The sequence below is a fragment of the Lygodium microphyllum genome, chromosome 25 (assembly GCF_053477565.2).
Source record: "Lygodium microphyllum isolate KBCC chromosome 25, Lygodium_microphyllum_v1.1.10, whole genome shotgun sequence".
Taxonomy (NCBI): Eukaryota; Viridiplantae; Streptophyta; class Polypodiopsida; order Schizaeales; family Lygodiaceae; genus Lygodium; species Lygodium microphyllum.
Genome location: NC_141159.1, coordinates 10,589,967 through 10,734,145, shown reverse-complemented (window position 1 = coordinate 10,734,145; position 144,179 = coordinate 10,589,967). Strand labels below are relative to the sequence as shown.

At 41.1% G+C, this 144,179-nt stretch overlaps 2 protein-coding genes across 11 annotated transcripts; both read right to left on the bottom strand.

Annotated features, from left to right (window-relative positions):
* Positions 1–25,941: 25,941 nt before the first annotated feature.
* On the bottom strand, positions 25,942–131,360 carry LOC148013909 (E3 SUMO-protein ligase SIZ1-like). Of its 10 annotated transcripts, none has more exons than XR_015688669.1 (18): positions 131,034–131,359; positions 130,582–130,662; positions 130,442–130,496; positions 130,179–130,248; positions 104,290–104,452; positions 103,999–104,126; positions 68,126–68,194; positions 40,391–40,478; positions 40,172–40,247; positions 40,012–40,085; positions 39,792–39,899; positions 29,440–29,604; positions 29,233–29,337; positions 29,019–29,099; positions 27,744–28,914; positions 27,417–27,611; positions 26,660–27,284; positions 25,942–26,195 (listed from the first exon to the last, which is right to left on the bottom strand). XR_015688669.1 is itself a non-coding variant. In XM_087666875.1 (16 exons), the coding sequence occupies exons 1-16, from the start codon at positions 131,058–131,060 to the stop codon at positions 27,493–27,495; spliced, it is 2,580 nt and encodes an 859-aa protein (XP_087523001.1). In that variant the 5' UTR covers positions 131,061–131,360; the 3' UTR covers positions 26,219–27,492. The 10 variants fall into 10 exon arrangements, 1 of the variants encoding a protein (XP_087523001.1); XR_015688668.1 differs by having other exon boundaries at positions 25,943–26,129; XR_015688670.1 differs by lacking the exon at positions 25,942–26,195 and having other exon boundaries at positions 26,220–26,998; positions 27,155–27,284.
* Positions 131,361–138,794: 7,434 nt separating this feature from the next.
* Positions 138,795–139,232, bottom strand: LOC148013908 (uncharacterized). The gene has a single exon (XM_087667415.1). It carries the CDS (start codon positions 139,230–139,232, stop codon positions 138,795–138,797), a length of 438 nt encoding a protein of 145 aa, XP_087523541.1.
* Positions 139,233–144,179: the final 4,947 nt, after the last annotated feature.

The following is a 144,179-nucleotide window of genomic DNA, read 5'->3' as shown; positions in this document are numbered from 1 at the left end:
CTTTGAAGAATATCCCTGGAACATCTCATCAATCCTCAACTCCAAATGTCGGACATACAAAGAAGCTACCACATCTTTGACATACCAAGCCAGATCTTCATCATCTGGAATCAATAAATCCCCTCAAATACATATAGGACAGAAGCATCGTATCTGGAGTGACAGAGTCTTCAAAAACCATCCTCACTACTTCTATCAGCAAATCAAATGACCAGGCCCCACTCCATCCATCCTCTGGAATAGGTAAATGCATCGTGGAAAGTTTTATATAGAAGGCCAACTTTTGTTGTTGATAATGGACAAAAAAGGAATGATCTGGTGGAACATATTCTTGATACTGCTCAAAAGAAGACCATAACAAATCCATGCGAGATTGCAATCTTTCCACCTTGGCCTGAAATAAGGGACATAATATAGCATGTCTCTGAAGAGCTGCCAAGTCTGCAGGGGATAAAAGAGAAACTGGTTGCACAGGACTCTGTGTATTAGACCGAGACTGAGCCAACTGATCTTTGAGTTGCTGGATTTGAGCATTGCTCAGGTCTAAGATAGCTGTGGTGGATTTAAACTTCTCTGCTTGGGCAGCTATCACCTCCTTCATCTCTTGACTCTCCTTCTGTAACTTATCCCTCTCTCCTCTGTTACAGCAACCACTTGAGACCTAGCTTCTACCAACTCAGCTTTCAACTTAGAGATTTCAACTTTCTGAGTATCCACAAGCTTAGTCTGCTGCTCCATTTGCATACAAAGGTCAGATAATTTCTCTTGAGCAGAGGCTAACTCAGTAGTGGTCTTATTCAGTTTCTCCTTAGACTGCTGAACTTCATCATAAAATGAAGAATATAATTGTTGGATACAAGCAGTCATCGAAAGTTCAATAGAACTCTGAATATCCTTGCACAGGAACGGAATAGCATCTCCTGTTACCAGGCGGTGAACAGAAGGAATAGTAAGTTCTAGCATCCCATCTCTATGGGCTCTGAAAAGATTTGGCGTCTGAAGGAATGCAGGCAAGCTACTGCAAGACTGGGTAGGAATTATCTCTGGAATTGGAGGAGGAAGAATAGGCACTGACTCAGCCACCCTTTTGAGGCATTTTCTCTGAATGACCAGGGGAGGAGAAGAACCATCATCCTCAATTATCACATCATCATCTTCATTATGAGGTGGAGAAGGAACTGCTAGAGAATCAACTGGAGGTAAAGGAACTTCCTTTGCAGGGGCAGCATGTAGCAAGAAGACATAGAGGAAGGACCCAAATGTAACATTAGTCACATTTCCTCGAGTAGCTCAAATAAAGTGGTGATCCATCTTGGAGAGGAGGTAGGTACTCCAATCAATAGTTATGCCTTTTAAAATCATTTGTGAAGCTGTAAACAACTCCTTGGAAAGATAATGAGATGGGGATTTTGCAGGCATGAACCTGTCCTGAAGGAATTGGCATAGCTGTTTCCATAGGGGATTGGAAATCATGGAAACACCGACTCCTAACGTGGTAATGACCTTCTTCGAATCAAGAATATCTTGAGTTTGCTTCTGCAACAGCTTCAAAATATCGTCATTGGTGAACAACTGTCTGGCAGCAGGGACGACTCCCCACGATATGGCAGACCAAGAGCCTTGCCCAGACTCTTCGGTGTCAGAAGAACAGTAGTGCCACGAACTGGACCAGACCTCTTACTGTAAGAGGTTAAAAACTCATCACAAATGGTAGGATCATCTGGAACCAGTGGGAAAGACAGGCTCACGAACTTGGACAAGCCCGCTTTAGTGACAACATCCGAATCCAGTAACAAAGAATAATCATGGACAGCCAAAGGAACATACTGGATCAGGGGAGGAGTACGAGAGGGCGCCATTCAGATGGTTACACACACACCACAAACACAGACAAACAAAGAGAATGCCTGCAAAGCAACAGACAAAAACCAAGGATAAGATATCAACCAAGGTGGTAAAACGTGACTCGACCAACTATCCCCAAGCAAACCACAGCCTAGAAAAAATTCGACATGACCTCTACACATATGCGATCGAAAGCTTCATGCTATGCAACATGCAAACACTTAAATCCCCGTAGCAGGCAATAAAAGAAAAAAACTACACACCGTTCCCTTAACCGTAACAAAGAAACTAAACCAAAACATAACAACAACCCACACATATCATGACCACAACTTTGATAATCAGGTTTGACCATGGAGACAACTTCGAAGACTTCGCGTACCCATCCCACGAAACGAGTTCATTAAAAAGGGGAAAGCAGTGCAGTGAGGGGGAATTAATTTAGTGAAATGTTTATTTTGATTAATTATTAAAAAATGGGTGAATTTTTAATTAAGTGATAAACCTTAACAAGAAAACGACGGTTCCTTCTTAAAATTTTAATTACAAATTATTAGGTTGGAGCGGTGCATTAATCCGAATCCCGGACTTTGATACCCAGACTGGGTCTCTAAATGCAAATTCATTTATTAAAAATTGAGGTGATGTGGAGTGCTTTTTTGCTAGCGCATACTTTTGTGACGGCTGGTTCATTTTAATTAAAAATATTAAAGTGCCTCTTAAGCGCACGTAGCGCGTGCTAAGTGAACGGCTGGTTGATTTTAAGTAAAAAAAGGTGTGTTTGGCGCGAGCGTGCGTGCCATGGTGGTGTTTAGGATTCATGTTAAAAATTAAGCGTGGATTTTGGGGTAGCGAAAAAAATAAAAAAATATAAAAGAAAAAAATACCTGGAAGTGGGTGTATGTGTATGCAATGAATGCGTACTTCTCAATCCCAAAATGTAGGTCAACAATCCAAAAAGAACCAAGGTATCTAGATTTTTTCCAGATTTTTCAGCTTGTGTTTGGAATTAAAGAGGATTTTTCATGAATTTAGGCATTTAATGAAGTATTTTTATCATAAAATAATAATGGAATAAATTGGCACATCATTTTCAACTTAGGAAATATTCCAAAAAGTAGCAAAAAAGTTAATGAAATTTTCAAGAATTTTTTTGTAATTAAATTGGTATTTTTACCAATTTTGATGAATGTTTTTCATTTTCTGTGTATTTTTAAAAGAATTGTTAATTTTAAAATTATCTGAAATATTTTTCTGAAATTTTCAGTTTAGAAAAAGATTGCAATTTACTGCAGAAAGATTGGGAATTTTTCAAGATTTTTTTGTAATTTTTTTGAATTTTAATTAATCTTTAATGATTTTTGTTTAATTTTTCAATGTATTTTTAGGGTTTTCGAGTTTTGGAAATTAAAAATCCGGGAATATACCCAGGAATGGACTGCGTGTCAGCTGCGTGTGAATAGCCGGCTGGGACACACCACCGCATGGACAAGGGAACGCGCGTCCCCGTGCGTGAACAGCCGCTAACGGACTCCCGCACAAGAACAACCACGAACACAACCACACGCGCACACACACCTCGTGTGTCAGGGGGCTGAGAAGGGGTGTTGCAGTTTCTGGGGGTGTCTTCCGGTGTCGTAGGGTTGTGGTAGGAGGTCTCGACGGGGGGGTACGGGAGAGAGGGTGAGAAGGGGGGCTTAAGAGGGGGTTTCTGCGGGGTGGGAGTGTGTGTCTAGGGGGGGAACAGGGGCTTGTGGGGGAAAGGTGTGCGTGGGGGTGGTGGGGTAGGATTGGGGGCTTATGGGGGGGGGGGGGGGGAAGGTTGTGGGGTTGTGTGCGTGGGGGGGGGGGGGGGGGGGGGGGGGGGAGGGAGGGGGTGGGGAATGGGGGCTTGGAGGGGGGTGGGAGTGGGTGGGGGGACTGGGGGGTGCAGGGCCAGGAGGCGGGCCCTAGAGAGCGGCGGGCGGCCACGACAAGAGAGGCGGAAGAGGGACCAGGTGGCAGCGTAGCCACAGGCGAACGGCGGCGTGGCGAGGCGACGTGGCAGGCCCAGGCGCAGGTAGGGGCGGTAGCCTCAGGCGCGGGCGGCGTCTGCAGGGCGTGGCGGGAGGCGGCACCCAGGGGTAGAGGGCTTCGGCGGCAGCACCAGGGGCAGCGTACGGGCGGCGACGTGAAGAGGGGCGGGCACGACCACGAACAGGCGGCAGGAGAGGAGGGAGGGAGGAGAAGAGGAGGAGGAGGAGGAATATGGAGATGAGGAGGGAGCAGGGAGATGAAGAGGGAGAAGAGAAGAACGGGAGAGGGAGAAGGGAGGGAGGAAGGAGGGGACGCAGGGAGGGGATGGGGGGGAAGGGTGGTTGGGGGAGAGGGGGTGCCCGTGGGGGGTGGGGGTGAATGGGTGCCCGTGGGGGGTGGGGGTGCCCATGGGGGATGGGTGCCCATGGAGGATGGGGGCCCATGGAGGGTGGGGTACCCGCCATAAAAGAAAGGCGTGCCCCCGTCCCGCGCGCGTGCGCGGGGCAGGGTAAAAAAATTTACCGTGACAGGATCGAAATAGCGCCGGGATGTCGGTACGGGGCACGCGGATGCGACCGGGGCATGTGGAAACACGTGAAATAAAAAACGGACGCGTTCACGCGCGGGATGAGTTGCGCGAAACACGTAAAAATAAAGAAAAATTAATATCTCCCAATCCAGGGATCGAAACAAAATGTCATAAAAACAAAAATTGTGCAGGACGGCAGGGGGAAGACCAAGGAACCGTGTAACGGGGTTCCGGGGGAAAGACAGGGCATTCACATGCAAAAAAACACAAAAAACGGCCCCGAAAACGCAAACGAAAATTAATATAGGAAGATCCGTGCATCGGAACGAGGTGCAGGAAGAAGGAAAAATGGGTAGAAAGACGTGCCCAACAATCCTATCATGTCAAAACATGGTGCCGACTGAGAGAAGATGCGTGCACATGGGAAAAAACCCAAAAAAAGACCAAAAAATGGAATCGAAAATTAATATTGGACGAACCGCTAGCCGAAATGACATGCAATAAAAAGGAAAAATGTCCGTAGGAAGGGATGGCACAGGGTTGTCATGTTAGAACGTAGTTCCGGCGGAAGTAGGAGGGGTTCACATGCGAAAAACACCAAAAATACACCCGAAAACACATTTAAAAATTAATAATTAAAACCCAAAAGTCGAAAGAGGGTGGAGGAAAAAGGAAAAAGGTGGAGGAAGGCGCGGTGGACACGGCTGTCAAATCAAATCGGAATTCTGATGCAAACAGGCAGGTTCACATGGAAAAATGTCAAAAAGACGCACGAAAAAATCTCGAGAAACCGCAAAATTAATATTGGACAAACCGTGCATCAAAATGACACGGAGTAAAAAGGAAAAATGTTAGGGAGAAAATGATTGTCAGGGCTATATGTCAGATCACGGTTCCGAAGCAAAAAAAATGCGTTCACATGGAAAACCGACGAATTTGCGCAAAATGCTTCAAAAATTAATAACGTTAGAACCGAATGGCGGAACAGGGGTTGGTAAAAAGGAAAAATGGATAGTTCAAAGGGGTGAACAGGGCTATAAGGTTGGACGTGGATTTTGGTGAACGTAGGGTGTGTGCACCTAGCAGGACAACAAAATCAGGGAATGAAGGAAAACTGCAAGGGAACAGCCCCGAGGGTGGGTGAAAAATGAACGGGTGGGTGGGGAAGGGACCCCATCAGGGTAAAAGCAAGTCATGGCATAGAGGCATTAGTAGGTTGAGGCATATGCAGAGAGGTATGCAATGTAGACGCGCAGGGATGCGTCCCCACATTTAAAACCTTAACGGACAGGGTTAACCGAGCAATAGGGACCTAGGACCACTCAACAGACCAACCACGAACGTCCCCACACTTAAACATGATCGTCACTGAGAAACAGAAGGCGTAAGGTTAGAAAAATTTGGCCCATGTTGTCAAGAATCAAGGTGGACTGTCGATGGCACGTCCGGTGTCGTTGTCGACTGCAGGAGGTACCAAGGGTCGCTCCAGCACACGTCCGTCATGGCAGGGACCACGGGGCAGCACCCAGGGAGGTAGCTGGTTGAAGGAATTGCAGGAAATTTGTCGATGATGAGGAATGTTGCACTCAACTCACAATCACTCATATGGAATGAAAGAGCAATCACTCGCCCCATGACTCTTATCACTCGAGGAATAATGATTGAAACCCATATCTCACACCCGATTTAGAAATCGACAAGGGGGATGGTACGGAGGAAGTATGCCAGGGTGCACAGTTGATGGTGCATTAGTGCGTCCAACCCGTCTGGCATAAGTGCAAGGAGGAAGGCAGGGGAGCCTTACAGTGCAGTGTACAGAACAGGGTGACGTGTCCTGTGATGATGGCAAAAACCCACCATGTGGGTGCATAGGGAAACGGGAACATACCTGACTCCAAGTGTCGTAATGTCCCTCAACCTCACCTCTCGATGAGTGATTGAGGAAACAACAGTCACACTTAGCCCACCCTCTGTCTCACGCTCTGCTGAAAGATACAGAGGGCAACCATGTCCTGAAACCCGTTGATGTAATCCTCAGATTGTATGCCTTTGCACATTTGATTGTGCAACTGTGTATCCCGCCTTGTGCTGGCATACGGTGCAAGAAGAAAGGCCAGGGAGCCTTATGGTGCAGTGCACAAAAACAGATCGTGCTTTGTGTATTCAGAAGCCCATCCCGTGTGTGCAACACTTCATTCACACTTCTCACCTCTCATTTGATTTGAAGGGAAAAGATTGGTCTCTCGCCCCACCCTCGGTTTCACTCTCTGTTGATAGTTAGAGAGGGCAACCATACTCACAACCCCATCCGGTTAGGATGAAAGCTCGCGTCACTCGAGTGTTTGTCGATGAAGATCGTGTCATCAGTTGTTGAAGAGGCATACCCAGGGAGGTAGCCATCAGATCTGGTACTTCAATTGGTTGTAGAAAAGATCGTCTGCGAAAGGGGGCAGACCGACTGATGAAGTTGCAGAGACAGCGCACCAAGGGAGGTGACTTCAAATTGCTTCTGGACAATTTTCTGCTGGTGAGTCAGTTATCCTGAACTGCGGGGTGTTACCACCTTTTCCACAGCCAACTTCCCGCCCAAGGGTGTTTGCCACCTTTTCTTGGAGCGAGGCCTGCTATGACAGGGAATTTCTTCCTTTTCTCCCATAGCAGTTTTTTTTCGTTTCTTGTTTGTTTTTCTTTTCTTTTCTTTTTCTCCTACTCCCGAGGGTGTCTCCACCTTTTCTTGAAGAATAGGTCGGCATGATAGGGACCTAAGTCCTTTTCTCCCATGATCAATATATTTTTTTTCGTCTTTTTTTTTCTTCCGAATTAAGCAAGGGAATGATGGAAATACCATTCGTCAGAACCCACCTCGCCACTGCCGCTGGTGAAAAATAGAGGATAAGAGATCAGGGACCTAAGTCCTTTTCTCCCATGATCAATATATTTTTTTTCGTCTTTTTGTTTCTTCCGAATTAAGCAAGGGAATGATGGAAATACCATTCGTCAGAACCCACCTCGCCACTGCCGCTGGTGAAAAATAGAGGATAAGAGATCAGGGCTGGAAGGTGGGGTTGAGGGGATAGAGGGTTGCATCCATCTCATCAGGAGTGGCTGAAAAACGGCTATCAGAAGTAGCATCATAAAAAGTACAGTGCCACGCCAACAGGGGAAAGGATCAAGTGACCATGATTGTCAAGATCCCCAAGGAGGAAAGTACTTCTTTAGGCGATATCCATTGATCAGGAAGAGATCATCAGAGGCATCAACGGTCTGCACGTGGACAGAGCCATTAGGGTTGACAGCAAGTACCTTATACGGGCCCATCCACCGCTGTTGAAGCTTGCCAAGAAACTTGCCAAATCGTGAATCATAGGCTAGGACCAAATCACCTTCTCTGAACTCCTTGTGCTTGATGAAGCTGTCATGGTAAGCCTTGCATCGAGCTTGCGTGGCTTCCATGCACTGTAGATCCATCCTGCGAGTTTCGTCCAAACATTCCAGGTGCAGGAGACGACGTTGCAGTGAATCATCATCCCCTAAACGCTCTTTGATAGCCACTCGCAAAGAGGGCAATTCCAGTTCACCAGGGAAAATAGCTTCTGTACCATACACCAGCTGAAAGGGTGTATGTCCTGTTGCTGCTTTATGGGAGGTTCTGTATGCCCAGAGGGCCTCTGTAAGTCGATCATCCCAATCACGACGATGTGCGGAAATTATTCTTGTTACAATCGAGCAGAGGATTCGATTCGTGACTTCGACTTGGCCGTTGGCTCTGGGGTAATAAGGAGTGGACTTGCGATAGCGGATCTTATACAGCTCTGTCAACTCTTCCATGACTTTATTAATGAAATGAGTGCCTCTGTCACTTACCAGCTCTAGGGGACTGCCAAAACGGGTGATGATATTCTCGTACATGAACAGGGCCACGCTGTTACCATCGTCCCGCTTTAGGGCTTTAGCTTCACACCACTTTGTGACATAATCCGTACATACCAAGTTGTATCTGTTCTGTTTCCTTCGAGTGGGAGGATCGATTGGGCCTATGAAGTCGATGCCCTACTTCTGGAACGGCTTCAAAGGAAGGATAGGTTGCAGTGGCATAGCACTTGTCTTGGTGGGTTTCCCCATTCTCTGACAGGCATCACATCGCTTGCAGTAATCATAAGCATCCTTGTGGAGGGTCGGCCACAAGTAACCTATTAACAGAGCTTTCATGGCTGTAGATTCTCCTGCAAAGTGGCCTCCACACGGCTCGTCATGGCAAGCCTTCAAAACAATCCCAATCTCATCTCCTGCAACACATCTTCTGAGCACTTCATCTTTGCCTTTCTTGTACAGTGCACTGCCTAACAGGGTGTAGGGGGCTGATTCTAACATAAGCTTCTTCCCTTCCCGACTAGAAATACCAGGAGGGTACTGTTGGGTTGCCAGAAGATTAGCAATGTCTGCATACCAGGAGGTGACAATTTCTATCAGGAATAGGGAAGCATCAGGGAGGTCTGGATAATCCTGCTCCTCGTCTGCAGTCTGTGGGATACGCGATAGATGATCAGTCAGAACATGGGAACGACCAGGTTTGGTAATTACCTCAAAGTCAAACTCCTGAAATAGAAGGAGCCATCTCATCATTCGTCCTTTCACGTCTGCTTTGTTCATCAGGAAGGACAGGGCCTCGTGATCCACATAAAATTTAAAGTGGGTAGACAGTAGGTAGTGGCGAAACTTCTCTAGGGCAAACACCATTGCCAAGCACTCAAGCTCTGTCACTGTGTAGTTCCGTTCTCTATTAGTGACTTTTTGGCTTGCGTAATAGATCGGTTAATCTAATTTCGAGGGGCCCTTTTGACAGAGAACTGCGCCTAAGCCTTCAATGGATGCATCAGTGTGTACATGAAACTCCTTCGTCCAATCAGGAGGTTGCAGAATGGGTACCTCAATCAAACACTGCTTCAGAGTGTTGAAGGCTTTGTCACATTCTTCCGTCCAAATAAACTCTGCATCTTTCCTTAGAAGCTTGTGCAAGGAGGTTGCCTTTGTTGCAAAATGGGCTATGAACCTTCTGTAGTAACCCACATGGCCTAGGAATCCCCTCAACTATTTAAGGTTGGTGGGTGGTGTCAGAGCTGCAATCTTTTCGATCTTTGCAGGGTCTGTTGATATCCCTTGTGCAGAGACAATGTGGCCCAACAAAACTCCAGAAGAGACCCCAAAGATGCATTTGTCGGGGTTGAGGGAGATCGCATACTCCCGACATCGGTCCAAAACATTGTTCCAAATGTCCCCAATGTTCACGGATCAAACTATAGACACAGAAGTCATCCAAATATACCTCAATAAAGTCGTGTAGATGATTTTGGAATGCGGCCATCATGACTCGCTGGAAAGTAGCAGGGGCATTGCAGAGTCCAAACGGCATCACTCGGTAAGCGTAGGTCCCCCATTCTGTGGTGAAGCTTGTTTTGGATTGGTCTTCTTCTGCTATCTGCACTTGGTTATATCCATTAAATCCATCTAGAAGGGAATAAAGCTCATGTCTTGCCACTGTGTCCAACATTTGGTCTGTGAAAGGGATAGGAAAGTGATCCTTCTTGGTCTTGGAATTCAACTTGTGGAAATCCACACATATACGAAGCTTGCCATTCTTCTTGGGTACAACCACGATGGGTGAGACCCATTCACTATTTGCCACTAGATAGATGAACTCGGCTTCCAGAAGCTTCAGTAGCTCTGCTTTCACCAATGTGGAATAATTTGGATTCATTTGCCTCTATCGTTGCCGTACTGGCTTGGCATTAGGCTCCAAATCAATATGATGCTGACATATTGTGGGATCAATCCCCTTTAGGTCTTTGTAGGACCACGCAAACACGTCCAAATTCTCTTTCAACAAGTTGTACAAAGTTGACAACTCCTCTTCTGGTAGGCTGCTACCCACCTTCAAATGGTGTTCAGTGCCATCTACATCCACAAAGGTTAATTGCCTTTCACCTTCTACTTCACAGATGAAGGTCCCACGGACTGCTTCTGGGTACAAATTTGACTCCTTCAAGGGAGTGGTGTCCTCTTCTGAAATCATATGGTTAGTTGAGAATTAAAAAAGCTTTGATGAGATGAAGAGAAATATGGCAATGACACTAGTGCTTAATCTTATTGACTTCTCTTAAGAATTTGAAGTAATCATCGATGCAAGTAGAAAAATTGGAGTCGTCTTAATACATAGAGAAGGACACTCTCGAAAAGATAAACCTCTACAAAGCTAACTATGCTATTCATGAATTTGAGCTTCTTGCTATGATGCATGCATTTGAAACTGAGGAATACTACCTTCTAGGAAGAATATTCTTTCTATTAATGAATAATATCAAAATCTGGGTGGAGATGTTACAAGAATTTGATCTTGAAAGAAAAAAGGATAGGGAAGGATAATGTGGTAGCGGCCTTCCTCATTACCATGTTAGGTATATGGATTATTGAATCAATAAGCCTCTTAAATTAATAGTGACATGAGATAATTTATCACATAAAATCAATGAAAAATTTTAATGTGAATATCATGTAACTAGAAGTTAAACATTATTAAGGAAGGAAGCTTAAAGATGGAAAAATCAAGACTTGTATGAGTAAAATTGAACCCCCAAAAGTCCAAAATTTATAAAGTTAAAATGGAAAATATGAATGTCTCCAAATTCTTTTCATTCTAACAATTTCTAAAAGTGAATTACAATTTTGAAAAGAAAATATAGCATCTAGCAACCAAGAACCAAGAAATATGGAAAAACCAAGGGCTAAGCTACAAAATACATAGATGAATAGAAAATTTCACATCAACCACAAGAATATCTATTCTCATTTGAGATAAAGATGCCTTTCTTCTAGCTAATTGTGTGTTGCACTCCTCTCTCTCTATACTCTCAAATGAGATGAGGCTATTTTGATTTTAGGCAACTATGTGTGTGCTCTTGAAACACCCACCACCATCACCAAAAGAGTACCCCTCGTTTCTATTTAGATGAGGACATCTTGATTTTTTAAGGGGGAGGAAAATAATTTAGGTCCTAAATTTTGTTGATTAAAACTAAAATGAGAGAGTTTATTATGTCAAACTCAATGAAAATCTTTCAATGCAATAAATTGCAATTGTAAGTTAAAGATTGATAAGGATCCAATCCTACATACATAAATCTCAAGACTTACATGAGTAAAATTGAAACTCAATAGTTCAAAATTTTAATTGGAGCTCAAAATTATATTCAATCTAGCACTTTGCACAAGTGAATTAAAATTTTGAAAAGAAAATCTAGCTTCGTGTAACCAAGAATGGAGTGTGGGAGACATTAGGGATATGTAGTAAAATATATAGATGAATAAAGATTTAAAAATTCAATGATATTTATATACACCATGGTTTTAGGAGCGTGCATAGGAAAAAAAACTCAAGAACTCTAAATAGATATGAAACTACCTTGCTTTAAGCCAATCATTTTTCACTCTCCTCACCAACACAATGCAATCCCCCCTATATAAATAACACCTATAAGCACCCCTTAGGAGTGGGAAGAGAGAATCTTCTCTATGCTAGATCATGTTGTTCCAAAGCTATTTGGAGAGAGAGAGAGAGAGAGAGAGAGAGAGAGAGAGAGAGAGAGAGAGAGAGAGAGAGAGAGAGAGAGAGAGAGATTTGATCATCACAACATTATCTCTACCTTCATCCTCAATCATGGAAACTATGGCCAACTACAAAAACCAAGTACCCACAAAGTGCATCTCTACCTTCACCCTCAATCTTGGAAGCCATGGCCAACTATAGAAACCAAGTACCCACAAAGCACCTTATGCCTCTCAACCTAGTGCTTTAACAAGCAAGCGGGTACCAAACTAATAAAGGCATTGCAACAATCACTAGGAAGAACGAGCAACTAGATAGCTAAGCCACACAATCAAAGGGAAAAAAGGCAAAGATCAAAAAGCCAAAAGATGAAAAAATAGCAATGCCAACCAAGATGCAAATCCAACCTCAAACTTTAAACAACATAGAGGATTAGATCACCACAAAGATAAAAGGTCAAGCCTAGAAGGTACTATAAGAGGAAACATAAAGCAACATGGATGCCTAATAATATTTTGACTTTAATAAAGGCAATCATACTCTCTATTGATAAAAAATAGATAAGAAGATATTCCCTATAACTATTACCATGGTTGTGACCCAAGGAAAATATGTGTTAGGGAAAACTTGAGGTCAAAAAATGGCCTTATAAGGGAGTTTGACCAAAATATTCCCTCAAAAGATGAGGACACTGTAAAATTTTCACAAGTGAACTCCAAGCTTGTCAAAGTTTGCATTTTTAGAATCTACTCTTTGAGAGCTTTCCTTTATATATGGGTTATTAGGGTTTGAAAGTGAGACAACAAAGTTATAATAAATATTCCTTTTTGCCCATGGTATATTATTGTAGCATGAATATTTTCTAGGCAAAAAAGAAACCCACTTTCAAATCTTAGCAACCCATATTTCAACAGAAACTCTTGAAGAGTGGTTCTAAAAATGCAATCTTCAACAAGTTTCGAGTGCATTTGGAAATATTTCACTATGCCCCCATTTTTGGGGGGAATATTTTGGTCAAACTCCATTACAATGCCATTTTTTAATCTTAATTTTTCTTAATGTTATGAGAGACCCAAAAAATTCCAACAACAAGCTAAAAACAATGAGCATGTGTCTCTCTAAACATAATCCTCTTCTTAATCTAATTTGACTACAAGAACTATACAATGATTGGGCTTACTCAAGTTCTTCTTAAAAGGAATGGACATGAATTTAAGCAATAGGGTAAACTAGTTAAGATTCACAATGTACTATGAGAGCTTATGAGCTTAATGACATAGGTGCAACAAAAGGAAACGTAAATGGCAAAGGTAAAACCTCACATGGGGCAAACATTGTGCTAATCTATTTCAAAGACTCTAAGATCATATAGAAAGAAATACACTAAACCCCTCTTGGCAAGGTCATGCTCATTAGCTTAAATTGGTCCCCATATTTAAAAATATTTGTATCACCACAAACGAGAGAACCAAACGCATCCATGAGAAGCTAAGGTTGATAAACCCTTCTTAGAAAGTTGGGATAAGGTACACAATAGGAACCGTGGACTATTCCATTATGTCAAATGTAGAGCATCATAGGGCTTAAAAGAGTAAAGAATAAGACCCCACAAATGTAGTCCCAAACATATTATTACTACTAGCTCAACTACATGATGGCCCATTTTAAAGAAGGTAAAGACATACCCATTTTTGTATAAAATCTCTAAAGAGGAGGGATTGCTCCTATTGAGTTGTCTTAGGAATACAAAATATGGTTCCTTGAGTTGCTACTAGTAGTGAACCCCAATGACTTAGATTTCTTGCAAAACCACAATATAATTGCTAGTTTTTTTAATGATATTAACATCAACATACATCAAATAACTAAATTTGTGTGTCTATAGATAAAATGGTTTGCAATGTAGTTGTATGTTAAAAAATATCACTCTAATAGTAAAAAACAAGTCATACATAGTAGCTTACTACTTCCACAAGTCGTGGACCATTATATGAAGCCTTAGGAAAATGCGGGAGGAAGCATGCCCTAGGGGCCCCAAAAATTTGAATATATGACTTCATTTCCAAAAGGTTTAGGAATAAATTTAACATTTTAATATCAAAAATATTTTTTTATAACCTTGATATCAAAACATTAGAGTCATTTTCAATTGCCTAATCTCCTATTGATTAACACATGGCTACCCCACCTAGCTCAAAATACTCGATTTCATTCTTAGATCTTAGCAATCAGAACCACTTCAGCACCTTCCAATTTCTTATTGCTTCAATTAGAATTATTATAGTTCATTATAAATGGTACTTACATGCAATCAAGCTACTCTCTTAATTAGCATTTTAATGCCTTGTCTTTAATGCTTGAAAATGTTGTGACCATGGAAGCCCCTAGGGTTGTGAAGTCGAACTAGTGCCAAGGTTGTGTGAAATCCTTAAAAATCTAAACATCCTAATCTTGACAAATGTAACTCAACTTTTCCTCGAAAAAGCATTTTGAATACTATTTATTTTTTCAAATTCTTATCGATGTTTTCTTACCATTGCACATTAGCTTGTGTAGATGCAAAATGTGATTAATAAAGTAGAAAATTGCTAGTATGCCTTCATCAATGAAGAGCACATGTTTCGTACTATCCATTTGCCTCATAGTGGGATCACAACTTGCATTGGTATATCAAGGCTTTCAACCACTCCATTGACTATAAGGACTGCCTTAAGTTCCTTTATACTCTAGAGGCCCCTTGGTAACAAAGGCCATTTTTGTCACCTTATCTATGATTGAAGCCATGCTGCATCTATCTCGAAAGCACCAAATATACAAAATAATACCTCAAATAAAAGAGAAAATTTTGTGTATAAACAAAGATGGAATCCTATTTTAGGACATCTAGAACCTAGCTCATTATCACAAGGCATAGAATTGCAACACAATCCTTACTTGCCTTTGACCCTCAACTCCCCTAACTCACATGCCCATATCGTTCATGGAGAATGTGATGAAATAAATGAGGTCCCCAATTATAGATTTCATGGCTATTTGCAACTGGCTAAACAATGTTAAGATGTAGATGCATGACTAGACACTCTTCATCATCTTAATACTACTATCATGCTTGTCATTAAGGTCATTGTTGGACCTGAAGGAGCCCCTATGGAGTAGGATTACTAGCACATTCATAGCTTAGAAGAAAGGCAAGCCAAAAGCAACAATGACTATTAATTGGTTATAATACAGAAAAAAAAGAGCCCCAAAATTGAGAAAAAATGGAAAGAGTCCCAGAATTGAGAAAAAAGAGCATTCTAGATGACTTGACATTCTATTCTCTACACTATGGGCTAGTAAGAGAAAGAGGAGTTGAAACCGAGCTCAGAGTAACAATGTAGTATGAAGAAGACCTTAAGCACCACATCAAATAGAAGAATATGACCAACTTGTAGTTTGATTCAACTTTGTAACTTCAATGGCAAAGGAACCAAGGCCAAACAAGATACAAAGCCTAGATCTAGATTGGGATAGAGCCAATCGATGAACCTTTGCAATCATCCAAGAGAAAAGAAGTGTAAGTAACAAATAGATTTTTCAATGCACAATACTCGACATCTAAGAGCATATTGTCTTGATCGTCCAAGGAACCAAATTTTAACTAGTTTGCAAATGAGAGAAATGGGAAATGGACACCACCACTACAATTAAGGAAGAGGAAGAGTAGCAAGAGCATATGCCAACTCCATGATAAGCCAAACTATGGAACAAGAATTTACCCCAATCCAAGAAATAGATAGAGGATCCATCCATGCAGCCATTGATTGAAAATAAAGGAGTGGATTGCCAATGGTAGATCATTTAGATACAAACAACTTATTTAGGCAAGTCGTTCAAAATCCCAAGTGACTATCAAAGTACTCATTCTCATTTCCAAATATAGGATTACAATGAAATACTAAAGTGACAAGGAAGATGAATGTAGATTCGTCTAGTGAAAATCCACTAGAACAATAGGGAAAATTATATTTAGACTAGATAAGAAAACAAAATTATAAAACAAGGTTATGTTTTCAAGCCTCAATCATGAGAGTTAGAACCCTAGGAAATGCTAGAGTTTAGAACTTGAAAGAAAATTGAAAATCTGCAATCAATTTCCTTGATCAGGTTAAGAAAACTAGAAGAACCCAAGGAAGGCAACACATCCTCCCAGATTAATGGCTTTTATGAGGTGTTTTTTGAAGACTTGAATAGTCTATCTCCTAACATAGAAATAGCTCAATGCCTTAGAGGGTGTCCTATTCCTTTGGCTTCTTACCACCAAAGAGGGCTAGCTATTGGAATTTGGTTTCCCAAATGTAGCAAAATGGAGTTTGGAAGCATTGTTGTCACACAACATTAGGGGAGATTTGGCCTCATTTTCGGGTCTTGTAAGAATTGACATGTCATCATCCTATTTTAAAAAGGGGGCCCATGGATAACATATCCATTATAATTCAAAACTATAAAATGTAAATATCATTGGAAAGGTCTTGATGAGAGGATTCTAAGGCACCAACCTTTGAAATTTTTAAAGTCTATATATTGAAATTATGGCCTCTCAACCAAAAATTTACCTCAAAAGTTCTATGGCAATAGCCTCATTGATCCTTATGGAATATATTCCTAGAACCCCAAAGATCTTAAACGGCCCAAGAGTGAGTCCAAATCTCCCCTAATGGCAATGCTTGGAAATTCCAAAGTATTAACTCTAGTCGTGCAAGGTAGCATAGTTGATGTGGAAAGGAGCTTTCCCTATTATTTTCCAAGTGGCACCCAACTTGGGATGTATATCCTAGGGGAGCTTTTGTTAGCATGTAGTTAGCTAGGGCCACAACCTATTGTATAAGACTGAGATGCACGACATGATTTTCACCATTGAGGCAAGGCATTGTGCTATATTTGGCTTGGATGCATTTCTTACTCTATTGGACCCCATAATAGAGCATGTAGAGGTGTGGGTGATCTTTGGGAGCCTCACATGGTGGCACATTTGGAAGGCATGTTGTTAGATTATATTGGGCTGCAAGCGCCTTTCAACATATGCAACCTCAATTGAGCTCTATGGTCATTGGGACTAGATGTAAGGTGATTTTTGAGCTCTCCAAGAGCTCTGTCATCATTTCCTACTCACATGGGGTAGCCACAACCTATTCTTCATGATATAGGTGGGCAATGCTAGGTGGTGATATTCTCCAATAACAAGCTCGAAACTTCGGAAAGAATAGCAAGGTTCTTTTCTTTATTGAAGAAAAACAAGGAACCTCAATAAAGTTAAGCAAGGGCCCATGCCAAAAGCATATCCTAGTAGGAAGTAGAAGCCCCAAGGTCAAACATGACCACAATAATCCCACAAAATGCTAGAAATGTTGGTAAATAAAGCATGCTCCCTCTAGAAGTGACAAACGTAAATCACAACCAGAGTTAAAAACCCATGTATCAGCACAACCACATCATATCCATAGAAGGTTCTGAATTTCAAAAAAGGACATGAGGGTGCTTTTGCACACACAAATTATAAGCCCAAGAAGGATTCAAGAACCAAAGTCCATCCAAGTAGAAGGCCAATACCAAAAAAGAATCTATGAAGCCTCAATAGTAGTCACTATAAAAAGAAGAGTGGAATTGCAAGTAAATGAAACAAGAAGTTCATAAGAAGTTATCCATGTGTTCATACCAAAATCATTATTTTTTTATATTGGTGAAGGATATTTGTAATAAATATCAAATCCATGTGAGGTGGCAAAGTAGGATTTGTGCTTGCCTTCAAGACTTGTAGAAGGCCTTTTGATAGATTTTATATAGGATACTTGTGTTTGTGTTAGTCATGCTCATGTGATCATACTTATGGATAGGGATATGCAAACAAAAGGTATGTGTTTGAAAAGTAACTTGTTAAAAAAAAAAGGCTTGTAACATTTTGAACATCCCCCTACAAGAAAGCTAATGGAGGGCACTATCCAACTAGAGGATGCAACTGGGCATTTTCTCATGATACAACCATCATTATCCTCTTGAGGCATATGTACCCTCATGTTTCTTTGCATCATCAATTTTACTATTTTCTCAATTGCGCTTATACTCTCATATCATGTAAATATATATTTTATATTCAATCTATCCCTATAAATTCACATAAAACCCTACTTCTCATACAATCACTAATCTTTCATTCAAATAATATCTCATACAAAATGGAATTTTTTGTAAAATGATATTTCTTATTAAATGATTGATAGTAGTAAAGATGCTTTATGATGGAGGGGATGTTGCAACGTCCCTATTTTGAATTATTTACTCCTAAACAACCTAGCTATAGATTGAGAAAAGCCCCCTCCATCATAGAGTACAGGATCATCAGCTTTTGGGCAAGTTTTTGTTTTTCTTTTTATATATAATAGTATTAAAAATGTTGTGCTTACAAATTCCTTAATATGTTTCTTTTGTATTTTCAATGTCTCTTACTATGATTTTGATTTTAGCATCATGAAGAAGACATCGAGCAAGAAATGGCTAACAAAAACAATTTTGACTTGATATGAAATATGAGTATCTAATAAACCACCTAGAGTTTAGAGCTTTACTTCCTTTTGATTACCTTGATTATATAGGGACAAGCATAATCTCCTTTCTCATTTCAAAGGACTATGAGCTCAAACTTGGCATCAAAGAAGAATATCTAATAAACCATACAAATATATGAGGGATGGGCCCAATCTCTTTTGACATCTCAAAGAAGGACCATCCGTTCCATTTGACATCAAATGGGATTATTTGATAAACCACCTAGATGTATTTCCCTATGAAAGATGTAGTCATCTAGGGATGGGTCCAATCTCATTTGATATCTCTGAGAAGGACCATCAGTTCCATCTTGACATGAAAGAGGAGCTCTTAATGGACCCTAATTATTGGAACTCATATATTTTCCTATGAAATGTGTGTGTGTGTGTGTGTGTGTGTGTGTGTGTGAACATCCTACTTGTTGTAATTTATTAGTGTTTTTTTTTTCAATTTATCCAAATGCCTTTATTATTGAAACAAGAAAAGATTTCAATTCTTAGGAAAATTTTTGATAATTGCATGTATATGAAAAAACTAAAACTTAATTATCACAAAAAAAACGCTTGAATTTTTCAACAAGTATTGGTACTAGATCATCCACCTCCTCAATTTCATATTTATTCATTATCCATTTTTGTTTTGTCCTCACTTTCACTTCCAATTCCCTCCATTATGACCATATGGGGTTTGTTGTACATTTTGCATCATGGATGCACAAGTTAGTGCACAAGGTGTCACAATGTAAGGATTTCCCAAAGGTGTCCATGTTGGAAAGCAATATACAAGGTCATTAATCCTACACACATTCAATCTATTCCTATGCTTTGAGTGAACAAAATCGGATACAGCAACAAGCCGATCACACATTTTTCTAAAATCTACTATAGCCTCTTTGTTTTGTGATCATTGAAAGACTTGGAACTTTGAACCGATCACACAATTTTCTAAAATCAACCATAGCCACTTTGTTTTGTGATTATTGAAAGAGTTGGAACTTTGGGTCTAAGATAAACCCTACACCATGCAATGGAGTGTGTTGTAAAAACTTTGGGTCTAGGAAAAACCCTACACCATGCAACATGGTATGTATGGTTTTCCAACATGACTCTATGATCCTCATAATGGTTTCATGCAATGTGAAAGAGATATGATCCTCTATTTTCATAAGTGCCTTTTGAATATGAGCACAAATGGCTTCACCAAGTCAATTATCTTTTCTAGTTTTTACCAAAATGCGTTGCTTTGAATATCTGTGACATATTTTCTTGCGCCACTGTATATTGAGGATCTTTTGCCAACAAATTATACCCAAATATGTTACAATGGTCTCTTAAAGTGCACCTTTGCCTCCTTCAATCTACTTAGGGAAAGATAAGTAGTGGCAAACTATGCAACACAAAATATACTTGAAAACATTTGTCAAAGTATTAAAACAATGCATATATATATTGATGTTCTCCAATAAACCTCACGACCCGATATCTCATTAGCATCCAACAAGACATGTTGAATTAACACAACTTTTCAAGATCCCATAATAGTAAGTTAAATGTGTGAATTGCATAATGAGCCCAAGTAATCTCTAGATACTTGGCCATAATGTGTCTACATGCCCTCTTTATGGTTGGAAGCATTATCTCAACACAATGGTAGAGATACTATTCAAACCTCTCAATTTAACGATGGACTGCTCATAGATGTTTTTTATGAAGCAAGCAATCTTTTCTTAAAGAGATGTATCATTGGATTCCAAAAAGTGGGGCCTCTTAGATATGTGGTGACCACATTGATCAATGGGCTACATTGGTTATTTGTATAACGTCCAATGCATGTACATCCATAAGAAGGTACAAAAGTAAATACTTGACATTTACATGCATCTCTAGCTCTATTTTCATTTGTTGTTGTTGATATTAAAAGAACCATCATGCACTACAATAGGCTACACCCACGTTATATGTAATATTAAGGTTTTTTTTTCCAAAACTTGTCCTCATTCCTTCTTTATGTAAGTTTTGTCATGCATGAGAGGATTTTTCACCATGTGCGTTTCCTCAAAGATTGTATGATGGCCTACAACATGAGACAAACTTGCCCCACTATCAACTTGAACATGTGGAACACTTCTTTCCTCATCAAACTCCTCAACTCTAGAGACAAGTGCTAATTCTCCTCCTTCAAGGTTATCAATGCACAATTTTCTAGCCTCTTTAGTTCTATGCCTATTATTCTCCCAAAACTTCCAAATCAAGACTTTCTCATTAGATGGCAACTTACACTCAATGTATGAAGCTCAACCTTTGAAATTCTACCCACACAAAATAAACTCCATTTGCAAGTTAGTCAAACCACGATATAACTCCTCTACATATTTATGTTCAAGTCACATATCACTTCTAATTTAGTCCTGTTGTTAACTTCATGCTTACTACCTACTAACATGTACCATGTTACCTAAGCATTGCATAGTAACCTAATGTTAGTTTCATGTATAAAGTGAAGTAAGATATAAATAAATATTTTCTTCACAAGTCCACTCAACAAACCATATGGTTTCAATTTTCATTACTCGTCTTCTAAAGTAGTTAGGCTTTTCTCCCAAGTTTGGTAGATCATAAACATCTAACTGAAGAGTAAATTCATCACATAGAGGTGCTAAAGTTTCATGCCATCCTAAATAGGTCTACTAAAGCATAAAGCTATCCAATAAAGCTATTAAAATCATTTAAGTCCAATTTTCTCCTTTTCTTACTTAATACTTATTACTATTTAAATTTACCTAGATAATATTTATTTTATGTACATTTTAAAATTAAGATTCAAACTTTTTAAGCTGAAAATATAATTGAAATTTTCTTATTTTTATATATTGTTTTTAACTAATTAAAATATTTGTTATAACTCAAACATTCCTTAATAAGGTATCATTAAGCCATACACTAAATGCTCATTTAGATTGGCCTAGATGAATGTGTAAAGGTTAGATGTTCTCATTTAAAAGAGTGAACATAAAATGCAAAGGGTCAATATATATGGCATAAGCAAAGCGTTTTATATTTGGTGTGGATTCAAATCTGTGAACTCTCTTTTTTCCTTGCAAATTTTTACTCGTTCGACATCCATAGGTCGAACAATTGTACTTTGCGACAGACATGACTTTAACCAATCTCATCTTTACACATCCAAATCTTGCCCCTCTTTCTCATCCATTTTTACATTGTACAATACGTTATATATACATATTGTATTTGCCTTTGTCCTCCTGGTTTCTCAACTCAAAGACCATCAAACATGATAAAGAATTACACAATCTTAACTTTTATATGAATTTTTTTTAATACTAAAGAAAGTACTTGATGATTTGCTTCTATATCATATCTCATATTTTTGAAGGCCATCATATCATAGTCTTGTATTTTCCTTAGTAGAGGAATCATATTATTTAACCTATTCTATTTTCTTTAATCGAATCTACCAACGTACAAAGGCCCCTTACAATTTGATTGAAAGTGACAGTTACGTAAGGGTTCAATGCTCAACTCTTGCTTTTATGCATATCAATTCGCTTATAGGGGTTTCTTTTTTTGCTTACATCTTCTATGAGTTGACTTTGAATTATTTTTTCCAATAGAGATGCTTGATGTACATACTTCCAAATGAAATACAAACCAAGATGCTCCTTCTTGAACCCCTCACTTGAGCCAACACAAATGCAAGCATTATGGATTTTATTTTACATGAAACGAATTTGAAGGAGGTTCAGTGTGGCAGCCTTCCCTACCATGAGGGGAAAGTCAAAATTTCCAATAAGCAAGCATTTATGCCAATTATATTATTTCCTTCGGCCACCCAAGTTTACTTGTTGACCCATGCAATTCACACTTTAATATTCTAATTAGAAACATTTGCCTCACAAACTCCCTTCATGGATTTCATGAGTATCAATTTGTAATTTCACATTTCTCTTTGGTATAGCAAAGTATTTCCGCTTTTATGCAACTCCTAATACATTTCTGAATAGGTTTGCTAGAAGATTGTATGTTACATTTGAAGAGAAGTATTAACCACTCAAAAGGGATAAAAATATAATTTTGTACAATCTTCAAATCCTAAGATGCGGGATAATAGCAAACGCACCATCAAGCATGCTAAAACCTAGAAAAAGGGAGGAAAAAAGAGTCACATTAAGTACATGCTTTCCCTATTATTTAGCTATCCATTATTGAAGTTATTAATACAAAAACTCCTCTTTTAATGCTACGATCTCTTACATTGACAATCAAAGAAAATCAATCCAAGCTCCATGACGATTTCACCATTGAACAATTCTAATGGCACTAAAGATACAAGAGCTTTGCTTGTATATGTCTTTCACATAGCGTAATCAAGTTACATATGAGCAATTCTAAATTGGGGCATCTCTAACTAACCTTTATATTGTTGTCTACTACTTATTTCTCTATGCACCTCAAGACGCAACTAGAATGGCCACATTTTCAGCAATCTATCTCCTTCCAAGGCCTTCCCATGCCTTTTCTGCATTCTTTCTAGAACTCTTAGTGTGTGAGGCCTATAGGCCATAAGGACTTCATTGCCTTCCTTATCATAAATTACACATGGCCTTCTAAAGTTGTCCTTATCTATTGGCTCTTTTCAATGTAATGGGTCCTTATCATAAATTACACATGGCCTTTTGAAGTTGTCCTTGTCTATTGGCTCTTTTCAATGTAATGGGTTGGGATGTCACTCGAAGGATGCATTACAAAAGCTTGAAGGTTAATCTCTACTATAAGCACACTTGATTTATATTCTACCAAAACTAGCAATCCTAAGGGGGAGAAGACCCTATAGAGTGCATCCCCAAGTTATTGGCCATACATTGCTAAGGTAAGGTAATGCCCTCACCTCTACAAAATCACACAAATCCTCAAATTCCCAAGTTATGGACACTCCAAAGCCAAGTAATTACCACCACGGTAGATACCTTGGACATTTCCTTGTAGAAAGCTTAGACTTGATACTCTCTAACTAGTTTCATCAATTCTAGATTTTGTTACTTAAGGCCAATCATCTCATAAGAGAGGCTAGGTTCCTTTTTATGTCTATCTTCTTGGTCTACACTTGTGGATGCTAGGCCTTACTTGTATGTATAATCTAGTTTGCTCATCTACACAAAACGTTGTTAAAAAAGTACCTTCATTTATGCTAGAGTCACTAGTTGTGACCTTGTCTAGTTGTTTGTCTTAGATGTCGTGAATAAGAGCACCAAGGAATCTTGTTAAAGGTAAAATTGACATTGGGCCTCCACTAACCATGGGCTAGAAACATATTAAGGAGAAAAATGAATAATAAATATGGACAATACAATAGAATAAGAGCTATGAATAAGAGGCACACGTTATATTCAAAGGGGTTACCATGCCAAAGAGACTACCTTGGCTATAGCAACCATGGTATTGTATGAGTCTCAATTCATCTGGATCTTTTCCTTGAGCAAACTCCACTACGAACCTGGTGGGTAGGTGTTCGCATTGTATTTTGAGTCGGGCTGTACACGTTGGATTCATGTGTACAGTTGGATTCATGAAGTTGTGTGTTGCCCCCGTATCAATCATGGCCGCTTGCTTTTGGCCCTTGACCGCAACGTCCACATACATGTGTATCATGGGTATGGTTGTTGTTAGGCATTTTGGGCTCACTTGGGCCGTGCCTACTCTTGGAGGACTATCTTCCTCCCTAATTTGCTCATTGTGACTCTCCATTTCTTCGTTGAGGGCATCCCCCTCTTATTTTTCATTTTCGAGTTGTGGTTGATTTGAATTATCTTTGAAGGGGTTACCACAACAAAGAGGTTAGCCTAGCTATAGCAACCTAACCATGGAACTCTATGCGTCTCAATTCATCTAACTATTCATTTGCATTGCAACATCGTTGGCTGAGCACCCTAGCTGAGGTCCAATCAATCATTTGATAAATGGCTAAATGTCATCTATCCTTAGCTTCTATGCAAGCTTCTAAAAGTCAAAACATGCGCATGAAAGACAATCATCTTAAATCATTTTTAGGGTAAGTTGTTACACCCTTGAAATGTTGCACTCTAATGAGTAATAATTCTCCTAAAGCACATAAATTTAGCATAAATGTTTTCAACTATGTGAGCTTAAATGCTACATAAAATAAATTAACTTGCTCTGGTAATTAAACCCTTGGAAAAGAGTACAATCATTGTCAAAAATGTGCTAGACTGCAACCATCTATCAAACTCGGCCCAACACCACATCGAAGGAAACAATTGTGTGCAACTCACTAATCATAACTCATTGATCTGCTTAACACCACTGACACTAGATTCTTGCAAGGAGACTGGCAAAAGTAACTACAATCAAAACTTAAACTCCGATCGTCTTGAAAATGTGTAAAATTTGCATTGAGAGCTACTAGACCCCCCTCAAAACGCCATTTTGACTAGTTCTACTTGAACTTTTCTAGAAAGTAGCCCAATATTGCAAGATGACCTTTGAAGGCTCACATGATCATATAAAATGTCTTGGATCTTTGCTACAATGTCAATTGCTAAATGCACTAAATTTCAATGGAAGATTGCAAAAGATTAATGCAACGAGCTAAGAAGAGATCTTCACAAGTATGTTCTTATTGGATGATCTCAAACTAATCATCATGGAAACCTTATGGTTGGAGGATAGGTAACAATAATTTGGAACACCATTGCCCTCCATCCCCTCAATTGGTTTCAAATTTCAAGTAATAAGCAATATTATTATTGGAAGAATCTATAAAAATAGGACATCTCCCTTTTGTGGAGGCAACGGGGATTCGAATACTACTTTTTTCTTTTTCTTCTACCACGAATTTAACCTTTCATTGAAAGGCTCCCCCCGTTCTTTCCAACTGTTGTGCCCCTCCCGAGGGCAGGTTCTAAAAGTCCTCATATCATGTCTATAACACTTGGATAGTGTGTCCATTGTAAGGCTCAACACTACAATAGACCCTATTCTTTCCCCTCACCAATAGGGCTTCCAAGAACCACTCGATATACTCCTTGAATCAACCCATTGGGCCTCTCAATTATGTAAATCACCTCTATGCACAAAGATGATATACAAAATTTGTGAGCATAGCACACCAACACGATTAATGGTAATGCAAGGCCAAAACTCTCTCATCACTAAGATAAGCTCTAGAGCCTGAAGCACTATAACCATATCGGGAGAAGGGTAGGCCACATGAAAAGGTAAGATAGTCGTATAATAATCCAAACGACGAATAACAAACTCAATTTCTAAACTATGTGACTGTCACACACCTAGGCTGGTAGACAAAGACAGAAAAAAAGGAACATGTCTTGAGATACTTTCCAATGTCCTTTTCGAATTTCATCATAATTAACAATAGCACTTTACATCATTCATCGTATACCTTTTTTATTTTCTATTTTGTTTCGATACAATATTTTCAACCTCCTTAAGTAGGTTTATACAATGTTATGTACAATGACTTGGTCCAAACAATTCATGATCAGGACCTCCAAAGTTGAACCTGCGAGAAACAGGAGAGACCAATTCATATGCACCCCTTTCATACTTGAATGTGAAGGCCACTTAACTGCTGCACAAAAGGAACATGATTACGCACCTACCTACATATTTCATACTACTGGGACATAGATGATCAGACAGAAAATCAGCAATTAGAACCAATAGGAAATTGTAACAGAGACTTGCACATCTAGCTTCAACAAACACTCTGCTGAACTCCAACTATCAAGTGGAACTGCAGATCAACCTTAAACTAAATTTCAAATTTACAATACTGGTGATCATTTCTGAGGCTTGAAATGCTGGTCACTCATTTTATAAGATACAGCACATGTGATAGACTCAAACCCAAAATGGCAATCATGATAAGCTACGAGATTTCAGGATGAAAATTTAGCCTGATTTCGATAAATGTAGCTTAGGCAGAAAACAGCAAAAAAGGTTGCTCTCTGCATACGAAGATGTTCATATTTGCTGAAGCAGAAATCCTACAAGATGCTCTGGAGGCTCCATACGTTTCAGTTCCCTTACCTGTCGATGGGACCATAGACTGCAAATGTTCCTGTTTGAGAAGAGTATCAGCTACAGAGCTGGCCAGAAAGCCAACCTTTGAATGAGGCTTGAGAACAACTGGCATTACGCTCCATTCAGCAATCACTGATTGATACAGTCGCAAAGCTTATTATTGAACCAAGCCGATGCTTCTTGTACATGGAACAGCTAGTTTCCAATCATTCATGGAATCATAATCCCAGACCTACAGACCTGAAACAGTTTGCAGTGTACCTAAAGTGTGCAAAGTACCACTATATATCGAGCAACTTTGATACATGGGAAAATGTCATAGATGTACATTAGGCACATGCGAGCCTGATCATCACACTAAATTGTGTTACATCGATGGATAACTGTAACACTAGAATGTACAAAGTCCTTAAGGACTATACAGCATGTCTTGATACATGTGGATGCACGTATTCATCAACCATTCAACAAAATCATGATACCAAGGTGGGAAAACTGTACCTGTTGAGACCAATCAGTAGCCCATATAAAAGTTGGAAATTGAGCCTGACATTATGCTTCTCAGAATAATTCCTTTCCCGGTACTATACTCGGCCACAAGGCACCTCCAGTAAAAGCCTTTCCCTAATTTCTAACACATCAAAAAACCTCAAGTGTTTGACAAGAAATTTTCAACTAAATAATGTTCTGTAAAACAGGCTATAGCAAAATATTGGTCTAGTTCTCATGGAAAGACCTCGTGTTGCTATGATAGTGGGGGTACCTTGATCACCATAAGGGCACCTCATCACCCTTATCAGCCAAAAAGTAATGGTAAACATGACTTTGCATGTTCTAATTTAGTCGGAATCAGAGTCCACTCGCAAATACCTCCGTCGGACAAGGGACCGATGCTTCTTTGGTCCAGAGATGCTGTCTCTAGTAAAGACTCGATTCTCTTGATCAACCAGAGCTGATGCTGCAAACGTAGTAAAAGACAGGAATCCTTAGAGAGAAGTCAAATTAGAGTAACATGATACACATGGTAATTTACCACCCACATTCATACTGGCACTCAAATAGGAAAACCACTTCAAAGATGTTCTCTCACCTGAAGCACCAGTAACTCTTTTGGCCTGAGAAGTCTGTTCTGTGTTACCAGAAATAATCCCAGCCTCAGCAGTTCTTTCTACTGGATCTTCACCGTTGTATAAACCTAGAGAAATCCAGTCATTCTGAAATTCCACCCTAGAAGCCCTTGCAGGCTCATGGATAACATGAGAAGCAGATGCTCTAATTGGATGACTAGTCCTACAAGTATTGAAAGAGGAATCTTCCAACATGGAATTTTCTTGCACCTCACTCAAACTCTCCCGTGTGGCAAGACTTTCAGTTGTCCTTGCAGATTCAAACAGTTCTCTTCCAGGATGTCCACTGGATAGTTGTTGATTTTCCAGCCCATAATTCAGTCTTTGAGATGTTTGAATGGACGCAGGGTGGACTGAAAATCCCTGATTTGAAGCTTCCATCGTTGAAGCATCAGATACAGAACCCAATGTTCCAACAGTAGAGTCCTGATGGGATAACCAGATATTAGTATGATCCTGTAGCCTCGCTAAATCACCTTTGTTCATGCCAAGAAAATCCACTGTGTTTTCCTGAAGAGAATCCACGTCAGAAAAAGCTGTTACACTTGTCTCTTTTTCATTTTTTAGCATTTCAGCTTCTACGAGGGTCCCAGCTCCTCCAATCAAAGTATACTCAGCCACGTTTTCATCATCTGTGTCACTAAGAACGATGAATTCAGGAGATTTCGCACGTTCTGAATTTCCCACAGGGGATTTCAAAAGTGCTGAATGAGCTTCTGTGTCATCCCTTTCGGACAGACTGGTTAGCTGATTTGGGCCTTGATTCACTAAATCGTTCTCTGAGCTAGCACCAGTTGTACTTCTGCTCAAGGAATTTGCCCCGAACTTCTGGAGCTGATTCTGCACAGGACCATTGCTACTCAATCCTGAGAACCCTTTCATCCCATTCACCTGCCAGCCATCTCGTGTCCTCTTGAAACCTATTTTGAAAGGTAGCTTTTCAGAAGCAGTAACTTCCTCGACTTTAACAGCCACTAGTTGACTTTGATTAGTGTTGCCATTATTTGGTACAGTTAGTGAACCATCTGGCAAATGCCAGGGCTCCCGATTTTTGGAAGCACCTTCTCGCTTTGCCCTCCAAAGACCATCAGGTTTCAGTTCGATTTCAGTTATGTCTTCTGCATAACTTCTCATCTGGCAAGTTCAGCAAAAAACCACACATTATTAACAGGATATTCGGCAGCATCTTTTGCTAAAAGTAGGAATTCAAAAAATAGATCAATCCACTATACACTTACAGTTCTCGCTATTCGGGTGAAAAAAGGATCAATAATCAGATCACCCAGAGAATAGTTTGTTAAGCAGATTGGGCATTGCCACTGGACATATCCATATGAAAATCTCATAATAAATGTTCTAGCAACATAAGGTTACTTTTAAATTGAACAAGCTTTTATCACGATTCTCATTATACTGCTTTTAGAATCAAAAATGTATTTGCATGTCCATTACCTTACGTGTCCTCTGATTCATCTCCACAAATGTATGCAAGTCAAAACAACCCATATGTGCACAATGCCTGAACCTTCCGGCAACCTTCATTCTCAAGCCACTCATCTAGATGGCAGAAGAGGAGTCAACATCCAAACATGCATAAGTTCGAAATTCTTATTTGGAGCTTCCAAATCAGCCCATCAAAAGTAACAGACTGTTACTTACAGGGCAACGAACACTTAGTGATACACATTCCGAAACAACTTCCAAATCACTGTCACTATCATTATCTTTGCCCGTAGTGCTGCCCCCTGCAATACAGCGGCGTACACGAGCCAGAGCTGTATCAAAGGACTCTCCTTGAGCTTCGCTTGGAATGCGGTTAAGAACCTGTTTTCAATTCGACAGATCACAGTTTCACTACAAGTTTCAGAAATTTGCAAAACATTACTCCAGTAAACATGCTGGGCACTCAAACTCATGTTTAATCATGCAAACTAATGCCAGGTAGCACAACACCATGGCTGGCACCTCAGAAAGACATTTCCCTAAGATGGAACCGTGCACTATCTTTGCTCTTAACAAACTACATGGGTCCACTACAACATGAGGTCACTCATCAATGTCCACCTCTAGTGCATTAGTTTAGACATCCTGCAATGTCAAAGGAAAACAAACCAAGCCAATTATATATCCAATTTTTAGTGAAAGAATACCACAAGGTTTTACTCTATTGAGTTGTGACAGGGCTCTCCAATCTCCTCCCAAAAACTATCAAAAAGTGTTAGCAGATACTATTTCGAACCAAGGCAACAGGATGAGGCTAATCTTGCCAATCTAAATCCTCCTCTACCAAGTGGCCATATACCAGAAAACAAGGATGTCTAAAGCCCGTTTTGGGAGAGACTTTCTCCAAATCCACTTCCCTCAATCCCACTCGAGTGTATAAGAGAGTCTCCTTCAATAAGCTCAAAATCCTAACTACAAAATGTGGGCCCCTTTTGATCATTTACTACCATCAACATGCTTTGTCAAGACAACCAACTCCCTCATATAAGCCTACAACCCCTTCTACGATGAAATAAAGGGAGTCTTATCTCCCAATGGCTTATCCCCAAAAGCTGAGCATCCCCTTAAGAAGAGAAATCCAAGTCTATGAAGAAGGGGGTGTGAAGAAAACTATGGAGTAGCTGCTAGGGTTTGCATTGAGGAAACACTAAGTGTACGACCACCAAAAAAACCCAACGATACAAACAAAGGCATACAAAACTCAAACCCTAAAAGCAAAACTCAAAACTCAAAATGCAAAAACACAAACACAAACAAAAAGAGAAGGAGAACTTTGAAGCGAATGAACCAATGCAATAAATGAATGTAAAAGTGTATAGAATGCTTCAAGGGCAAAGCAATGAGTGTCAAACAGTGACGTCCACCGAAGACAGATCCCAAGTGTTATAACCACCAGTCAAAGATGAGAGGGTATTGAATAATGAAGGGCAGCAGGCTGGTCACCAAAACACAGTAGTTGGAGGGTGAAATCTGGTAAATGCAACAGTGTACCACCAGATAAGGCTAAAAATTGATCACTCGAGACAAAGAACTCTTAAGCGACAACAACAAAGGTGTTTGTTGATGTAGGCGGATGGTTGGACAGCAAAAACGCAGGTGCTACAATAGTTGCCTGGTGAGAGAGAGAATCTCACAATGACGTGAAATTTTAAGATGCTTTAATCTTGTTGATAACATTTGATTAAGTTATTAATCAAATGTACAAGGTTGTTTAGCACATGTGATGCACATGGCAATTATTTCATTGTAACATGCCAAGGACCCTATGGATGCAATGGGTGCAATAATAAGTTATGTCTGACAAGTACTAAGTGATACCCGGTGTCAGATTGTGGCCTAGACCAATTTATTGGCACCTAATGTCAATGGTGACATTAGAGACTAGGTATTAATTAATTAATTAATGCCAGTCTAAGGATCAATAACTGCTCAAGGATACTCGAAAGATAAATTGGCATAGCCAATTTCATTATTAGCTGGTGAAATTAATTTTTTGAGCACTAGTATAATTATTAAATTAATTTTAAGAATTAATATTCTAAAATTAATTTAGTAAGCTAGATAACGCTGAAAAATGGAATAGGCATGGAACAGGGAATAGGGATGGGAAGCGGGGACTGGGGACCCAATGTAGTGGCGGTTAGGCATGGAGAGCAAGACAAACCCTCATTAGACGCAATGAGAGACAGAGAGTGAAAGAGAGCAGAGTAGAGAGTGAGCACGTTTTCAAGTACAATGACGAGTATGTACCTTTAGGTTTTTAGATAGATATATATGTGTAGGTACAAGTGCTAAGGGTGTGTTCACACCCGAGCACATTTAAAAGGCATGAGGCCTTTATTCCCAACATGTAAAAACGCGGTCTTTACATCCATCTGTATGAGCTCCATATCCTCAACTGCAACCAAGCCCAAAATGGTTCTCAATGTAGTCATCTTGACTACAGGAGAGAAAATCTCATCAAAGTCAATTCCATGCTCCTGCTTGTACCCCTTAGCAACCAATCTTGCTTTGTACTTTGGTGAGAAACCACAAGTGACCATCTTGTAAACCCATTTGCATGGAAGGGTTTTCTGCCCTTCAGGCAACTGCACCAAGTCCCAAGTGTCATTTTTTTCAAGAGATTCCATCTCTAACAACATGGCTTTATACCATTTCTTGTTGTCCTGTCTGTCCATTGCCTCCTTGAAGCAAGACGATTCACCACAGTCTGTCAACATGACATAATCAGCCACATTAATTCCACCAGAAACAAATCTGTCAGATTGTCTAGTAGCCCTAGACAATCTCCTAACCCAACGATCATTGTTTGCTGGCTGTTCCTGCAAATTTCCATTTTCCGCATACTGTCCTGGCATTTCAGCCTGCAAATCAGTATTAACAGCTTGTTGTCCTGGTTGTTCCTGCACAGATAATGGCTCATTTTCACGGACAATAGCTGGCTGATCATTTCCAGCATCTTACAGGTTTATTTACAGTAGGTATTTGCTCCTGTACAACGGGCACATTTTGCTATCCAAAAGGTATTTCTTTCCAGAATACAACCCTACGAACCTCCTCAGTCTTTTCGGGCTGTTTGTGCATGCGATCTTCCCGGAAGAGAACATCATTTCTGCGTACTACTTTCCTTTTCTCGGGATCCCACAATCTATACTCCAATTCACCCTTGTCACCATATCCTAGGAAAATGCATTTACAGGACTTTGGCTCAAGTTTGCTACGTCTTTCTTTATGAATGTGCACAAAAGACTCACAGCCAAACACTTTCAGATGAGCATATGAACGTGGCTTGCCCGACCACGCTTCTTGGGGAACTCCCCTCTCCCCCCCCCCCCCCAAAGACCTATTTGGTGACCAATTAATCAAGTGAACGGCTGTCATAACAGCCTTTGCCCAAAAACCATGGGGGTAATGCAACATGAGACAACATTGTACGGACCTTATCCTGTATGGTCCGATTCATACGCTTTGCAACTCCATTTTGGGGCGGATTCTGAGAGGCAGTGAACTCCCTCCTTATCCCTTTGCAGTCACAAAATGCCTGAAAGGCCTTGAACACATATTCCCCACCATTGTCAGAGCGAAGATACTTAAGTGTCTTATCTGTCTAATTTTCAGCGAATGCCAAGAATTTTTTAAACTTGTCAAGCACTTCATCCTTGCTACGAATAGGATAAACCCATAATTTCCGTGTAGCATCATCGACAAAGGTGACAAAATATTTCATTCCCCTAAAGATAATCCTACCATTTGACATACATCCGAATGTACTAACTCTAGAAGAGAAGATTTCAAAGAAAGACTTTTTGTCAGACGTCTATGCATGTTTGCCATAAATACAATTATCACAATACTTAAAATCAACATAACGAAGACAAGGCAAGTAACCCAAATGAGAGAGCACTTTCATTCCTATTTGACTCATGTGTCCCAACCGGCCATGCCACAAAGAAACGCTTGGCTACTCGATCACGGAAACAACATGGTCATGCACACTAGATATATGAAGTGGATACAAAGTATTACTCTTGCAACCTCTGGCAATCACTCTTGATCCCTTACAGATCTTCCATTTTCCATCACCAAAGGTGATATGAAAACCATCATCATATAGCTGCCCTGTGCTAATCAAGCTCTTCTTGAGCTGAGGTACATACCGTACATGTTGAAGTGTAAAGACAAAGCCATGCCGAAACTGTAATTGCACACTGCCAATACCTGCAATCTCACATGCATAGTTGTCCCCAAGATAAACAACACCATGTCGACCCCCTGTATAGACGAAGAACCACTCACGATGAGGGGTGACATGAAAAAAAGCACCTGAATCGAGAATCTAGGTATGCATGTCATCATCTGTATTTGCAAGTAGAGCATGTGCACCAAAGTGTGAAGAGACAAAGAGTACGTCACTCCCACTGTCACTGTCATGAGTGACTACATTCACCTCTTCAATTTTTACACTGCTCTTCTTAGGCTGATTGTCCTTCTTCTCTTCCTTGCTATCATCTGTCTTCTTGCCTTTTCCTTTCTCTTTCTTCAATTCGTAGCAATCACGTTTAAAGTGACCCTTCTTGCCACAATGATGGCATTCAACATCTTTGTCGCGTGATTTACTACGTCCCTTGCCATCATATTTGCCCTTTTGCTGTGATCTGCCCCTAGTATGCAAAAAGACTTACTGGATACATTGTTCTGCCGATTCATCTCTTCCATAAGTAGAGTACTCTCTACATCAGCATACAAAAGGATCACATTAGAATTGCTCATAGCAGTCTTGAATGTATCCCAACTCTCTAGTAGAGTGCAAAGCAAGAAAGTAGCCTTAAATTCCTCATCAATCATGAACTTCAAGGCAACCAGCTGGCTGAAAATTGAGTTAAACTCACTCAAGTGAGTAGACATAGTTGTACCCTCTTTCATACACAAATCCATAAGCTTTTCCAACCAATACACTTTGCTTGCAGCACTCTTTTGTGCATACAGTTCTTCCAGTCTAGTCCATATAGCATATGCAAAATCCAAACCTTCAATGTTGAAGAGCAAGGCATCAGAAATCAATAGCTCTATGGTTGAGCATGCAAGTTCATTTAACTCATCCCAATCGTTCTAATCCATGTCCGCGGGCTTTGCCCCTTCAATTTTGATCGGCTTTGCCTGCTTCTTTTGTAACAGGATATTGTAGCACTGCTTTTGTCAAACTGCAAAGTTATATGCGCCTTCAAGCTTCTTTATGTGCATCAGATACTGCTGTCATTGGTGCCAGCCATGATTTTCAGCCAAAATGTGACTAAAAAACCAGCAAATGCAGGCCCAAACTATCACCCAAGTGACCAAGGTACAAACAAGTACCAATCAGCAATAAATGACCACGCAGAAGCACAGATTTCAGATCTGTAATTAAATTTTCAGAAGCACCAAACCATGTGCTACAACATTATCCAACTGATTACAGCTGTTCCAAGGGCATACGCATCACATTACATGAGGAATCCCAAAATTTCAGCTGCAATTTTTATTGTACATGTACCCACGGGCATAAAATTTGACATGAACGGTCAAAAGCCCCAAAATTTTGTGCTCAAAGCATCAAACACACATCTGCATTTTCTCTGTCATGTATGGGACAAGCCAGTTTTGCCAAAATAGAGCAATTTCAGCAAAACCCCCAAATTTTACCAAGCGTTGATATCCAAATTGCATGGAATTCAACCTGCATGTACATAAAATGACCAAATGCTGCACAAATTTTGCCCAAACTGCAAAAGCCCCAAATTGCACGAGGTCCAATGTACATCAATGTTGAAAAATTGGGTAAATTTCAACCCAATTTGTGCATGTACATTAAAATCCCCAAATGTCGAGGACAAAATGTCACACATTCCTGCAATTTCTGAGACAAATTTATTTGTCCTGCATCACATTCCCCAAATCTGGGAAAACCCCCAAATTTTAAGAGGAAATTTTGCACAGATTCGGGCTCTATGCTTGCTCACTGAACACCTGGAAGAAGGGGGGGAAATAAATCAAACTGAAAAAGAAAATTTTATTTCAATTTTTTTTTAGTGTTGACTGCCCATGGTCCCTGCGGTTGCGTGACGTCCGTCGTCTGGGCAACCGACACCCTATATCCGTCGCGCATGAGCGTTTGATGCACGCCTCCAACCCCGTTGCTTTAAAGCTCGCCTCCAGCCCCGTCCCACAGTAGTCCGTTGCGACTGGACACCTCCGGTCAATGCAGTAGTTGTGCAGCGGTCGCTCGTCAGCTGGTCGCCAGTCCGCACACTCTCCTCGCTGAAGCCTGGCCCTGTCGCCTGTGACTGACAACACGATGCCTGCAGCTCATGCCTGTGACTCTCTTGCTCGCCTTTGAGCTGTCTCGTCACCACACTGGTCTTCTGCCTCAGCCTAACGATCGTCTGCAGCACCTTATGCTCTAATACCAGTTTGTAGTGGCGGTTAGGCACAGAAATCAAGACGGACCCTCGTTATGCACAGTGAGAGACAAACAGAGTGAGAGAGAGCAGAGTAGAGAGTGAGCACGTTTTCAGGTACAATGATGAGTATATACCTTTAGGTTTTTAGATAGATATATATGTAAGTACAAGTGCTAAGCGTGTGTTCACACACGAGCACGTTTAAAAGGCATGAGGCCTTTATTCCCAACACCCAAAACTGGCCATTCCATGTTGCTATGGCTGCAGCTTCCATGAACTGGTTTCTAACATCTACATCACCATCACACATCAAGAGGCTGTTCTACTGCTGTTGCAACCTCATCCTCAGCCAGACCTGGTTTGCAGCAGCTGCAAGCTGCCCACACCAGGCAACATCAGCCAGCCCTGCATTTTGATCAGTTTCAACTTCAGGTTCAGTCACACACTCCAGGCTGGTCTGCACTTCGCTATCCAGCATACTGTTGATCAGATTTCAGCCATTTTTTTTTAGACATTCATCACTCTAATTGGCCCTCTGCTGCTGGAAGACCTCACCCTCAGCTGTAGTCAACAGCATCTACATCAGATTTGGTAGTATTGCGGCACTCACAATTCGATAATACATTCATCGCTCTAATTGGCCCTTTGCTGCTGGAAGACCTCACCCTCAGCTGTAGTCAACAGCATCTACATCAGATTTGGTAGTATTGCGACACTCACGATTCGATAATAGAGGAGAATACTCTCTAGCACTCTCCTTCAACCTGCTCCCATGAGATCCAATGGTCATTGGACATCTAATCACCTTGAATATCACATTTGTATAATATTCCTCGCTCATTCATATTCAGCATTCATTCTTTCGTCAGATTCTATCCTTCACCTATTTTTGTGTTTTGCCATTTTCTTGGAGTTGTGTTTTGAGTTGTGTTCAAATATTTTGTGTTTTCTCTATGAAAACCCTAGCATATCTTCACAAGCAGCACGCACCAATGATGTAGGGGATGCAGCCAATAGTCCCCCTCACACACGAATGTAGACACAATATCAATTCCATCCATGATGCCCTCTCTAATTCTCTTATGAAATTTCCACCTTGTTGAGAAACACGGATCTTGAGCATGGTTTAGGTATGGAGAATAGAATTTTCTAACATAGACATGAACCATAATGACATAGACAAAAGACAATGACTGTTACTCAAGTGAATTAAGTTCCAAGATTAAGTGCTTGAACTCATCAACACAATCTTGAGTAAGACATGACAAGGACATAGATTGGAAGTACAAAATACAATAGCATTGCATTGAAATAAGAACGAAGCACATGCTTATATAGCCTTTGGATTATTCCACTCTCCTTACTGTGCTTATGGGATACAAAGCATCTCTTCCTAGAGAATACATCATTTGTCGTGTTGTTTGACACCCCCCCCTCAAATGATGAGTTCCTACACTTACTGACTTTCCGCCCCCGCTCCCCCCACATGATGGCATGGCCAGGGAGACTAGCTCATAGGCAACCTAGTCAAGTTAACACTAAAAACTTTAGATCTTTAGAAAATGTTTTTTTTTTCCTTTAACAAAGCAAATCCACTAAGGGAAACCAAATCCACTATGGGAAAACACAAGATCCATTATGGGAAAGATACAATGAAAATTTCTTCAAAAAAATCTATCAAAGTTGTTGTCGATCGCAGAAGCAGCATCTTCATTCATGAACTAATTTTGATGGTTACCATTTTGCACCAGTTATGCTCTTTTCCTGTGGAAACATTCACTGGCCATGTGCCCACTCTTACCACAATAATGACATATGGCCCAATCCTTGTTGTTGGTGTTGAATCCTTGTCCACATCCTTTTGCTCCATAAGTTCCCTTGGTATACAAGAGATTGTGCTTTAAGATGGTTTCTTTTGCATCCTTGTTTCTAAGTTTACTTTCTCTATCAAGTAGAGAATGATCAATGTCTTTCAGTGAGAGATTAGAAACATTACTTAGGATAGACACAATATTCTCATTTGGTTCTTGATTTACACTTGCTAGTAACACCTATGGCTTCATTCTTATCTATGTTCATCTTTAAGGTTGCAAGTTGAGTTTTTAGGCTCTTAAACTTGTTAATGTGCATGGTCATAGAAAAACTATCCTTTACATCTAGCTTATAGAACTGCATGAGTAATTTTACTTTTGAGTTTTTAGCTTGAGTTCCAAAGATCTTGTCAAGCTCATCCCGTGCCTTTTTTGCATCTTTGATGCTGCCGGAGATATAGTGTAATATATCATCAAATAGTCCCTAAGCAATGATGCCTAGAGCCTTGTTGTTCATCTTTTTCCACTCTTTTGTTTTGAGTTGGAACTTGGACTTCTTCAACGAACCCGTCTTCATCATCTTTCTTCTTGCCATCTACATCCCCTATATCATCCTTAAATGGATCCCAGAGGTCTTTCCTTATAAGGCGTGAAAGCCTTCATCATTGAATTTGGCTATTTGCTCAAGTTCAAACATTTTGAAGGAGCTCTTACCGCGAGTATACTCGGGCAATGTCTATCCTTTCTACAATGAGATTGAGGCTTACAAGGGATTTAATCAATTGGGCATTCCACATTAAAAATCTTCATGTTTATCATTGCAAGAACTAAAGTAAAACTAGCAAAATAATTATTCTTGGATGTGTCAAGAAACACAAGTGCCAAGAAGCACTAGATAAGTGTCAAGAGATACTATCTTGATGCCAAGCTTGATGATGCCTAATCTTCAGGTAGGTTTCTTGATCTTCAATCGAGTCGCTTCAAATCTTCTTTTTGAAGTTTGTACTTCACATTCAAATGACAGCAACTGCAATTGACTGAGAGAGGTGAGAAAGTGAAGAGATTTTTGAGCTTCAAGCTCAAGGCTATGGTGGGCTAGGGTTTTAGAAACAGGCGACTAGTTTTTCGTCTGCTGTAGCTCATACGATAGATCATTCGATGAAATATTGGATGACAAGTGAGCCTATAGGGTGGGCTTAAAAGCCCTATGGTCGCAGGTTGAATTGCGCCTCGTGTCAGGAGCTAGGAGAGTACAACCAACGCAGGCGCAGATCTAGACAGCGGCAACGAATTTATACAATGCTAGAGTTATAAATCACCAATGTTAGACTACGATGTGACACAGAGGAGCGCCCTGAGGTGAGGAACAAATCTCCAAAAGGAAGCTTGAAGAGATTTGGCTTATATGAAGAGATATGAGAGCTCCAAACAGGGTAGGTGCAAGCTAGATATAGCTGCCATGAGGAAAGAGTGGAGTTGGAGTGAGAAATAAGCTCATGAGCTACTAACCAGAGATGAAGAGAAGTTGAAGGAAGAGTTTGATGAGCTTGGTCATGCTCACCATGGCTCTAATACCATGTTAAGAAACACCAATCTTGAGCATGGTTTAGCTATGGAGGATAGAATACATAGACATGAACCATGATGACATAGACAAGAGACAATGACTGTTACTCAAGTGAATTAGGTTCCAAGATTAAGTACTTGGACTCATAAACACAATCTTGAGTAGGACATGACAAGGTCACAAATTGAAAGTACAAAGTACAATAGCATTGCGTTGAAATAAGAACCAAGTACATGCTTATATAACCTTTGGGTCGTTCCACTCTCCTCACTGTGTTTATGGGATACAGAGCATCTCTTCCTAGAGCATACATCATTTGTCATATCTTTAAACACACCTTGTGATAACGCAAAATTCTAATGTCATTCCAAAGAGGGCAAAATCTGTAGAATAATGTCTTAAGCCCACCAATGTCTTATGACATCATTCACATAATCATGAATCAGATAGAAAGGATGGAAATGCCTGTTTTAGACCAAGAGACCACCTGATATTCACTCAAATTTCCATCTTTGAAATCTCTTGAGGCAGGAATGTTTTTTGTAGTACCTCAAAATTCAAAATACCAGTCCAAAAATCTCAATCTGTAGAATCAAGTCTAAACCCACCATTCTCTTACACTGTCAATCAAATTCATCTTTTCATGAATCAGATAGAAAAGATAAGAAAGCCTGATTCGGACCAAGAGAATACCTGATCTACACTCAATCGAGAAATCATTCGAATTCCTACACAAAATGGGTGTCCATCAGAAGCAGTTAAAGATATATTATTGGTGCCTTCTCGAACATAATCTGCAATCTGCAAGGGTCATACAACAGTACATCACCATAGTATGATAGGATCAGGAAAAGATGAAATTGCAGCCATGAATAACCATCATCATGTTACTAAAAGATAGCCTGAAACTCACCCTTGCCCCATCATCACGACCATTTATTCCAAGTGACTGATGCCCTGGTCTATTAGTGACACGTATTGGAAAACCTGTGCAGCAAGAAGCATCCACATCAACTTCTAAACTATTAATGTTCAAACAAAGTGATCCAAATCTATAGCTTGAGCATAACCACCATTCACACGAACTTCCACATGCAGAGGCCAATGCATTCTGAATGCTACTTTATCATTGAGAAGTAGGCTCCAGATCTGAAAAGATAAAGCACATGTAATACATTGTCAAACAACTCCAAAACGTGAACCCATCCAAACAAAGTAATTCAACTATTATGACATGATGCTAAATGTGGAAGGAGAGACAACTATTTCATAATTAGAGTCTTTGCAAGAACCTGAAGATCATGATTCGGTTTGTGCATTGTTTCTATGTCATTACGACTCAGCCTAAACGACTTTTCCAGACTCTGTAATGGGCTTGATCTGCATTATCATAACAAGAAGCAAAATTACCTGAATTCATGTAATTGCATTGCTAAACTTCATTGACTCGCATTCCAGACCATAGAAGTCCCCAAGGTAGGTGGGGGCTCAAGAGGAGTAAACCCAGAGAGAAAAACCCATAAAGTACTGCTTACAAGGCAACCATATCCTACTGGACAAATTTGACAGATAGCTAAAGTTGGAAAACATCTCTCTCGGAAGAAAAGTGCTGTAAATTGAGGATAGAAATGATTCAATTTTGTATAGCAAAAAGAAACAAATGCATTTAAGCTACTCCTGATAGGGATAGTGGCTAAGCCAACATGAGAAGGGGAAAGAAGGAAGAGAAAGGAGATGGACAAAAGAGAAAAGAAGGGGGAGAGAAAGGAGATCCAGCATACCTCCCCATTGTAGCCTAGGTGTGGAGTAATTGTGGATAAGAATGTGTGTGCAGGTGTTTTGTTTTAATGTTGCTGCTACTGTTTTTTTTTTTTTTTTTTTTTTTTGGGCGCGGAAGGGGGGGGGGGGGGGTGGGGGGTGGGTGTGGTGGTGGTGGTGGTGGTGGTGGTGTTGTGTGTCGGTGGGTGGGTGTGGTTGTGTGTTGAGCTAAAAATACATTGTAACCTAATTAGCTTTTAATAACAAAACTCAAATTTACCAAACTTCTACTAAAAAGAAACATGATCCTAGAGAGTGTCAATGACCCATCAGCCAAACTCTAATTTGGGAGGACCCATCTCCCATGAATATATAGACAAGCTGCCCACCACTTAGCCTAAATCTCGTTTTTCAAGCCCTCCATCAGTTGGCACCAATTCTCCATTGCTGTTCACACACACAAACCCCCCCCACCCCAGGGGTACAAGATACCTCAGTTCTGGAGGTGTCCAACCTGCATCAGCTCCTGGCGGCTGGTCTACAGCCCTCCACCAAACTTTGTGTTTCTGCAGGCACAGCTCATCAACTTGACCATATTGTTCCAACCATCACATATTGTCAAAAAGGCACCAAATCATTGTGTTTGCTGCTGCCTGCTTTTGCATTTGCTGCGTTTTCAGTCCCCAACCGTGGGGGTGTCGGGGAGTGGTTGTGTATTGTAACCTAATAAGCTCTTAACAACAGCCCCAAAACTCAAGTTTACCAAACTTTTATTGAAAAGAAACATGATCCTAGAGTGTCTCTATCCCACAAGCCAAACCCTAATTTGGGAGGATCCATCCCACATCTATAAATAGATAGGCTGCCCACCACTCAACTTAAATCTCATTTTTCAGGCCCTCCATCAGTTGGCACCAATTTCTCCACTACTATCTACACACGCCCCCGCGCCCCCGCCCGCCCCCCCCCCCCCCCCAAAAGTGGCAGATACCTCTTTGTGGTGGGGACCAGCCTGCATCAGCTCCTGGCGCCTAGTCTACAAACCTGGCAACTATGTCTACTGCAAGCGGCAGCTCATCAGCCTAACCATGATGTTCCACCCATCGCCTACTATCAAAGAGGCTCCAAATCATTGTGTTTGCTGCTGTCAACACATTTTCTGCCCATGTTTGGGCCATACAGCTGTCACCATTATCTCCAAGGGCAGCATACTGCTGTGTTTTTAGTTCCTAGCTTATGCGAGTATCTTCTTAGCACTTATCAGCATGCCACCCACTATTTGCTCCTACCTTGTTCTATGATCCAAACTATCCAAATCAACGTGTGCTCCTACCATACACTTTTGGAAGTTGCCTGCTGCGTTTCGAGATCATTCATAGTACAAGACACTCTCTTGCTCATATTGTCTACCTCAGTCCTTGAGACACAAGAGTTCGAGGGTCAATATTTGACCTTTGCATAGTAAGCATGGTGCATTAAGCATCGTATATATTCAGAATTCATTATTCATTTATTATCTTCTTCAATGTTCATTGTCTTTGAGTTACCCTAACACTAACTGTGTCCTTTATTAATCTAAGCTTTATCGTACAATTGTGTTTGTTATCTATAGATGACTATTGCTTTACATGGTATAAAATCTAGGTACTCTCAAAGAAACCTAGGCTTTTGATTGGAGAGCTTGTTATCAGAAACAGGTTCACAAAGGGAAGATGACTTCAAATACTACTTCACCACTTCAATCTCCACAACCTCTTGTGCCAAGAACCAAGTAGGAGTGAGCTTCGCACCTTACCTAGCGAGGCTTTGACACTAGAGAGGACGATTGGAAAATGACAGCGAGCTATGGAGGAGAGAAAAGAGAGACAATGAGAGTGTGTTGAAGCAAAAGAGTAGAGTGTACTTGGTAAACTAAAAGAATGGGAATGAAAGGTACAAGATAGGTCTAAGATAGACGTAGCTCTAACTCAACTAGAGTTAACTAACTCGAACTCTAACTCTAAGAGTGGTGACACAACTTATAACTTTAGTTGTATTCACACCAAGAACACAAAAAGAACTAAAGACTAAAATATTGCACACTGCCCATAGAATTGGAAAATTTTAACACCCCCTTACAGTGATTCAGATTGGGTTGGTGATGCAGACACTAGGCAGTCTACTAGTGGATATTGTTTCTTTTTAGGCAGCTCATGCATTTCATAGCTAAGCAAGAAACAACCTACAGTGGCTACCTCGTCCTATTGGACTGAGTTCAGGGCAACCTTCATCGCAACAATGGAATGCGTATGGTTACGCAAATTGTTGGCTGATCCACATTTACCATTGGAGGGTCCTATACCCATTCTTTCTTATAGTTAGAGTTCTATTGTCGTGGCACGAAATCTTGTGTTTCATGCTCACACAAAACATATTGAGGTGCATTAGCATTATGTCAAAGAGAGATGCTATGCAGGAGAGATCAATTTGATGTATGTTCCTACACAGGAAAATGTTGCATACATTTTCACCAAGGCACTACCTCGTAATAATGCATGTGACCAAGTACCTTGCAAGTATCCAACGATCCACTCAACAGCTTGCCAATGTATAGTCTGTGAACTATGCATATACCTGCTCACCTAAGATATTGCATACTAAATGCCAGAGCGTGTGTTGCAAAGATAAATAAGACAACCAACATCCTAGCTATAAATTACAACATCAAACATCTCTTCACCATCATGCATAGATAGCTTTAAGCCTGGCTCTATAGGAGCGTACATAGCTTTGCAATCTTGCATATTAAACCTATGTAACAGCTTATCCGCATATTGTGACTGTGATATGATTATACCATGCTAACCTTGGGTGAACTGAATCCCCAAATAATAGAGTAGATAGCCCATATCTAACATAGCAAATGCATGTTCTAATTCAGCCTTGAAATCTACAATTTTGGCTTTTGAAGGTCCAATGAGCAGCATGTCATCTACATAAAGAATGATAATCAACAAGTCTCCCCTCCCCTTTTCATTCTTAATGTATAGAGTAGGAGCAATTGGACTCTTTTTAAACCCTTTGCTAGCCAAATATACATCAATTTTAGAGTACCATGCATGAGGAGCCTATTGCATACAAGCCCTAGAGGTTATGACACATAAACATTCTCATGCAAATCCCCATTCAAGAATGTTGACTTAATGTCCAACTAATGTATCTTCCAACCATAATTTGCAACCATAGCAATTACACATCTCACTATACTCATACAGGATGTAGGAGCAAAAGTCTTTTCATAATATATGCCCTTCTTCTATGCATAGCCTTTTGCTACCAACCGTGCTTTATACTTGTCAATGGTACCATAAAACCTTGCATTTGCGTTTAAAAACACATTATGTGTCAATGGCCTTCTTGCCAAGTGGTAAATCCACAAGATCCCATGTAGATTTTGTGGCAATAGAGTCTAACTCATCCTGCATGGCCTACATCCAATGTACATCTTGCTGAGCTTCATCCAAGGAAGTAGGCTCATCATCATCCAACAATGAGCTCATAAGTACATGCTCATCACAATCATCTTCTTCCGTAAAATCAGCCAAATGGGCTCCCCCCATCATTGCATGTCTAGCAGCCCTTCTAGTGTGTTGAGCTAAAGGAGCCTCCATTTTACTCTCTTGCACAGTTTGTAAAAGCCATCTTGGGGCTGTTTTTGCTGCATTTATAGCAGCCCTATCGTGTGGTAGGGTATCTTCCACTCTATGTGGCAAACCATCGTCAATATCCTGTTGTTCAAGTGCATATGGTGCAGCAACAATTTGTTGTATCATGTTTGCCCGGACATTTACAAACTCCAAAGAAAGTGGCAAGAGACATCAAAGACATCACCAATGTCATGGGTGGCTGGCATTTGAAACTGATCATGTGAAAATGTAACGTTTTCAACAAATATGACATCCCTACTGACAAAAAATTTCTGTGTGTGTGGGTTATACAAGTGATAGCCCTTTCCGAACTGTAGCAAATAAATATGCATTTTACAACCTTGTTATCAAGCTTTCCACGAAGCTCTTTTGGAACATGTGCATAGGCTATGCAACCACACACCCAAAAGTAGTCAACCTTGAGTTTCTTGTCATGCCAAGTGTGACATTAATGTGACATTAAAAGGGATATTTAATCTCACATTAAGGTCATAAGTGTGAAATGTGACATTAAAAGGGATATTTAATGTTACATTAAGGTAAATTTAGGGGAACATGCACGAGAGTGACCGTCCGGGCTCTTGGGCGCCCGAACAGGGTCAAGGGAAGCCTAGAGAGTAAGGGAGTCCAGGAATAGTAGGACTCCAGCAAGTTGACGGCTGGCAAAGAGATAAGATGAGGGCCAGCACTTATCTAGGCGTGGCTGGGAGGTGAAGAACACTCGTGCTTCCATCAGTTTTGAAAAATCTGTGCCCGTAATCTAACATTGGTATCAGAGCCTATGTTTCTGATCAAACAAGAATCTGGGAGGTCGTCAGTCAAGAAGTGGGCCATCAGTCAGAAGCGTTCTGTCCTGTCGTGTCTTCACGGCACTTAATTCTTGACCGTCACGCGATCTGACGGAGTACTCCCGCCCTGCCCCGTCGCTTCAGAAAACAGGCCGTCAGTCAGAAGTGCCTGTCCCGTCGCGTGTCGTCTGCCCTGTCCCGTTGCGTGCCGTCATTTCTGCCCTGTCCCGTCGCGTGAAATTTGACGAAGCCGTGAAGAAAACGGAGAAGTTTCGTCACATTGGAAGGGCAGCGCCACGTCACGTAAGTGACATTTAGTATTGGTCTAATGTTACGGGACCCGTGGCAGAAAACGTAACGGGCAGAATACAAAAAAAAAAACGTAAGGATTATGGTCACGAAGACCAACCAGACCAGCGTGAAGACCAACTAGACCAGGCGTGCAGCCGCCAGCATCCGCGAGGACCAGGAGTAGAGTCGCCAGCATCCGCGAGGACCAATCAGCTCAGATGAAGCTGCCAGCAGCCGCGAGAAACAGATCAGAAGTGGAGCTGTCAATATCAGATTGCTGTTGACGGATAGGACTGCCGGATAGGACTGCTCCTGAGCCGGATAAGACTGCGACTGCTGTGAGACAGGCAGAAAACTTCATATTCAACTGAAGCTACAGCCTTCATACATAACTGAAGCCACAGCCTGCCATAAGAAATCAGGGAAGTATTTTATCTTGTATGCAAATTTCTTATTTTTCCTTTCCAATTCCAGTGTATTAATGGCAGAGAAAGGCAAAGAAAGAGTAATGGAAAGTTCTAGTTCCGGGGATCAACCTATGGCAGATCCCCGTGAACCAGACATACAAGAAGAACAATGGGAAGAATTTTTTGCCACGAGAGAGCAATTTGATGATCTTTCTGCTCGTGTGCAAACTCAGGGGGTTCAAATGGAGTTTTTAACTCAAACACTAACTGAAATAAAATCTCAGTTAACTTTATTGTTGGAAAAAGACAAAAATAAGATAGAAATCTCGGATGTCCCATCTTCATCGAAAGATTTAGATGTGACTATGCGAGATCCTAAGGAACCCCAAACCTACCATAAATTGAGGGATAATCCGGTTTTAAAGGATATGAAACCACCTCAATTTTACGGGGAGGAAAAAGATAGGAATAAAGATACAATCTTTAATTTCCTCCAGAAATGGGAAGATTTACATAAATTAAAAAACACCCCACCACATCTCTAAGCATTGGAGGCCAGTTTAACTTTGGGGCCCAAAGCATATAAGTGGTGGCAAACCTTAAAGGAGGCGAATAAAATACCTGAAACTTGGGCTCAATTTGAATCCGTATTTTTAAAAGAATTTCTTCCTGAAAATGAAATGGAAAGAAATTGGGAAGATTGGGATTATGTCAGACAAAAGGGACGACCCCTACTGACATATTTGGAGGAATATCGTGAGATAATCCTCAAACTGGAAGGAATTGATGAATTCCAAAAAACAAGAGGATTCATTAGGGGACTGGATAAAGCCTGTAAAAAGGAAGTAAAACGGAGTTTACCTAAGACGCTTGAAGAGGCAATTAAATTTGCATTAATTTATGAAGATAGTACGCATCCAGGTACACTCACCAGTTTCACTGATATGGAGCCCAAGTCTAAGGAATTAGAAACCTCAAAATTTGTGGGCAAATTTAAAAGAAAAATGCCATTTTTTCAAAGGTAAAAAACAACCTTTTGAAAAGAAACCATATATGAGGCCAAAGCTAAGTCCTGATGACTTTGATAAGGCCAAAAAACAAAAATTGTGTTTTAATTGCCTATCCCCTAACCATGCTGCTTGGAATTGCCCTCAAAAGAAAAAGGGGGAAGACAAAGAAAAGGACAAGGGCAAGGGAAAAGAAAAACAAATCCATGTAGTGCAGACCTTAGAATTAAAGGGCCATGAAAAGTATAAATCTTTAGAGGTCTTGCATATGGATGTACAACATAAGTGTTGTATGTCAACTTCTTTGTGGCAGCCTACCTTTGGGCCACATGATTTACTTAGAGTACATGGATTGATAGCTGGAAAACGGGTTAGAGTCATGATTGATGACTCTGCCACACATAATTTTATAAATTATGCACTTGTCAAAAAATTGAAACTTCCCCAACAAAACAGTGAGCATCAATACGTTGTGCGTATGATGCAAGGACAAGACAATAAAATATGGGATACAATGGTATCCAATTTGGAAATCGAGATTCAAGGATATAAAGATAAGCTTGATTTCCAAATAATGAACATGGAAAGAGCTGACATTGCTCTAGGGAGGGAGTGGCTATGGGGATTGGAACCATCCTTAAAACGTAGCTATCACCATAATACACTGGAATTTGAAAGGGATGGTAAGACTTTTGTCATTCAAGGTGAACATGAAGTATCTGATAATCCTTTGCTGTGTTCTACTGAAGTTCAGAAGCTGATAAAGAAGGAAGTTTGTGAGGTATATATGCTATGGTCTCTTCTTGTACAGAGTACTTTTACTTTCTGTAATATAAAGCAACAATTTTCTTATGTTTGCGAATTGAATGTAAATAATGAATTGAACAGTTTGTTAGATGATTTTAAAGATGTGTTTCCTTCTGATTTACCTAGTGGCCTTCCACCAAATAGGGGTGAAATAAATCACCCAATTGATATAAATAAGGACACACATCCAATTTCAAAACCACCATATAGGTTAAGTGAAACACAGCATCAAGAAGTTGAAAGACAAATTAAGGATTACCTGGATAAAGGGTTTATTCAACCCAGTAATTCACCTTGGGCTTCACCAATTTTATTGGTAAAGAAAAAAGATGGTTCTATGCGACTTTGTGTTGACTATAGAGCACTTAATAAAATAACGGTGAAGAATAAATTTCCTATGCCCAGAATGGAAGATCTTTTTTATCAATTGCAAGGGGCAAAATTCTTCACAAAGATAGACTTAAGATCAGGTTATCACCAAATAAGAATTAAGGCACAAGATATTTCCAAAACGGCATTTCGTACTAGATACGGGCATTATGATTTTTTAGTGATGCCTTTTGGTCTCACTAATGCACCAGCTACTTTTATGAAGCTGATGAATAGTGTTTTACGGCCCTATCTAGGACATTTTGTAGTAGTCTTTTTGGATGATATCTTGATCTTTAGTAAATCAAGAGAAGAACATTTGGAACACTTAGTATTCCAACTGTTAAGAACACATTCCCTTTATGCGAAGAAAACTAAATGTGAATTCTTTGCACAAGAGGTCAAATATTTAGGGCATATAATCTCGAAAGAGGGAATCAACATGGATCCAGAAAAAGTAAGGGCAATTATTGAATGGCCACCTCCACGGAACCTGGAAGAGCTGCAGATCTTCCTAGGTTTATCTGGATTTTATCGTAGATTCATTCGAGATTATGCCAAAATAGCTGTTCCAATGACAGACCAACTTAAAGGGAAAGGGAAAAGTTTTAATTGGGGAACAGACCAAAATGAAAGTTTTCAAAAACTTAAGGTAGCTATTGCTACAGCTCCAGTATTATTAATAGTGGATCCCAATAAACCATTTGTGGTTGAAGCTGATGCCAGTGACAAGGCAATAGGCGCGGTCTTATTACAAGAAGGTCGACCAGTTGCTTTTGAAAGCAAGAAATTAGATCGTGCAAAACAGAATTATTCTGTTTATGAGAGGGAGCTGTATGCAATAGTACATGCAATGAAGAAATGGAGGCATTATTTGTATGGTGCCAAATTTTTTATCTTATCGGATCATGAAAGCATTAAGTGGCTTAATGATCACCCAGATTTACATGGGCGTAAAGCCAGATGGGCCGAACTCCTCCAAGAGTTTGACTATGAAATAAGATATAGAAAAGGAAAGTATAATATAGTAGCTGATGCACTCAGCAGAATGCCCATCATTAATGAATTGAGTTTTACTCAGTTCACTTCCAACTTGCTTGAATCTTTAAAAGGGAAATGTCAGGTTGATCCGGCATATTCCAACATATGGGAAGCAATAAAAAATGGGGATCCAAATAAAAGTGCTTCTACTGCGGAAGGAATATCTGAGGATGTTCAACTAGGAAATGGAGCATCAGGGGTTGCTCAAACTGGATTCAAGTGGAAGAATTTTACCATTGATAATGGTTATTTACTCTACAAGGGTAGGGTATGTGTCCCGAAAGATATAGAAATAAGGCGCCAGATACTCTTTGAGTGTCATGATACCCCTAGTGCGGGACATCCAGGAGTTAATAAGACTTATAGTCTTATTAAAAGGCAGTTCTATTGGCCTGGACTGAATAAGGACGTCCTTGACTATGTGGTCAAATGTAATAAATGCCAGGTTAATAAAGCTGAAAAATTAAAAATGGGAGGACTTCTCCATCCATTAGAAATTCCTTCGGGAAAATGGTAGAGTATCTCCATGGATTTTATTGTTGCTTTACCTAGAACACAGAGGGGGCACGACTCTGTGTGGGTAATTGTGGATAGGTTAACCAAAATGGCTAGGTTTATTCCAACTTCAACTGATGTTAAAACACCAGAATTGGCTAGATTGTTCGTAGAGAACATATACCGATTGTATGGCCTTCCGGAAAATATAGTTTCTAATCGGGATAGAAAATTTGATAGCCATTTTTGGCGTGCGGTATTTAAGAAATTGGATACTAAACTTAGCATGAGTACGACGGATCATCCGCAAACAGATGGGCAAACTGAAAGGGTTAACCAAATTCTTGAAGATATGCTTAGGGCATATGTAAGCAAAAGGCAAACTAATTGGGAAGAGTATTTACCGATAGCAGAGTTTGCATATAACAGTGCCAAACACTCTTCCACTGGATATAGTCCGTTTATGTTGATGTATGGGTTTCAGCCCAGAGCTCCTTTTGCAGTAGGACTGCATAAGGAAAAGGTTCAGGCAGCTAAAGACTTTTTGGAGGATATGAATAATATGTTAAAATTTGCTCAAGAAAATATTAAAAAGGCTCAAAGTCGAGCTAGAGCATATGCAGATCCTCACCGAAGAGACATCTCCTTTGAAGAAGGGGAATTGGTCTATCTTAAGGTGCCTGAACAAACTAAAACTATGAAAAAGGGACATTGTCCAAAGCTTTCACCAAGGTATTGTGGTCCTTTCATAATACTTAAAAGGGTGGGAGAATTGGCTTACAAGCTCCAACTACCTGCTGGTAGTAAAATACATCCAGTTTTTCATGTAAGTAAACTAAGGAAGAAGCTGGGGGATTTGGATAATCTAATCCTAAATGATGATATTGAGGAGTTATTCTATGACCAATCTAATCCACATGAACCAGAAAAAATATTAAATGTTCGTAATAGACGAACGAGGAATACTATTTATCAAGAATGTTTGGTTAAGTGGAAAGATTGTTCAGAGGAAAGCTCAACATGGGAGCGAGTAAGTACTTTAAAGAAAAGGTTTCCCGATTTACAATTAGACCTTCCAAATATCGTTTTCGAGGACGAAACCGATTCTTAAGGGGAAGGAAATGTGACATTAATGTGACATTAAAAGGGATATTTAATGTCACATTAAGGTCATAAGTGTGAAATGTGACATTAAAAGGGATATTTAATGTTACATTAAGGTAAATTTAGGGGAACATGCACGAGAGTGACCGTCCGGGCTCTTGGGCGCCCGAACGGGGTCAAGGGGAGCCTAGAGAGTAAGGGAGTCCAGGAATAGTAGGACTCCAGCAAGTTGACGGCTGGCAAAGAGATAAGATTGAGGGCCAGCACTTATCTAGGCGTGGCTGGGAGGTGAAGAACACTCGTGCTTTCATCAGTTTTGAAAAATCTGTGCCCGTAATCTAACACCAAGCTTCAAACGAGGTGATCGTCTTCAATGCCTTAGTGGGTGCATGATTCAACACATGATTTGCACACTGAAGGCCTTCTAACCAAAACTTATGAGGCAACCCTTTGCTTATGAGCATACAACAAGTCATCTCCATAAGAGTGTGATTCTTCCTTTCAATAGCACCATTTTGTTGAGGAGTCATTTTAACAGTGGCTTGATGCATAATGTCATGATCAACCAAATATGTCTCAAAAGCACAAGACATATACTCCCCCCCTCTATCCGTGCAAAGTGTCTACACTTTCAAGCCAGTTTCAGCGTCAAGCTTGCAAGAAGATGTTTAAAATGCATACACATCAAATTTTGCTTTCAGCCCATACACCCATGTATACCGAGAGTAATCATCAACAAATGTAACAAAGTAAAGATGACCTCCAAGTGCACGTGTCCACATGGGACCATAAACATCAAAGTGAATAAGCTACAATTTCCTGACAGCATGTAGTGCACCATCCTTTTTTAAGGCAAATCTATGCATCTAGCCCAAAATACATCCCTCATATGCATGACGAGGTGGAATCCCCACTGGAGACAATGCATCTACTATATTGGCACCTTTAAAGGGTCATCAAACTCCCAAAACTCGTATGTCCATAGCAGGCATGCAATAGCTCCGCATTCTACACAGCTGACAATACAGTAGTGACTACCAGAGCATCATGAGACTATGCATCATAGGTATCCAACAAAAACAAACCCTTATATAGGGTCCCACATCTCTGACAATGCATTTGTCATCCTTAAAGATGACCTAAAAGCCATGCTTGTTAAAAGCAGAGATAGAACAAGTTATTTGTAATGCCAGGCACAAATAAAACATCACAAGCATGAAGTCAAAACCATCTGCAACAATAATAGTGACTGTCCAATGCCACAAACATCATAACTGCTAATGTTTGCACATGTAACACGCTTCCCAACAGGGGCTGAATGCAAATAGGAAAACAAACACTTTCTAAAAGCGATGTGTTTTGAAGTTCCACTGTCAAAATACCATGTTTGTTGCCTTTCAACAACATTAAATGCTAAACCAATCATTGAAGAATCATAACTGCAAGTCAGAAATGCATAGTCCTCCTTCACAAGGTTGACTAAAGCATCACCATCAATAGATTTGCTAGCTCATGTCTCTTGGACAACCAAACCAGAGTCCTTTTGCTGATCTTTTTCATTTTGCTTGACTTTTCCTTTGCCTTTGAACTTGGAAAGCATAGCCACATCTCCTAAACGAAATGAAAATTCTTCTGAGTATGTTCCTCTTGCAACAAGAGACCTTCCAACTCCACATATGTAAGGGACTACGTCCCCCCCCAAACGACAACATCGAAGAGGTGTGGAAACCAAGATACAACTCTGGAAGAGAGTTCATTGCGATGTTTACTAATTCCGCATCTTGAATGATTTCATCCACATTGAGCAGCTACTCGCACAAATCCTATATGTAAATAAGGTGATCTGTCATGCTATCACCCTCATCCATGTTCACATTGGCCAACTCTCTATGGAGATGAGATATTCTGGCCTCATTACGTGCTGCAAACAAACGCTCAAGTACATCCCATGCTGATTTTGAGGTCTTACAAGACCGGATGTGTGGAATGATCAATCTTTTCACTGACAAGGCAATCAAAGAAAGTGATTGTGCATCTTTTGAGTCCCATCTCCTCTGATCCTTGGCAGGAGGGGGAGGAGAGGTAGCAGCACTAGTAGCCAGTCCTCTAGCATTATGCTGAGGTGTTTGAGGTGCAAGACCTCCTAATCGCTGCAAATCACCAGAAACATAGTTCCACAAGTCCTTCGCTACAAGAAGGTGTGGACCATAAAACTCCACAATGGATAGTTCGATCCGTCAAGTTTATCCTCTTGAGTGAGGACACCGAGGATTTGCTTTGATCATTGGTCCCCTGACGTGCCATACTGCCAATAATGGACAAAAATCTGCAGCCAAATACTTCTCTACTGAAGTATAGATTGTACTACTCAGAGAACCAAAAACCCCCTCAGGATTATGCAACAAGTACCAACCTGTCACACAAATGCCAAACCGTGTCCAATTTGATCCAAATCAGCACTTATCCAAGAAATAACAACAATGCACTGCTATACCACACCTACCTCGTAATGTGTGCCCTCAAAAGTACAAATTACAGCAACTTAATGCCAATTCTTAACAAAATTTACTGAATTCTCTCAAAAAAATTTACTCAATCTAATTGTAACAGCAATTCAATGTCGTTGTACCACTTGTTTGCTGCCTTGGAATGGATGTTGGGCAAAAGCCCTAAATTTCTTTTTGAAATTTCAAAGAAATTGTAAAAAATTGTACCTTACAACTTGAATTTCTGCAATAATGTCACCTCAGGGTGCATATCAACACCGAACAGCAGTTGGAACCTGCCTCTGATGTGTGCTAGAGCCTCTAGGACAAAAAGCCCCAATTTTCTTGCACAAATGTCAATGAAACTGTGCTATGTCGGCATTTCCAATGAAGATTCGCACGTGGGATTGCAAATCGGACAAAAGCCCCAAATTTTTTTGCGGGAATGTCAAAGAAATTGTGAAATTTCTTCGAATTGGTTGTCAATTTGAACTCTGAGAGTGAAATTTGACAAAAACCCAAAATTTTGGCAACACGAGCTGAGATTCAAAAAGAGATGGCCAAAATGAAAAGGAAATTGCAAAAATTTCCAAAAAAAAAAACCCAAAGCTGAAAATTAGGGTTTTGCATTTTTTAGGATTTGTAGAAAATTGCAGGCAGGGCTAAGAATATGGTGGGTAGAGGTGAGAAAATAAGGAGTAAAGTTGAAAACAGTAACAGCTCTTTCAAAATAGTAGCTCCTCGAACTGCATGTGCACTGCATACAGGACTGCGCATAGGACTACACGTAGGGCTGCGTGCATGCTAAAAACAATAGCAGCTCGTCCTTCTCTTCCTCGGGCAAAGAGCTAGCTAACAACAACAAGACCTTAGGCAGAGTGGCACCGACTGACAGTGGCTAAACTAAATCTGCGAGTAGAACCTTGCTCTGATATCAAATGTTGGAAAATAACAGCCAACTATGGAGGGACAATAAGAGTGTGCTAAAGCAAAAGAGTAGAGTGTACTTACTAAACTAAAAGAATGAGAATGAAAGGTACAAGATAGGTCTAAGAGAGAATGAAAGGTACAAGATAGGTCTAAGATAGACATAGCTCTAACTCAACTAGAGTTAACTAACTCTAGTGACGCAACTTATAACTTTAGTTGTGTTCACACTAAGAACAAAAAAAGAACAAAAGACTAAAACATTGGACACTATCCATAGAATTAGCAAATTCTAACAAGGAGACATCTAACTATCATCATGTCTATAGACCCTATGAGATCACACTAGCAAACTATGACCTTATTTTTATGAATTGAGCTCAACAACAACTAGAAAGTAAAAATGAGTTTTTCACCTTAGATTTGTTACACCAGCCTACTGATTATCCAAAAAGGACAAAACCTCCACGTGGGATTGGCCATCCTATTGGAGACAGCAACATGGATCTTCTCTCCTCCTCCATCTAGTCCTTGCTAAGTATGCATACATTTGCTTCTCAATCTTTTTCAAATGTTTTCTCTTTCTAGTAGAAAATGGGTGACACTCAGGATAAACTCTTCAAAGTCATTATTGGTCCTGAAGATGACAAGTATTTATATAATATATAAACACAAGAAGAGGTGCATATGAGAAAAATTTTATTTCTCAATGTCAAAATGAAGTTGGTGCATAATCATCATCATCATCATTTCGATTTCATATCATTCATTTCCATTCACTTCTATTCCATCTATACTACAATTTTCAATCCCACCCATCCTACCCTTCTCCGTTGCACCCACATCTACATTTACACCATTGTCTATTAGAATTTTCCAATTCTGGGCAATCCCCAATGTAATTCGTCTGGTATGGTCACTTCTTAAGTCCTATCTTGGATTCTTGGATTCCATATCTCATTGATGTTGTTATTGTTGGAGAGCGGGGGTGGGGGAGCAGGTGGTTTTGTTGTTTTGTTGAAGGGCCCGCCAACAACTCCTTACATTTGTGGAATTTGAAAGCCTCTTGCTATGAGAGAAACAAATTTGGAAGAATGTTGCAATGCATTCATGTGATGTAGCCATGCTCTCAAAGTACAAAGGCAAAGGAAAAGTCGAGCAAAATGTGAAAAATCGGTAAAAGGATGATGTGGTACAGCCATTAAATAAGGCTGCCCAAGACACAAAGAAGTCAAAGAAAAATGGAAAATGCCATTTTTCCAAAAAGCTCGGTCATTATAATGATGAATGAAAGCAGCAATTGGCCAAAGAAAGGAAAAAAGGCTTCTATTTGGCTGTCCCACAGACATCAACCCGCAAATCTTCTAATGGTGATGCAGGCAGCAATTGGCCGGAGAAGGAAAAAAAGGCTCCTGTTTGGTTGTCCCGGAGACATCAACCCGCAAATCTTCTAATGGTGATGCTACCGCCAACTTTGTGGAGAAGGATTATGTATTTTTATTATGCAGTTATGATTTTTCAATGGCTGATTCAGCATCCAATGTTGTTGAAACATAGCATGCATGGTATTTCAACAGTGGGGCATCCAGGCATATCACTTCTAGGAAGCATTCTTTTACATTGTTGCATTCAGCCCTTGCAAGGAAGTATGTTGCATGTGTGCCCATAGTAGTAGTTATGATGTATGTAGCATTGGTTCGGGTATGATTACTATTGCAAATGGTTCAGATTTCATGCTTCTGAATGTTCTGTTTGTGCCTCGTATCACAAAGAATCTTTTGTCTATATTTGGCTTTAATAAGCATGGCTTTCAAGTCATCTTTATATGATAAATGCATTGTCAAAGACAGAGAGATGGATTATGCCCTCACATTATCCAACACCTTGTATAAGGGCCTCTTTTTCTTGGATATGGATAACAGAGGTTCTCATGATGCTCTAGCAACTACTATTCTTTCGCCCGCAATGTAGAATGTGGAGCTTTGGTATCCCCACTATGGACATATGAGTTTTGGCAATCTAATAACCCTTTAGCAATGTCAAATAGTAGATGCATTGACGCCAATGGAGATCCCATATCCCCATGCATATGAAGAATGTATTTTGGGGAAATACTTAGTTTTACTTTCAAGAAGGATAATGTCGTATGTGCTGTCCGGAAAGTACAACTAATACACTCCAATGTTTGTAGTCCCACGAGGACACATGCACTTGGGGTTCATCTTTATTTTGTCAGTTTTATTGATACTCATGGTATACATGGGTCTATGGGCTGAAAGCAAAATCTAACATGATAATGCATTTTAAACATCTTGTTGCAAAGCTTGAGACTAAAATTGGCTTTTGAGGAAGGAAATAACATGTCTCATGCTTATGCCTGAAAATGGCATCATGAATCAAGCAACTATTAGGATGACACCTCAACAAAATGGTATTGTTGAAAGGAAAAATCGAATACTTATGGAAATGAATGCTTAAAAGCAAAGGGCTGCCATACAAGTTTTGGCTTGAGCGCCTTCAGTGCACAAATCATGTCTTCAATCGTACACCCACCAAGCACTAAGGACGATCACACCATTTGAAGCTTGGCATGGAAAGAAACTGTTATATTTATAAGGTAAATTACGGGAAACAGGCACGAGGCATGACCGTCCGGGGACTTGGGCACCCGAACGGGGTTTAGGGGAGCCTAGAATTAAAGAGAGTCCAAGAATAGTAGGACTCACCAAGAATTGACGGCTGGCAATCAGATCACGATGGGAGTTGCTAGCAATTAACTAGTAAAGCCTGGGAGGAGAAACGGATCTCGTGCCCTTTGAGTGTTGGACTGTATTCCTCTAGATTTCTTCTTCATCTTCTCAGACGCCTTTCATTGGTATCAGAACCGCCATCACATCTTGCTGGAGCCGTCGGGTCCTAATCTTGCTAGTCATTCGTGAAGCCTTTTTCAGGTGATTACAAGCCCAAGCGCCAGACGATTCGACTGACACGTCATTCGTCAAACGTTTAAGGTCGCCGCCCGTCGTCCATCAGTCGTTTAAGGTCACCACACGAAGTTGTAAATCGTGGTCGTGTGACGTCACGAAAGTGTGACACGCAACAGGGAGACAAAAGGCGTGAGGCGACTACTGTAAGCCGTGCAAAACGCGTCAAATGGTACTTTCGACTGCTGTAAGCCGTGACGAAAAGCATCAGATGGTACTTCAGGTCCTACACGTCACACGGCTGTTTTCGAGGAGCAGTTTTACAGCAGCATCGTCTCCACCCTACTGAAGCCAGGAGTTAAATCGCTACCAGCTGACTGAAGTCAGTCAGACCCGCTTTATACATAGAAGATATACCAGTGGTTCACGTGATTGTTCCGTTTCTGTCAAAGAACTTCATTTCCAGCGTGACTGGTTTACTGGTTTCGTCCGGGAAGACAAAAATTGTTCCTTACTCTTCGGGTTTATTTATTAACAAAACCAACAACAGTTGCCCTGCCATTATAACCAGGGAAGTATTTTACCTTGTATGCAAATTTTTTATCTTTGCTTTCCAATTCCAGTGTATTAATGGCAGAAAAAAAGAAAGAGGGAGTAATGGAAAGTTCTAGTTCCGGGGACCACCCTATGGTAGATCCCCATGAAACGGAGATGCAAGAAGAACAGTGGGAAGAATTCTTTGCTACACGAGAACAAATTGATGATCTTACTGCTCATGTGCAGGCTCAAGGGGTTCAAATGGAATTTTTAACTTAAACACTCACTGAAATAAAATCTCAATTAACTTTATTGTTAGAAAGGGATAAAAATAAGATAGAAACCTCAGATATCCCATCTTCATCGAAAGATTTAGATGTAACTATGCGAGATCCTAAGGAACCCCACCACAAGTTGAGGGATAATCCAGTTCTAAAAGATATGAAACCCCCTCAATTTCACGGGGAGGAAAAAGATAGAAATAAAGATACAATCTTTAATTTTCTCCAAAAATGGAAAGATTTACATAAACTTAAAAATACTCCACCACATCTCCAAGCACTGGAGGCTAGTTTAACTTTGGGGCCCAAAGCATATAAATGGTGGCGAACTTTAAAGGAGGCAAATAAAATACCTGAAACTTGGGCTCAATTTGAATCCGTCTTTTTGAAAGAATTCCTTCCTGAAAATGAAATGGAAAGAAATTGGGAAGATTGGGATTATGTCAGACAAAAGGGAAGACCCCTGCTGATATATTTGGAGGAATATCATGAGATAATCCTCAAATTGGAAGGAATAGATGAATTTCAAAAGACAAGAGGATTCATTAGGGGACTAGATAAAGCCTGTAAAAAGGAAGTAAAAAGGAGTTCACCTAAGATGCTGGAAGAGGCAATTAAATTTGCATTAATCAATGAAGATAGTATGCGTCCAGGTACACTCATTAGTCTCACTGATATGGAGCCCAAGTCTAAGGAATTGAAAACCTCAAAATTTGTGGGCAAATTTAAAAGAAAAATGTCATTTTTTAAGGGTAAAAAACAACCTTTTAAAAAGAAACAATATGTAAGGCCAAAGTTAAGTCCAGACGACTTTGATAAGGCCAAAAAAGAAAAGTTGTGTTTCAATTGCCTATCCCCTAACCATGCTACTTGAAATTGCCCTCAAAGGAAAAAGGGGAAAGACAAAGGAAAGGATAAGGACAAGGGCAAGGGAAAAGAAAAACAAATCCATGTAGTGCAGACCTTAGAATTAAAGGGACATGAAAGGTATAAATCTTTAGAGGTCTTGCACATGGATGTACAACACAAGTGTTGTATGTCAACTTCTATGTGGCAGCCTACCTTTGGTCCACATGATTTAGTTAGAGTGCATGGATTGATAGCTGGAAAGAGGGTTAGAGTCATGATTGATGACTCTGCTGCACATAATTTTATAAATTATGCACTTGTCAAAAAATTGCAACTTCCCCAACAAAAGAGTGGGCATCAATATGTTATTCGTATGATACAAGGTCAAGATAATAAAATATGGGATACAATGGTATCCAATTTGGAAATTGAGATTCAAGGATATAAAGATAAACTTGATTTCCAAATTATGAACATGGAAAGAGCTGATATTGCTCTAGGAAGGGAGTGGCTATGGGGATTGGAACCATCCTTAAAATGTAGTTACCATCATAATACACTGGAATTTGAAAGGGATGGTAAGACTTTTGTCATTCAAGGTAAACATGAAGTATCTGATAATCCTTTGCTGTGTTCCACTGAGGTTCAGAAGCTGATAAAGAAGGAAGTTTGTGAGGTATACATGTTATGGTCTCTTCCTGTACAAACCACTTTTACTTTCTGTAATATAAAGCAACAATTTTCTTATGTTTGTGAGTTGAATGTAAATAATGAATTAAGTAGTCTGTTAGATGAATTTAAGATGTGTTTCCTTCTGATTTACCAAGCGGCCTTGCACCAGATAGGGGTGATATAAATCACCCAATTGACAAAAATAAGGATACTCACCTATTTTTAAACCACCTTATAAGTAAAGTGAAACGCAGCATCAAGAAGTTGAAAGGCAAATTAAGGATTACCTTGATAAAGGGTTTATTCAACCCAGTAATTCACCTTGGGCTTCGCCAATTTTATTAGTAAAGAAAAAAGATGGTTCTATGCGACTTTGTGTTGATTATAGAGCACTTGATAAAATAACGATGAAGAATAAATTTCCTATGCCCAGAATGGAAGATCTTTTTAATCAATTACAAGGGGAAAAATTCTTCACAAAGATAGATTTAAGATCAGGCTATCACCAAGTAAGAATTAAGGCACGGGATGTTCCTAAGACAGCATTTCGTACTAGATATGCGCATTATGATTTTTTAGTGATGCCTTTTGGCCTCACTAATGTACCAGCTACCTTTATGAAGCTGATGAATAGTGTCTTACGGCCCTATCTAGGACATTTTCTAGTAGTCTTCTCGGATGATATCTTGATTTTTAGTAAATCAAGAGAAGAACATTTGGAACATTTACAATTAGTATTCCAACTGTTACGAACACATTCCCTTTATGCGAAGAAAACTAAATGTGAATTCTTTGCACAAGAGGTCAAATATTTGGGGCATATTATCTCGAAAGAGGGAATCAAGATGGATCCAGAAAAAGTTAGGGCAATTATTGAATGGCCATCTCCAAGGAACCTGGAAGAGCTGCAGATCTTCCTAGGTTTATCTGGATTTTATCGTAGATTCATTCGAGATTATGCCAAAATAGCTGTTCCAATGACAGACCAACTTAAAGGAAAAGGAAAGAGCTTTAATTGGGGAACAGACCAAAATGAAAGTTTTCAAAAACTTAAAGTAGCTATTGCTACAGCTCCAATATTATTGATAGTGGATCCCAATAAACCATTTGTGGTTGAAGCTGATGCCAGTGATAAGGCGATAGGCGCGGTCTTATTACAAGAAGGTCGACCAGTTGCTTTTGAAAGCAAGAAATTAGACCGTGCAAAACAGAATTATTCTGTTTATGAGAGGGAGCTGTATGCAATAGTACATACAATGAAGAAATGGAGGCACTATCTGTACGGTGCCAAACTTTTGATTTTATCGGATCATGAAAGCATTAAGTGGCTTAATGATCAACCGGATTTACACGGGCGTAAAGCCAGATGGGCCGAACTCCTCCAAGAGTTTGACTATGAGATAAGATATAGAAAAGAAAAGTATAATATAGCAGCTGATGCACTCAGCAGAATGCCCATCATAAATGAATTGAGTTTTACTCAGTTCACTTCCAACTTGCTTGAATCTTTAAAAAGGAAATGCCAGGTTGATCCGGCATATTCCAACATATGGGAAGCAATAAAAAATGGGGATCCAAATGAAAGTGCTTCTACTGAGGAAGGAATATCTGAGGATGTTCAACAAGGAAATGGAGCATTAGGGGTTGCTCAAACCGGATTCAAGTGGAAGAATTTTACCATTGATAATGGTTATTTACTCTACAAGGGTAGGGTATGTGTCCCGAAAGATACAGAAATAAGGCGCCAGATACTCTTTGAGTGTCATGATATCCCTAGTGCGGGACATCCAGGAGTTAATAAGACTTATAGTCTTATTAAAAGGCAGTTCTATTGGCCTGGAATGAATAAGGATGTCCTTGACTATGTGGTCAAATGTAATAAATGCCAGGTTAATAAAGCTAAAAGATTGAAAATGGGAGGACTTCTCCATCCACTAGAGATTCCTTCGGGAAAATGGGAGAGTATCTCCATGGATTTTATTGTTGCTTTACCCAGAACACAGAGGGGGCACGACTCTGTGTGGGTAATTGTGGATAGGTTAACCAAAATGGCTAGGTTTATTCCAACTTCAACTGATGTTAAAACACCAGAATTGGCTAGATTGTTCGTAGAGAACATATACCGATTGTATGGCCTTCCAGCAAATATAGTTTCTGATCGAGATAGAACATTTGATAGTCAATTTTGGCGTGCGGTATTTAGGAAGTTGGATACTAAACTTAGCATGAGTACGGCAGATCACCCGCAAACTGATGGACAAACTGAAAGGGTTAACCAAATCCTTGAAGATATGCTTAGGTCATATGTAAGTAAAAGGCAAACTAATTGGGAAGAGTATCTACCGATAGCAGAGTTTGCATATAATAGTACCAAGCACTCTTCCACTGGATATAGTCCATTTATGTTAATGTATGGGTTTCAGCCCAGAGCTCCTTATGCAGTCCTACTGCATAAGGAAAAGGTTCAGGAAGCTAAGGATTTTTTGGAGGATATGAATAGTATGTTAAAATTTGCTCAAGAAAATATTAAAAAAGCTCAAAATCGATCTAGAGCATATGCAGATCCTCACCGAAGAGACATCTCCTTTAAAGAAGGAAAATTGGTCTATCTTAAGGTGCCTAAACAAACTAAAACCATGAAAACGGGACAATGTCCAAAGCTTTCACCCAAGTATTGTTGTCCTTTCACAATACTTAAAAAGGCGGGAGAACTGGCTTACAAGCTCCAACTACCTGCTGGTAGTAAAAATACATCCAGTTTTTCATGTAAATAAGTTAAGGAAGAAGCTGGGTGATTTGGATAATTTAATTTTAAATGATAATATTGAGGAGCTATTAAATGACCAATCTAATCCACATGAACCAGAAAGAATATTAAATGTTCGTAATAGACGAACAAGGAATACTATTTATTAAGAATGTTTGGTTAAGTGAAAAGATTGTTCAGAAGAAAGCTCAACATGGGAGCGAGTAAGTACCTTAAAGAAAAGGTTTCCCAATTTACAGTTAGACCTTCCAAGTATCGTTTTCGAGGACGAAACCGATTCTTAAGGGGAAGGAAGGTAAATTACGAGAAACATGCACGAGGCATGACCGTCCGGGGCGCCCGAACGGGTTTTAGGGGAGCCTAGAATTAAAGAGAGTCCAAGAATAGTAGAACTCACCAAGAATTGACGGCTGGCAATCGAATCACGATGGGAGTTACCAAAAATTAACTAGGCAAGGCTGGGAGGAGAAACGGATCTCGTGCCCTTTGAGTGTCGGACTGTATTCCTCTAGATTTCTTCTTCATCTTCTCAGACGCCTTTCAGAAACCCAAGCTTGATTACTTTCAACTGTTCCGATGCATAGCCTATGCACATGTCCCAAAGGAGCTTCGTGGAAAGCTCAATGATAAAGCAATAAAATCTTTTTATTGGCTACAATTCGGAGAGCAAGTTCTATCATTTGTATCATCCACACACAAAGAAAATATTTGTCAATTGGGATATTATCTTCACTAAAAATGCAGCATTTTCACATGATCAATTTAAGACGCCAACCACCTACGACATAGGTGATTTCTTGGAGGGTCTTCTACCACTTTCTTTGGGGTCCGCACCTGCAGTAAATGGCCGGGCAGACGTATTACAACAAGCTATTGTTGCACCGCATGCTCCCAAACAGCAGTCACTTAATCTTGGATTGTCTCATGCAATGAAAGATGCAATACAACATGAAAAGGCTGTTGTAAATGCAACTAAAACAATTCCTAAATGGTTGTTACAAACTCTCCAGGAGGATAGAATGGATGCTCCCTTATCTCAACGCATTAGAAGCACTGCTAGACATACAACACATAATGCAAGGAGGGCACATTTGGCTGATTTTATGGAATTAGATGATGTTTGTGATGAGCATATGTTCACAAGCTCATTGTTAGATAATGATGAGCCTACTTCCTTGGAGGAAGCTGAACAAGATGTACATTGGATGCACGCCATGCAAGAAGAGTTGGACTCTATTGCCACTAACTCTACATAGGATCTTGTGTGTTTACCACCTAGTAAAAAGACTATTGATACTAAATGGTTTTTTAAACTCAAACGTAAGACTAAAGGCACTGGTGACTGGTACAAGGCATGGTTGGTAGCAAAAGGCCATGCATAAAAGAAGGGCATAGATTATAAGGAAACCTTTGCTCCTACATCCCGTATAAATACAATGAGATGTGTCATTGCTATGGCTGCAAATTCTAGCTAGAAAGCACATCAATTGGCCATAAAGAAAACATTTTTGAATGGGAATCTACATAAGGATGTTTATGTTTCACAATCTCTAGGGTTTGTGGTGAAGGAAAAAGAACAAAGGACTATAAGTTTCATAAGGCTCTTTATAGTCTCAAACAACCTCCTCATATATGGTACTCTAAAAGTGATGCTTATTTGGCCAGCAAAGGGTTCAAAAATTGAACGATTGCTTCTACTCTATATATTAAGAATAAAGGGGAAACTTGCTAGTTATCATTCTTTATATGGATGACATGCTCCTCACAAGACCTAAAGAGGATTAAATTGCAGATTTCGATGCTGAATTGAAACATGCATTTGCTATGTTAGATATGGATTGTTTACGCTACTATTTGGGAATTCAATTCACCAAAAATCAGCATGGCATCATCAAGTCAGAGTCACAATGTGGACAAGCCTTCACATAGATTTAACATGCAAGATTGCAAACCTATGTGTAGTCCTATGGAGCCAGGCCTAAAGTTGTCTATGCATGATGGTGAAGAGATGTCTGATGTTTCAATTTACAATCAGGCTATTGGCTCTCGTATTTATCTTTAAAACAACACCCTGACATTCAATATACAGTATCTCAAGTGAGCAAGTTTATGCACAACCCACTGACCATAAATTGACAAGATGTTAAGCAAATCTTTAGATATTTGCAAGGTACTCACTCACATGTATTACTATTTCCCGGGGGGAAGACTTGCATCTACAAGCTTACAGTGATTCATATTGGGCTATTGATTCAGATACTACGCAATCTACTAGTGGGCATTGCTTCTTTCTAGGCCACTCATGCATTACATGGCTAAGAAACAGCCTACAATGGCTACCTTGTCTTGTGAGGCTGAGTACAAGGAAACCTTTAAGGCAATAGTGGAATGTGTATAGTTGCATAGATTCTTGGTTGTATCTACATATATCATTGGAGATTCCTACACCCATTCTTTCTAATCATCGAAGTGCTATTACAGGGATACCAAATCCTATCTTTCATGCTCACACGATACACATCAAGGTGCATTACCAATATGTCAGAAAGAGATACTATGCGAGAGAGATCAGCTTGATGTATGTACCCACACAAGAAAATGTTGCAGACATTTTTACCAAACCATTACCACATGAGAAGTTTGAGGCTTTTCAAAAGTCCTTGAACTTATTACCCTTTGGTGATTCATCATCCTTCCACTTCATCTCATTCGCACTTGTTAGAATTTGCCAATTATAGACAATGCCCAATGTAATTCGTATGGTGTGCACACTTATTGAAGTGTCAATGTAGTGTGTGTATACCTAGTATATTAGAATATTAAAAGAGCGACACTAGGCTCTAGCATAAATAAACCTAACTCTAGTTAGTTGGTGAATAGCTAGTTAGGTTAATCCTTGACCTAAACAAAGGTTGTACTTTCACTCTATCTTTCAATTCAGCAAGTACACTCTACAATCTTGCTTCAGCTCACACTGTCACCGTCTCTCATTTCTCTCTCCTCCATGGTACCTAGTTATCCACATTTCTATCCTATGCTACCAACCTATCCTCTTTCTCCATCCATCTACATCAGCCAAGCATGTGTTTACAAATAAGGCACATTTTAATGGGTCTAGCTTTACCACTTGGCAAATTTGATGCCACATGTCTTGGATTCTCGGAACATCTAGTTGACAGCTACATGGCTCACCATCGTAACCAACCTATCAACCTTGGCCATGGGCTCTAAGAGTTTAGAATGACTAAAAGGGATGTTTTGACTGTCAATTAAACTAAGTATCAATAATTGCTCGCTGAATTCACCACCATTGGCTTACCCAAGTCAACAAATGATCAAGTCACTTTGTTCATGAACGAATTACCACATAGATATTTCAATTTCATCTAACAAGTCATCTCACAACCCCAGTTACCCACCTTCTATGAATTTGAGTGTCAACTCTTGCCTTACACTTGGTTGTTCAATCAATTCCATAAGAAATCCCAATATTCAATCAAGACCTTAACTCCCCAAACAGTGAAGCAAGGTGGTTCAAAGAACAACACAAAGATTGAATCGGATAGTGAGGAGCAAAGTAACTCCCCTCCAAGATTCAAACAAGGTTGGAAAAATGTTCCTAAAAAGAATAGATACTATCATCATTCTTAAAAGACCCGCCACTTTTACAGCAAGTGTTACTCAAAGTCCAACTATAGACCCTCTTCCCCACCTAGAAACCCAAACATATCAAGCAAGGGCCCTTCCACAGTCGAAAGAGCGTCGTCCTCCACCTCAACATGATAGCTCCATTGCTCACATGGCAACAGGACTATCTATCCCCACTTCACCTAAGGGGTTATTTGATTGGTCCACCAATGCCACTATTTTGGACTTTGGTCCTCAGACACTACTTGTCTCCCTTGAGTATAGACTTAATAAGTCATCGTCTATTTCTAAGTTTCCCTCTACATGGAGTGTGCAACCACAAGCAGTTGAGCCCATTTTCCCAAAATTTATTCGATCCAACATATTGTGGAGACTTTCTCCAATTCAAATCTCAATGACACTGATTGTAGACTTAACACACCTCTCACCTGCATATATGTTCATTCTTGCAAGGCACGCTCTAGCCTAACTTCTCTCCTCTGCTGCACATTCCTACTCTTACTTTCCTAAATCTTTAGCTTACCTATCTTTTAGTAGTAAGATCCTCTCCAAACTTAACCCATTGCACTCACAAGCACTTTACATTGAAGTTGGGGTATGCATGTTTTCTAGTCTTATGTGCTATCTTCGCTCCTAACTTGTCTTTTGCAAGTTGGCATTAACCCTTTCCAAATCTAACCCATTGCACTCACAAGCACTTTACATTCAAGTTCAAGTATACAAGTTTTACAATCTTATGTCATATTTTTGCTCCTAACTTGTATTTAGCTAGTTGGCACTAACCCTTACAAGACCCACTAGTTGATCGGAGTGAAGACTTGTTTTGTTCGGCATTCCTTACCTCAGTTGTCCTTCCTTAATGGGGTTTATACTCTAGACCAACAAGGAGTCTTTTCATCCTGAGGTCGGGTTCTTGCCTTACTTAAGGCCACTTGCAAGGCCATTCATTTCACAAGCTTTCAACTAGGCATGCAACTCATACCTTCCTTGGGTGTTGATGTGATGCTTACTTCTCCTTCCACTATCCGAGGTAAGGGGGCATTTTCAGAATGAGATGCCTCATGACTAGTTAATCCCATTTCACTATAGGAAGACATTCTTAATGTAAATGCTTAGTTGAACAAAATTTCAGCACTGGAGCAAAGCTTCCAACCTTCAATCAAGTGCCTTGGACCCAACAAGTCAAGAGAATTGATAGTATCCCGGCAATGAAACCATGAAACCAGCCTTCCTTCTCAAAGAGGGTGGTAATGACCTGATTAGTCAACAATTTCAACAAGCTTAAAATTCACATAAACTAAAAATGCAAATGTTACCACTTAATCTTGGACAATGGATAGCCTATTGGCCCCAAAAACTGGCTCATTGCGGTATTTCTTTATCTCTTATTGCAAATGGGTGTTCAATCTCCTCTACTCTCCAAGTGCCTCTCACTATCAAAAGTGACCAACAACCCTTCAAACGAATTTGCCCCTTGGTTTGCTTGGGGATTGGTCTTCAATTGTGCTCCTTAAATACCCTCAACCAACGAATGTAGCAAGAGCTTTCAGCAAGGAGCCCAAATATGCAGCCCACAAATCAAGCAGTCCAAACCTATCATTTGGCCAAGAGCACGCACACACAAAGCAAGTGATGTACACATCACTACCTACTGCTGCACTGATTCTCTATGTAAAATGGGAAATTTAAGCCTATAAGATGATCAGCCCATGAAATTTTCAATGATTATGTAGCTTCTCAGCACTCTTGAAGATGTCAACATACACCAGAATAATTGTGTCATCCTATTTTAATATGCACGTGAAAATGTGTAACCCATTGTCCAGTCAGCAGTCCAAACCTAGCATTTTTCTGGCGGCAAACACATAAAGCAAGTGGTGAACATGTCACTGACTACAGCTGCACTGATTCTCAAATTTAGAAAGCAAAACCAAGACTATACAATAGTCATCTCATGAAGTTTTCAATCTCCATCTGGCTTTGCAGCATCTTGAAGATGTTTATAAGCATGAGAAAAGAGGATAGCTCTATATCCTTCAATTATGATTACGGGCATCCATCACCTGATCTTAATTCCAGTAATAGTTGACTTCCAGAACTGACACAAAAAGAAAACAATGGCAGTACTCTTTTTACTCTTAATAGCAAAAGACAAACAGACCATTTGTAACAAGGTATTGTACCCTTCTGAATTTATGGAAGAAGTTGTCAATTTGGTGGGTAGTAATGGGTGGCGGAGAGTTACACAAAACCTGAAAGGCAATGAATATATTTGGTGAACTGAGCAATAATTTCCTCACCCAAACATAGTGTGCACTAAAAAGGTCTACAATAAGAAAACCACAATGGTAACATGGCTAGGACCAAACAACCAAGTAAAAAGGTTTCTTTATTTTTTTATTTTAACATGCCATAGTAAAGAGGGAGCCCACATGAAGTTCAGCCATGTTAGTAACAAGCACATTATATAACATCCATAGTTTATCTTGTTAAACTACCTAAAAATTAGTCTAATACCTCTTCTCCTCGATCATTAGTTGAGATCAGAATCAGGCCAGGCTCTTGAATAGAGGACATACTTATCATTGGGGAAATTCTCTCTACAAGAGGTTGTGTCAGTGGAAGATTGGTTTGCATTTCACAAGTTACCACAGGAGATTGGCATAGAGAGACTGCATGGCCTTAGGAAAGCTAGAGTCATGATTGAGGCCATGACATAAGGAGTTCCACCAAATTGGCAGACACATACATAAACTTCTCAAACTTGGATTGGTCTCTCCTCTAGAGGGGACATTCTCATAGCAATTATTGCAACTAGCATAGACAAGGTATTCGCTTTTATGGTTGAGGATGGTTGTCTCCAAGGAGAGGACTGTGACCAAACACCGTTCATTGGATGCTCCAAATAGCATATCAAAAAAGTGGCACACTGAGAAAGGAAGTGCCACATTGACCTAGACCCAACCACTTGCCTTGTAGATGGATGAAGATATTGGGCTTATCAAAGGAGGCCTCTATAGAGATTACCGTGGAATCCAAGACAATGGGTGTGGAGGGGTCCATTTCTTCATAGATCATGTGACATCACCTTCTTTGGCAACATTACTCATCCATGGAGGAGGATACAGATGAGCAAGGTCAAAGCACAACCAACAACCACCCCCCATTGGTACAAAGAGAGAATCTCGGATGAGTTCTTATATGACTTTTGGAGGAGGCTATATGACAATTTAGGGCCTAGGAAGGTCTCTCTCTTCCCATGTCTTGTAGCTCATAGGAGCTTAATAGTTGGCAATTGCCTTGGATATGGCAAGGAACAAATGGCATGCACAAGATGCAGTGAGCCAAAGGAGACATAGAGACACAACCTATGGCACTGCCTTAGAGCCCAGGAGGTACAGAGAAGAGCCTCGAGATGATATTCGATGGCACAATAAAGACCATGGTGTCAACCTAGGGAGTTGTAGCCTAGGTCAAAGGCCCAACATGCAACTATGAGGATGTTCAAGGGAGTCTCTCTTTTCTCATCATTGAACAACATCTCAGTAGAATCCCCATCCTAGATTTCGTGGGCGCAATGGACCCAAGGACACTATCACAACTGGGAGCTGATTGCTATGAGATTTAGCTAGCTATGGAGGAAAAAGGAACGAGAGTCAATGAACTATAGATAATGTAAGCTCAAGAGAGTGTACTAACTCAAGATTGAGAAACAAGAGACAGTGAACTGTAGACAATGTGAGCTCAAAAGAGTGTATTAGCTCAAGATTACACAACACACTAAAAGTACAAAGCACAACTAAGCTCCAAGGTTGACCTAGCCAAACTCCCACAGCCTAACTAGAGTTGGATGAACGCAACTCTAGAGCCTAGTGCCACCACATTTAAAGTCCTAGACACACCACACTTTGACGCTTTAACAAGGGTCCACACCACACAAATTACATTGGGCATTGCCCAAAATTGGCAAATTCTAACACCCCTACACTACCAATGTGATGAAGTACAAGGATAATTAATCACCAAAGGGTAATAAATTCAAGGAATTATGGAAAGCCTCAAGCTTTTCACATGGTAAAGCCTTGGTGAAAATGCTTGCAACATTTTCCTATGTGGAAACATACATCAAGTTAATCTCTCTTGATCTCTCTTTGGCATAGTGGTAGTGAGTCTCAACGTGTTACGTGCAACCATGAGACACTCCATTTCATGCTACTGCAATAGCACTCAACTATCTGAGAGAATGGATATAGAACTCTCCAACAAAACCTATAGATCAGCTAGCAATCTACACAGCCATACACATTCAACTGTTGTTGTGAAGGTTGCCCTATACTCAACCTCACAAGACAAAGTAGCCATTGTAGGTTGTTTCTTACTAAGCCATGAAATGCATAAACGGCCCAAAAAGAAATAATATCTACCAGTAGACTGCTGAGTATCTGAGTCTCCAGTCCAATCTAAATTGTTGTAAGCTTGTAACTGCAAGCCGCACCCCCCCTGCACAGGAAATATCATGGCATGTATCTCAATACCTTGCAACTAGCGGAAGATCCACTTAACAGCTTGCCAATAAATTATACATGTGCTATGCATAAGCCTCTCATCTAAGATACTACAAACTGTATACCAAGGCATGTGTTGCACAGATAGATAAGCCATCCAACAAACTGGCTGTAAATTGCAATTTACAGCCAGGTTTTTGGATGCCTTATCTATCAATTTACAGCCTAGCTGTAAATAGCAACATCAGTCATCTCACTACCATCATGCATAGAAAGCTTCAACCCTTCCCCCATAGGAGTACTCATAGGTTTACAATCCTCCATGTTAAATCTATATAGAAGCTTTCCCACATACTGTGACTGTGACATGACGATACCATGCTGATTTTGGATAAACTAAATCCACAAATACTAATGTGAGAGGCCCATATCTGACATAGCAAATGTATTCTTCAATTGAGCCTTAAAATTTGCAATTTTATCCTCTTCCGGTCTAGTGAGTAGCATATCATCTACATAAAGAATGATGACCAGCAAGCCTCCCCCTGCTCTTTCCCCCCCCCCCTAAAAAACCCTTTTTCATTCTTAACGCACAAAATAGGAGCAGTTAGACTGTTCTTGAACCATTTGCTATTCAAAAAAGCATCTATCTTTGAATACCATGCACAAGGAGCTTGTTTCAAGCCATACAAAACCTTCTTTAAATTGCAAACCAAGTGCTCTTTGCCTTTAACCACAAACCTTGGAGGTCACCATTAAGAAATGCTTTCTCAATGTCCAACTAATGCACTTTCCATCCATCATGGACGGCCATACTAGTAACACACTTAACAGTCATCATTCAGGATGTAGGAGCAAAAGTCTCCTCAAAATCTATGCCATATTTCTAAGCATATCCTCTGCAACCAAGCATGCCTTGTACCTATCAATAGGACTATTAGCCTTGTGTTTGAGTTTAAAGACCCATTTTGTTGGGTGTAAAGTCCCATCAATCTACGTGCGTATAAACTTACGGGTGAGAACACGCCCTTATTTGTACCCTAACATATAAATACATTTTTTATTTTTTGCATACTGTAACACCTACTAGTACACTCATCTTGGGATTTTCTCCCTCTCACTCTCAGCTTTGTTCTTGCTCCATTCCTATCTTGCACTCTGTCACAACAAACTGGTATCAGAGCTCTAGTAATAGTATTCACGCTTCCCAAGAGTGTGAGCTAGTTTTGCACGCGAGAAGCGATTCACCTTTCCTATCAATCACTGAGAGCAGGCCAACTTGTCGTTCATGTCAAACTAATCAAGTGCACATCATCCGTTGGCTGTTCGTCACAATTTCAGCTGACGACCAACGTGGCAGCAATCGGTTCACTATTCCGATCTCTGGCTGATGGACCAAGTGTAGCAGGTCGACAGGTGACGGGGTAGTCTTAGCGTTAGGCAGATGGCAACATCATTGCAACCAAATGGACACCACACACCAGGTCGACGGCGACAAGTCTAGCACTCACCACGGTGTGGAAGTGTGGGCAAACCGGCAACCAATCAACATCTCGCATGGGCGAATAGACAACCGACGCAGGTCCAACGGGTGTGATGGGGCCTAGTCAACCCCTTGACAGGTCCCATTTAATTCTGTTTTTATATTCTACAATTTTTTATTCTCCTTCCTTACCAGGTATTCGTGTGCATAAGTACAATGTGCCAACTTGGCCAAAAAATTTGGGACTTTTCTCGAATTTGAAAACCGTGATAAAGAACAAGACAATCAGATCCAGAAATTGCAAAAATTGTGCACATTGGCCTTGAAAATTTTTGGCCTTTTCATGTATCAATGAAATTTTGCTCAACTGAGCCAAATTTACAGACATTGGTGCGCATTTCAACCTGAGAAATTTGAGGCTTTTGCAAAACTTTAGCAAATTTTTCTAATTTTTCCAGTTTTATGCTCTCCGGATCATGTATTAATGCAATCAGGGCAGATTGGTCAGCAAAATTTTGGGGCTTTTGCTGAAATTTGAGAATTTCGCCAAAATTGATGTCTGAAATGTACATTGGGAACATTGCTGAGGCAAATCTTGGTTCTATAAGCAGTGAGATTTATCTCCCACTTGTGAGATTTTGGAGAAATTGCAGAGAATTTTGGTGTTTTTATGTATCAGAAGTTAACTTGGTCACATATGTATGTAGTACACATGTTTGGCGGCTCCCATTGAGTTGATATATTGCTGAATATTCATGGTGCAGATCTGAGATTGTTGCAAATGTATTTTTGGTGATACTCCTAAAGTAGGAGTCACCTGGCAATAGTATATGCATGGATTATATGCTGAAATTCCAGTTATACTGCTAAAAGTTGTTCGTTCCACTGATGTACATGTACTTGGACTGAGTCTTGCTCTTATTGTCTGAAAATTTGGGCTGAAATTAGCTGAATATTCAGCTCGTTGTTTGTTGTCATAAATTGCAGCATTGTTTATTGTATGCATTGCTGAAAAATGGTTGCAAATGCTTCTAGCAGCAATGACACTAAATCCCTTCTTAAAATCAAGAGGTTTGATGGTACTGGCTTTGACTTGTGGAAAGACAAGATGCAAGGCATTTTGTTTCTCAAGGATTGTGATGATGCTCTTTTGAAAGTCAAGCCTGCATCTATGATTGGGCTAGATTCAACAAGAAGGCCATTGCATACATTACAACAGTTGTATCTGATGATATACTTACAAACATTAAGCGACTTGATATGGCTTATGCCATATGGAAAAAGTTGATGGACACTTATGAAAATACAACTCCACAAAATCAAGTGCATCTCATACGCAAGCTTGTAAACATTTGAGTACTTTCACAAGGATTTTGAGTCAATTGCAAAACTCTGGTTTGCAGCCCTTCAATGATAAATTGAAGGCTATTTTCTTGTCGATGACTTTGCCTGATAGCTGGGAGTCTTCGGTTGTTTCACTACGCAGCAACCTTACTTTAACCTTTGATGGTATTAGGGGCTCTATTCTCGATAAGGAGATTAGAAGAAAGTCCAATGGAGAAAGAAAGTGGTTCAGCCTATCATCTTAGAGGTAGGATAGAAAAGAGGGGTAATGCAAGAAATAAAGCCAAATGCAAGAGTAAACGCAAGGCCAAACAGCAAGATGTTACTTGCTATCAACGTGGACGTAAAGGGCATAAAAAGCCCGATTGTTGATACTACAAGAAAGAGCAAGAAAGAAAGAAACAACAAGGAAAGAAAAAGAAGGATAACAAGAAAGATGATGACAGCTCTCCCTCAAAAGAAGTTGCAAAGACAAATGTTGCATCTAGTGTGGTTATTGAAGAGCTCTCTAACACTGGAGAGATACTTGTTGCAACCTCATATAATGATGTAGATGTTAGGCAGCAGCGTGATATGCATATCACTAAAAGGAGGTAATTGATGCCTTACTTTCCACTCATGATGGGCTGTCTCAATCATGGATAGTGAACAACGGTGCCTCGTTTCATGTTACTTCCTCTTTGGAGTCATTTTTTGAATACACTACAAGTTGCCTAGGCAAGGTTTACTTGGGCAACAATTATGCTTGTGAAATAGAGGGTGTAGGTACCATTCACTTGGCCCTTGAAAATGGCCAAGAACTGATTTTGCAAGATGTCAAATATGTACCTGGCATAAAGAAAATTCTATTGTCAATTGGGTAGCTTGACAAGAGGGTATTTTACTACCTTTGGTGGTGGATCTTGGAAGGTTCACAGAGGCTCTGTGCCGATTGTTAAAGGCAACAAAAAGGAGACTTTGTATTATTTGCATTGTAAAGCATTACTTGGCAAGTTTTTGGCTATGGCTGAAATTCATTCACAGATGGAACTTTGGCACAAGAGACTTGGCCATATGAGCCATAATGGCCTTTAAGTTCTCTCCTCTTTAGGGAGATTTGATGCAAAAGGCTTTGGTCTCAACTTTTGTAATGATTGCATATATGGAAAACATGTGAAGTCTCCTTATTACTCTGGTGTCGTTAAGAAGTCCGATGCTCTTGACTTAGCACATAGTTGCCTTCGTACGTCGTACGGACAGGTTCATAAGGTACAAACTGTACGGTACCGTACGGTGCGTATCCGAACAAATTCGTACGAATTTTGGGCCTATTTGGGGTACGTCGCTTGCGCCACTTGGATCCTGCGTCCCATGTTTTTTGCGCCTCCGCTTTTACTTCGCCTGCCTGCGTGGCACTTTTTGGGGGGTGGGAAGCCTTGGATACCTCACCCCACCCCCTTTTCCAGCCATGCACTCCTCTCCCTAGCCCTCTTTGGATTCCTTCTAGCTGGCAGCCCTCTCTTTAACCGTTGACCCCTCTTTGACTGTTTGAACTTTGACCCTTCTCTCATCTACAAAAGGTGCTCCTCTCCTCCATGTTTCCACACCAATTCAACAAGCACTTATGACTTACCATTCTCATCTTCCTCTCTTGGATCTTGATTCTTGAATGGACTTATGATTTGTCATTCTCGAATCTCACCTCCCATCCCCTCTTTCCCACACCCTATCGAAGCATTTGCCATTCTCAAATCTCATCTCCCATCCCCTCTATCCCGCACTTTTTGGGGGGTGGGAAGCCTTGGATACCTCACCCCACCCCCTTTTCCAGCCACGCACTCCCCTCCCTAGCCCTCTTTGGATTCCTTCTAGCTGGTAGCCCTCTCTTTGACCGTTGACCCCTCTTTGATTGTTTGAACTTTGACCCTTCTCTCATCTACAAAAGGTGCTCTTCTCCTCCCTGCTTCTACTCTTAGATTTGTCATTCTCACCTTCCTCTCTTAGATCTTGATTCTTGAATGGACTTATGATTTGTCATTCTTGAATCTCACCTCCCATCCCCTCTTTCCTGCACCCTATCGAAGCATTTGCCATTCTCAAATCTCATTTCCCATCCCCTCTGTCCCACACCCTATCAAAGCATTTGCCATTCTCATCTCCCATCCCCTCTCTCTCACTCTTGCTCTTTCAACTTTACCCCAACCCTCAAGCCTCTCAAGTCTCCCTCTCAACTTTCAAGAGTTGAAACTCAAGCATCTCTCTCTCTCTCTCTCTCTCTCTCTCTCTCTCTCTCTCTCTCTCTCTCTGGCCTCTATTCGTCATCGGCACCATGACTCGTGAGAAGCGCGAGGCCTTCAATTTGCATGCGATCCATGTGGAGAGGGACACAAAGAAGTCCAACTCCCACCATTGGACATGCAAGTGTTGCGGGAAGCGCTATACAAGTGGTGCAACTCGGCTTCTCCAACATCTTTCGAAGACGAGGAGCAACTTGCTCCATACAAAGAGATCCCTCAAAACATTGCAGAGGAGATTCTCGCCAAGATGAGAGGGGGATCCACAAGAGGAGGAGGAAGTGGCTTATCGGCACCAACTCCTATGCGTACTAATGAGGAAGCATCCAATGTGGGCGTATCTTCAACCAATGCGGAAGAGGCCTCTACCATTGGTGGTAGGGACTCCACATCCACATCCGGCTCCGGTAAAAGACAAAGAGTGGAGGCTCATTTGGTGCTAGAGAGAGAATCGTCCCTCTCTCAAGCTCCCGGTCATGTGCGTGGATCGATTGCTTTTCTTAGAGAAAGGCAATCACTTGCAAACATTCAAATTGTAGGCATGGTAATTGAGTGTAATCTTGCATTTAATGTCCTAAAGCAAGAGCAATGGAAGATGGTAAAAGCCATTGCCAATGTGGGTCCATGTGAAGGATGGACCGATGTCACATACAACAACATGACAACGAGAAAGATTGATGAAGAGAAAGAGAAGATTGATAGAGCCCTTGATCCTATTCAAGCCGCATGGATAAAATATGGTTGCTCCATTCTCACCGACCAATGTAGTGATCGTAAGAAACGGGGAATCATAACATACTCATCTCATGTCCACTCGGCACTTACTTTTTGCGGGCCGTAGATACCGGCAAGAGGGGGAGAAAAACGACGGGCGCATTCATCTACAGCTGAAACCAGCCTTCCTCCTCGGATAGGGTGGTAAATCCCTGATTACAACTTAATTACAGCAGCAAACAATAAATGCAAATCTGAAAATACAAATTTACCTACTAATCTTAGACAATGCATACCCGATGGGCCCCAAAATTGGCGCCCCTTTCGGTATTTCTTTAGCTTTATTGAAGAAAAACTTGACTTACAATGGGATTCTCCCAATCCCTTTCGGTATTTCAACTCCCCTTGCCGTCCAAAGTGACCAGCAAGTCTTCAATCTATTTTGCCCCTTGATTCGGGCACTCAATTGGTCTTCACCCACTTCATAGACGATGGAAATGCCCCAAATTCAATGGCTGGCTAGTCCTCCACCTGAATTCAGCTGAAATTCACCTTCAGTCTTGTTGAATCCAAGTCTTGGTGCTTCCAATTTATGGCACGCTTCCCAAGGCTGCTGCTAACCCTAATTTCTGCTGCAAATTAAGGTTTACAGCATAGAAATTTGCAATTTCTTAGCCTCCAAAGGTCCAAATGCTGAGATCTTCGGAGCAAGGCTATGAAATGGCTGAGAGATGAGAGGGAAAGCTGTAGAGAGAGAAAATTCAGAGTTTTGTCGCGAAGAATGACTGAAAATCAGTCAAGTGCAGTTGCTGCCCTGCCACAACGGCATGTAGATGCAAAGAACTGAAGAAAATCAATCATTCATTGCTGCTGCCCTGCCTCAACAGCCTGTAGATGTTGTCTCCTGCTATTGATTGGTCTTCTTTTGCCCTTGGCTACCTCAGAAGGTCCTCCAATGGCTGCAAATCAGACCAGCAGCTTCCCTCCCTCTCTCTTGCAGGCTGAATTTATAAAAATGCCTCTCTCCAACCTCTAAAGACGTTTTTCAATCTTGCATGGATGGGCATTTTTGACAAGTGGCAGCCTTCCCAAATGGTTTTTCCAGCATTTTCCATAATTAAATATTAATTTTCAATCTTTAAATACTGAAAATTAATCTAATAAATATTTCGGTGCCCTGAAAAATAATCTGACTGGCCAATAATTAAATTGGCTAGGCAACTTTCATTCCCGAGTGTCTCTGCGCCATCTTTGACCATCAGATTGGCGTTAGGTACCATTAAACACCACTTCTCTAGTGTCACCAACTGACACTTGTGGCCAAATGGATGACCTAGGCCAACAACTGGCACCAGATACCACCAAGTACCTATGCGGTATAACTTATAGCAACTTTTGCCTTTGACATCCGTGATTTCTTAGGGTCCCGAGCTCGTAAATTTACTTTAATCCTAGTTGCACCTCACATGTGCATCATTTACTTAATCATGTGATTAAAAATTAATCAACATATTAAGTGAGGTTTCAAAAATACATGTCCTCATGACAACCGCCACATTCAACAAGCAATCATTGAGGTATACATTGCAATTTGCATTTTAAATTTGTTTCACTTTCTTTCGTTATGATAATATCATGATTCATAATTGAAATTTGATTTATACATAACTTGTAATTTGTAAATTGTGGTTGTAGGTGGACCCCTCAAATGTAGTGCAAGTTGTTACCGACAATGCATCGAATTGTCAGCGCATGGGCCGTTTGCTTGAGGCCGAGTTCTCTACAATTGTGTGGACTCCATGTGCAAGTCATTGTTTGGACTTGCTCATGGAGGACATTGGGAAGCTCAATAGGTAAAGAGGATGGTCCGCAAAGCTACATCAATTGTCACATTCTTCACGGTAAAGGTAAAGGTGCTTGCAATGTATCATGAGCATACCACACTGGGGTTGAAGAAGCCTTCTTCAACTCACTTTGTTTACATATGGTTATTGCTGAAGTGCCTTTATGAGGTGCGGTCCGCCTTGCGCCAAAAAGTGGTGTCCACTCTATGGAATGAGTAGAATGAGCATGACACAAAGGAGGCCAAAGCCATGCAACACTTGTGCCTTAATGAGCAGTTTTGGCAAAAAGTCTGTGCCGTTGTCATTGTCATGGCTCCCTTTTATAGGGTGTTACGTATAAGTGATTGCGAGAAGTCCACCATAGGCCTTCTTGTTCACTTCTTTAGAGCGGCATTGACAAAGGCACGGGCTTGTACATTGATCACAGAGACACAATGTGCACAAGTTTTAGAGATAGCAGAGAGGAGATGGACGTGGATGCATAAGCCCATCCATGGTTTTGCCGCATTGGTACATCCGGCCTACAAGTCACCGGCAGTCATGGATGATAGAGAGTTCCATTCAGACCAACTTGCTTATTTGACTCGTGTGGTCCCTGTGGATGACCACAATGCAGTGCTAGAGGAGCTAGGATGCTATGCAAATCAGAGAGGGCAAGTAGCTTTTGCTTCTTCCACTTGTTGGAGGAGAAAGTCACTTGTGAAGCCTTTATTTTGGTGGCAAAACTTTGGATACGCACCGGAGACCCTTCAACCCTTAGCCATGAGTGTCCTTGCCTAGGATTGCTCTTCGAGTGCATGTGAGAGAAACTGGAGTGCCTATTATTTCATTCACACAAAGATTCGTAATAGGCTTAGCACACAACAATTAGAGCGGCTAGTCTATTACCGCACTAACTTACGCATGATAAGGGCTATGATGAGCATGGGTAGTCCGAAGCAAGTAAAGTTTAAACACTTAACCATAACATTTAAAATTTGTTGTTTTAACTTTTAAACTTTGAACTTTGAAGTTTAAACTTTATACTTCACAATTTAGACTTTAGCATTTACAATGATCAATCTTACGTGCATCACTGTATTGTGTAGGTGAATGTTGATACATTCAAGTTAACGAGCGACACTCTTCCAAGTATACATAAAGAGGTGGACGAGGAGAAGGATATGATTTTCGCTTAGCTCTATAGAGAGCTTATAGCTGCATATACTCGTGACACTCGCAGTCAGCGTGCTCATGGGCAAGGAGTTTAAGTAGGTGGTAGCAGGGGCATGGTCATTCGACGCTCTCCATCATCGAGGAGGGGTGGTTTGAGTGCCAAATGTAAGGCAGGGCTCTAGTAGCTCACATCCTGTGCTTCATGATAACATCCCCCCCTTGCCTACACAGCCGCCACCTAGAAAGCCATCATTTGATGATGATAGTAACCTCATTAGTGAGGATGAGTACGAGTGTGTCTCATCATCGGATGCCGAGGAGTCATCTTCAAACTCTCTTGATGAGCACTTAGATGGTTCTGATGATGATGATAATAGTGATGCCTCGTCATAGATTCATATGACATAGGTCTCTCTCTTTTTTGTATCAAATATACTAGACTATAGTTGTATCGCATGTTTTGCGTAGCGGTTAGCCCATGAGACCGCTGACCGTGATGGTCACCCTCATATATTCATCTTATTCCGAAATGAAATGGCTATTTCCACTTTAAACATGTATTCTATGATCTATCATTTAATGATTTATGTTTTTTGTTATTTTAAAAATCATCTTTTTTTCTACTAATATCATACCGTACCTTATAAAATCATAAGGTACTAATTAGTACCGCATTTTATCGTACCATACCGTATCGTACCTTTCATACCTGACAACTATGACTTAGCACACTCTGATGATTCACATGGGGGTGCACGATATTTTGTCGCTTTTATGATGATTTTAGTACAAAGTCATGGGTGTATATGTTAAAGAGCAAAAAGGAAGTGTTGGATGCCTTTAAAAGGTTTCATGTTTTTATTGCCACACAAAAAGGGCTCAAGTTAAAAGCTATAATAATGGATAATGGGGGTGAGTATATTTCTAATGAGTTCAAAAAATTTTGTGAGATGAATGGCATTAAGAGGAATTTGACAGCCCCTTACAATCCTGCATCAAATGGAGTGGCTAAAAGATATAATAACACACTTTGTGAGAGAGTCAAATGCATGCTATTCACAACTTATCTCCCACAGCAATTTTCGGGAGAGGCTCTTAAAACTAAAGTTCATGTATGCAATCGCTCTCCCAATCATGCATTGAAAGACGGCATTCTTGAAGAGGTTTGGCCTAGCAAACCTGCTTCATATGACAATTTGAGTATCTTTGGTTGTGATGCCTTGGTGCATATTCATGTAAATCAAAGGACTAAACTAGACATGAAATCCATCAAGGGGATCTTCATGGGACATGGAGATCAGGGAGAGATGGGATATAGAGTTTCGCTTCCTCAAGATAGGAAGATAGTGTTGAGAAACCCTTCACCCGCAGTTTGCGTTTTTGCATTTCTGCGTTTTGCGTTTAGGGTTTGCAGCCCCAAAAAGGGGCGCCATCCTAGACTGACAGTGCCTATTTATAGGCCACTCTCTCATTCATTCCTTACGGTTGATTCATTCAGTCCGTCACCTCTTCTCTCCAGCCTCTCCACTACCCTCACACCCCTTCAAGAGGACATTGCGTTTCGTGGTTCGTGGCTGTCTTCATCATCTTCCTTGTGCTACGGCACCCTTTTTTCCTTGTATCACATTCACTCCATGATTCAGGTCTTTATCATTCCATTCATCAGAGTTTCTTCTCTCTTCTCTTCTCTTCTCCATGTTTGCCGAGTTCACTCCGTGTTCCTTCCCGCCAACCCTACTGACTCATTGGAACGTCATCTTTTGACATGGTATCAAAGCTGGATCTGCTCAAACAACGGCAAAGATCCTCCACTCCAGTGAAGGCAAAGATTGGTGGCGGGTTCGGCATCCACTTCTTTTCTTCTTCCGCTGCATCAAAATCTCATTTTTGCAGATTTCAAGTGTTTCAGCTTGCTGCCCACACCCCGTTCGCAAAGGACATCTCAGCCGAAGCTGTCCATTTTTGTCTCCATCAGTTGACGCCTATTTCCAGCCTTCCACCCGCAGTCTGCAGCTGTTTACAGCAGAACGACTGTTGCTGATCACTCTCCACTCAGAAAACAATCTCGTTTTTGCAGATTTCAGGTATTTCAGTTTGCTGCCCACACCCCAAATATGGAGGACATCATGGTCCAAGTTGGCCATTGCTGTCTACAACAGTTTGGAGCCTGTTTCCAGCCTATCACACTGTTCGGAGCTGATTTCAGCATATTGACTGCTGCTGCTGTTTTTTCCTGCGTTTTTAGTCTTTCTCTCACCTGTTGCCTACGTTTTTAGTCTTTCTCTCTATTGCAGGCTGTCCTACCTGCATTTTTAGTCTTTCTCTCTCCTGCAGACTGTCCTGCCTGCGTTTTTAGTCTTTCTCTCACCTACTGCCTATGTTTTTAGTATTTCTCTCTCCTGCACGCTGTTTTTCCTGCGTTTTTAGTATTTCTCTCACCTACTGCCTACGTTTTTAGTCTTTCTCTCCTCACCTCCGTTTTTCTACTGGTTGCAACCTCTTACTGCTGGTCACATCCTCCTCCCACTGGCAGCTCACTTCCAGCCCTTCCACTACCCTCCCACTCCTTGAGGCGAACATTGCGGTTCATGCTTAACATTGCCCTCACATCCCTTGAGGTGAACATTGTGGTTTGTGGTTCATGGTGGCTGACCTCTTCCTTCTTCAGCAAGGCACACTGATATCCATGGCTTCTTTACCAATAGATGACCAAACTATTGGGTGCTCCTATTGTGGCATCACTGGACACACCACCAATGCTTGCCGACTTTGACCTTTGCTCCCCACCCTTCCCCGAAGTATATGTGGCTTCCACCAGACACTCCTTGTGCCATCTCTCCTTTCTGGGACATAGAGAAAGACGCATCCGATGCGCACTAAGTCCTTTCGAGCACATGGAGGATCGATTGGCGCTACAACCTCCTGGAGATCATTGCAATGTCAGTGGCAGTCTTCTCCCACTTATTTTCAGATACATTGGCTTCCATGACCTACGGATGTGCAATCTGCTCCATCGAGAGACGGTGATTGTTTGATATCGTCTCCTCGTCAGTCTGCTCCTTTGAGAGACAGTGGCTGCTCGACTTTTTCCTCTTCTTCGGCTACCCAGTTCGCTCCACCGAGAGACAGCGACTGTTGCCCACCCTTCTCCACCCTCGACTACTCGGGTTCGAGAGGCTACCTATGGGAGCTCTTCGGCACCCGAAATACCTTCTTCGACACGACCGGCGGTACTTCCTTCGTCATCAGACATTTCGGAGTCCGTAATCCATGAGTTTTTGGATTCTCTATCTACTTCAAAGGGGGATTCAGAGGGGGATGTTATTTCTTTGCCCTCACAGGGGGCATCTACGTCTTCTTCGACTTCAGCGGGGGGCCCTCCACCTCCCACCTCAGAGGGGGAACCTACTCCACATGAAGTTCTTCACCCATCCTCTACTTTCTTAGGATGGCTGTCTTTGACCAATCATCTCTTCTACTGATACCTAGGAACTTCACGTATCACCTAGATCGGAACCTCGGAGGTTCAGTCGCGACTTGGTGACGAGGCCTTCGTATTTCTTCCCTCATGGATGCACAGAGCTAGTGGCTTCTCTCCCAAGGTTGAGTTTCAAGTTATCCAGTTCACTTTGTCTACTGGTCTTTATTGCAGGTTTCCTTTGTGGTGGAAATCTTGGATCTTAGGAGTCCTCTACATCTTCTTGCCTTGGTCACTTGGTCAGCATGGAGCCACCTCCCGAGATCGAGTACAGGCATATCCTTATGGTTCTCGGCACCACACAGAGTCCGACATTCCTCCTATGCATTGATGTTTTCTTTATCTTTGTACTAGGGCAATTGGGCAAGTGAACAATTTCCCCATGAGGGACATTGTCCAAGTGACACCTGCTGCATAAGCATTCTTCAACATGTAGCATTACATCTCCACCTCACTCTTCTCGTTTCCCTTTTTGGGCCTGAGAGGGGGTGTTGAGAAACCCTTCACCCGTAGTTTGCGTTTTTGCGTTTTGCGTTTAGGGTTTGCAGCCCTAAAAAGGAGCGCCATCCTAGACTGACAGTGCCTATTTATAGGCCACTCTCTCATTCATTCCTTACGACTGATTCATTCAATCCATCACCTCTTCTCTCCAATCTCTCCACTACTCTCACACCCCTTCAGGAGGACATTGCGGTTCGTGGTTCGTGGCTGTCTTCATCATCTTCCTTGTGCTACGACACCCTTGTTCCTTTATATCACCTTCACTCCATAATTCAGGTCTTCATCATTCCATTCATCAGAGTTTCTTCTCTCTTCTCTTCTCTTCTCCATGTTTGCCGAGTTCGCTCCATGTTCCTCCCCGCCAACCCTACTATCTCGCTGGTACGTCATCTTTTGACAGATAGTACGCAGCCGAGACGTAGTATTTAATGAGGCAAAGTTGCTGAAAAATGCTATACGTGGTGACCTTGACAAAAAGAAGGTCAAATTTTAGCATGAACACCTAGCCATTCAGCAACCATTTCCTTTTGATGCTGAAAATGAGCAGCAACCTATTGTGCTAAAGCCAGAAGATAATGGATAGCAAATAGATGCACATGATGGAATAGGACAGCAAGAAGAACATGCTGAAAACAGGTTACAGCAGCAAGAAAATGCTGAAAACCAGCCACCAAGTGATGGTATGCACACACCTGAGAATGTAGACCCATTGCCTATCAATACAGATCATTGGATAAGAAGGTCTACACGTGTTAGAAGGCAGCCACATAGGTTTCAGCCATCTTTGGATTGCATTTTATTGACTGATGAAGGTGAGCCTCTGACATTTAGAGAGGCACAGTCCTGTGAAAACAAGAGAAAGTGGGAGCTTGCTATGCAGGAAGAGATGAAATCTCTACATGCGAATAACACATGGGAGCTTGTACGTTTGCCCAAGGATAGGAAAGCTATTCCTAATAAATGGGTTTATAAGGTGAAATGTATTGAATGGAAGCCCAAATACAAGGCATGTTTGGTTGCTGAGGACTATACACAAAAAGAAGGCATAGACCTCCATGAGGTTTTTTCACCAGTGGTGAAGATGACTACACTCCGTGTTTTGTTTGCTCTCACTACATTCCTGGATCTAGAATTGGATCAGATGGATGTGAAGACTGCTTTTCTTCATGGTGACCTAGATAAAGAGTTGTACATGAAACCGCCCAAAGGTTCTGCTATTCTAGGGGAAGAGCATTTAGTTTGTAAATTGAAACGCAGCTTATATGGGCTGAAACAAGCGCCTAGATAGTGGTATAAAAAGTTTGATACTTTTATGCTCAACCATGGATTCAAACACAATCATGCAGATCACTGCTTACACACTAAAAAGGCTGATGATGGAAGCCTTATTGTGATGGTCTTATATGTGGATGGCATTGAAGGAAAGCATAAGAGCACTCTACATGCTCTTAAAAGGCAGCTGAGTTCAGCTTTCTCAATGAAAGATTTGGGACCAGCTAAACACATTTTGGGTATGCGCATTAAAAGAGATAGAGAGCAGCACTTGTTGTTTCTCTCCTAGGAGAAGTACATCAGCAAAGTACTTGACAGATTTAACATGGCTGATGCTAAGCCTCTTGGTGTGCCTTTACCGCCATATACAAAGCTTAGCAAAGCTAATTGCCCAAAAGATGATGCAGCTGCTATTGCTATGAAGGGCATACCTTATGCATCAGCTTGTGGTTCGTTGATGTATGCCATGGTTGCAACTTGTCCTGACATTGCTCATGCAGTGGCAGTTGTTGGTAGATTCATGTCTAATCCTAGCAAACCACATTGGGAAGTAGTGAAATGTATCTTCAAATGCTTATAAGGTACACAAGACAAGTTTATATGCAATGGAAAGGGTACACTAGAGTTGCAAGGATTCTGTGATTCGGACATGGCAAGAGATCTTAACACTAGAAAATCTTCCAGTAGGTATGTCTTTACTTTGGCTAGTGGGGATATTTCTTGGTGTTTTAGGTTGCAGAAAATTGTAGCACTTAGTACTACAAAGACTGAATATATTTCAGCCACAGAAGCTTCTAAGGAAGTTATTTGGCTTGGCAGTTTGGTCAAGGATTTTGGTATTTCTTCATGTACTCCAGTGCTTGGTTGTGATAGCGAGAGTGCAATATGTCTAGCTAAGAATGCTATGTTCCATGCACGTATCAAACACATAGATGTTCGGTATCACTTCATTCGACAGGTCTTGGATGATGGTCTTGTCACAGTGACTAAGATCAAAACCCAAGATAACCCTGCACATGTTCTCACTAAAAGTCTTGCAAAGGTTGAGCATGAGCATTGCATTCAATTAGTGGGAGTTGGCTAGCTTAACGGTATCACTTTGAGCCTTTAAGTGAAAGGTTGTTGGGTGTAAAGTCCCATTAATTTCCATGTGTACAAACTTACAAGTGTGTGCACACCCTTATTTGTACCCTAACATATAAGTACATTTTTATTATTTATGTACAGTAACACTCATTCGTACACTCATCCTGGGATTCCCTCACTCTCACTCTCAACTTTGTTCCTACTCCGTTCCTATCTTGCACTCTGTCACAATACATTTAGTGCCAATAGCCTTCTTGCCAGGAGGCAACTCAACAAGATGCCAAGTACCATTAGTAGCAATGCAATCCAACTCCTCTTTCATAGCTTAAACCCATTTACAGCAAGTGTGTATCCCAACGCAAGTCTGAAAGGGCCTCAAAGACATCATCAATTTCATAGGTGGCTGACATTTCAAATTAGCATGTCGGGTAGTGGACTGAGTTGGGGGCACATGGCAGCAATTCCTCAAACTCTCGCAACTCCTCCTCCGTGAGAGCTGAGCCAAGATGGCACCAACACAAACCACGAGCACGTAGCACTAGTTGATGGTGACAAGATGAAACCTACATGTATGCCTTTGATACCAAATGTGAGATTCAACTACAAACATATCAAGGTTTCAACAATATGAGTATATTTCTTAATGAATTTTCGAAAAAACCCTATGAAACCTAAAAAAGATTTTACTTACCTTATGGTCCCCAAAATAGGCCAATCGAGTACTACTCGTACCTTTTCGAGATCGATCCAAATGCTATCAATCAAGATGACATGGCCAAGGTATAACAGCTCTGTGCGAAAGAATTCACACTTGAATAGTTTGGCAAACATCTGCTCTCATCTTAAGAAACCTAAGACTATATGCAAGTGTTTGGTATTCTCCTCCAACGGCTTACTATAAATAAGGATATCGTCAAGAAAAACAACTATCAAATTTTCAAAATATGGATAAAATAAATGGTTCATCGTATATTGGAAAGTTGTGAGAGCACTGGTCAATCTAAAAGGTACGACCAAAAATTGATAATATCCATACCGTGTTCAAAATGCAATTTTCGGAACATCATCCAAAGTTATCAATATCTAATGATATTCGAACCTTAGATCGATTTTGGTAAAATAGTATGTATCGCAAAGCCGATCTATAAGGTCATCCATTCTCAACAATGGATATTTATTCTTGATAATCGCCTTATTGAGATGTTAGCAATGGACACAAAAGTGCACCATGCCATTCTTCTTTTTGGCGAGAAGGGGATTTACTCAATTCAATATAACTCTTAGCCAAAGAGTCCTAAAGTTGCCTGGCTATCTCATTCTTCTCTTTCAGGCTAAACCTATAAGGTTGTTGAGAGACCAAATAGCTACGGGCAAAGTTTCAATCCTATGGTCTAAGGCTCCATGAGACGGTGGAAGCTCGTCAAGTAGCTCCAATGGAAACACGTCAACAAACTCATGCCATATCAGATCCAAATACTCACTTACATTTGAATTCAAAATTATGATTATTAAAAGAACCTAAATTACTTTGATAATCACTGTAACCAGCCTTCTCCTCGAATAGGGTGGTAAATCCCTGATTACAACTTAATTACAGCAGCAAACAATAAATACAAATCTGAAAATACAAATTTACCTATTGTTCTTGGACAATGCACACCCGATTGGCCCCCAAATTGGCGCTCCTTTCGGTATTTCTTTAGCTTTATTGAAGAAAAAGTTGATTTACAATGGGATTATCCCGATCCCCTTCCCAATCCAAACTCCCCTTGCTGTCCAAAGTGACTAACAAGTCTTCAATCTAATTTGCCCCTTGATTCGACACTTAATTGGCCTTCACCCACTTCATAGACGATGAAAATGCCCCAAATTCAATGATTGGCTAGTCCTCCATCTGAATTTAGCTGAAATTCACCTTCAACCCTGTTGAATCCAAGTCTTGGAGCTTCCAATTTTTGGCACACTTCTTGAGACTGCTGCTAAACCCTAACTTCTGCTATAAATTAGAGTTTACAGCAGAGAAATTTGCAATTTATTAGCCTCCAAGGGTCCAAATGCTGAGATCTTCAAAGCAAGGTTGTGAAATGGCTGGGAGATGAGAGAAATCTATAGAGAGAGAAAATTCAGAGTTTTGCCGCGAAGAATGACTAAAAATCAGTCAAATTCAGCTATGTTGCCCTGCCACAACAGCTTGGAGATGCAAATAACTGAAGAAAATCAATCGTTTTCTGCTGTTGCCCTGTCTCAACAGCCTGTAGATGCTGTCACCTGCTATTGATTGGTCTTCTCCAACCCCCTAGCTACCTCAGAAAGGTTCTCCAATGGGTGCAAATCAGACCAACAACATCTCCTCTCTCTCTATTGTAGGCTGAATTTATAAAAATGCATCTCTCCAGCCTCTAAAGACGTTTTTCAATCTTGCATGGGCGTTTTTGACAAGTGGCAGCCTTCCCAAATGGTTTTTCCAGTATTATCCATAATTAAATATTAATTTTCAATCTTTAAATACTGAAAATTAATCTAATAATTATTTCGATGCCAAAAATAATCTGATTGGCCAATAATTGAATTGGCTAGGCATCTTCCACTCCCGAGCGTCTTTGCACCATCTTTGACCATCAGATTAGCGTTAGGTACCATTAAACGCCACTTCTCTAGTGTCACCAATTGACACTCATGGCCAAATGAATAACCTAGGTCAACAACTGGCACCAGATACCACCAAGTACCTATGCGGTATAACTTATAGCAAGTTTTGCCTTTGACATCTCGTGATTTCCTCAGGTCCCAGGCTCGTAAATTTACTTTAACCCCAATTGCATCTCACATATGTAACATTTACTTAATCGTGTGATTAAAAATTAATCCACATGTTAAGTGAGGCTTCAAAAATACATGTCCTTATGACAATCAGACAATTGAATTTTTTCAACGAAGTAAAAATAAGTGATAACAATTCGAAAAAACATTGAATAAACTCAATTGCTGAAATCATATGTACATTATTTTTTGCGATCTTAGAGGGTAAACAGCCCTTGATCACATAAAAACAGTCATTGGTCACAAAGCATTTCCGAATAACGTATTGAAAATCAATCCAAGTCGTCGGCTTAGAACGTAGTCCCGCCCACCAAGCGTATGCCTACCCCTATAACATGATTTGTATCTACCCAATGTGCTAAGCATCATCGAACTCATACAAATCAAAATACACGCTCCATTTGGCCAGTTATGAATCGATGCTCGTTTATATTTCTACTTCTTTCCTTTAAAGGGATTAGGTTAGAATTAAAGAGAAAACATCCTCATGGCTACATGTACAAACAGAAAATAGGAAGTGCAAAAAAAGACACTTCGGGATACTGCCCATACGTGTGTTCCAGTGCCGAACGGACATTCTTTAAAGTTTAGCAAACATGACTTTGTAAAGAGAGATTTTAGAGAAATATACCCAAAAAAAAAAAGCTTCAAGAAAGAGAGAAAAGTAAGAGACGCACAAATAATCTGCTTTAAATGCAAAACTAGATTCTCTTTTTTTTGTGGGTGGTGCGGACAGGCTGAGGAAACAAGTAGAGGAATGCCTTTGGATAATAAGTTTAGGGAAAGACGTAAGGCTTCATGGTGCAGCCTTCATTCTCTTTTCTTTCTTTTTCTTTGAATTTTAATACGTGGCCAAATTTCAATTGCCACGCATAGCAATAACTCAGTTGACTCCCATATACCATTGCCGCGAGAAAAATCAATCCCTCTCCCAACCCACATATCAACATTCAATCCCTCCTTGAGCGGCTAGAAACGGCCCTCCACCACATCCACAACAATTTGACCCTGCCCCATACCTACAACAGTCCTGTCCCTCTTCTATCTGGCAATGTTTGAGCCTTATCAACCGAACTTCCATCTACCTCTCTCTTTCTCGCTCCGCCAATTATTGATAACAATGCACCACTTGAAGACTATTGCCAATGTCACAAGGAGTGAAATTTTGACATGCTCTAATCTTGTCGATAACATTTGATTAAGATATTGATCAAATGTGCAAGGTTGTTTAGCACATGCGATGCACATGGCAGTTATTCCATGGTAATAGACCAAGAACCCCGAGGATACAATGGGTGTCAAAGACAAAAGTTGTAGTAAGTTATGCCAGGTGGGCTTTGGGGGTTAGTCGGTGTCTATTTTGACCCTAGGATAGTTATTTCGCCAACAAAGTCAATGGTGATACTAGGAACTAGCATTAATCAATTAATTAATGTCAATCTAAGGGTCAACAGGAGTTGCAAACCACTCGAGGTTATAGATCGCCTAGCCAATTTAATTATGGATGGACACGTTTAATTTTGGGCAAGGTTAGAAGAGCCAAAATTAATTTTCAAGATTATTTAATACTGAAAATTAATTGAATGGTTGCATAATGCTAAAAATGAATTTAAAAGACTACCACTTGACAAAAATGCTCATGCAAACTAAGAAAACGTTTTGAAGCATTGTGTCTCAGCCATTCAATCAATTTACAACCTGGGGGGGAAAGAGAGAGGGAGCTATTGGTCCATTTTTTTATCAAATAGCAACAATTTTCTGCAAAAGACAACCATCTGGGGGCCTCAGCAAGCAAGGGACAGTAGGGAGACACTTTTCAAGGGCTAGCAACAGCATTGCTGATCAAGTGACAGCATTTTGGAGGTGCCTCGCAGTAGGTGACTGCATCAAATGCAAGCTAGAGCAGGCACCAAGCAAATTTAAGGGTTTCCTCGCGAAGAAAATCGGATTTCTCTCTCATATTGGCTTTCTCTCACCTTCTCCAATAATTTCTCAAAAGATCTCAACATTTCTCAGCCATTCTCAGCAGTTCTTAGCCAAATTCAGTGGACAGCAAGAGAATTTCTTCTGTAAACCTTAATGTTCTACAAAAATTAGAGCACCTTGGGACCTGTGCCAACAGGAATAGGCATTGTACACTGACATCAGCACCTGAAATTCATAGGATTGACAAGGATTTTAAATACCAGTTCATCCAATGTAAATTGGGGTAGCATTTGGCCACTTGGTGGTTCCATTTGTGTAATTCCTAGGTGAAAATCAAAGGGCAATTGACCCAACTTGCTTACTAATTGTATGTATAGCAAGGGGCTTTTGAATCAATAAACAAGATTGTGGAATCTCGACTCGTACACTATCCATTAGCAATTAAAGATAAAGAAATACCAAAAGGGTGCCAACTTTAGGGCCAACCGAGTATCTATTGTTCAAGATTGTTAAGGTAGCGTGTGCATTTCAGTTTATGCTCAATTATTAATTGATGTAATTAAGTGCTTAATCACGTTTTACCACCCTATCCAAGGAGGAAGATTGCTTTCATGAGCAACATTTGACTAGTTGTTGTTGCTGGTTCCATTTGTGCAAGTCTTGGGTGAAAATCAAGGGGCAATTGGCCCAAATTGCTTGTTGATTGTATGTACAGCAAGAGGCTTTTAGATCAACAAAGAAAATTGTGGAATCTCAACTTGTACAACATCCATCAGCAATCAAAGCTAAAGAAATACAAAAAGGGACGCTAGATTTGGGGCTGTGGGGCCAACCGGGTGTCTATTGTCCAAGATTGTTAAAGTAATGTGCATTTCAGTTCATGCTCAATTATTAATTGATGTACTTAAGTGCTTGATCAGGTTTTACCACCCTATCTGAGAAGGATGGCTGGTTTCAACTGATTCTCTCTCCAACAGCCCGCCACTTGAAAATGACTGCCCTTTCTCTCTCCACAACCTAACAATCTACCTCTCTCTCCACGATTAATAAAAAAGAAAGAAATTTTTTGTTCAATCACAATCTCTCTCAAAAAAATTTTGTTTAATCACAATCTCTCTCTCCCCCCAAGATCTAATATTCTAAATTGATATTAACATAATATTTAATCTTAATGTTGATGTTAAAAGAAATGCTAACATTAAATATTAGCATGACAATAATGTTTAATGAGATATTAGCATTAAAATTAAAGTTAACATCAACATCAAATATTAAATCAACAAAAAATGCTATCAATCAATAGTTTGATGCCTATCTGGGCTACAAGATTTCGGCTTCGGATGATGCTCTGCCATAGCCTTGGAGTAGCAATCCCCCGCACTCTCGTCATCAAAAATCGCCCAAAAATATTGCGCACAAGCATTGACTCGACACAAAACCTGAGCATGGGTATAAAACAAACCTTGCTTCCGTACCCACCACCTACAAGATGTGTCCCCCGTGCACGCCTCCCCTACCATCAATGTCCCATATGACCCTTAACAAGGTAAAGATATACCTGTCAGGTGTCAACCATCACGGTTTCGTGAGCGAAAGTGATTTTGTGTATGTCATCAAATCTTGTGTCCAATTGCAAATTGACACTCTGGTACCAATGAAATGTGCCCTTAGGATCCAACCTACACAAGAGACACAAGGCAAGCCAGACTCAACACAAAAGAGACTAAACATCGGACTCACCTCCAAGACATAAAACCAAATGGGCTCACCCCCGAACCTAGGAGCTAGCAACACTCCAAGCCACGACCACATCCCAAGGGTTCGTGTCCCATACCACCAACCCACACCATCCTAGTGTACAGATGCTTCGGCCAACAAGCAAAGAGTCCAAGAGTGGTAATCACACAATGAATGTGCACAATAGGGCCTTGAGTCCTATTTATGAAACTCCATTGATCTAGCCCTGAATTGTCATTGGTACGTTCACACTAAGTCACTTCGTAATTGTTGTGACCAATGCTACTAGCGTCCATCCAGATGTCTAGGAACATAACAATGTGTGTGAGTGAATGCAACGGAGAATTAAAGAAAAAAAAACATTTAAGGATGTGGCCACCATCGCATCCTTCCATCAATAGGTCACTGCCAATGAAATGCATTACGAGATGGAAAAGTAGTCCTAGATGGAGATGCAAAAGAATGACCTCCAATGGATGCAAAGAGTGTAATGGATGAGGAGATAACAAACCAATCAACTAATCCTTAAGGAGTATTGAAAGATATAGCCTACTAAGACAGCCCACGTACCAAGTATTCAATAGCTAATGGGGCAAAAGAAGTAGATGGGGTAGCAAAGCGAAATGTAGCCCCATTGGACTGTCCAACAAAAGTGGAGGCAATTGCAACAATTTGCTATGGTTTCTTAAGAGAAAGACCCTCCGCCTTGGTATGATACTCCTTGTCTACATGGCCCGCTCTTTAGCAATGTATGCAAAACCTATTTTTCTTAGGGAGTTTTTGCTAGATGGGTTTTGTTTCTTTGTTTCTGTCCGAGGAAGGGACGTCACCCTTGTTCAGAGTTGCCTTCACATCTTGTCAATCCGTACCACCTATGGTTTTCCCATGCAAAGAAGAGGTGACCAAACCCCTCTTTAAATAAGAATGTGGGGAGGACTTCTTATGGACTTGATCAAGAAATCTCAAGTAACACAAAAACTGACATTTAAACACATAGAAGGTTGGCAATTGGGGTAATGAGATAATGTGTTGGATAAAGTGGAAGTACTTTTCAGGAAGCTTGTCCAAAAAAAATGTAACCTGATCATCATCTGACTTCGATGGCCTATATTCAACCAGCTTGACTTTGAGATCATCCCCTTCCTTAATGGAAAACTCCTAATGCTCAAAATCGAGAGTGATATATTGAGTGCGATCTCACGCCACATAGTGGCCAATGAGATAGCTCCAATGCTTATACATGTGAGGGAAAAAAATGGTGACCGTATGAGTAGCCCATGGAGGAGGGATAGAAACACATGGCACAAAGGATGGAAATCCAAAATCCCTACAGGAGAATGATCCATGGAGTGTGTGACAGCACACTATAAGCATAGAATGGAAATCCCCACCTGGCTAAGATGAAGAAGATGCTTCACCATTCATCTCAAATGCCATATGCTCTCCTTGATCGGAGAGGTAGGTTCTCGATATGTTGGGCTTGGGGGACTGAAGTGATAAATATATGTTCGTTATCTTCCCTGTGTAATTCATGCTTCTGAAAAGAGTTTTCCAATCGAAGGACTAGGTTTCTTTAGAGAGTACTTAGCTCTGATACCATGTTAAAAAATGCTCTAACTCAAAAAACGCAACACAATCGTACAATAAACGCACAGATTGATAAAGAAACACTGACAGGATTAGGGTAATTCAAAGACAATAAACACAATGAATGAATACTGAGTATAATATGATGCTCAATGCAACAAACACACTATGCAGTGAAGAATATTGAACCTAGAACTTTTGTGCCTTAAGTGCCACGACAAAGAGAATGAACTAAAGAGTGTGTCGTACTTTGACAAATCCTAAAACGCAGCAAGCAGCCTCCAGCCATGTCCAGCAGCAGTTAACACGGCTCTATCAAGCTAGATCACTGTCAAATGGTCAATCGGAGCAAGAGAACAGAAAAACATTCCAAGGCTGATGATGTGGCAGCACAGCAGGCAGCATAAACTGCAAAAACACACATCCTCTGCCGCTGTTGTGACACATGGCAAGCTGGGTATTGATGCAGACAACAAGAACACATGTTCTTTGCTGCCTTTTTTGGCAGGTGATTGCAGCAAATCATAAAATGCAGCCTGGACAGTAGTGTAGGACAGCGAATGCAGCAAATCACCAATGGAAATCAGGCTGAGAAATGTCGCCAACAGCAGCAAGGGGCTCAGCAGCAAGCGCATGATGATAGGCCACAGCAGGCAGCAGCTCCGGCTGATATATCCTCCATGAACAAGGTGTGGACTACAAAGATATGGCACCTACAAACTGCAAAAAAGAGATTTGGGATTGGATGGAGGGTAACATGCCTATTTATAAAAAGCTTGGGCCCTCCCAATAGGATTTGTGCTTATGGGATACATAGACTCTCTACGAACGCATTTCTTCTTAATGAAAAGATTTAATTCATTATTTAATCGTGTTTTGGGGTTGTTTTCAGGAAGCTAATGTTTTTTATCTCAACAGAGGACTATGGGTGGGGGGATGGTCCTCCCCTATAACCTATGACTAATACAGACCCAAGGGAAAGGGGTGACCCCTTGGGGAACCGATCAGACATCTTCCCCCTCAATTTTAACAGCACAGATGAAGAAGAATAAGACCTTTGTTGCAGCAGTCAGCCTTCACACACCCTTAGTCCCACTAGTAGCAATGAAAGCTTCGCCATGGAAGTCTTATTTGCTGCAAGCACTAAACAAAGTTTAAGGGTCTTATTTGCTGCAAGAACTAAAAAAAGTCTAAGAGTCTTATTTGCTGCAAGAACTAAAAAAAGTTTAAGGAGAGTTAGCAGCAATGAAATAAGAAATGATCAAGAAAGAGGGACACATTGAAGATTTGCATGAACAGCTAATCAAAGAATTACATGAACTACAAAGCATGAAGAAGCAATAGAAAGCCAACGAAGAACCCTTGATAGAATACAAGCAGAATTGACCAGCCAAATATGAAAACCAAATTCACCTAGTTCAACACATTTGTACAAGGAGGTTGTGTCAATAATTAAGGAGAATGAGAGAATTAAAAATATCGAGAGAGATAAGGATTGGTGTCCCCCCCCCCCTTAGATGGGATAGGGAAAACCTTGCCTCAAAGTTCAAGCAAGATTTCATCTAAGAAACAGAGGTACTAAAAGCACAATTAAACAAGGTTGTCCCATTCATACACTTGGGGGAGCCTATCAACATTAGCCCGAAAGGTACACAAGCAAAGGTTATCTACATGGATATGACCAAGAAGGTAGCGGTGATGAAACAAACTAAGTCCCTACAGGGCACAAGAGTGTGGATTGCGCATGAGTTGAATACACTCCAACTCAAAAGTCGACAAGCAGAACTAGCCAAAGTCAAAGAGGCAAGTATTTATGAAACAACCATTACACCTACTCGCATTAACAAAGCAATATTTCGATAAAAGTTTAGAAGAAATACTTGGAGCTTCTACAAAAACTATCGCCTTATTATTCTAAGGACACTCTCTATCACCACAAAAGTGCCCCATCCAATAGCAATATTGAAGAGAGAAAGTAGTTATCATGGACTTCCGCACCCAACCTCCCCAAAAGTAATTGTGCCTTGTAATGATATTTTAGCTATCCGTTAAATCGAAACCCAATATTGTAATTAAAGCTCTTATGTGTCATAAGAGCTCATAGTTTATTCCCTTTTCCTTTCTTTTTATGTGCCTGCATGGCACTGATACTCGAAGTGGAATGTAATGAACTATCTAATTTGTCCTATAGGCCAACTTTGGCCTCTAAAGGACGCCAATATCTCTCTCTCTCTCTCTCTCTCTCTCTCTCTCTCTCTCTCTCTCTCTCTCTCTCTCTCTCTCTCTCTCTCCATTAAAATAATCGTATTAATTACGAAAAAGGTACAAGTTTACATGATTACAATATACACGATGGCTCTACGCCAGCGTGTGTAAAAACACTCTGTCTCTCTACAAGAACGAGACGACTAAAGAGTTACAAAAAATTCATGGCAAAGACGCAGAGGAAATTGGCAGATGCCAGGGATGTAAGTCCTCCCAAGGGAGTATGTCAGAGTGCCGAATAAGATCTATCTGCCAATGCAAGAGACCTTTAAGCCTAGCAATATGCCCCTGAACATTAGAGGTGGAATCAAAAAGAAAAGCATTCAGAATGGTCCAGTTATGCCAATAGCCCCAATATCTAAAAAAGTGAAACAAGATCTTCATATGTGGCTGTGTCGGTGTGGGGTATTTGGGCTGCACAAAAACCCAATCAAACGGGCGTAGCAAGAAACCGACCACCGCTCGCCAAACGGCTGACAAGAACGACCAGATTTTCTTAGCTAGGGGGCAAGACCGATTCCACACTGGTGGTGCAAAAGAAACAATTGCCGTTGGAGATTCGACGCTTGGAAAGAGCTGAAGCAAGCGGAAGACCACCGATCATCACCCTCCAAAGAAAGACCTTACATTTGAAGGGTGTCTTGTTTAATCATCCCTCCATCACAGTTACCCTCCACCATGACCGGGATTTACGTAATCCCCATAGAGTATTAGCTTTAGTAACCAACCATTGATGATCTTTAATCAAAAGATGATACACCTGGTTAGCTGAAGCCTTTTCTAAATTCAGCCGGCCTGCAAGGTCCCAATCCTGCCAGGGACAATCCGAAGCAAGGGCAGGAAAGGTTGTCTGCTCTGGAGCACCATCAAAAGCTGTCCCCATAAGTCCCTGTATCCACGAGGGATCCTGAAAAGCCTCCTGGCTATACGAAACGATAACAACACATTGCGACTGGCAAGGGTGGCATCTGCGACTGAAGTCAAGCCCAACCGGGCCATGCGGTTAAACTTTGGTTGAAGCTCATGTTTACCTTCACACGAAAGTAACCGCGAGACGGCCAACAATTCCTGTTGAAAATAGTAGCCAAGCGGTCCTCCGCTAGATGCCACTGAGCCTTCCGGAGGACCAATCGCCAGGAACGTACCAAATGGACAAGCTGAGATGAAGAAGAAGTGGAGAACCGAGAATCGGCATTAAGAGCATGCCACCAAGAACTCCGAATGTGGGTATTACCATGCAGAAGCCCGTGATCCTCAAGAAAATAACGAGTGATAACGACCCACGGGTGATGATCCAAGCACATGGCACGAAAAAGAGGCCAACGGAGTGCCAGCATATGAGTTTGGGCATCTAAAATAGCCCCACCACCCATGCATTTGGGGGTGCACGCATGCGACCAAGAAATCCATGAAATGCCTGCATGCAATGAATCCTTCTTCCATAACATGAAACAAATAGACTGAGTAAGAGCATTCAATGTAGTAGTAGTCTAGGGCAGCAATGGCAAGAAATATGTAAGCATTGGCAATATAATTGTCTGAGCCACTTTGAGGCGAACATGGAAGGGCCAAGCCTGTGACTTCCAATACAAAAACTTAGCCGCCAGTTTCTGTGAAATCCACTCAAGTAGCTGCTTTGGCGGAACATCAACACCCAAAGGGTACCCAAGATGCCTGACGATGGAACCACGGGGAACAACCAATCCCTGCCAGTCCAATGACTGCAAATCCGACTCCGTGCAGCTGAGAATGGCAGATGTCAAAGCATTGATGCGAAGACCAAAAGCCTGACCAAAGAGAGTCCAAACATCTAATGCTTTGCGAAGTTTATCCTTGTCCGCACGCAAAATCATAAAGCTATCATCAGCCAAGGATTGACTAATGAAGTGCTGTCCAAAAGGAAGAGACAATCCCACCAACTAAGTAGAAGCTGCCATATGAGATAACATGGAAAGAACTGGATGAGTCGCAAGGGCAAAGAAGAGAGGACTCAAAGGGCAACCCCGTCGCACAGAGCGGGCAAGGACAAATGGCTCGGTAACGCCTCCATTCAGCATGACCCGCGAAGAAGCCGCAGCACTAATGGTGTAAATCAAACGAGACATCCGAGCACCAAAGCCCATAGTAGACATAAGTTCTGCAATGAAAGACCAGTCCAGATAATCAAAAGCCTTTTCCAAGTCCAATTGAATCAGTACAACCTCCTGGTTAGAATGCCTTGCATAATCAATCGCCAGTTGCGCATTTAATACATTGTGCAGAATGTTTCGGCCCTTAACGAAACCATATTGGACAGGATGCACAATGGCAGGAAGATGCTTATGGAGCCGATTCGCCATTAGTTTGGAAAAGATTTTGTACATAGAACCCATCAAAGAAATTGGGCGCCACTGATTCAACATAGATGGCGAAGGAACTTTTGGAAGCAGTTTAATAAGTCCTTCTTTCCATGAGGAAGGCATGAGGCCCGTTTCCCACACCTGCTGAAACAAAGCCGTCAATGGTTTCGCCAGTTGGGTAGCAAAAACCTCAAAGAACTCATTGGTGAGATCATCCCATCCAGGACTTTTATCCTTGGGCAAGTGTAACAAAACATCCATAACCTCCGCCTCAGAAATATGTGTCTCCAAAGTAGCTTGCATATCCTGCGGAACCTGATTGCGGACCAGATCATAGAAAACTGAACGGGCATGAGTAATTTAGGCTGAAGGTGGAGCTGTGGAACCAAGAAGGTTGAGAAAATAATTCCTACACATATTCACAATAGTATGCGGATCAATGATCATTTGACCTTCTGCATCCTGTAGTCTAGTCATATTCTCTCGAACAGGAGAGGCATGGAGAGCATGAAAGAACTTATGAGTCTGACAAGCACTATCTTGCAAATTCTCCGTCAGATGTTGCAATTTGGCCTGCTAATAAGATTTCAACTGAAACTCTTTAATAAGATCAGCCAAGCGCATTGCCAGTGACCGCAGAAATACATCATCTGGAGTGTCCACCAGCAGAGAACGAACCAAAGCCAATAGATCCTCCGTTGCTTGTCGACACAGCTAACAAAGAGAGGCATGATGGATCCCATATTGCCGAACAACCTGCTGCACATTAGATAGCAATCGTTCAAACGAAGCAGTGCCCTGAGAGGAGAAGTCCAATAAGAATCTATCAATCAATTGCTGCATATAGCCCTGAAAGATTGAATGCTTCAAATAAGACGAGTTGAAACGCAAAGGGAGTCTATCCAGAAATTGCTTAAAAGGTGCAACGGGTTGCGCAAGCATCTCAAGCTGTAGAGGGAAATGATCCGACAAGGCATATTGCTGCAACACTTTCGTTTCGAGCATCTCAAGAAGAAAATCATCATTCTGCATGATGTATATGCGGTCCAACCGCAACCATGTGGTTGCATACTGCGCAGAATGGAAAGTAAACCCTATAGAAGAAGGGTGTAGCCAAGACCAGAGATCTTGCTTAAGAATGGCAAGAGCCAACGCCTGCCACACACGACTTTCCGGAGCATCCATTACCGAATGCTCTGATGTGGACTATGAAGAATCAACACACATATTAAAATCCCCCATCAAAAAATCCCATCTGCCGAGTGACAAGGAGGTCTGCAAAGTATGCCAAAGATCCCAACGAGAGAAAGGATCATTCGGAGCATAGAGGCCAAGTAACCATAAGATTTCTCCTTCAAATAAAACTTCAATCACCAGAAAGCGGCCACGTACATCATTTATGAGAACAGGCTGATATTTTTCATGTACAATCATAAGCACACCAGAATAATGCATGGCATGTGTCCCAGCATAGAACAAACGAAACCCATGGCAATCCACAACTTTTCCTGCTTCACCGTGACTCTTGTGCTCAACAGCGCACAAGACATCCCACTGATTCTCATACAATGCAGTCCACATGGCATGTTGCCTATGGCAAGAACAAATGCCTCGCACATTCCACGTGGCTATCTTCATGTGTATTCAAAAAGAAAATCAGATTCGAGGCACAGCTTGCCTCGATTTGACCTTTTCTACTAGAATGTCCAGGACTCCCTCATCCAAAAAATCAGCCAACACGGCAAAAGAGTTCTAACGGCCAGATTTGGAGGTAGATGGCATATCCGCTGTCTTGAGGATGGAACGGGGATAGCGACGATCCCATGGGGTAATCACGTTACCCCTAGTATCAAAAGCCAGCTTAGCAGGTGGACCCTTTGGACCATCCGTATACACTTTCCTAGTAGGGTGCCGACGGGGAGCATAGGAAACCATAGCAGGAGCAGTGTGCTCTGAAGACAACATTTCTTTCCTGCACATATAAGTGCGCATGGAATCTTGTGAGGCAGTAGGCACAGTATGCGTGCGTCATGGCAGCATCAAACCTGTTACCTTTTTTTGGACATACATCTACCCAGTCATTGCCACGGGAATCCAAACCCGAAACCTATTGTTTACCTTTATCCAAAACTTTAGGCAGCTGGGTTACATCTTGCAACGGAGCATCAAGCACCATATCTTCCATGGGCAACACAACATGCTCAGCATCTGAAGTCGGTGGCTTCTCGGGGCATTCGGCCATAAAATGCCCCAGTTTACCACACGAAAAGCAATGCCCTGCAAAGTTACTCCATTTCAAACGAAAGTGCAAAGGATGCATGCCAGAGCAATTAAGCTAACCACGCAGGCCTTTTCCTAGCAGCGTCCCATAATATACACAAACGATTACGATTCATGGATCTGAGGCTCGGTGGGACCAGAACAGTGCCCACCACGGCCATGGCGTCCTTTAAGAGTGGCCAATAGACAACCGGGCAATTTTCCACCTCAACCCACACTGGGCATTCACGTTGAAGCAGGCACTGAAAATATGCCATTGGGTGCCATGGCACAACATGGACCAAACGGCGATCAAAGAACAATGGCAGTTTAAAGAGGAGATCAACACAATGCTTCTCAAAATTCGATAGCACCTCGAAAAAGCCTCGGGGCCCAATAAAAATCTCTTCAACACACTCCCCTTGTAGCAGATTGTGCAGCCACTGGCGAATACGGGAAAGCACTGGGATCTTACCACTGAAGAAGAGTATAACGGCACGTTCATAAAACACTGAAAAGGAGCGCAAGACATTTTTCGGGTCCACAGTGGCTTCCAGAACATCTTCAGTTCCCGAGTCAGAAAAGGCTTCCTGATTATGTTGAACATAATCGCCAAGCAGAGTGTTGGCAAACTCCAACAAATGCCCCCAGTCAACATCCTGAGAGTCCGCAGAATCAATAGCAACCTGAGCATAGAAACGATCCTGATGATCCATTGTCTCTTCCGAAGCATGCTTGGTGCATTTGCCCGCAGGCTGGAAGTCATGACCACGGGGCATCTCCTTTGTGCACGGAACCATATCCTCTGGTTCCTCGGTATCCGAATCCGGGCCAAGAGCTGCCACTGTTTGGTCTATAAAAGCCATATCCAGACCAGCCATGTTGTATCACGACGTATCCCAGTCAGAGATCGAGCCAAGAGCTCACAGGCAGCCGAAACGGCGCAGGCCTCTCTCTCTCTCTGTCGGGCAGAATGGACCCGGCACTGGACTGACGAAGGGGCTCAGGGAGCGCGCGAGCTGGAACAGACGCCCGCTGGGCAGAGAGGGCACGTCCACAGGCAGGGAATAGGAGGCCGCGTACCTTTGCTTGCTCACGCTCTCGCGCTCGCTGTTGTGGCAACCTGGGTGTGATAGGCCGCTTCTCCTTGGTGGCAAAAACGGTCAAATCAGAGCAGTCGACTGTGCGGAGCCTGAGCTGGGCAGGACGAATACGGGCAGTAGGGCGGCAGGCCAGCACGGCGGTCAAAAGCAGTGGGCGCTCGCAGCAGGGAAGGACCATATCAACGGGACGTGCACACGAGCAGTCGACAGCAGGAACGCACACTGGATGCAGACAGCGAGAGGTAAACGGAGTGACAGTCGGCGGGCCAGACAAGGGGAGGCGATGGGCACAGGGCCCCACGGCACAGGTCCAGGTGAAGTCAAGCGACGGGCAGGGGACCCAAACAACGGCAGGGCGACAGGGCTCAGACAGGCGGCCTCTCTCTCTCTCTCTCTCTCATCTATTGCACACAAATTACTTCACACCTAGGCCAACAGGCACAAATTATCATTTGCCTTGCTTGGCCTCTAGTAGCATATATCATTGCCATACTCAAAAGTCTTCTAGCAAAATTTCTGGATGTTATAGAACATACTCAGCAAAACTTCCAACCAACAAAATGCCCCTTTCCTTTAAATCAGTAGGTCATCACATTTGGCAATTTACTTGGCCCATAGATAGACTTGCAGGTTACCAGGTTACAATACACAATGCATCACACTATGCCATGAACTGCTACAGAGCTTTTCTTGCTGCTTGGAACCTGGCCCAGTTCTGATTGATCCTCCTGCTTGTTAGCAGGAGAGAAAACTTGCAAAAAACAGAACCTATCAACAGATCCCAACACCGGTGACCACCTGCTGTCCTGACCTTCACTATTCTTCCAAGAAACCTGGAAGTAATTTTGACATTATTAGTGCACTGCTCCATGAAACTCACAATTTGCAAAAACAGTTGTAGAATCCGCTTGCATGAAATGAAAGCCAGGCTACCACCCCTGATGTCCCACCATATGCTCTCCAAAAAAAGAGTAGACCACTTGGATAGTAGGATCAGACCATGAGCTGAGAAGCCCCAACAACCAGAAGCTGTTAATGACCAAAGCGCCAAACAAGCTGTTTGTGCAAAACTTAAGTGAAAGGCCAGTAGTAACACGCCTGGAAACAGCCAAGCAAGTCTGCAACAAGGTTATGAATGGCAGAATGGCAAGAGTACAAACAGCAGCTGGCGGTGCTGCTGACCACATCATGAAACAGTGAATGAAGCATGCAGTGAATGAAGCATGCAGTGAGATAAGACAAAATCCAGAAGCACCACATCATGAAACAGTGAATGAAGCATGCAGTGAGATAATGGATAGCAGCGAGAAGTACTAAGCACACAGCTACAAGCATGGAAGCTTCCAAAAACCAAAAAGGTGCTCCGGTACTACTGAAATTCAAGTAGGAAGAAGCAGTAAATCAATCACCCTGTTTTCTGTGGCTCTCTTGCCTTATGTGTGTTGTGGTTTAAGTCACTTCGGCAATCTTTTTCATTGTAACATTCATGGCTTCAATATCGTTTAAGTAGTAATATCACTTACAAGCTATAAGGCAATTAATTCCAGCTGAATGATGGAGGCTAAGATGATAGGCACATGGCATCCTATGGTTTAGCAATGTCCCAAATAAATCTGACATAGATTTGTTCTCCAGACAACATCCATGGAAGCTTCAAGCTTTTGTTGGTCAGATGCTAAGAGAAAAATCATGCAGAGATTCCAGAAAACTATGCTCACAACTTCAGTAATATTGGCTTTCATGCTAACAAGATGATGAGCAAACAATGTACCAATCACCCCTTGAGCTCTATGTCAGTGATTCCAGAATCCAGCTGCTCCCTGCTCCCATGCTTGTAAGATTCTCATGAGCTGTTGTATACCCAGCCTATATATCCAACTTCGGAGTTTACTACCCTTTATTTGCACATTGCCACCCAATATAATGAAGGCAAAGAAAAGGGAAACAATTGTTTTCTCAAAACCCTAAAAGAAAAGGGGAGGACTTGCAGAAAAGGAAGCATAGGTGATTGCCTGCTAGGATTTTGAAAGGACTTGAAAGTCTAGCCAAAGAGGGTCATAACCCCATATTTAACGTTGATGCAGATAGTCAGCATTCAGCAAGGCTTATTCAACTGAATACACTCTAATGGGAACACAGAAAAGTAAAACAACATCAACGAATCTTGAACATTATCAAAACAGAAAAGATCAGTGTCAGCCTATGCAAAATGGGAACCACCATTAGTCTTTTCAGCTCCTATGCACCTTCATAGCAGCTAAATATTTTCTTGTATGCTACTGCAGAAATGTTGAAACACTCCTAAAAGATCAAATATGATGACGGCCCTGAATCATGACACAAGAGTCAATATTTAGGAACTTACGGGTCTCCAATTTCAATACGGCATGTCTCACAATAAAAGGATGAAGGTATTTCATGTTCCACTCCCTCCTTTTCAGGTATGAGAACACAACTGATGTGCTGCCATACAGAACACTTTGGATCATCACACTGTAACCAGTACAAGAGAATTGTTTATTACCCAAACTTGGTAACGCGGAACAAAAGGTATGTGCCAAGCACCACTAAAAGACAAAACTGCTATCGAATTAGGAGAAAAAGAGCAAGAACAACATCACAGAACAGCAAAATAAAATGAGGAAGTTGGGAATACTTGTATCATGGTACCAGCATCCATTGAGCTACCACATGGACATCGAGTTTTACTTTCTCTTGGAGCTGATTCTGTTTCAGCTGATGGGCCTGCAGTAATGGACTCAAACAGTCTTTCACCAACCGTTGTTGCCAAGTCAGGTGCACTGAATCCATGCATTTTCCTGCAACAATTTAACAAAAGAATATTTTAGCCTGCTCACAGATCTAGGCCAATTGATCTGTCCATTGTGCATGTTCGGTAATGCCTGACAGTGATGCTACATCTTTGCATCCATGAGTTATATTTTACCCAGGCTAGAATAACTGAACCCACATAGACTCTGAATACAAGACACAGGATTCTGAAGGCTTTAGTATTCAAAAGTTATAATGCACCAATACTAAAACTCTAAAACTGGAGTGGGTTCAGCTGAATCAATTTCCAGGATGACTCTGGCCAAATTTCATTCAGAGGCATGATCCTTCTGTATGTACCCTCCTTGCAACCAGCCTAACAGAAACTTCTATTAGAAAACCAGAAAGTCTAAGTTGACATCGGGCTACAGCCAAATGCATAGGCTGCCAAACTCTTATGGGGAGCTAGGAAAGGTGAGCCACAACCAAGCCTGCATTAAGTACGATTAACCAAGCAAAGCAGAGTGGTGTCAGTTGTTGCCAACTAATGCCACAACTCAGGATATCAAGAGTCTCCCTCTCCCCCTTCTGAATCTGAAATGCCGGGGACAAAAAGAAAATTAATAAACATCTACCATAGATTGGAGCATTACTATGTGAAACTCCAACATTCAATATATCAAAACAAAATGAACGACTCAGGAGAATAAGACTAAAAAGTAGAATTCAAAGAACTACTTCTTTATGTATTTGGCATTACCATAAGAGTCTGCATCTCAAACGACAATTGCTCTCAATGCTTTTGCAGACCTCATCATTCTGGAGTTATTCTGTTGGTAACTGTTCCAAATCAGCAGCATGTCTCAACCCTTCAGGGCCCCATCATGCTGTCCCAAAAGTTACTTCTTTGTGCCCCATGCTTGATCATTTGGTGTGTTATCTAAATGTGCCATAATGTGTTGCTATATCCTCATGTCTAGCTTTGGAAACTTGTAGTGTACCTGACAACAGGTAATTGGGATGCTGGCATGGTAGGTCAGACAGTAAGGCACACTGGCCAGCAGATTGCTGATATGGCAGTAATCGGGAAGGCGCCAGCACATATGTGGCCTATTTAGGCAGACTACTTCACAGTTTTCAGCATCATAGATCATGGTTCTCCACTTGATCATAATTCATTGTTAACATCTTCAGACTCCAGAGAGAGCATGGAGCTGGACAGGCAGCACATGAATTGAGGGACACGTCACACAAGCCAAAGCATTTATGATTGATTTGTGGCTGACCAAGGCTGATTGCAGCTGATCGTCAGTCTCTCTGGGACTGAACAACAGGTGGACTCTATGGACATGAGGCAAGGGAGAGAGCAGGATTGCATACAGCTGAGAGAGTAGCGTAGACTTCACCCTTGTATAAACCATTATTACTGCCGCAATATATAGAAAGATGGACCATTTCTGCCTTGGAATTCTCTCTCCTCATAGGAATTGTTGTAGATCTACAAGATGAGTGTCTTATAGTTGATATTCGACCACCACAGCAACTGTATGAGGCAGCAATCAAAGCTCTGAGGTTTTCATTATTCACCATGAAGGCTTCATAGAAAGAGCTAGCTTTGCGAGTGGAGGCAGAGGCGATAGACAGCCATGTTTTGCCAAGAACTCACTCATCCAGCTTTGGGAGAAGATCAATGACATGGAAAAGACATGGACAGTTGGAACACCTTGAACACTTGGTGGTTCCGAATTCAGCAGACACAGTCTTTTAGCCCCATGAACATTGTTGCAGGCACAAACTCAAGGACATCCAATAATGAGAGACCAGGCTAGCATAGTTAAAGAGGTTTCCCCCTTTCCTAGCAAGTATGGAGGATTGTCTCATGGTCAGCATAATTGCTTACCTATTCTTCACATGCTTCACCGACTTTCATCCTTTTTCCATCTCTTCCTCAGCCGGTGGTGTTTTGGGCCACCCTGAGCATCCCCATGTTCCTTTCTATAATCACCTTAAGCTTTCTTTTGGGTTTTCTGTACTGGGTGGGTGGGTGGCTGGGTGTATTGGGCAGGTGGTGGTTTGTTTCGGTGTCCGAGGCAGTGGTTTTGCTGGGGTGAGTGAGTGGGGCAGGTTCAGTTAGGGGCATTAGGTTATCTCACTCAATCCCAATCATAGAGGGGACACCCTACACATCCATGTGAGAGAGCGCAAGAAAATCTGAAGCAAGAAAACATAGGCAAGAAACCAAAACACAATGAATAGTGAACTTAGAGAACGAAGAACTCAAATAGACTCACAAACATGCAATGGAATCCATAATACCAAGCATGATCATGAGAATGAGTGCAATACCACCAAGGTGACCAGCACTATGATGACCAACCACAGTGCCTCCAATCCTTCTCTCCAGTGACGCAAGGTGATGGTGAGATGATACACGTGTGAGGACCATATATAGACCATAATGGAGCCTCTGTGCAATGGAAAGGCAACATGGCCACAGAGAGGAAAGAGAAGAGAGAAACTGCAAGAGAATAGAAGGAAGTGATAACACTACACTGAATCTGAATGGAAAGCTGCATACAATGGTGGACTGATCAGTCCCTGCATGCAGCCCAAGGCATCAGCGAGAGCACCAGATCAGGCTAATGACACCAGCAGCACCAAGATGGAGGACAGGCTGAAGAAGTGTGCTGTCTACCTGCAGAAAAAAAGGCGATAACCAGCCACAAGTGGGGGATGGCTACAAATAGTCAGAACCAGCCAAAACTAGCCAACCACCTGCAGTTGGCCACATTAAATGCTGACCCACTAGCTGGAGAAAATGCACAAACTACTGGCAATAATCTGGAACAGGCCACTCATGAGAAACGCAGTGCCCCCCCCCCCCCGCTTGCCAAAAAAAAGGCCACTGAAAAAGAAATGCAAAGGTTGTAAACCAGCCTCTGCTAGTGTGAACGCTCCCTAAACTGACTGAAAAGAAATGCCTGCAGAAATAATGGGCCGAAACAATCACAGCTCCTATGTCTTCATCAAACTCTAATGGAGCTCACAACCAAGCGATGATAGACTAAAAAAATACAAGCTAACACCCCCTCTCAAATCCCAAGAGTGTCTAAAGACCCAACGGCCTCATCTGATGAAGCATGGAAGCTTGAGACAAAGGCTTCGTAAAGAGGTCAGTTGTATCATCCCTCATGGGATAGTAGGCCACTGCTAGCTCGGAAATGGTACTGAAACTCAATGTGCTTCATGCGAGCATGAAACACCAGATTCTTCGCTAGAGCTCGTGCACTCTAGCTATCCACGCGCAGCTGAGTGGATCCTATCTATGGAAAGCTGATCTCCAACAACAAACAATGGAGACAAACCACCTCCTATGTTGTAGAACAAAGAGCGCAGTACTCTGCCTCCGTAGAAGATAAGGCCACGGTAGGCTGCTTCTTACTACTACATGAGATAGATCCCAAGCCAAGGGAGAAAGTAAAACCTATAGTGGAGCATCTAGATTCCACATCTCCTGCCCAATCTAAGTCACTTCATCCTACAAGAGTGCCCTCCCTTCATATATGATCTCATAGAATCAAGTCCCTTGTAAATAGTGCAACATGCACAAAGCAACTCATCGTGAGCCTAAGTAGGTGTCTTCGTGAAAGAAGACAGCAATGCCACCACAAAATAAATGTTTGGCCTAGTATGGATAAGCCAAAACAAGGAGTCAACAAGACACTTGTACCGAGTAGAATTTGATTACAAATCTCCCATAGTCACCAACTTGGACTTTGGGTCCATAGGGCAAGAAACAGCCGACATGTGGCCATGCCAAACTCCAAAAGAAGCTCGAAGAGATACCTATGTTGAGAAACTAAAATGCTCTCTATCAACTAATAAATCTAAAGACCAAGGAAGAAATGAAGGGTACCAAGATCGGTCATGTCGAACTCTTGCCACAAAATCTTGTGTCCGATCCACCTACTCTGACTCCTATGATAATCAAGGCATCCACATACAAGATGACTAAAATACACTTATTATCCTCAACCTTATAATGAGGTTTGGGGTCATGATCTAATCAATGGAAGCCACTCTATAGAAAGAACCAATCAATCTACTCGTAACAAGCCCTAAAAGCTTGCTTCAAGCCATAGAGGACCTTCCTCCACCTATAAACATTATCCTCCTTCCGTGCTACATAAAAACCATGAGGCTGACCAACATAAATCTCCTCTAAAACAGAATTTAAGAATGCAAACTTCACATCTCGTAAACTGGCCATCAGTGATGGGCTGAAGGAGCCAAAATCGCCCGAATAGTAGACGTACGGGCTGCAAGTGCAAAAGTCTCTGAATAGTCTGAGCCTACCCTCTTTGCAAATCCTTTGGCAACAACCTTGCTCTATGCTTGTCCAAGATGCCATCAGCCAAGTATTTGGTATTATACACCCACTTCACACCAAACACCTTCCACGTCCCTCAACACAAAACTAACTCCCAAGTCTAATTACACTTGATAAAATAGAGCTCCTCCTATATAGCACAATATCAAACATAATATGCAAGAGCCTCATCAATAGTGGTAGGCTCATGATCCTACAAAGTTTGCACATAGTGGACTGCCTTGCTTGTGAAGCACTCCCGAATCTTGCATAAGTTGAAATACCACCCTCAAATGGCAACGAGTTGATCCCTCTACGAGGAAGATCAAGGATCCTCCAATACTTGTAATGTACATGTCTAGGATAGGGACCCTTCCTCACTGCTAGGTAAAGGTACATCCCCCTCATCAAAAGAAGAAGGCTCCCCCTCGAATGGCTCAATACCCCCTGGACAAACCTGACAGGATAGGGCAGGAGTAGAAATACTCAAGGAAGAAGAAAAAGAGGAATCCATCGAGGATGGAAGGAGAGTAAAATGTGGAGGAGGAGAAGGGGGGGGCGGGGGTCGGGGGGGGTCATCGACAAAGAAAGGGTGCCAATGGGTAACTTGGAAGGAAGGGGAGGCACTAATGGTGGAGGTGGATCAATCGATCGCAAAGAACACCTCTAAGAGGACACCTATCAATCGGAACATTCAAGGCCACAACCTCGTCAAATACCACATCTCTACTCACTTGTATCTATCTTTTCTTCGAGTCATGGAGCCTATAGCCCTTCATCATCGTGCTATAACCAACAAAGATAAGCTTCTTTGAGCTCGAGTCGAGCTTTCCCTATTTATTCTTGGCCACATGGACATTGGCATCGCACCCAAAGCTACAAAAGTGAGATGAAAGGCATCTTACCAAAGAAAGTCTCATACGGAATCGTATCCTATAATGCAAAAGACGTGTTGCACATATGCACCACTATAGCAACCACCTCAACCCAAAGAGAATGAGCAAGGCCATGATGCTTCAACATCAATCAGGCAATCTCAAGCATGGTCCTGTTGGCATGCTCCACCACACCATTCTCACATGGTGTGCTCAAATGGAAGTACTCCATTTGAATGCCATGCTCCTTGCAAAATCTATCAAAAGCCTTGGAGCAAAAATTCATACACCTCAAACCTTGAAAGAAGTTTGTGTTTCACTAAAAACCTTTCACTTGCAGAAGTTGGAATACACTCTGCTCTTGTACTACAAAAAACAAGGCCACACATACATGCTGAAATCATCAACAATAAGCATTAGATATTTGGCCTTCTCAATGGAGGCCATGCCCATAGGTCCACACAAGTCGCTATGCAACAACTTGGAGTAGTAAATGAAACCAGCCTTCCTTCTTGGAATGGGTGGTGATAACCTGATTTAAGAGTTAATTACAGCAATAAATAAATGCATATAAAATGAAATACACACTATATCATAACATTTTTTGGACAGTAGACACCCTATTGGCCCCAAAATTGGTGCCCCTTGCGGTATTTCTTTAGCTTTCATTCAATTGGAAGGAGTACAACTCGAGATTCTTCAATCTCCTCCTGCTAACCAATTGCTCTTGCTGTCATAAATGACCAGCAAGCCTTTTGGGTCATTTGCCCCTTGATTCACCCAGGACTTCTCCAATTTGACCCTTGGCTGGCCAAATGCTGCCCCAAATCAATTCGAGATGGGCTGGCTCCTGAAATCCCTTGAAAATCTTCAATTATCAGCTGCTGATTTCAGTCCCTTGAACCTTCAATCTCTGGCACGGATCCCAAGGTGGTTGCTACACCCTAATTTCTGCTGTAAATTAGGGTTTACTGCAGAAATTACAGATCAGCCCACCAAAAATGGCTGAGATCTCCGAATGGCTAAGAATTGCTGAGAATGGCTGAGCATAGGCTAAAGGAGATGAGAGAATGCTGTAGAGAGAGAAATTTCTGAGATTTGTCGCGAAGAACTGATCAAAATCAGCTGCTGCCCTGCTGTACCAGCCCCAAACAGATGCACCAACAACCATAGGACCATCAGAGACTGTGATCTTCAGGAGAAAGTGCATCAACAGCAATTGCCAGCTTCCCAAGGTCAAGAATATGCAATCTCCATCACCAAAATGGTCTCCAATGGCTGGGAAATGGCCCCAAAAGCTGGCAGCAACAGTCCAACACCTCTTCCCAACAGCTCCAAAATGAAAAACGAGATTTTCTTCTCCCTTCAGCCCTATTTAGCCTTTCCCCCACTTGCATGGGAAAGTTTTGCCAAGTGGCAGGTTTCTTAATCCATTTTCAGCAATTTCCAGCCATTTAATTAATTTTCAGAATTAATTAATTCTGAAAATTAATTCAGCCCTTGATCCATGCCCAAAAAATTGACCTTGCCCATCCAAAAATTAATTGGCTAGGCCATTTGCAACCCAAAGTGGGTCCATGCATTAATTGACCCTTGGACAAGCATTAATCCATTAATTAATGCCTAGTCCCTAGTGTCACCACTGACACTTAATGCCAATTAATGGTCCTAGGGACAAACTGACACCAAAATTCACCTAGAATCAATAAGTGTAACTTGTTACAACTTTTGCCTTTAACACCGATCTTTTTCACAGGGTCCTTGGGCCTTCAACTGTAAAAAAGTAGCTTGCACCTCACAAGTGCAACACATGTGCATCTTTTAATTGCACATTTAATTAATCCTTTAATCAAATGTCAATTAAACATAAGCAAAGCATCAAATTTTCACGTCCTCGTGATAGTAAACCTCCGAGAAGAAACCTATGGGTGAGGCTATCTATGTTGCTTGCCCAATAAACAACTAGGACATAATATATAGATGGGGGACAAATCTAGAAACCCTTCTACTATCTTGTTCTGAGAAACTTATATGATGGAGTCAAAGCTCAAGTGCCCATAATAGGCATGTCAAAGTAGCCCAATAGCCCAAGCTCATGAGAAGTCTACGTAGCAAGGATGGTAAAACTTGTAGAGCCCACCCTCTTGTGTACCTGTCGAAAGAATAGCACCTCCAACAAAATCCTCAATGAACATAACATCCTAGGTGAAGGCCACCCATATATCTAGCTATGTCAAACCATGGACAAAAAGAAGGTTAAAACCCAAATCTAGTACATCAAGAACTTTCACAGAAGAATCTTGTCTATTGGACAAAAGGGGAATAGTCCCTACTCCATGAACTAGTGCTACAAAAGAGTTGTCACCAGTGGTAGTGCAACCCCTCTAGAACAAAGACCTGAAGCCAATCCTACTTGTAGGTCATATGTGAAGAGGTTCCACTATCCACAAGCCATGGCTTCTCCTCAGTGAAATAAGCAAGTGTGGTATCCTCAACCTTGAATAAATGAACAAAGACTGACTCTATAGTAGCCGAGGTAGTCTTCAAATCCTTAGAGCCTTCCTTTGGCTTCAAATGAGAATACTTCTACCCACACCAAGTCTATTGACAAGCTCAGGGAAGTTGGGATTGATTGAAAGGTGCATATGCATGGCTCAAAAGCTATGAAAGCTTTTCTGTGATAGGCAATCTTGGACTTCCATAGTTGAAGAAATTTGTCTCACCCCTTCCCTCTACTATCCCAAACATGACACAATTTGTTGCCCTTCTGAATGACCCATCTTTTATTCTCAACCATCTTATGGTAAATCTAATAGGCTAACCTTTTTAGGAAATTGTCTGACGTCACAACCGCCCAATCCTACCACGGGAAAGAAGGCTGAAAATCAAGCAATGAAGTATACCACTGAAGCTGCTCTTGCAAGGTCAACCAAATTGGGCTATAGCCTCTAGGCCCCAAAAGTATTGGTAAATGCAACAGAAAAAATAAAGGCGAGGCTGTACTAAATAGACTCCAAACAGCCATTGCCCTATTCACATCAGTTCGATCAGCCTTAAGATACATAAAGGAATCATTTACCAAAGATTTGTCAGAGTGCAGCGGTGCGGAAGCGTAGGACTGAGAGAGAGAGAACGCAAAGAGAGAAGAGAGAGAAAGAGAGTGGAAGATGAAGATCTGCTGTATAAAGTGTGCTGAATACAAAGATATGCTGATATATACACGGGCGCAGTGCGCTGGACTGCGTGTCTCCACCTCGACGATGCAACCTGCTGTTCACCTCGAAGTCCGCTACAGTCTGCACTGTCTCCTGTCTGAAATCTGCGAACAGAGACGGAATCTGCGCGTGCCACCGGTCTGTAATCTGCGAGCAGAGAAGTGTAGGAGACTGCTGAAGAACTCGGCTATTTATAGCCAGAATCTGGGCGAAAACCAGGGCAGGTCGGCTGCATTAAATACAGCCGACTGGACTGCAGGCAGTCGGACTGCCACGTGGCAGTCCGACTGCACAGTCCAACTGTGCAGCCGATTGCACAGTCCGACTGGACTGTGCAGTCCCGTACCCGTACAGGCGCTGATCTCTAACACCCCCTCTCAGAGCCTAGGCAGGGCAGAAGCCTGAGGAATCTTGAATGTCTCCGAAGTAGAGCCTGGGGAAGTGCCTTCGTAAACAAATCTGCAAGATTGTCCTCTGTCTTGCAGTACTCCACAGTGATGGTCTCATCCAGAAGCTTCTCTCTGATGAAGTGGTACTGGATCTCGATGTGCTTCGTCCAGGCATGAAAAACAGGATTCCGTGCCAAGGCAATGCAACTCTCATTGTCACATTGCAGCAAAGTAGGACGAGTCTGGGGGCAGCCAAGCTCCTCCAACAATCTCCGAAGCCACACAGCCTCACATGTGGTGGAAGACGCGGCCCGATACTCCGCCTCAATAGACGAAAGGGCTACCGTGGGCTGCTTCTTGCTACTCCATGAGATAACACCTGCACCCAAGGTAAAACAGTAACCTGTCGTAGACTGCCTGTGGTCCACATCACCGGCCCAATCCGAGTCGCTCCAACCTGCAAGTACAAGATCTGAACCATCTGTCCCTGCGGGATAATGAATCCCTAAATCAGACGTCCCCCTCAAATACCGAAGTATCCTCTGAGCAGCCTGCCAGTGCACTGTCTTAGGTTCACTCATAAACCCTGCCAAGAGCCCAACAGCAAAACAAAGATCAACACGAGTGTTGAGAATCCAAATCAAGGATCCAATCAGTTGACGATAGCGGGAAGCATCCGCCATAGGAGAAGCTGAATGGGAAGTGGCCTTCCAGTTCGGATCCATAGGAGTAGAAAGGGTTTGACAATCCTCCATCGCAAAAGACACTAGAGCTCCTCTACATATCTCTGCTGAGAGATGAAGATCCCCCTCTGAGACTGATAAATCTCATGGCCCAAAAAGAAATGGAGTAGACCCAAGTCCGTCATCTCGAACGTCCGATGTAAAGCTGACTTCGTCTCTTGGACCTGCTGTGCATGATCACCTGTGACAATCAAATCATCAACATAAAACACAAAAAGCACACAACCATCCTCGGAAGTGTGAACATAAAGCTGCGGATCGGCCTTAGAACGCCGATATCCCAACTGGGACTAAAGGAACGAATCAATCTTCTCGTTCCATGCACGCGGAGACTGCTTGAGGCCATACAAGGCCTTCTTCAACCTGTAGACTTTCCCATCTGAAGATCCAAAGCCAGGAGGCTGCTCAACATAGATCTCCTCCTTCAAATCACCATTGAGGAAGGCCGACTTCACATCCAACTGGTAAACAAGCCATCTCCTATGGCCAGCCAAGGCAAGAACAGCTCTAATGGTTGCCATACGAGCAATGGGGGCAAAAGTATCATGACAATCAATCCCTGGGCGCTGTGCAAAACCTTTAGCAACAAGGCGAGCCTTGTGCTTATCCAAAGAACCATCGCTAAGGTATTTGGTCTTGAAGACCCATTTGACGCCAATCACCTTCTTATTCGGGGGACGGGGGACGAGTGACCAAGTGCCATTCCTCTCAATAGCCTCCAACTCAGCTTCCATAGCTTTCTTCCATGGTGCGGACTGTAAAGCCTCCTTCACGGAGGTGGGCTCTCGATCCTGCATAACACGGGTCATCAAACAATAGTTAGAGCAAACAAGCTTCGAAAGCCTTTTCGATATATAGCTAGATCATAACAACCTGCTAACCATAAGCTTTGGCATAATCAATCCCCATCTGAGCATTCAAAATATTATGCATGATGTTCCGTCCCTTAAAGAAACCACATTGATATGGATGAATCATCTACACAAACAATTTCTACAATATATTATCAATGATTTTGGAGAAGATTTTTGTAGAAGGAAGCTATAATAGAAATGGATCTCCATAGCTTCAAGATGCATGGTGAAGGACCTTGGGCAGCAAATGAATGACCGCAATCGCCGATATTCCAATCTGAAGGCATCGAATCAAATCTCCATACATACTAGCAAAGGCAATTCAATGGGTCCTTAAAGCTATTCAACATGGACCGAAATCTATTCATTGGAAGGCCATCCCAATCGGGGCTTTTCATGCACAAAAGATGGGACAATGCATCCTTCAATTTAGTATCAGTAATATCTGCCTCCATCAAATCTGTCAATTCAAGCTTGATCCAATCTTGGACCATGTCACAAACATATCAATGGGCAAAATGGGCAGCATCAAAAAGAACCTCATGTGGACCCAACAAAGTTTTGTAGTACTCGAGGCACAGCTGAATAATAGATCCAAGCTTAGTAACAATGTACCTCCCTACCTCCCTCTCTCTCTCTCTCTCTCTCTCTCTCTCTCTCTCTCTCTCTCTCTCTCTATATATATATATATATATATATATATATATATATATATATATATATATATATATATATATATATATATAGAGAGAGAGAGAGAGAGATAGTTGCTCCTCACCTTGTGGGTTGCACCTCCCAACAGTGGTACCTAAGCCAACACTGTTGCTAGCTTGGCCATAGCTATTAGTGAATGCCGCCAATGCCTTAACTTGCCAACACCACCACCTAGTAGCTGCTCCTATTGTCACCCAACACCACCTTTCATAATCCATGTATGACTATATAAAATAAGGAATCTCCAACATAAAGTTTTATATAAGGCTATAATAACATTGCCTCCATTATAGCTATCCACAGGTTGCCTCCATGTAACCATGGGGCAAATTGACTAAAAACAAAGCATCTTCTTCATCTACTACCAACGTTGCTTGCATGCCTACTTCCTCCAAGAACCACCCTCTAGCATTGAAGCCATTACTTTTCCTACCCTACACACCGTCCCACTGCCCTATGGTTTGCCTTGATACCCTATTCAGCCCACCTATCTTCCACCCCACTGCCTCAAGTCAAGCTATCACTCCAAATACACCATCTACTTGCACAAACACCGCCCGATCCACCAAACAATAGAATCATTCAATGCTTGGTCTTTGAGACCCACCTTACCTTCCACCAGTAGCTACTTTGTCAACTTCTAATGTTGCCCACCAACATTGTTCACACCCCAATAGCAACTAGCTTCGCCTTTCTTGAACACAACAGCCTACTCTTGGTGACTAGTCACCGCCATGTTCAACAATGTCACCTCCCTACTACCCTCTGCGCCACCTATCTATCCTTGCTACAATGTTATCATGACATCTCTACCTACCCAACAATACCATCCTCTCCATCATCATCTACACCACTTTTTGAGCAACCTTCAAGTGCACATATCAGTCAATCGAAAGCTCTTTTCACAAAATGTCATTCTCCACTACTTGTTAACTCTTACAAAAAATATACCATTGAACACAAGTTCAAAGCCAAAGTCAAAAGTGCAAGAACAAGAAAACTACAAGTGAAACTAGCCTTCCTTCTTAGAGAGGGTGGTAAAACCTGATCAAACACTTACTTGCAGCAATTAATAAATGAGCATAAATTGAAATGCATGCATTGCCTTATCAATCTTGGACAATAGACATCCCATTGGCCCCAAAACTGGTACCCCTTTCGGTATTTCTTTAACTTTAAATGCTGATGGATTGGCTACAAAAGCCTCTTGTTGTACAAATAATCAGCAAGCAATTTGGAGCAATTGTCCCTTGATTATCACCCAAGACTTTGCACAAGTGAAACCATCAACTAGCCAAATGTTACCCCAATTCACAATGGATGGCCTGGCATCTAAAATCCCTATCAATTCCACGAATTTTAAGTGCTAATTTCAATTTATGATACATTATCTTGTTGGCACATGTCTCGAGGTGGCTGCTAAATTAGGGTTTACAATAGAAATCCTCTTGCTATCCACCAAACCTCGCTGAGATCCACTGAGAATGGCCGAGAAATGCTGGAATCTTTTGAAAATTGACTGGAGAAGGTGAGAGAAAGCCAAGATGAGAGAGAAATGTGATTTTCTTCGCAAGAAAACCCTAAAATCTGCTTGTTGCCTGCTTCAACTTACATTTAATGCAGTAACCTACTACTATGTACCTCCAAAATGTTGTCACCTAGTCAGCAATGCCGTTGCCAACCCTTAGAAGGTGTCTTCTTGCTGTCCCCTACCTGTTGAGGGCCCCAGATGACTATCTTCTCTAGTGAATTGTTGTTCTCTCATGAAAAAATGGACCAACAACTCCCCCCCCCCCCCCCCCTCTCTCTCTCTCTCTCTCTCTCTCTCTTTCTCTCTCTCTCTCTGAGGCTATAAAACTAACTGAATGGCTGAGACCCAACCTCAAAAAAACGTTTTCTCAGCTTGCATGGGCATTTTTGCTAAGTGGCAACCTTCTAAACCCACTTCTCAGCATTATCCAATCATTCAATTAATTTTCAAAATTGAATAATCCTTAAAAATTAATTTCAAGACTTCTGACCATGCCCAAAAGTAAATGTGCCCATCCATAATACTTTTCTTGTCATTGATAACCGGCCTATGCTTACATAGTTCATTGAACACAATGTCCAAGTGTCTTTCATGCTCTACCTCATTCTTTGAATAGATAATCATGTCATCGAAGAAAGTACCCACAAATTGTCACGAGGACGTGAAAATTTGATGCTTTGCTTATGTTTAATTGACATTTGATTAAAGGATTAATCAAATGTGCAATTAAAAGATGCACATGTATTGCACATGTGAGGTGCAAGCTACTTTTTTACAGTTGAAAGCCGAAGGACCCTGTGAAAAAGATGGGTGTCAATGGCAAAAGTTGTAACAAGTTACACTTATTAGATTCTAGGTGAATTTTGGTGTCAGTTTGCCCCTAGGACCATTAATTGGCCATTAAGTGTCAGTGGTGACACTAAAGACTAGGCATTAATTAATGGATTAATGCTTGTCCAAGGGTCAATTAATGCATGGGATCACTTTGGGTTGCAAATGGCCTAGCCTTTTTGGATGGGCAAGTTCAATTTTCTGGGCATGAATTAAAGGCTGAATTAATTTTCAGAATTAATTAATTTTGAAAATTAATTAAATGGCTGAAAATTGCTGAAAATGGATTAAGAAAGCTGTCACTTGGCAAAACTTTCCCATGCAAGTGGGGGCTGAAGGGAGAGGAAAATCTTGTTTTTCATTTTGGAGCTGTTGGGAAGAGGTGTTGGACTATTACTACCAACTTTTGGGGCCATTTCCCAGCCATTGGAGACCATTTTGACGATGGAGATTGCATATTCTTGACCTTGGGAAGCTGGCAATTGCTGCTAATGCAGTTTCTCCTGAAGATCTGTTACAACTCTATAGAAACAGAATTTGTATCCTTTTTTCATTAATTTGTCTATATAATGATTTATTAAATTTGTTTCCTTTGCACTAATTATATATAAAGAAAAGTGCATTGAAGCTGGCCATCACTGATGAGTGGTTACAGGTTATGGTGGACCCAAGCGGTGGGTTAGAGAAAAGATAGTTCACACTTTCATCTATATGACCCGATTGGGCGCCTGTGACCAGAACTCACGCATATCAGGGTTAGACTCGCACACAGAAAGGATTGATGCCTTGAAATGTGGGCTAGATCCGCCAGAACAGACAGTTACAATCAACAAGATGGCATGATCATGAAATACTTGTACAATGTGCATGTGTGGGTTGAAAGCTTGAAATGCACATTTCTTTGCATAAGAAAGTCACATGAAGATTTTGATACCGTTTTTGCGATGTACACGGAAAAAGCTTTCATATAACACCCATATTGGGGGGTCCCTAAGTTTTAGGAGGTCCCTAAATTTTAGGAGCCTTGAATTAGCCTAAAAATGCTAGTCCTAAAAAATAGGGATGTCATTCTAAAAATAGTAAATTATGTACCCTGACTGTGCTTACTAAATTTGGTTGTTTCTATTCTTGACACTATTCAACCCAAAAAGGAAGGCCATAGAGAAGAGACAAGTGTCAAGACACTTGTCACACAAGTTTCCAAGTGTCTCATCACTTGTCACATCTCATGACATGTGGCTGGACACTTGTCTTGTGCTACTCCACTTTCCCCTTTTGTACTAGCTCTTCCCTCTCCTATAAATAAAAGCTCGTTTTTCTTCATTCAGCATCATTTTTCTTTGCTGTAAACTCATGTACAGCACCCACAGATAGCCAGAAACTGGCCCCATCCATCCCCATCATCATTCCCCACTTCTCCATTATCAAATTCTTCCATATTCCCTCTTCTATCACTGCTGTTTTACAGGACAGCAAGCCTGTAAATTCATTACAGCACCTCCTTCTCGAGCTCTTTCTTCCATTTTAGCAACAAGAAGCAAGCCCTATCCATGTACGGCTGATCAACAATGAAGAAAGGCTGATTTCCCCTCTTTCTTCTCTCGTACTGTAAAGAAATCAGTTCTTATCATTGCATAATAGATAATGCATGTGTGTTTGTACATCTTTGCATGATCTTGTGAGAGTGAAAATTACTTCTCCTCACTCTCGGGTTGATTGTAACTGAGCTCTTCCCTAAGGGACTTGGGTTGAGCAAAAATACATTCCTTCGGGGGGGGGGGAGGGTTGCCCATCTTCAACCCTCAATCTTGTCTCCATTACTTTTATATTTTCATGGCTGTAATTTTGTGAGTAATTTTCATTTTCAGCTTTAAGTGTTCATTCTCTTTTGTATTAAATCTCGAAAACAAGCGAAAATCATAATTGTTAAGCATACTACGTTATTCGGGGCGTTTACAAGATCACAGTCTCTGATGGTCCTATGGTTGTTGGTGCATCTGTTTGGGGCTGGTACTGCAGGGCAGCAGCTGATTTTGATCAGTTCTTCGCGACAAATCTCAGAAATTTCTCTCTCTACAGCATTCTCTCATCTCCTTTAGCCTATGCTCAGCCATTCTCAGCAATTCTTAGCCATTCGGAGATCTCAGCCATTTTTGGTGGGCTGATCTGTAATTTCTGCAGTAAACCCTAATTTACAGCAAAAATTAGGGTGTAGCAACCACCTTGGGATCTGTGCCAGAGATTGAAGGTTCAAGGGACTTAAATCAGCAGCTGATAATTGAAGATTTTCAAGGGATTTCAGGAGCCAACCCATCTCGAATTGATTTGGGGCAGCATTTGGCCAGCCAAAGGTCAAATTGGAGAAGAAGTCCTGGGTGAATCAAGGGGCAAATGACCCAAAAGGCTTGCTGGTCATTTATGACAGCAAGAGCAATTGGTGAGCAGGAGGAGATTGAAGAATCTCGAGTTATACTCCTTCCAATTGAATGAAAGCTAAAGAAATACAGCAAGGGGCGCTAATTTTGGGGCCAACAGGGTGTCTACTGTCCAAGAATGTTATGGTAAAGTGTGTATTTCATTTTATGTGCATTTATTTATTGCTGTAATTAACTCTTAAATCAGGTTATCACCACCCATTCCAAGAAGGTTCACAAATCCTCTTAAGTTCCTTGTGCCACCCCCATGTGTGGGGAGGTGCAAAAGGTTTATCAAGACAGCGGCCTGCTCAAACACGCGTCCCTCCTTCCTCCACCCATACGATCATGGGACGACCCCAAAGCACGAATTCAAAATGTCTAGAAAGCTAACAAGGAAGTTTTGAGGAGCTAGTTGTTTAAGATAAAGGGGCTAATTAACCAATGGCAAAAATTTAAAATTTGGCATATTATCAGGAAAATTAACACTAAAGCTCATAAGTTGGTTGAAAATGCTATTTCAAATTATGTTTCTACCACGAGGGTAGACAATCCTAGATATGAAGGCAAGGAAATCCTTCATTTGATTGAAGAGTTTCTAAAAACTAGTGAGCTGAAATCTTTGATTGATAAAGGTAAAAGCCATGCAATTGTTAGAAGGGCCAAGTCATATACGCTTATAAATGACCAATTGTATATGAGAGGGGCTGATAATGCACTGAGAAAAGTATTGGACAACTCTGAAATTTTGGCTTGTTTATCTTATTGTCATGAAGAAGGATGTGGACTCTACTTGCCGAGCCTGTCACTAGTAGTCCATATGCCATCAATGCCATTTATTCTAACAAGCAAAAGATAAAATACATAGCAATGCTTTCCCAACATTAGCTCCGGATTGGTACTGGCTGCAAAAGCCCTACAGATTTTTTAACGATCAAACTTTATCTTTTGGCACACAAGACATTCTTTAACAAATTGTTTAATGTCTCTTTGAAGGCTTGGCCAAAAGAAATACATTTCAAGAGCATTATTTTCTACATTGTGTAACATTCTGCTTGCATAAGCAATCGCATGCCCTTCCTGGTTTAAGACTATATCGATGCAATCTCCTGAAGAATTTGTTTTTGTTTTTGTTTTTTAAGCCGAATTCCTAATCAAACTCAAAGGCGGAACCCTATGCCACTAGCTTATGATTTCGCTACTTCCTTCACGATCAAAATGCTTGGAAGACTCCTCCCATGGGGTGGAGCGTGGGTAAACACTTAGCACCCCGGTTCAGAGGTCCAGGTAGTGCTGGACTCTCACCAGCTAACATTGTCGATCTCAGCAGGTTCCCTTAAAGGGATGCCATACCCCAAGGTTGGGCATCGGCTCAAAGACTCCTAAAGAATCACATTCCACAATGAAAGGTTTTGACAAATTTGGTATAAACAAAATAGGTTTTTTGCTAATATAAAATTTTTAAGCTTCAAAAGCTCTCTTCTCCAGGTTGGTCCACCGAAAGGCCACTGCTTTCTTGGTGAAATCCTACAATGATCCAACAACCAAAGTAAAATATTTAACGAATCTCCTACAATAAGAGCACAATCCAAGAAACCTCGAACTTCATTAATATTGGTCAATTTCAGCAATTCTATAATAGCCTTCACCTTTTCTAAATCCATTCAAATCCTATCTTTGGATAGGATAACCTTTGTTTTTAAGTCTCTCGAGAGGCAACTAGTAGATTTTATTGGATATACTAAATTTCATAGTGATGTTAGCAAGTAAAATCTCTCTTGAAAAAATGGGATTGCTGAGCAAAAAACCAACCTTTTACAGAGGTGGCTCATGCATTGATGTCAAAAAGAAACTTGCCTCATTACTATTGGGCTGAAGCACTTGCTACTGCTACATATATTATGAACACGACACCCATTGTTGTTGTACACGATACGACACTCAAAGAGAAGTTTACAAGTAAAAAGTCAAATCGGTCCCATCTAAAAGTATTTGGATATATTGAAACACTATTTTCAAGTGTTGCTTACACTCTTCTTCAATGGTTGGATCTACTCTTCTATGCTAGGGTATTCCTAATACAACATCACAATGGCTAAGACCTTCCATGACAAAACTCTCATGATCTGTATAGTCACCTATCTCAATCCATAATTCCCAAAGATTGGAGTAACTTGATATTCCATCCCTTTTAAAGAAGCACCTAATATTTCTTGTATTCCAAAAACCTCTCCTTCGGTAGATGTAGAGCTTTGACAATCCGAGGATACATATAATGATATGCCATCTCTATGTCGACATGAATGAGACAGGGCAAGCCATAAAAGCTTCCTTTTCTCTAATGGAGTTTCATCCTACTATAATGACTATTTAGATACAGTATTTTCTTGAGGTACCTTTTGGGGCCAATTCTCCTTCTTTGCCTTGTTAACGCAGTGACCAACTATATATTAGTAGATATGTCAATTCATGGCTGAGTCTGTGCATGTGATTCAGTGGGCTAGGGCACCATTTTATTTCCTAGATTATTTAGGCATTTTATGACGACTATTTTAGCATTTTATGCTAGCCGACCAACGTTAATTGCTAGCTAACTTGCTACCATTTATGCCATTCTTTTTACCTATTTGTTCCAAGCACTCCTCCTCTACGAATATATTCATCATCTATCATTCACAAGTCCTTGGTGGCGAGCGGAGCTAGTGACAGTGCCTTCGCAGCCAGTGACTCACATTAGTTCTATACTATCTCATAACTTGGTATACGGATTCCATTTCCCAAGCATCTCTTTGCTTCCAAGTTCTTTGTGCAATGTTCTTTTCTTTTCTTTTGCAGTGTTTCTCTTCTCTCTTGTGTTCAGCAGTCTATTACAGCAGTTTTCCACACTTCTGTCATTGCATCCACTTCTGACATGGTATCAGTTTTCAGGATCATTGATCCTGCTGCTGTTTTACACTGTTTCAGGTCTCAATTTTGTCTTTTCATCTGCTGTTTGGACCTGTTCTTGCTGCTGTGACTGATTTACATCCCAGGCAACCTTCCTTTGCTAGTTTTTCAGCCTATTCTGCTGCTATTTTTTTAGCGTTTTGCAGTCTACCATCTGCGTTCACAGATTTCTAGGGCTATTTCAGGGGCGGGGACCTGTTATTGACCCTTCCACATCTGCGTTTTGGGGACAGCAAGCTAAGGCAACCTGTTTATCACAGTTCATGACTGTGCTTTGTCATCAGCATCTGCCTTTTGCTTTTTTGCTTCAATGCAGGGTTAGGCAAAAGGTTTCAGGCTGTTTTTTTTGTTGTGATTGGTCCGTATTTTCCTTTGTGATAAACTGCTCAGCTTTAGAGTGGGTTCATGTGCATCCAGTTGTCGTGTTCTCATCACACTAATTTGGTTACTGTTGATCTTTTTTCTATGTACTTTCTTTCTTGAAAGAACTCGTGCAAACCTTGTGAGTTTGCATTTTTGGCATACTTTCTCATTACATATCCCTTGTTTTCTTCATCTTCTCTATATCTCCCTCATCATGGTTCCTCCGACATCTACTTCTGATGGTTAGCATGCAGCCATTATTTACTCATCTACAAGTGTAATATTGGAGACTTCTTGTGTTCAGCTTCCAATTTCTACGAGGCTCCTATCACTTGATGCTTCACATGTTTTAGGTTCAGAGAGGGGTGCTATACAGCAAAATAAGTATCAGTGCTATTATTGTGGCAAGAAAGGATACCTCTAGACAGCCTACAAGACATAAGCAGCTTTACGACAAGGACAAGAGCAGCCGATGACAAAGGGTGACAACTCTCTCAGCAAGTCTTCCTTAGGTCCAAGATTAAGCTCTAGCTATGTGGCCCTGGCAATGGCTACAAGGGTCTCCCTTCCAGGTTGCTAATACAAATGATGTGGTCATCCCTCACAACTCTCCAATGCTAGAGAGGGAGTGTGAGAGGGTGGTGAGATGGGGTTGGAGACCCTCATCTATACAAGTGCACAAGTTCTCGAGAGGGGTTTTCCTAACACATCGACCAAAGTCTAGCAGATTCAAATCCTCGAGCCGGAATTGACATCCAGATTCATGATGAATTGGTTCTTTGAGCAGGATTCGCTCCTAGTTTAAGCTCACATGAGAGGACACTTTTTGTGCATGTAATTTAGTGGGCTAGGACACCAGTTTATTTCCTAGATTATTTAGGCATTTTATGATGGCTATTTTAGCATTTTAGATTGGCCGATCAACATTAAATACTAACCAACCTACTAACATTTCTAGCATTCTTTTTGTCTATTTATTCTAGGCACTTCTCCACCAATATATTCATCATCTATCATTCACAAGTCCTTGGTGGAGAGAGAAGCCGATGCTAGTGCCTTCACAACGGGTGACTCACATTGGTTCTGTACTATCTCATATCTTAATATATGGATTCCATTTCCCGAGCATCTCTTTGCTTTTGAGTTTTTTGTAGTGTCTTTTCTTTTCTTTTGCAGTGTTTCTCTTCTCACTTGTGTTCAACGGTCTATTACAACAATTTTCTGTGCTTCCATCATTGCATCCACTTCTGACACCATGCGTCCCTTTTCTCCACAAGAGAAACATCTGCCTTCTCTTGTTATGCATCTTGGATTGCTTCCAAAGTATCAAGCTTGGTCATCTTGACAACTCATCATACCATAGTATGTAGCCCATGGATAAACTTTCTCATCTCCATATTGTAAGGAACTTTATTCAGATGTAAATTTAAGAGAAATAGCTACAAACTTGTTGATATAGGATTTTACATTTTCTCCTTGGCCTTGCTTTAACTCATTCCATTCTTTTTGTACCAAAGGATGACGACGGAAACTTCTTGTTGAACATCTCCTTAAAGTCCTTCCAAGACTTGGGTTTCTTTTTGTCTTAAACAACTTTGACCTATAAATTTAAAGTGGTATCCTTCAAATACATTTTAACAAGTCTAATCTTTGATTTTTCCACATAACCTTCACCACCAAAACCAACATCAAATTGTTGAAGCATCTCTCTTACCATAGAAAATATCAAACTTGATGCTCTTCTCTCTAGGCTTGAATTCCCTTTACTATCGTCTTCCTTTGCTAAGCATCCTTGGAGATTCAACTATCATGAAAATAGTTGGTTCTTTAACTTTTTTCTTGCCCTTCTCCATGGAGGGATTTTCAAAACAAAAAGAGAAAGCTAGTGTATAATGAGACTTGAATGATAGGTGATGCGTATCTTCATAGACTTTGTTGCATCAAAAACATTGAACATTTCATGCTAAGATAGGCCCTCACAACTGTAATAGCATCTGTCTCAAGAGCCTTCTCAAGTAAGGAGATCTTTGAACATCTTCACTTCAACCTCAGCTTTTGCCCTTCTCTCCATTAAAGCTTGAATTTTGGATCAGCTTCCACCTCCCTGTATCTTTGTATCTTATCATAATTAGAGAAGCATACAAGTACAAACTGTCAAGAGCCTTCCATTTGGTAGCCACAATCCTCTTTGCCTCTTAACATAGTGAACCTTAATAATATTGTTGAGTCCAAAAATCTTGCCACACTAGAAAAGTTCTTAAAAGAAAGAAGTCCTTGCTATGATATCAATGTAAGCATTAAAAAGAACATGAGAATAACAATACTTTAAGCTTAAACAACTTGATCAATTATCACCATGAAAACTAGAAGATAAAGGAAGCAAGATAGAAAATTATAAAGAGAGATAACACCATGATGACAAAAAAAATCGGCCCCTCCCCCTTTACAAGATTTTATTGAAACGAGCCATAGTCACAAAGTACCTTAACCATATACATAGGGACTGAATTGCTACAAATTTGAGAACTAGAGATTTGAAGCCCTCATTTCTACATATAACAGATAGCAATTTCATATCCTTCTCTTGTGCTTTGATGTGTTTAAGCTTAGTAGAAAGATTCTTGAACGAGTGCTAGATAGGTAAGTACAAACCATGTGGCTGCAGTTTCAACGTTAGAGCTTGCTAGAAATGAAAAGAGAGACCTTCAATATATAGATGTGGACCTTTGGTGCTCAAAAGTGAAGTATGCAAACAAGATTGTTTCCTAATGTATTTGGTGCTCCTAGCATGTCAAGTGTACATGAGAGGCTAGTCAACTAGATGCGAGGTTTCATGCTAGCTAAAATAGAATTGCAGCAATGTGAAAGTTCCAAGGATCTATGCACTCCAAAGAGAAAAAGTCCTAAAACCTAGTGGAGGTTTCAAGGCAAGTAAAGTTAGAGGATGAGATGCTAGATGTACGTTGTTGAGACTAACATCACTTCGCAGCTCACTAAAATGGCAAGGGCAATAGATGCTCATGGACAAAAACAAAGGGTGCAAGGAAGAGTGGTCAAAACTAGATCCCTTTATAGAACTTTCTTAGCCATTTGTCTTGGAGTTTTGTAATTTGAATAAGGTTTATCTAAAGATGTTTTGGAGCTTTACAAGAGCTGAAAGAAATTTGATCTTAATTTGAGACTTACTTTTGGGCTAATTTTAAGGCAGCCTAAAATAACACACATTCTAGGTCCTTAATTACAAAACTTCAACATGCTCTTTCAAATTCATGGGTAAGATCTCTTAAAGATATCCTTCCAAGTTACTCCAACAAATCCAAGCATTGAGATCCCCACAAAGTCAATAAAATCTTAAGAAACTCATATTGTGTCTTAGCATCCATACTTACACAACTACCACACCACTTGTCACAACATGTACCACATTCTCCAACAACCACCTGCACAATGGCACCTCAAATGTGTTACGTGCATATGGACGTGTTTATGGCAAACTAATACCACCATGACCAGCCTTAGAGGGCACATGGGATTGCAACAATGGGGTTCTTGACTATAAACTTATTGGTGAACCATCTTCTTGGTCTTCTTTTCCTTGGCTATTGGGCACACCTATCTTTACGATTGCAAGAAAATATCCCAACATATCAAGAAATTTGTCCAAGTCCTTGTCACTTGTAGGGCAAGGTGGCCCTCAACTTCAATCACACTACTAGTCTTTATGGCATGCATGGTTACAATTCCACTATCTTTAGCCATCACCACCACTTCCATAGACCTCAAGATCTTTGTATAAAAGTGCTTCTTTTAAAATGGTTGACTTATTCACTTCAACAATTTGGCTAGGACAAGGCATACCATTGCAATATGCTTTAAAAATTGCTATGCAATCCTGCTTCAACAAATTGCTCACCGCCAAATAGTTTGCAGCCCATGCAATTACATAGTTCTCCACATAACATGAGGATGCCTACTTTTTTCATCCAAAGCAATTATTTCAAGTTTCAAGACATTCTAAAGGCATGAATAAACTCTGGCATTAGACCATCCCAAATAGGCCATTTATATTTCCCTAAATGCTACCTTTGCCTTTTTCAGCTCCTCCACTGTGAAATGTGCCTCCATTATGCTAGACTGTGCAGCTCCTATGATACTCGTGGAGGTGCAAAGGGGTCTTTTGAGAGAGTGATAGGTCAATGGCGATTCATACACAGAGCAAACATACAATTATTGAAATGTATAATACAAAGGAAAAAGAAAAACAAAACGATGTGTTTTCTTGGCTGTCTACTAATCATGCCCTCACTTTCATGATTGATTGATGCCTTCTATGCATATGCAATTAATTAGAAAAGCTTTAGTATAACCACCTTTAACTTCTCTTTGTTTTAGTCTTGCCTTGTTGCCATTTTGCACTTTTCTTCAATTACTCAAATGAATGATGTGTTTGTTGGCCTTCACATGCTTGCATGTCCACATGAGCTAACAACTAGCAATGCTGACTACAGATTGTACTTCAATTAGTTTCTAATATGTCTACGAGCATTGCCAACATCCATCTATCATATTTTAACAAACAAACTACTGCCAAACAAAACCCATGGCGATACTTTGATGGGCTTATGGCAGCTTTGATGTGTTGACCTATTGCATTGCCAATTATTGGTATTCACTAAGAATAGTCTTTACTGTGGCAGAAAGCATCATTTACTTGCACATCAAACTGTAATGAAATCCATAGAGTGGCATGATCAAAGAGCATTTAGGCTCCTACCAATCCACATTTTAGATGAGAATTTGTCATATTTATCAAAATCCAGCCAATACCATCTATCTAGCCTCCTCGAATATAAAATATCCGCTGATTTTACCCCTCTTTCAACTAGTAATTCAGAAGCACAGAAGGACCCCCCACATTCATACAATTCTCCACGAAGCCTATGTTGCACAAGCATCCCTCTACCAAAAGGATCATAGTAAGCAACATATGCTGCAGCTATCAAAAATGTTGGTAATGGGTGCAGGATGTCATATCCTGCAAAATGAATAGCTTTTCCAATCAACACGTGGTACTTGTATCTGTAGTCAAAACAAATGTGGCTGCATCCATATGCACATAATGCCACAATAAACAACAATTCAAAACATAGCAAACACCTTGAATTCTCAAAATAATGTATTTCAATGGTATAACTCATTCAATTAAATATGACAAACTTCATATATGCTGCACAGGTCAACCTTAATGCCTTCTTCATCACTAATCCTATCAATATCAAAAGTGTGCTCATCCACATAATAAAGATGTATGCCTCCTTTGATAGGCTTAGCTGACAATGCACCCACTTCAGTGGGGCAGCCTACAAGTACAAAAGAAGCATCCACCTTTCAGTTTTCCTTTTCCTTTAGCACATGCGTTGGTAGAACTATTAATAGATATCCTTGATAGTTGCACTTTGTCCTTTCTTGGATCCTATATCAAATAAAGCCTTTGCAACTTCCTGAGAACTTGTACCTTAGCAACTTTCCCTTTCACTTTGGTTGTATTTGGCCAATCAGTTTTGTTGACATGCACTTCTTGTAGAGCCATTGCAGGTGGAGGAACTTGATGTATGAGAGTTGAGCGCTCTTGATTGCACATGAGAAAATTCATGACAATAAAAACAAGCCCCATGAAATTTCCCAATTTCCAAGTAAATGGACTGAGCCCCAAGAGGTTTCACATCAAATCAATGGTAAGGCTAATCAGTGGCCAATGAAAAAACAACGAATGCTACATTTCAGCCTGTAAATTACAACGCTTTTGCAACAAATGCAGCTCTCTAGTAATTGTTTACCCCATCTTGGGAAATTCCACCTCTACCCATGCTAGACATTTACGGTCCCTAGTAGCAAGGCCAAGCAAACACATGGAACTAGGAATTGTTTGAGTTGAGAATTTTTGAGGCATATTCTCTAAGAAAACCACTATGTGAAAAACCCACGCACCAAAGAAAACACCATCTGCATAATCTTTAAAGCAAAGCTTTCAGCCATTACCAACATCTATAGCCAATGGCATCTTTGAAAGGAAGAAATATATGACTGAATTGTTGCCGATTAGCAATATCCTGGATAGCTCTTCCTTTCTAGCTTGTCCCAGGTGGTTCGTTGCAGCCTTTCTTAGCCTTTTAACAAAGCACCACAATGAAGGTTTTTCTCATCACTGCCTCTATTAGCTTTTGACAAGGCAGGGCTTCGAAGCTTGTAAGCACAATGCTCTGAGAAGCCTGAATTAGTATTTATGTTTGACAGCTTGTTTGTAGAGCTCCATCACAGAGCCTCTCAGCCAAGTTAGATTCCTTTTAACATAAGCATATACTAGGGTATTGATAAATCCTAGCTTAATAAGCAGAAGTCCCTTTGGCAACCAAACCTTGGTCCATATGTTTACTCCTATCATCAAATCCTCCCATGCTTCAAAACCTTATGTACCTGATGATTCGTTCAGGTTTAAAATAGAGCAAACGGTAGCAAAAGCTCTACGTACCTGTAAACGTCATCAACTATCTTAACAACATCTTCACGGCTGATCCTGTGCCTGTTTGAAGAGCTCCACCCTTCAATAAGGATGCAAAATGTTAGCTTTAGAAAGAACAATGAATCAATGCACAGCATTCATTCTCAACATAGGACTTCAGATCACTCTACAAAATTGTGAGTTTAGAAATCTGCCTACTAAGATCAACCAGTCAATATGGTTTTTAAGTTTTATATCAATCAATAAACTTTCCTGGAAACAAGAGAGCTTACCAGGCTGCTGGCGGTCCGGAACGAGGATAGCAGCCATTATTTTGTCAATAAGTATCTGGTCAGAAATAAGACCATCAGGAAAAGACCGGAACTTAATCTGCCGTATTCCAATCATCAAGTCCAAAGTAACAACAAAACACCTGTTTTTTTCCTTGTTTTGCAGCACCAATCCGAGAGAGAACATCCTTTAACTCTTTTAGACGAAACGTTTCCAACATTTTCTGCAGATGATGGGAGAGGTATGGTTAACTATTACCCCAGAAATGTCTCGCCACACTCCTACTTTGCACAAACCAAACCGAGCTACTCGTGTTTAATTTCTTTCTCTAACTACATGCATAGCTTGTAAACGTAGATATTCAATGTCTGAGTCTCATCAATTCACTTGTTTTAATCCACAAATCAGACGAGGTTATATTTGTCATGGAAATCCGAGATATAGCTCCTGCAAACCTGTCTTTTGATTCCTAGGCGTAACTTCAAGTACTCAACAGGAGGAGATATGCATGAGCAGATGCAGTAATCGCAGTGGAACCAAACGTCTGTTTTGAAATTCAGGACCAAATGCCTAATGGAGAAGGTAGTGCCATACCTGACAACGAGATGCCAACTCATCCATGATGAGTAAAGAAACGCGTGACGATGATGCAAAAGGTCCGTAGCTTCAAGAGAGAAGAAAGAGATGGCACTTGATGCTCAGGAACCGGATCGCACACAGTTTCTCCATGGCTGTGTGCGGGTGTGACGGAAAAGCATGCAAGCAAGGTCAGGAAAAACGACGATGAGGAAGGAGGTCGGCTGTGTTTCAACTTTGCTAGTCTGATATCTGATAATCGAACAATCTTCTTCCCGTCATGGCAGTGCCAGGGACACACAATGCATGTAGGAACCTGGAAGTAATTTGACTGCTTTTTCGAAGAGAAGGAAAACCAAAAAATACTAATAATTATAATTTACTTGACGTTTCCACGTCATAATGTTTGGGCTCTCTATAGAGAACAATGAGAGAGAGAGAGAGAGAGAGCGCGTTTGGATATAACACCGTTAATACACTAGTGGCCTTGACCTATTGTTGGCGTATGAATGGAGCTTATGTATCTAAAAATCTCCAAGCCTCACACCCAGCTTTTAGGACCAGGACACGTACGGTAAATTCTACTTACATAAGTCCATATAATCAAGTAAAACATTATGGATGGATACGTTGGCTTAAGTGAACCCTCATGTCAAAACTTGCACAAGTGATGGGAATACCCTTCCAATTCATGGGTACTATGTTGACCAATTAGAGTGCATGAGAGATGACAACAACTCATTAGTCCAATCCTCTCTCTCTCTCTCTCTCTCTCTCTCTCTCTCTCTCTCTCTCTCTCTCTCTCTCTCTCTCTCACACACACACACAACATTCCAACCTTCACTCTCCAAAACTACAAGAATCAAAGGGCCCACTAAAGTTATACATCCACAAATGCACTAATCCACCACACAAGTAGCTCTTTCTTTTAGATGATAATAGTATGCATACATAGAACTAGTCTGAGTGGTTAGCTTATTGATTGGGCTTTCACAACATTGATGTAGTTGTTGAACTATAGCAAGCTGGCAATAGTCTCAATGGCCGAATGGAAAAGAAATGAAATTACTATAATATTGGTGGTCAAATGGAAAAAAAGATGGAAACACTGTAGTCTCTTTATTCTGATATCTTTCTTGTACTTGAGCATGGCAATTCGAACTACCAAAAGTTTGGGTTGCAAAGTTGTATTAAGTAGAATTTGTGATGTTTGTGGAGGCACATTGACTTTTTTGCTTGTTTTGTAAGGCAGACAACTTGTTATGCACCTAAACTTAATGTAGGTGAAAGTTCAAGTTGCAAGATACATCAAGCAAAGTTTGTTAATGCATTTTGTGCCGAGCATGTTATCATTATGGCTTAGCTAGGTTTTACAAGATAGAGGACTTATGCATCTCAATTAACTAAAATGAAGAATTTTTTTATTTTTTTTTTGGCATGCAATTTCAAAATCCACCTCTTTAAAAGAGATGCACAAGCCTACTCACAATGGCATGTTTTGCATTGCCATGGTTGAACTCAATTGGTTATTGGGAACTCTAAGTAGAGGTGCTAGTAATTATGTAGGCATATAATTATTGCATGAAGGCTCATCTTGATCAATTTGAGGCTTTACTAGAATATAATTATGAGGAAGGTGACCCCACAAGTCAAGCACAAAATGTGGATTGATGATGATAATGATGAGATAACATGATTGGATAAGGTACTCATCCCACGATTATAAGAATCACTAGCAAAAGCCATATTGGTGGTTGGTTTAGTCGCTAATGTAGTTTTTGCTTGCCCCTCAATCAAAACTAGCATTCCATGCGTACTTTGCATGCACAGAACGCTAGACCACTTCACAATAGCTACTGCGCGGAGCTATCATAAAGCGACGAGCGAAGTTACCATGCTCTTCGCTCAATAATCCATTTCTCCTCTTTCTCTCCCCTCTTTCCCCTCTCCATTTCCAAGTTGTCTCATTTCTCCCTCTCTTTGTGCCCCGCTCCCCCCCCCCCCCCCCCCGGCCGAATTCCCCACATCTAGATATTTTTCCCCTCCCTCCCTCTTTCCCCCTCCCCAATTCTCTCAGTAAATCTTATTTCTCTCTCCCTCTGCCTTTTATTTTATTCTATTCTCTCTCTCTCTCTCTCTCTCTCTCTCTCTCTCTCTCTCTCTCTCTCTCTCTCTCTCTCTCTCTCTCTCTCTCTCTCTCTCTCTCTCTCTCTCTCTCTCTCTCTCTCTCTCTCTCTCTCTCTCTCACTCTCTCTCTCTCTCACCAAACTTAAAACTTAAAGTAGTTTATAAAATTTGGAACATAGAATGCTAGAAATACAAACAATCTCTTTCATGCACTATACTTATAAACATTCACCCTACACAAAGATAAGAAATCACATGCTTGCTTTGCACAATACTTAGAAATAGCAATGTTATATTGAAAAATGGATCACAATTGAAACAAGGACCAAGCACCACAAAAGGACTTTCTCCAAGCACGAATTGTTTTTATCTCTAAGCAAGGCATTCACAGGTGAAGCAAAGCCTGATGCCATTATCATTAGCCTCTTTTTATCAATCATGCCATGAAGGGGATGTTGGGGTAAAAGGCCCTTGGGCATACCCGTGTACAGTGACCACCCATATTCTTTATTCATATATATATGAAAGTGCAATAAGACTGTCATAACATTGTTGACAGCACCTACATTGTGTGTGCTCTTCTCTCCCGCGTCTCCTGCATTCCTTTCAACTAGTATTAAAGCCACTTCTTCGCGAGCTCTTCTCGGTATCTACACGAGGTATGAGATCTTGTTCTCTCTCATTTATTTTAGTCCACACAGGTACAGCAGGGATTACAGGTCGGGGTAGTCATTGATGAGCTTCCCCCTTGAAGCTTGAAGCTTCCCGCCTTGCTTGGCTTGTTGAGGCTTTGTTTGGGCCTTCATTGGCACCTATTGAGTCCCCCTTTTGGCTCCCTTGAGCCCCCCCTTCATAAAAACGTGATCAGCCCCCTTCAGGACAGTTTGCACAATTTTTTGGCAGGCCGTAGATAGCACATGATCATTCTCCAGCTCCCCCACCCACTTGATTACTCATTGGCACTTGATCTTGGTCCATTGGACCCCCCCCCCCCCCCCCGGTACTTGGCATTTGACTTGGCATTGATTTGTGGGCGGATTTTCTTCAGTCCAGGACTGCTTACAGACAGTTTACAGCAGTGCTACATTAGCATTTTATGTTTGGGCCACATTGGCATTGACATTGGTCGCCCAGTTGGTCCCGAATGCTCCTCGAATGATGTGGGCATGTGAGATGGTTTTGGAGTTGATCTTGCTCAGCCATTGACTGTTTTACACAATCCACAAGCAGCCCAAAACAGGGCAACCCCCTGTCATTACATTTTATGCTCATGCTACATGGTCATTTGATGCCCCATTATGCCTGGTTGGTGCCTACATGTCTGGGAATGTATGCTTATGAGTTGGCCCTTGATTTGAGCTTGGTTTGAGCATTAGTTTACTCAATTTTGGACTGTTATTTGCTGCTGGAAACTTCAGGGCTGAAGCTATTTATGCTACAGTTGGGTTATGCCTATTGGTCATGGGGTGCTCCCGGCTACTCGGTATGATGTCATGATGTATTTGGACTATGCCACATGTCTTGTTTATGCTCCAAAATGCTTTTGAGCTGAGATTAGAGCTTGATTTGGGTTTGACTGTCACCTCTTTACAGATGGCATTTCATCTATGACATGGTTTATACCTAGGCTACCCAGTACAGGTTATGATGTCTTAGTGAATACTTTATGCTTTGGTTGTGGATGGCAGTTGTTTGAGCTCGTCTCGACATTCATTTGAGTATTCCCTTGAGCAATTGGACATTGACTTGGCTTTTTCCGTTACGACTTGGCTTTTTCCATTATGACCTTGGATTTTGATCCTCTGATTATGGATCTTGGCTATTACTTGGATGCACTTACAGGTATTAAGCAATGAACTGCTCCCTTGTTTTGGCAGTTGCCTATTGAGTTGTGATTGCTTATTTGCATTTGATATGCAGGATACTTACTAATCAATGGACTTGGATAGTGCTTGGGATTTGCAGTTATGGCCATTTTGCTTCTCTATTGTATGGCATCTATGCTATTTGGGCTGCTATTGCCCGTGTATGTCAGGGAGCAGTTGATCTTTATGGCCACCCGTGTATGCACATGGTCTGTTGCTATGTATTTTACAGAGCCTCTTACCTGGATGCTTTTACAGAGATATTTGGGCTTTTATTGGAGCTTGATTCTTGTAGGTTTATTTGCCACTTGCCGTTCTCTCCTATGTTTCGGGGATGCTTATGCATTTCTCGCTCCGAGGCATGCTTGTGCTTTTATGGCTGCGAACTATAGTGGTTGGATATGTCATGCTTTTGTCTGCTATGCTTGTCCGTGTGGGAGCTTTCACATCCATGGTTGATGCCTTTGTGTTCTCCCCTTCTGGTTTGGATGAGACCCCTTTACAGTATGCTATGATGACTTTCAGCTCTTCTAGTCATGCAGACAGTCCTCTTGATGAGCGTGTTCTCTCTGATGAGAGTTTCAGTGATTCTTTGAGCTCCTTGGACTACTCATGCTATTACAGAGCAGTTGTCCTCTTCTATAGGTTTTATAGAGGTTCTGTTTGCTTTCATTGTGGAAAGACATGGCATGTGAAGCGTAAATGCTTCAAGTGGATTAGAGACCAGAAAAGATTGCGCCGCACTAGACATGAGAGCAGAGTCAGTGATACAGTAGGTGAGACCACTGTTGATAGTGGTATGGTGCATGTAGTTACCCATGATGATGCATCTGAGCCTAGACTCCTAGCATCGTGTTACCCTGCAAATTACTTGCTCAGTGATACGGCCTATATCTTTGATTGGTTTTTAGACAGTATGGAATATTGTCATGTTACTCCGCATAGAGCTTGGTTCTCTTCTTATAGGGAGGCTGACAGATGTATTCCTTTGGGCCTTGAGCAAGATTGTCATGTTATTAGTACAGGGGATATACACTTGGCTTTGCCAAATGAGTCTTCTCTTATGCTCCGTGATGTCTTGCATATACCTGCACTCAGTAAGAGCCTGATCTCTGTTAGTCAGTTGCATCGTGCAAGATATTATGTCTCTCTTGGGGATACTTCATGGAAAATCCGTTGTGGTTGCTTGGTATTGGCCAGAGGTGCTAGATATGGCTGTGATTATGTAGTGCATGTCTCTCATGTGGGAGACTCTATGGTTGCAGTTATGCAGATACCACATGCATTGTTATGGCATTGTCGCCTAGGCCATGTATGACACACTGAGATAGATGCTTTATATCATATGGGCTTATTGCCTGCTCTTCCCCATGCTACTTGCCCTCATTGTACTCATGGTCCATGTAGAGCCTCTTTGGCTTATGGCGATCGTGTGAGGCATGCTCCTCTAGATCTAGTCCATGTTGCAATATATGGATCTATGCCTTCCCAGTCACTTGGTGGAGCGTCGTATTTTGTGACCTTCATGGATCATGCTACCCACCGTGTTTGGGCTTACCCTTTGGTACAGATTGAGGATGTTGTTACTATGCTTGACAGGTTTATGGATTCTATTGGTAGCAGGCCTAAATGCTTACAGATGGATTATGAGAGTCATGCTATCTCTCCCAGCTTATGGATCTCTTATCAGCAATATGGCATTGATTTCTTATGCCCACGGTATTATGGGATTGCTTATGGCATGTGCCTGACTTTACAAGCAAAGGTTGCTACCACAGCTAGGTTGTCTTATGGCTTTTGGGCTAAGGCCCTTATGACGACAGTCTACTTGGATAATCGGACGTCGTGTTTCGCTTTGGATGTTATTACTCCGCATGAGGCATGGAGTGGCATGGGACCCTCCTATGATCACTTGAGGATGTTTGGCTACCAGGCATTTGTCAGTATGCCACATGAGCCTATATCACGCAGATGCATACTCCTTGGTTATGGAGATGGTGACTTTACAGCTTACAGGTTTTGGGATTTAGATGCACAACAGTTTCTACGCAGTCATCGTGATGTCTTTTATGAGATGCAAACACCTCTCAGGCCTCTTGATGCGCATTTAGTGTGCTTTATGGTTGATTCTACAGTCGTATGTCAGTCTTCCGCTTTCTGAGGCCGCATGCTGTCTTGAGACCCCATTTGACTTGTGTCCGAGATGCTGGCCCTCTTTCGATGCGCCACTCTGATGCTTTACAGTCGTGCACTTATGAGTTGTGTTGCTTGCTTCATGGGAAGCATTCATGGATTGCTCTATTGTCTAGAGCTATGGGATCACTTATCTCATGGATGTCATGGACTCAGGGATGCTTGACTCTTCTTGTGTGAGGAGGTTCCCGCCACTTATTGCATAGCTCGCTTTCCGATTGGGCGTTGGGTGAGATGTTATGATTCCTCACCTTGTCTCTTTTCTTTTCTTTTGTTTTTTCACTCCCTAGCCCATTGGCCTTTTAGTGGGAGGTTGTTGGGGTAAAAGGCCCTTGGGCCTGCCCGTGTACAATGACCACCCATATTATTTATTCATATATATATATATATATATATATATGAAAGTGCAATAAGGTTGTCATAACATTGTTGATAGCACCTACATTGTGTGTACTCTTCTCTCCCGCGTCTCTTGCATCCCTTTCAAGGGAGGTATAAGACATCCTACTTTCCATTAGTAAGCCACGAAGGCCAAGTCTAAGACATCTTATCTTCTATCCACACATGCTTGACTGTTTCCAAGTACCACATGTAAATGGCCGATGCCAATAAAAAAAGGCACCGCTTCAAAGGTACCTAAGAGAAACAAAGCTTCCTCTTCTTCAAGGAATCATTGGCAAAATCGCCATCCTTGAGCAAAACATGCGAAGGTGAAGTAGGGGTTGATTCAACAGTTTCTGCTGGTAATCGCATGGGGGGATGTGATAGTCCTACCTCTCTTTGTAGCACCTACATATTTGAACAAAATCTCAACATAAGTATATGGAACAACTAAAAAATACCATGTCATTCCCAAAATAATAATACATGGCCGAACACTTGTGAACCATTAAGTAGGTACTGAGAGATGTTGATGCGGTGTAACAAAATAACCCAAATTCTTCAACCCATACTTAAATCAATGTTTTGATATTTTGTTAGTGTGAGAGCGTCAAAACCTCTTCCCATGGTCAACCTCGTATATATGCACTCGAAAATATTGTGTGTATCTACAATATACAACTTTAGTAAAAATCGAGAGCTTAATGTCTATGTTGACATCATCAAATGCTCAACAACTCTTTGCAAGTGTCCTTCTTATGCTATCATCGCTCATTACTATACACAACATGCACTATAGCTCCTTTTGATAGTCAAAAGTTGGGTAATAGACCCACTCTATGATAACCATCTAGAAAAGTCGAATAAATACTAAAAGATGAAAAATAATCCACTTCCAAAAGAGTATATGCTAACCAAGCATGGCATGAAGAGCAATTCACACATATGCCAAACTAGTGGCCCTATACGGTTGACAATAGAAACAGACCTCATTGCACCTTTGGAAGTACATCCTTGTACACAATGTTTGTGGTCATGTCCCCATCCTTGTCACCCAATAGGACATTCACACCATGCAAAGATCTCACCCTTGAAAATGCAACATTCAACTAACCATGCGTAAATATTGGGGCTTTTAGATAACAATGGATAGAATCTACCCTTGCGACTTGTTGATCATCATAGTGAATGCCAATCGGATGGGAAACTGCCTCTATTTCATAGTAAATGGTAGCTGCACAACATTGGAAATAAAAGTAATCCTAGGAATAGAAACCCGTTTAACTACATTTACCCCCGTTATTATCTTAGCATCTATCACCTTTCTATTGAAGGCCTTATAGATCAACTGTGTACCATTACACAAACCCCTTCCTGGGTTTAGCTTTCTAAGAAGAATAACAAGTGCATTTACATTTAGCAACCATAAATGAGGAGGAAATTCACCTTCAAGTTCCAACATGTTTAAATACTCAACGAAATACAAAAATGATTCATCTATCTCTGCAATCAAGTCTGCATTGCAATACTGCCTAACCTTTCTTGGCATCAACTGCAATTCATGCTCATTCAAAGTAGCCACCTCCGTATTCCGCGATGCAAGTATAGCTCTCTCACCAAAATATGTTGTATAGTCACCCATATTGGACATGTCACCGTAGATACTACCAATCAAGGTTTCAATAAAGTGTCCATTTCACACCATGCTAAGTGGAACACACAACTTATCACAATTTTTGACAATACCCACCCTATCTCCTATCCCTTGAATCCAACAAATGAACCCATTGTCTACCACATTACTAGCTGCTGACACTCGCATATTCCCAAATAGCCTTAACACCCTCACATAATGCCACAAATTAGAGTAATACAGTGCAGCATTAACAATATCCTCGCGCATGTTCCCTCCGCCACAACTGGTAAGACTTGCCTAAAATTCCCTACAAATAAAATAACATTTCTAGTAAATGGCATATTCTAGCTCATAATGTCTCTTAGAGTTTTATCAACTGCTTCAAATTCATATCAATGGGCCATAAGAGCCTCATTCCACAAAATAAGGCTCGAATGTCTCAACAACTGAGAAAGGTTACTTTGAACAGGAATGTTACAAGTGGACAGATTGTTTGATTCTATTAGGATCTTAAACCGTGAGTGAGTTGTACGACCACCCGGGCAAGGTAGCAATGGAACACGATGCTGAAGCCAACGCTATACAACCACCACTACACACCTTTGCAAGCAAGCACTTATACAGGAAAGTCTTTCTAGATCCACTGGGGACATCCAAAAAGAATACAACCCTAGCATTCACATCAAGAGCATCCATAATTGCACTAAAGTCAATTCTTTGTCCATCATTCAACATTGCCTCCATAGATTGAGAAACCCTGCTTTATTTAGATGTGTTATATGCATACTCATCTTGCAGAAGGGGATGAGCATGCAGCTGAGAGTTTGGATGATGAGGTTCTAGCAACCCATCAAAATCACAGAGTCTTCACCCTGTATGGCATAAAATGTCCTGGAGATGTAACAAAGCCAATGTTAGATACCTCATATAGTAGAACACTAGGAGAGACATGCATGTATTATAGTTGCAATCAATGTAGGATATTCTCTACCGTTGGCACCAAAAATCTTTCCTATAATTGGGTAGGCCAAGGTGGCTCACAAAAAGACCAAAATTGCAACAAACAAAGTACAGAGTTGAGCACTGGTTTGCATGGAGGCAGCTTCTTCCAAGAACTTAACATACTCATCATCACTCTCCAACATACCCCTTGCAATGCAAACATCCCTGAAAGTATCGTAGACCACGTTGTCAATAGTACGCCGATTTTCAAAAGAAGTACACCCTGACACCTCATTAAAAGCATTCGCAAATAGTAAAGCTCACCATAGGAAGGTGCCACAAAATACATCCAACCACATATATTCCCATGCTTCCTCTTTGTCCACATCTTATGTTGTGCATTCCACATTTAGTACATTGGGATGTCTTGATAGCAGACAATTCTAGCCTCTGGATGAATGCGATTGCACACAAACCATTCAATAAGAGTATCTTTTGGAGGTCTTCATTTTGCACAACATCTTATATATTATTTGCATCTCGAAATGCCACATAGTTCTCACCAAGCAAGTGGACTTGCAACTATTGTATGTCGCGCTTTTCATTGTGCAATGAGTAATCATGATTCACCAATATGCCTCAGAGATAAAAACATATCGTGCATCCAAATAACTTAAGATCTCATCCACCTCACGAACACACCTCCATATTCATGTGTGCATTATACTTCTTACTCAAAAAAAGATTATATGGAACAATCCACTGATTACCAATAACATCACCATTTATGATCATCGTGTTTCCATCACTATGCCTTCGATAGATGAAATAGCCAGAACTATCAACTGTTGTCATGTCCACCAATTTTTTAGGGTAGCCTTTAGTACACTTACCCTTTTCCATGCAAGGACTCTTGGGGATCAATTGTGTGCAAGGGCTATGAATGTTGCATTTTAAAATTTTCTTGAGAATAAGGTTGGAAACTCAACTATGTTAGGCAACCCAACTCAAAACATTCTATTGTAGTGACATGCTTCAAAAGGTTTGAAAGACTACTCTAAAATTAGCAAAGCATGAGAATGTGGTAGTCCCCTCTTTTGGAATTCAATAAGATATTGAGAGGTCCTTGTAGACACAAAATCTGCAAATCACCAACATCTTTCAAAGCCACTAACATAACACACCCTCATCCTCCCATATCATCCACCTCAATGGGAACACATTATAGAGAGCCTTGGAAAACCATGATACCCATACTAGTCACACATGCTTAAAGATTGGCATGACATTATCATATGTGTAGGAAAGACCACAAAGCCTATGCTTACAAGAGTAGATATTAGAGACCTCCTTGGCCCTTGTCCAATGTATGATATATAACATCCCATTACATTCACAAATGGAGTTAGTGGTTTACTAGTTACCTATAACAAGTGTACTCATATAGCATTCTAGATAGTAAGTAGACACGTGATGCATTTTACTTGATTTATTTTTAGTTACATAATACTTAAGACATAGATGTTGTACGTTGAATTGTCACATAGGCTAATTTAGCCTCTAATAGACCTCTCTCTCTCTCTCTCTCTCTCTCTCTCTCTCTCTCTCTCTCTACTTAGTTGTGATGGGTAGATGCCCCAAAGAGACAAAGGTGTATTATGAATGTAGATTATGGATTCATCATCAAGATAAGATATATGGATGTTCACATGGCATTTGGGATGCAATTGTGCCATAAGTTACATGGAGACATCCTCTCACAAGATTTCAAGTGAGATAGATGGATACTCTAAAAGGTTAAAGGAAGATTGGATATGCGAGAGGTGTGAGTTGTAGGTGGAGATGGAGGAGCTGAACATATGTAGTTCCCTACCTACTATCAAATACAAGGACTCTACCGTTGCCTTTTTTTATGAGGGGTTTGTCCCCTTAGCCAAATAATGGCTTTCCCAAATGAAGAATACCTAGTCCTTGAGCTCTACAAACTTTGTGATTTACGAACTCATCCTCAAGAATTAATAGAAAGTAGCATAAAACAACAACCTACTTCACCAAGGCCCCAACACCACCAATATAGGCTTCACTACTTGCCCATTGAGTAGCAAATCAACCAAGGTTACCATTGATAGAGTCACAAAGCTTTGTAGAGTTAGCCGTCGGAGCTAGGTGTTGCTTATGAGATTATCTACAGATATGGGCCATATCTCATAACCAGTAGACCTCATAGTGACTTTGATGTGCACTATGGGTGCGAGACACATGCACAACATATGATCAAAACTAACAAAAGTCCACTAAAAGAGACTTATTGATAAAAAGGAAAGTGAGAAACATAAGATTGCATACAATCTTTCCCCCATGCTTAGAGAGGTCTCTCCTTTATGCATGTATTTAAGACTATATGAGAATGTTTATCCAAAGAAATCCCTTTTATCCAAGTATGCACTAATGAGCTTTGAGTGATCAAACATGATAGACATCCCCATCAACTTGTTATTAAGGGAGAATCATGATTATAAGTTGCTCATCCCCTTGAGAGCATGCCCAAGATCAAAGGAGAACCATTTGAGTTGCTCATCCCTTTGATGATGCATACAAGGGAGAACCATTTAAGGTGCTCATCCCCTTGTGTAGGTACTCCTAGCAACATACCCTTGGGATGCAATTGCACTTGGTTTCTATGGGCTAGATGTGGAGAAAAAAGGACCAAATAGGAGCACAAAGCATAAGCAATCATCCATTGAGCTTCCTTGTTGGGATGATTCTTAAACTTCACAGGATAGTGAGGATAAAAATTCCTAGTATATATGATCATTTGATCAATATGTAGAAAAGCCTCAAGTTCTAAAATCTCATTGTCTTCTTCAAGCAAGTGTGTCTACTCACAAATAAGACAAACAAGCAAGGTCCACTTGAATAGCCTATTTTCAATTGGATCCAACCATAATCATTAATGCACAAATCAATTTCTTTTCTTTTCTTGTTAGCTTGCCTACTATATGATGGTTGGTCTTTAGCAATTAGATCGTGTACTCAAGTCAAAATAGAAAAATGATATTGTACAATGTCATACGAGGCAAATGTGAAAGAGGAGTAGCAAGACAATGTCCATAAATAACCTTGAGATTATGGTAGCTCTTGAGCCATCAACTACAAGCATTGATGGTCGACTCATGGTAGATATAGAGGGAGGATGAGGACCCTTAATTTGAGGTACTCTTCCTACCACATATGTAGTCAATAATCATGCTTAAGGGTGTCTTTAGACTAATTGGAATATGTTTACAACAAAAAAAGAATATTACAGAACTCTGTGGCCATTTATCAGATTATAGAACTCCATAGTAAGGATAATGTCACATGGACACTTGCTTGAGCTTGCCATAGCTTTGATAGGAGAGGTTTAGAGCTCTTGAACCTTTTTCAAAAGAGAGGATTTACGGATACGCTAGTAAAACCCTACATTAAAATGTGAAACACATACTATGCTTACCTTTAGCATCGAATGTCATTTGTTCTCTCAAATTGCAAGATGGCATGATGAGTGGAGGAGAGGAGTTATGAATGTTAATGAGATTAACTATAGATTTCAAATATCTATATTGAAGAGAAGAGAGAACAAAAAATATTATCAACTTCAGTGTGGGCATTTCCTTTTATTTGATGTAGATTTTTATCCCTTGCAATGGTAGAGAAGATTGCAAAAGAAATGGGAGGGGAAAAAGTGTGAGAAACAAAGATAATAGAGCTTCAATCTACCATGGTGGTTGAGCACATAGAAATAAGGTAGGGATAGGAGTAAAGTGACGACAATGGAGAAAAAGGAATCTCCAAACATGCAACGGTGGTGGAGCAAGGTTGGGAGGGGGGGAGAGTTTGAATGGATGGAAGAGAAAGGAGTATCAATGGTGGAGAAGAAGAAAGTTAAGGTGGAAAGAGAGGGAGCATTGGGAATAGTAGAGGGAGAGCATTAATGGTGGAGAAGAAGAAACATTAAGGTGGAAGGAGAGGAAGCATTGG

Excerpts from the sequence above, each read along its gene's own strand:
- LOC148013908 (XM_087667415.1), bottom strand. The coding sequence starts at position 139,232 with ATGTCCAATATGGGTGACTATACAACATATTTTGGTGAGAGAGCTATA.
- LOC148013909 (XM_087666875.1), bottom strand. The coding sequence starts at position 131,060 with ATGGATGAGTTGGCATCTCGTTGTCAG. Across the intron at positions 104,127-104,289 it reads ATGCTGGTACCATGATACAA|TGTGATGATCCAAAGTGTTC; the intron begins GTATTCCCAACT and ends TACTGGTTACAG. Across the intron at positions 40,248-40,390 it reads AACCGAATCATGATCTTCAG|ATCTGGAGCCTACTTCTCAA; the intron begins GTTCTTGCAAAG and ends TTATCTTTTCAG.